At 33.6% G+C, this 144179-nt stretch overlaps 3 protein-coding genes across 8 annotated transcripts in view; all 3 read right to left on the bottom strand.

The window, feature by feature from the left end:
- LOC129313051 (uncharacterized) overlaps positions 1–3632 on the bottom strand; it is a 10012-nt gene extending 6380 nt beyond the window's left edge. The window contains exons 1-3 of one of the 2 annotated variants that reach the window (XM_054955879.1): positions 3474–3621; positions 1998–2071; positions 773–1756 (exon numbers count right to left, since the gene is read on the bottom strand). In XM_054955879.1, the coding sequence (XP_054811854.1) occupies positions 773–1717 (945 nt within the window). In that variant the 5' untranslated portion in view covers positions 1718–1756; positions 1998–2071; positions 3474–3621. Of the gene's footprint in view, positions 1–772; positions 1757–1997; positions 2072–3473 lie in introns of both variants that reach the window. The other variant, XM_054955878.1, reaches the window with a different exon arrangement.
- Positions 3633–45730: 42098 nt separating this feature from the next.
- LOC129313617 (GPCR-type G protein 1) lies at positions 45731–97220 on the bottom strand. Of its 5 annotated transcripts, none has more exons than XM_054956885.1 (15): positions 96744–97216; positions 95752–95852; positions 91295–91402; positions 90879–90999; positions 90454–90583; positions 90199–90274; positions 86264–86352; positions 77478–77570; positions 76355–76381; positions 76163–76249; positions 59852–59923; positions 58796–58926; positions 47466–47617; positions 47293–47338; positions 45731–46229 (listed from the first exon to the last, which is right to left on the bottom strand). In XM_054956885.1, coding segments are annotated over exons 1-14 (1404 nt in total). In that variant the 5' UTR covers positions 96959–97216; the 3' UTR covers positions 45731–46229; positions 47293–47336. The 5 variants fall into 5 exon arrangements, 2 of the variants coding, with proteins under 2 accessions (XP_054812860.1, XP_054812859.1); XM_054956884.1 differs by having other exon boundaries at positions 90199–90277; positions 96744–97215; XR_008594014.1 differs by lacking the exons at positions 45731–46229; positions 47293–47338 and adding exons at positions 49281–49499; positions 49579–49912 and having other exon boundaries at positions 47482–47617; positions 90199–90277; positions 96744–97219.
- A 42040-nt stretch (positions 97221–139260) lies between these two features.
- LOC129312879 (growth-regulating factor 4-like) lies at positions 139261–143360 on the bottom strand. The gene is given in 5 exon segments (XM_054955656.1): positions 139261–139341; positions 139344–139680; positions 141221–141575; positions 142515–143037; positions 143129–143360. Coding segments are annotated over 4 exon segments (990 nt in total). The 5' UTR covers positions 142732–143037; positions 143129–143360.
- Between the last annotated feature and the right edge of the window lie 819 nt (positions 143361–144179).

Here is a 144179-nt window from a genome sequence, read left to right on the forward strand (position 1 = left end):
GGCTTACTATTTATTTAGATGTAAGGATCTTTGAACATTTAGCCCTTTGTCAATTAGCATTCCGTTTCCTAATTAAAATTTAGGATTTCAGTCTCAAGATAAGGCTGCTTGTCTATACTGTGAATGTTTCAATTTCATAAAACATTTTAAGTAATTTTCAAATTGTTTTTTGGTTCATAACTAAGTGTAAGTGACCATAAAATCATACCATACTGAAGTAGAAATAAAATAACAGAATTTGTGTTGGCTCGTGGCACCTTAATCTTTTAGCTATTATACGCACCATGAGACATTTGTTTTCATAATGTCTCAAACGTTTAATGTTAATGGCTTTTATCCCACAAGGAAGGAGGATAATATAGCTGTTTTGCAAAGGCATTGAGATGCTTTTGTGAGCTGGTGAATTCTATTACTTGTTTTATTATTAATTATTTAGCTATTTTATCATGTTCCTGGAGCCAACAACATCCCTCTTCTAATAGTAACTTCATCCTAAAATGGCAAGACTAAGCAATTTAAAACGAAACAGCTAAGAGAGCACGAAGAAAACAAAATTTAACTGCTTCCATGTCCAAGAAAGGGGAGATAGTCAAACCACTCCATCAAAGCGTTACCAATAAACCACAGTGGTTTGATATGCATGGACATCAATTTGTACAGTAGCCCAATTAAATATTAGGAATATGGCCTTTATCCTATTCTATTATTCCTCACTCAATCAAGCATAGAGAAAATAAATAAACAAGCAACATGAAAATATAAGGGTACTCACATCATGCTCAACAACATCAGATTCATCGCTCTCGTCTTCAGATTGAGGCTCCTCCATGCCAGGTGATTCAAGTGGTTCCTCAGCTTTATCCTGCTCATCTTGGATTGCAACATTACAAGCTTCATCTGGAGCACTCCCAACTTCATTAACAGCATCTGCTTCTGACTTGGGATATATTTTTAGTGAAGCCGTGGAGCTACCATCAATGAGATTATCCTTTACAGCAAGAGGTTTCTCACCAGAAACAACTGAAGTTGCTATCACTTTTCTTGATGATGAATCAGTATTTTCTGTGAAGCATTCAGATTTTTCTGGAATAAGAGAAGGTGCATCTCTTTCCACATCCATTAACCTTGGAATGGTCGAATGAGACTCAACACTTTGAGACTTTGCATCATGGCTTTGCTCCTTAGGTGAGCTCTCACCAGTATCCACATCTTTACGAGGAGGAATCTCAGGTAAGCCAGACAAGTCAAAAGAATGGGCACTTCCAAATCCTTCTGCCCGTAAGATATTAACTGAAGCTGAACTACAAGATACATTTCTTCTGTCTGCATTGTTGGGATGACTACTATTTGCTAAATTACCATCACTGGCTCTACTAATACAAGAAGTGTTATCATCAAGACCTTCAAGGTACTTAGACTCCTGACACTTGCTTGACAAAGTCTGTTTACTATCAGCATTTTCAGATAGAGAATCATGACTAGAATTGATGCTGAGCATGTCAGTATGCTGAATGCTTTCATGAGCCTTACTCCTAAGAGAAGATATATCACCTTCTTCCATAGAATACTGGTTACTCGCCGCTAAATGGCAATTTTCATCAGAGAACTCAACCTTTGACCCCATGCAAGCTCGGTTAAAATGCATACAAGATGAACAAGGAGCTGAACAAACATTACAAGTCCCTGATTCACGTCTCATATCAGCGTTCTGAGTCATAGGATATCTAATAGTTGTCTTTCCAGATCCAGGTGATACCTGTTGTAAATAAATAATACGTAAGAAGAAAGTTGAAACCATTGATTCCAACTCCAAATAAACAGAATTCAGCTCTAAATAATCCTTTTGGCAAGATTAAGACTCCCCCAAATGTTAAAAGCTGAAACTTTATATTGAATAGAAAATAGGGACCAACACTAATGATCTAGTAGAAGGATAAAAGCCACATCAAACTTTATCTAATAATATTTGTGCATGTATTTGTAAGGTCAACAAGTACCAGTTACATTGCTCAGCCTTGCATGGATCACCAGCAGCGGTTTATCCAACTAAATTTGAGATCTCCCAAATCATCTTCAAGGTTTCAGGCAAAGTAATGCTAAAATTATTAGACAGAAATTCTTATCCTGGCTACTTTTGTAGAGTAGGCAGGGTTAGTAATCACTGGATAATTTAAAGTTCTCAACTGACATATTCTTTAAAAAGCCTCTTTGACATACATGGAGAGATGGAATAGCTCCATTGAGCTAACGCCAACTATTTTTTGATTAGGGTTTTAATTAAGACTACAAACTTCCTTCTTTCATTCTTTCACCTTGATAAACTATTCATTGAAATAAATAGGAAGTCATTGTTAATCCAAAGCATGCTTTAAGAAGAGAAAATTATGATATACATTTCCCCCTCAATCTTCAAGTAATAAAAACCAGATAGTATAAAACCTAGGCCCAAAACTCATCAGGTCCTCGACTTGGATTACAAGAGGGAGACAAGAATGGGGTAATTAATCAGAAATTTCCTTACTGCTCAATGGATACGTTACATGCTTAACCCTTTATTTTTCTGTTTCTTTTTATCATGTATTTATATCTAGATATTATCCGCCTCAACAAAACTTACAACTTGGCAAGGCCATTTAAAAGCATAAAGCACCTGCACTTAATGGGATCAATACAAACGACATGTTGCAATTTTGTTGACCTCATGCTACTTTATCTCATATGTACCATGTCAATGCAGATCTAGTGCAACAGTAGTACGGAACTCATTTTTACATGACAACGCAATGGCTTTCTCAAAGAATAACCCATCAAATGCTTTAAGGATTTAGGCAGAAATAAGAAGGTAAAAACTTCATGGCAGATTGAATTTATGCCGTTCTCTTACATAAGCTTGGAGAGGAATGCCTATGTCCATAGGCGGACCTATACCACTCTCAGTAGGGCATCTGCCCCCACTGAAATCTTTGAAATATGCATAGTTGATATAAGACCCTTCAAATTTTTGTTCCACATATTCTGACACAACACCAGCCAAATCATTTACAAGATCATACATCACAAATACCTTGAAATTTTCCAAAATTGATGATAATATAAAAAGACTTATAAACAGAATGCTAATACACAACAAATCCAACATTGCAAACCAACAAAATCCAAATCATAAAAGTCCAAAGTAATCAAAATCAAGAGGGCAAAAGTAAATTAGCCAATTACACACCATTCAAGCAAAAACTAGTACCAAAAAAAAAACCTCAATATGTAAATATTCCCAAATTCAAAGGCGCCAATATTCACCGATAACACAACCAGATTCCAAGCCCAATTAAAATAAAAAAAATTAAAACAAAGCAAGAACAGCCACGCAGGGAACAGATGACGCGGACACCAAATTCAAATCTAGATTCAAAGCCATATTGAACAAATCAATCTCCCCGGACTTTGGCAGTAGAAAAAAGCCCTAGGGTTCGAACCTTTTTCACTGCTTGCCCGATAACAGCCACGCAGGGCTGGCAACGGTGGACGGCGTCCGACGGAGTGCGGTATGCTTGTTCGTCGACGAAGAGAACTGGATCCGCTAGTCACGAGAATGGGTTTTATCGGGGTTAAAATTAAGAGAATATCGCAATTGAAAGACCACCGGAGCATGTTAATTGTGAAAAGGGGACAAAGACTTATAAACTTACTATGAAGTCCCCTGAGTCCATCAAAAAATAAGATTGAAGAAAGAAAAAGACAAAATAACCATGCTTATTAAATTGTTTTTTTTTTCCCATTGTTACCAAAAGATTAAATTTTTATCCTTACTTATTCTTTTTTTATATATTTTTTTATTTAAAAAATATAAAACATTTTTAATTAAATTTTATTTTTAATAAAATAATTATTTATCTTTAAATTAATATTATATTTTCACATTTATTTTTATTTAATAACGTATTTCACCTTAAAATGAATGTAAATAATTTATTCAATAGGGATAATTTTAAAAAATTCAATAATTATACCTGAAAAAATTAAAAATAGTTTACATCTTGTAATATTCAACTCCTTAAAAAAAATATTATATTCTTAAATGAAGGAGTACATATTTATCAAAAAAATAAATAAATACATGCCCTTGTCAATTTTAGTTTACCAAAACAATACTTTTTATTTGTTTTTTCCCATCACTATACTTGTTAGAACATACTCCCTCTATTAAAAAATATGAGACATTTTTAACCGAATTTTACCCTAATAAAATAATTATCTACTTTTAAATTAATTTTATCTTTTTATATTTACACAATTATTAAACACTATACAATAAATATAAAGTCATTATCAATAAGGGTACTTTTGAAAACAACGTTATAATTACATCTCAAAAAATTAAAACTGTTTTACATTTTTTAACATCCAACTTCTTAAAAACTACCTTATATTTTTTAACAAAAAGAGTAATACTTAGTATTTTCTACCTTCTTATTAAAATTATTACTCCCTTCGTTTAAAAATATAAAGCATTTTTAACCGAATATCACCCTCAATAAAGTAGTTAATTACTTTAAATTAATCTTATCTTTTTATATTTACTCCTATTAAACACCCTATAATAAATATAAAATCACTATCAATAGAGGTATTTTTTAAAAAAAAAAGACAATAATTATACCTCAAAAGATTAAAAATGACTTATATTTTTAAACATTTAACTTTTTAAAAAATGTCTTATATTTTTTAACGAAGGGAGTATCATTATTTGTCATTTTTTATATATCCATATTTATGCAAACAATATTTCTACTTGCTGAGATTCAGAAAATTATTTTCATTTTTTCCTTTCAATCTTATTGTTAGGTGTGATATCAAGGATTTCAGAATGAATTCAAGATGCTTTGGTCCTTTTACACTAATGTTTTCCCTATAATTAATTTTAGGAAGAATTTGGTACAGGTTGAAAATTAATTACTTAAATGGAAAAGTTAATTATTCCAAACAATGTTATTTATTTTATTAATTTATACTCAACTCTTTTATATCAAATAGTATTAAAAAAACTTCTATTTAGATAAGGTTTTTACCAAGATTTTTTCTTAAGTCTTCGGCGAATGTACTTTTCTTTTTTTTTTTTTTAATTCTCATTCTATTTCTGATTTTCTTGTGTTCAATTTTTTAAAGAAAAACAAATAATAAAAAGAACCTTAGTCTTTTACTAGGCTCATTTGTTTTAACTTATTTTGTAAAAAAATTATTTATTTTTTTAAATTTATTTTAATAGTTTTTATAATGTTTATTTAAGCTTTTAAAAATAATCAATGCCTAAATCAGATCAGAGAAATAATGTTAACTTGAAAAAAATTAAATTTGGTAAAAATATATTGTAACATGGAGATAATATCTTAAAATATATAAGAGTTTGATATAAGAGTTTGAAATAATAAAATAAATATAATATAATTATTGATCCTTATAATTTTATTAAATTTTGCTTCTATTCTCTATAATTTTTTTAGTTCCTATAATTATCGTAAATTGAGTGACGTTTATTTCTCAAATCCTTAACAATGTTAAATTAATAAATTATAAGAATTATAAAAACTAAAAATACTGAAAGAAAATTACAAAGATTAAAAGTAAAATATGATTGATTATGTTTTCCCATAAAATAAATATGTTTTGCACATTTTATATCATATATAAAATATTAAATATTTACTAGCATTAAAATAAAAATTTTGTTTAAAAAACATTTGATAGTTTATAGAATAATTAATAGAATAATTATAAAAAATAAACAAATTGATAGAACTTTTATATTTGACATTTCTATTTATTAATTCATATTAAATCAATTTTATATTGAATTCAAATATATTATGCAAAATAAAATTTCAAGATAATAGTTAAAAAATGATAAGCCAATTGTTATAAATAGAGAATTACTTGTTACAAATTAAGAAAACCACCTTAAAATTTTAAAAATATATATTTGCATCAATAATGAAAAATTTAAAACCCAACCATGATTTAATTTTTTTAAATCTATCCCCACATTTAAATATAATAGGAATAGGAACGTTCGGTATTTATAAATTTATATATTAACAATAATATTTTTGGAAGGAACTTCAACAAGAAAATTTCCTCCACTTATTTAGGATCTAAATCTGCCACTACCCACAAAATCACAAAGCCAGGATGGAACACAAGAACAAACATTGAACAAACAAGATTTATTATGTTATCCCAAGTTTGTGTGCGCACGTGGAAAAAACTTACTCCTTCCATTCAAGAATGTAATATATTTTTTGAAGAGTTGGATGTTAAAAAATATAAGGTATTTATAGTCTTTTGAGGTATAATCATTATTTTTTTAAAAAAAATGCCCATATTGATAGTGACTTTACATTTATCATAAAACATTTAATAGAGTTAAATATAAAAAGATAGGGTTAGTTTGAAAGTAGGTAACTACTTTATTGAAAGGTGAGATTCGGTTAAAAATACCCTACATTTTTAAACAGAGAGAGTATATCTTTAATCTTATATACATGTATATTTATTTTTAATTAAATCAAGATATTGTACTATCTTTTAGTAATTATTTATTTTATAATAAATTCTTATTATTAATATTATTAACACATTAAATTTACATATATTGATTTGATTAAATAAAATTATATTAAATATATACTCCCTCCACTCAAAAATGTAAAGCATTTTTTAGGGATTGGATATTAAAAAATATAAGCATTTTTAGTCTTTCGATGTGTAATCATTGTCTTTTTTTAAAGTGTCTCTATTGATAAATAACTTTATATTTATTATAAGATATTTAATAGAGGTAAATATAAAAAAATAGAATTAATTTAAAAGTAAGTAACTATTTTATTAGGGGGTGAGATTTGATTAAAAGTATTTTATATTTTTTAACAGAGGGAGTAAGTCTAAGTATGCAATTCTTACCACAAATATGTGTGTGGGGTGGTGGCTGGGTGTCAAATCATTAACATATTTTAAAAATTTATAATTTGACAATTAATTTGCATTTTGAAATGTAAAGAACTTACATAATAATTTAAATATATATAAAAAACTAAATTAATAAAAAAATTAAATTTAAGAGATCAAAGAAAATAAATTTTCCAACAGTAAATTTATCATTGTATGATTTTTTGTTGGGAAAATAGCAATCATGGATAATTTGAGAAAATTTATATCAGTTAAGGATCAGTTATTGTCAAAACTCGAATAAAAAACATACACAAATGGATTGTTATTAATTTAAAATGAATTATTGTTAAAAGTTGAATGAATACTTATTAATAAAAGATCAATCTAAATTAATAAATATCTATTTAAATTTTAATAATAATTACCCTTAATCGATATAAATTTATTCGGGTGGTCTTTACTTGATATTTTCCCTCTTTTGTTTGGTAAGTCAAGAGGAGAGAGGGGAATGCCCCGCACGTGTATGGTTTGTGAAACGTGTCGCGTCAATTGCGTGTGAATTTGAAGTGAACATTTGACAAAGGCGCGCGTGGGGGTTGCGTGGGTCAGCGGTAACGCCCCTGTGGCAGGCGTCTCTCCTCATATTTCCGTTTCCCTGTATCCAATCGTTAGGCAAACAAAATTAACCCTTCTTTTGCAAGTCAAATTATATGATTTGATTGCCATAAATAACATTAGTAATATATGTATCATAAAATTTAAAACCAACCATATTATTCATATTTATAAACTTTATAGCCATGCTATGCATGCAAAAAAGATTACACCCACATCTTAGGCAAAACTAGCCTAGAATTTTAAGAGGATTAAAGTTAAATTGCTTAATCTTGTGCAAGGGACAGTGTGTATATACACTTCATCTATCTTATTTATAAAGCAGTTTTAATTTATTTTATTAAAAATGAAAAACTTAAAAATCATTAATTATCTCTAAATACTTAATATTTTTTTTAATTTTGCCCTTATTTAATGTACGTACTTTATTAACTCATTTTCTCTCATTAACATTTATCCTTTGTTTATGTAGGAAGAAATTAGTAAAGGAAGAAAACTATGAAGGAAAACTCTTAAAAATACTAAAAAATTATTATTTTTGAAAATTTTTTCTTCTAATTTTCTCTCATCATCCTTATTTTCTTGCAACTTTTCCCCTCATCTTAATGGGATAAAAGAAAATTTTGTGATAAAAAATTAATAACATACTTATAAATGTGATTAAAAAATATCCTTCTATCTATCTTATAAATAATATCAGATGAAATATAACTTAAACATTGATGGTCTCTTTTACCTCAACTTGCTCTCTCTTTCTCTCCCTATCATATATCCTACCTCTCTCTCAATATGCTTGAGTTTGCATTTAGGTAAAACAACCTTTTTTCAGAGTTGACTTTATCCTCTTAAAATATTAAATTAACCTTTTTAGATTGAGTTGTGGTTGAGAGACATGTTATGAATATAAGACCTATATCTCTATGGAAAAATATAAAAGTTGCCCCTCATCCCCATGCATAATCTAGATCGGCCTTGTCCATATTGAAAATAAAATCCATTCAACTTAACCCATATATACATGTGAGATGTGATTATAGTTTCTTAGTTGATTTCACCACAATTTATTTTTTGATAACCTACACAAAAAATTCTTGACAAATTATGCATGTTGGATTGCTGTCACCAAAACTAAAAAAATAAATATGATAAATTTTTATTTGGGAAAATAGGTCAAAAAGATTAGGTTAGAAGCAAAATTAGTCTTGAGGACTAAATGTTTTTAAAGGACCAACCTTATTATTTGATTCACTTAACAATTTTATTATTGGACCAAAATGCCCCTATCTTAACAAAGAAAATTGAAAACAAAGACCACCCTTTTCACTTAGTTTCTTTGCACAGTTTAGACAAGAAGACCAAAGCACAGTGGCAAGGGACGTTTTTCGTGGACTATCAACAGTGGTGGGAGTTGTGAATGAGTTGTGAGTGACGGTTTTTGAGAAAGACAATCCCATCTCTTCACACACTGCCCTAATCAAATGACTTATGATCGATGAGATTTACATGATAAGTTTTTAGCGATTTCAAAGTACTTAGTTTGTTTGATTTATATGTAATCTATTAGATTTACATGTAAATTTTGGCTTAACCATGCATGCAAAAATCCCCTTACATTGATTTACATGTCATCTAGGGGCATTTACATGTAAACAAAGGACACCATTAGTGGAACGCATCAATGTGTTTGATTTATATGTGCGTTCCACTAATGGTAAAAAAAAAATGGTATTCACAAATGGTTTTTTTGTAAATCAAACACATAAAATGCGTTCCACTAATGGTAAAAAAATGGTATTCGTATATGGTTTTTTGAAACGTATCAGGATAGGCTGGAGAAAATGAATGAGAACCAGGATAGACCTTCCAACATCACACTATAACATGTGAATGAGAAAGATAAGAACAGCATCTAATAGACCATAACATAAAAGGAGAAGTTGAAAAGGATGCATGAGGACATGACAGCTGTACTTGAAGCAATAAAGGAGCATCCTGATTCATTCCAATGGCAGAAGGATAGGCTGGAGAAAATGATAAAAGAGGTGGAGGATAAGCTACAAGCCATAGATGCATTATGTGCATAATTGCAGAAGCAGTTAAGAACACACTCTAGGCTAAACTTGAGAAGAAAAAACTGAAATCAAAGGCAACTAGGATGCTTCAGTTATAGATTTTAGATTCAACTACTATGTATAAAGCAAGGAGATAGGCAAGTATTGATTGTAGTAAATCATGTAATTTCACATATATTTCAATACAAATCTTCACTTACTCTAACTTTGCATCTTCATGATTTGTTAAATTAATTAGAATACTTAAAATTAACATTTAAAATGGATGTGATGGTGAACATAGGAGTGTAAACTGCTGGTAAAAAAATAGAACAGGGGAGTTGGACACCAAAAATTTACATGTAATCCTTATATGTATTCTTACATGGTTGCAAGGGTTTTGGTTTAGAGTATAAGGCTTTAGGCTTGGGTACAAGGTTTCTGGCTTTGGGTGCAAAGCTTCTGGCTTGGGTGAAAAGGATATGTGTTATGTTATGGTAACTTTGATTTACATATAGTCCTTTCATGTTTTCATATAATTCTTATATGGGTGCAAAAGTTGTGGCTTAGGGTGTAAGGCTTTTGTAATAATCTCACTCTATAAAACACATTTAACCAATAAAACTAAAACTCATGATAATTAAAGGATTAACACAAAAAGATGAATACCAAGTTTTGGTTTAAATTCAAGGTATTCCAAGTTTTCTAAATCAAAGTGAGTTCAAACTATCATAGCTTCTTATATCAGAGTAAAAATAAGTTACGGAAGCATAGGATGCCTTAAAGGAATGAAAGAAATTGAAAATAGTTGAAAAACAAATCTATGTTATGAAACAGGGCAATGCGCCGTGACTCGTGCATACTGCGCCATGGTGTGTTGCTCTTTGTGCCATGCACCACGACTTAAGACTATGCGCTATGGCATGTTCCATAAAAATTCAACAGATTTTGCTGTCATTTGATAGCAGAATTAGGGAACCTTTATCGTGCCCCAATTCTTCGTTCAACATTTGAATGACGTAATCTAAGTGTCTATCGAAAGCTCTTTACTTGAACTAGTTAATGACATAGGTTTCACTTTCAAGACAAGTCACATCAAGAAGTTGGACAACCGGACATAATTTAATCCCTTTTTACAACTTTCGCACATGTTTAAAACCCTCAACAAGTGTCAAAAACTTTTCTAACACCTAGACCATGTCTATTGGACCCAGGACTATTAATATAACACATCTCATGCACTAGAACATAAGTATGGTACAAATTCAATCCTCAACCCTATTTCACCAAAAATAGAAGGGGGAGGCATTTTCCATTGCATTATATCTAAATCAATCAAAACATGTTCAAATCTTCGTTTCTAAACTTTCACTAATATTTTGACCCTATTAACATACATATCAAAACATACGCAAATGCTTAGGGCCCAAAATACAAATCAGACATTTGCAATAACAAAATAGTACAAGTATAATGGCATGCAACCTAGAATTGAAAATCATATACTATTACACAAAAATCTAAACTAGAGGCGTATAGTAGGAATATGCTAATTCCTAGCCTCCTGATTCTTCTCCCTCTCAACACCAGAGCTAGAGCTTGAAAAGTGTTAAATAAAAAGGGTGAGTCTAGCTACTCAGTAACTAAGATAAAACCTACCCTATGCAGTTATATATCAATTATAAGCCAAGCATATGCATTTGAAACTAAGCACTGAAAACATACTCACACATATCATAATTTATCATTTCTCATTTAATAACTTTTTTATATCACATATACTAGATATATTGTCACCATATTCTCAGATATGTAACATGACCCTTTATCACATGACTTGCCGCAACTTAACACGTGTGACACGTTATATATTTACTTAAGTAATGATCAACTAACCTTATATCTTTCTTATTTCTTCAGACTGAAATCATGGACTATAACACTGAATAAGGATCCATCCGTGTGACTAGACTACCCAAGCTTACTAATCGTAAGGTGTGACTCGGCTAAAGATCACATGACTCACTCTCGAACCATAGCATCTCCCATTCTCGAAGTTTTGGGTTGTCTCATACCTTAAACTATTCTCCTCATTAAACTAGTAGAGAAAGTTAGGTTCTAGTCCCTTGACAAATTATGAGACAATCCCTCAACAAACTATGGGACAAGGCTATATGCTCATGCACTAGAGGGCAGCCTAAATACCATATGGATTTTTCTTCACTCATAATCCTTCGGTGAACTCTCGGCCGCTGATCATGCCATAAGCGATACTAACTCATTTCCATATTTTCATTTACTCCTTATCAAAGGTAGCACAATGGGCTCATGACTGAGTGCTACCCAAATGAGTATCAATTACTTATTTTCACTTATATCACATACATATACATTTTTCAATCACAATTACTCATCTTTATCAAATCCATCATTTATTACTCATTTACAACACATTATAAACATGCCCCTTATCTCAATATCATTTTTTTGCAATTTAAAAACTCATTTTGAAATTACTTTATCATGTTTCCAAATATAAAGTTTCATTGCATAAAGCACACATTCATTATTCAAGATTTGCATATTAAACATATAATTATCATCACATTACAATTAACATATAACTACCTAAAGTAGGGTTCCCCTAATTACCTCAAACTTTTGACCTGTCAAAGGTTTACTCCTTAATCTACTAGCTTTCAAGCTTGAATTTCCAAGCCAAATAAGTGACCAAGAGCCAAAACTATAATCAACCAAAATGAATTCATCAATAAAGTCAAATATACACAATTCTTAGCTCATTATCTATCTCTAGCTTATCCAATACCCACATTACTTACATGTAGGCTTACCTATTGGGTTTATTAGCTATCTATAACATATAACTTTATTGAATATCCACATTGTCATTAATACCTCAACAACCATGATAATGACAAATTTAATGTCTATTTTCAGACATTAATGGAGCTCTCCCTTTAATAACTACCAAAATCATTTATACCAAGTTTAAATACTCTAAACAACTCCCATTAACTCTATTTGAGTCAATGGGTTTGGACCCATAACCTATATGGACCGAAATCATCATCCTCATTCAAACTCTAACTTAAATCCTTGAGAAAATAGAAGAGAAAAGGAGAAGAATGGTTTAAGGATCTTACCTTGAATGATTTGGAGTTTCAAACCTTCTCAAATTCTCCCTTAGGTCGTGCCTTAGCAGAATAAATGTGAGCTTCTTTGTTCCCCTCTCCTTTCTTCTCTATTTTTGGCATTAGTTCGTGTATTATTTCTATAGAATTTGCATCGTGCGTCACGGCGTATGTCCCCACTCACTACGGCATGTGGTATAGAGAAGGAAGTTCTCACCTGATGGCCCTGTGCATTACAGCACACTGCACACACGCTGCAACATATGGCACAGAGGCTTTTTAGCTTTTTTTTCTCCACTTTTTGGTCCCCAAGTAACCTAATTTCACTTTAAACCTATATTATACTTGAAATTCTAACTAAAAACACTTATTATTCTCCTTTAACCGCACACCACATCAATCTACTTAATTATCCTTATTAATCTTAGTAATTTAAGGAATTAAAAACTGAGATGTTACAACTTCTGGCTTTAAGTGCAAGCCTTCTAGCTTAGGTGCAAGGGATGTGCATTGTGTTATGGCAACTTTGATTTACATGTAATTCATTCATGTTTCATGCAATTCTTGTATAAGTGTAAGGGTTGTGGCTTAGATGTAAGGGTTGCGGCTTAGGTGCAAGGGATATGTGTTGTGTAATGGTAGCAATGATTTACATGTAATCTTTAGATGTTTTCATTTAATTCTTGTATTGGTGCAAGCCTTTTCGCTAGGGTGCAAGTTTCTCCACATATTGATTTACATGTAAACTGTAGATATTTCCATATAATTCTAGGTCACTAACAGGGGCATCTGCTTTGTGTGACTAGTTTACATGCAATACGCTAGGGATTAAATGTAAATTATTCCCTATGCATAATCACGAGTTTTTCCACCTATTGACTTACATGTAAAGCATAGTCATTTTTATGTAATTTTAGGCCACCAACAGTTGTGTCCACTTTGTGTACTAGTCTACATGTAATACATAGTAGATTACATGTAAATTATTCCCTGGGCATGGTCATGCATTTTTTCTCTTAGTGATTTACATGTAATAAATGGTGGTTTACATGGAATTAATAGCAATGACAATAGGGTGCTCTCATTAGGTTTCACTTACATGAAATCTATTAGTTCTTAGATGTAATTATCACACTGACAGCTAAGGATTCAATAATTTTACATTAATGACAACTAAATTTTCTATAGAAAACAAGTACATGTATAAGGAGAATATGAGAAACCTAAATTTCAAAGAAACAACCTTAATACCATTACAATAGCTCTATCAATCTACCAAGTACAAACCAAATGATATAAAAAGACTATGAGGTACCCAAATTCAAAAAATATCATGGGGATAAGAGCAACACCATGCATGCATTAACTTACATATTACCTTGTACAAAAAAATCTGAAGGGAATGACTATAAGCACATGTGATAATACAACATGAGATTTATCTAATATTAGTATATACTAAAGATGCAAGTAGATAGATATACATGTTAAAGGTAAGATTAGCTCAAATTTAGGCTCCTATACCTTCACCTGGTATGCCTTTCTATATGGCACCTTGAACATCTATATGTCTGCACACGTATGAATTGAGACTCATGTCTCCCGGTGTGGGGTCTCCCTATACTATAATGCGTGTTTGGCAGCCATAAGAAAGTACTAGTCTAAAAATCATGGCAATCCAAGTTGTCCAACCTTGGTATGTCATGCATGCTAATTGGAGTCATAGTTCTCTGATATATCTTCTCTTAAGTTATCTTCAAATAATAGTCATCATTATATGTGTATATACTATGATTCACCTTTCTAATGCATGTGTATGCATGTGAGCAAGGTAAGCTAGTCATTTCTCATGCTTTACAAGCACATTCCCTTATGGATATTTCTAAATATTGTCTCAAACTTATGGTCAGAGCACTGTATAACATGCATAGACTTAGATTTGGCTACACTTACCTTTAACTTAGCTTTGGTGTTTGGTCCCACTCCATTAGACCACATACTTACTACATTATGGATACCAAATAATTTATTAGCTAGCTTTTCTCGATGCTCCTTTATTAGTGTAAATACTTGGTGTTTCCTCTCAATCATGAGCCATGCATTACATGACTTGCCCAAATTTAATATTATATTATCCCATCTCTTATGGGGGAATCATGACATTGCTTGCCTGTTAACGTTTCCTTATTCTTCAACCCACCTTACTAGTGGAGGACTATAAGCTCGCATGTTTTCCATAACTCTTTAGAAATCCTTACCAACCCTAACAATATGCAATCCCATCCAATATCTTTAATGCAACATCTTTCCTAATTCCAGTATTCATGTTTGGACCCTTATAAACCTTTGAATATTCAGAACTAAAGTTCTCTTTTATATGCCTATCACAAAAGGCATACCTTTCATTCCCAAACATAGATTAAATTATATGGATAATTGCATTGTGTCTATTAGAAACTAAGACAACTATAAGGGATCTCAAAATGCCCTTTAAGAGATGCATAAACTAAAGCCACTTCTTATGTATCTCACTCGAAATAATGGCCAAAGCAATAGAGTATAAGTTGTTATCAATATTATGAGTCGATGTAGATAACACTATTCTACGATAAGGTCTACTAAAGAAAGTTCCATCAATGTATAAGACAGGCCAGCATCCTCTGACGAAACCCTTTATATAATACCTATAACTAATAAAGACCCTACAAAACCTGCGATCATTACCCATTTCCTATTTCACTACTATTTTTGGATCTACCTCCACTAATCTTTTACAATACTAAGGAATTACCATGTATGATTAGTCAAGTAGTCTTTCCATGTTTGCCAAAAGCTTTATCTTTGCCTATCCATGCTTAATTATAGTTTAATGACACACCATATTCCCTATGCAGCTCACATTTGATCTTATTAGTGACTTACTATTATAACCCCTTAACCCTTCTCTTATAAGATTAGATGCCAAGCTTGACTTAAATGACCTCCTTACAATCAAGTTATATTACACAAAGTGGTTGTGTTCTCTAATGAGGTTGTCACTATCATGAACTTTGACCTTTCCTCCCCCACCCTATAAACAGTAATCTTCCATGAACAACCATTAACCTTACAATTAGCTATAAACTTGATGGCAACATTCCTCTTAAACTTATATGTAAAATAGTGAGCAATATCGTACTTGTAAAGTGCTTCTCTTACTTCATTAACATGTTTGAACGTCTAATTTGGACCTATTAGCAAGTCCTTTCACTTCTCAAAACTAAGATTAGGAATGGGTATAGGGGTACTTTAAGGTACGGATGGGAACTTTTATGATGAAATTGTTAATAAAGACCTAATTATTGTTTGTGACAATACTTGTGATATCCTATAGCACAGTAGCTTACACCATAATCAATAATCATGTAAGTGTCATTTCTTAAAAAATACCTTTTAATAATTATTGCAACTCACCCTTATGAAATTGCTATTACTTATGGTTGTCCTTCATGTCTGAATTCACATACTTCTTGTAGCATGTATAGGTATGCACGTTTTTTATTATACTTGAGTAGCTTCATCACCTTTTACATCGATTAGAGTTCGTTTGTCTAAATTTGTAAATGTGGACTTAATGACAAATCCTTCCAATTCAATACTTAGGCATGAAGATATAACGCCCATTAACTCAAAAATTGTGGTTCCTTCTTTTACCGTTCTTTTGCATGTTATCCACCATTGTATAAAAATCCCTTCAAAAACTATCACAATGTTCCCACCCATATAGAAGAAGCAATATATCTCATTCTCTTAAATACTAATCATTTCACTTTGTAAGATAATGAAAAAAAAAGAACCACAAACTTCACAAATGAAAGAAATACATTAAAACTAAGGGAGTAAGGAACTAATGTCATGTGTTTTTTAAGTTTGGTGTTAGTACTATAGGTCATGTTTGGTAGTGAAGGTTGCAATAAAAAATTACATTATAACACCATCATACCATCCTAAAGCCACTCTACATTAATGCTTCTATACTTTATGTTATCAGTATCACTTATAATTTTTAAAGTCTTAACCTTTAAGGTTTGCAAGTAAATATAGTACCTTGGAAATATATAAAGCTAGATGGATGTTATAGGATGAACAAAGAGTTAGTTGAAGCATATTTGCATAGAATAGGAGCTCGTCTACTTTTAAACACACGAGTAGAGTATCCATTAATGGTGTCTAAATGAGGTCAAACCAAGCAACAAGTCCACAAATGGAATAATCTTTAGCATCTTCAAAGTAAGAAAGCAATACCCAATTGGTAACAACTTCATCCATTATGTTTAGTTGAAGATAGCTATCAGACCACCATGCTCGGGTATAAGTGAGACATTGATATTCAAATGTTCAAAAACCTCAACAAACTCTTCCTTCATTTATTACTTTCTTTTTCATATTTTAAGGGTATATTGGTCAAACAATGAAATTGCTAAATGAATAAAATAATAAGTTTGGCTTAACGTGCAAGGCTTATGGCTTGGATGTAAGGGGTTTAGCTTAAGGTGCAAGGTTTATGTGTTATGTCATGCCAAAATTGATATACATGTAAACTTTAGGCATTTTCATGTAATTTTGCCCTTAGTTTAAGGTTTAGCTTGGGTATAAGGGTTTTGGCTTTAGTATAAGCTTTATGGCTTAAGGTGTAAGAGTTCTTGCATAAGGTACAAGGGTTCTATCTTAGGGTACAAGAGTTCCAGCTTGGGTGTAAGGGTTCTAGCTTGTATGATGGCAACATTGATCTATATATAATCATTAGGCATGTTCATGTAATTATGGCCTATGTGCAAGGGGTTTGGCTATAGTGCAAGGGTTCTGGCTTGAGCTGTAAGGGTAATGATTTGGGTATAGGGGTTATGTGTTGTGTGATGGCAACATTGATTTACATGTAATCCTTTAATGTTTTTATGTAATAATGGCCTAAGTGTTAGGGTTTTCACTAGGGTGCAATGGTTTTGACTTGTGGTGTAAGGGTTCTAGCTTAAATATAAAGATTTTGGCTTACAGTGTAAAGGTTGTAGCTTTGGGTGTAAGAGTTCTTGCTTAAGGTAAAATGCTTTTAGATTGGGTGCACACATTTTTAGCTTAGGGTGTAAGGATTTTGGCTTGTGTTATACTAATGAGAATTAATATAATCCTTAGTAGTTTTCATGCAATTTTAGGGGACTAATAGGGGCATGCTTTTTGTGTGTTTGATTTACATGTAATCTACTAGAGATTATAGGTAAATTGTTACTCAATCATGCACGTGTTTTTTTTCCCTTTATTGATTTACATGTAATCCTTAGGCATTTTCATCAAATTCTAGCCTAGGTGCAAGGGCTTTAGCTATGGTGCAGGGATTCTAGCTTGGGGTGCAGGGGTTATGTGTTGTGTAAGGGAAATATTGATTTACATGTAATCCTTAGGTTTTTTTATGTAATGCTGGTTTAGGTATAAGGGTTTTCACTAGGGTACAATGGTTCTGACTTATGGTGTAAGGGTTCTAGCTTGGGTGTAAAGATTTTAGCTTACGATATAACGGTTTTAGCTTTGGGTGCAAGAGTTCTTGCTTAAGTTACACGGCTTTTAGATTGGGTGCATATGTTTTGACTTAGAGTGCAAGGGTTTTGGCTTGTGTTATGCTAATGAGAATTACATGTAATCCAAGTAGTTTTCATGTAATTCTGGGAGACTAATAGGGTATGCTTTCTATGTGTTTGATTTACATGTAATCCATTAGAGATTACATGTAAATTGTTACTCAATCATGCTCATGATTTTTTTTCCTTTATTGATTTAGATGTAATCCTTAGGCATTTTCATGTAATTATGGCCTAGGTGTAAGGGATTTGGTTATGGTGCAAGGGTTTTGGCTTGGGGTGTAGGGGTTATGTATTGTGTGCTAGAAACATTGATTTTACATGTAATCTTTAGGTTTTTTTAATGTAATGCTAGCTTGGGTGTAAAGGTTTTGAACAGGGTGCAATGGTTTTAACTTAGGGCGTAATGATTTTGGCTTGAGGTGCACGAGTTCTGGTTTGGGTGCTAGGGTTATGTGTTGTGTGATGGTAACATTGATTTCCATGTAATCCTTAGGTTTTTTTATGTAATGCTTGCCTTCATATAAGGGTTTTGACTATAAAAACCATAGGTCGAGCTATAAGGTCTCCCTTACTTAACCATGTTTAACTCCAAATCATGGCAATCTAGGGTTTAACCCTCAAGAGATTACCAAATTGTAAGGTTTTATAAAGGAAATTTCTCAAATTCTTTCAAAGGAATCCCAATTTCAACAATTCCTATCTCAAACATTATTTAATAAGTCCATATCAGAGTTTTGAAAGCAGAGCTGAAAAATCAATTAGGAATCAAAATAATGAGTTTTAAAACTCAAAAACAGATTTTATGCAAGAAATAACACGTGCGCTGTAGCTCATGACATGTGCGTTGCGACTTGTTTTCTCTGTGCCATGCACAACGGCATGAGGCGCCATGTGTCACGGCGCATTGCATGAATTTGACGGTATTAGTGCTATCATTTGACAGCACAGGGAGCGAACTTTTGATGCATTCTAAATCTTTGTCCAGCATCCGATTGAGGTGGTTTTGTGTCTAAATGAAGCTTTCTACTAGCTCTAGCTAATGGCACTCGTTTCACACTCAAACTCATTTTCTATAAAAAGTTGGACACCAAATCCCATTTGATCACTTTTTCACAAAATTTCATAAAAGAGTTTCCCAACTCAACCACTCGTGCCAATAACTCATACCAACTATTCGTCCACACTTGGTAGACTCTAACAAACCTGTGCTATGTAAAACTTACAATCAAAAACACTTATATCATAAAATCACCACTCAACCCCGTCTTTCACAAAACATAAAGGGGGAGGGAATGTTACACAAAATCATCACTTTTATCTCAAATATTTTAAAATACATATGTTTCTACTTGCACAAGTATTTTAGCCTTATTCACGGGCTTACAACTAAAACTCACTAACCCAAGAAACAAAATACACTAGTTATACACAAAATCATGCAAGTAGTGCATAAATCATGTCAAATGATCCTAGTTGGCAATTACATTAACAAATACACATAAAAGTAACAAAAAGAGGCATAAGAAGGATTATTCCACAATCCTAGGCCTCTATATGCTTTTCTCAATTCGGATCCAATGAGCTAGGTCTTAAAAATATTGAGAATTGAACTCACATAAACTCAAATACTTCATAAACTCAACACATAATACATCACAATTCTCCACCTATAGTAATAAATCACAATCAATTTCATAAAACACAAAGGGTGACATAATTAAGGCTATCTTTCCAAAACCATTTCACAAGTCAAACACATTGCCAATATATATCATTGAATTAAATCATGAATCATATTTCACAAGTACAATTAACATTCAACTATAATCCTAGTTACCTTAAACCTTTGAGAGGTCAAAGATTTACCCCTTACTATACCAACTTCTTAAAGCTTCAACAAGATTGAATAGTTCCAAAAGATTCACACTACAATCAAAAGCAAAAATATCATTATAACCTCACTCTAAGGGAAATATCAATATTGATTCCACCTTTTCTTTATTTTATCAATCTCACAAATCTCTACCCATTCATAACTAATGGGCTCAGTAGGTCCCATTAATACATATTATCACTAATAATACCTCAAATCATCATTAATGCACATAAACCTTTCCTAACTACCATATTTATATCAATTTTCAGATATTAAATGCTCCCATGAACTAATCACTTTTAAAATTATTAATATGGCATTCCAATACCTTAAACAACTTTCATTATACTCATTCTAACTAATAGAGTCAAACCCATAATTCTATGGACCAAAAATTCATCTTCCAACTCAAACCCTACCATAACTCATCATAAATAAGGGAGAGAAAGGAAGAATAAGGCACCATAAACTTATCTTGGGTGTTTGGCAACTTCAAAACATTAATAATAAAAGCCAATCCCATGCCCTAACAGAGCCTAAGTTGAGCTTTTTATTTTCATCTCCTCCTTTTCTTTCATTTTTACACGCAAAACGTAACTGATATATAAGAATTTTGGCTGTATGCCATGGCGCACATTGCCTTCCACCATGATGCATGGCATAGAGGAGGTCGTCACATTTAAATTCATCTCTGTGCGTTGTGATAGACTGATCATGCGTCACGGCATGTGGCATAGAGGACAATTCTTCACTTTTTCTTCCTCTTTTCTTGCCCAGGCAGCCCGCCATTGATCTAGACCCACTTCTAAGGCTAAAGTCACAATAATTATGCCAAGTTAAGCTCCTCTAACCACACACTTCATTAATTTACTAATTACCCTCATTAGGTTAATAAACCAGGATTAAATTTTCCTGGATGTTGTATTGACTAGGGTACAATAGTTCTGACTTGTGGTGGAAGGGTTCTAGCTTGAGTGTAAAGATTTTTTATTATAGTGTAAAAGTTCTAGCTTCAGGTGGAAGAGTTCTCGCATAAGTTACATGAATTTTGGATTAGGTGCACATGTTTTGGCTTAGGGTGTAATGGCTTTATCCTGTGTTATGTTAATGCGAATTACATGTAATCCATAATAGCTTTCATATAATTCTAGTGGACTAACAAGGGCATGCTTTCTATATGTTTGATTTATATATAATCTGCTAGATATTACATGTAAATTGTTACTCAATCATGCTTGTGATTTTTTCCCTTTATTGATTTATGTATAACCCTTAGGCATTTTAATGTAATTCTGGCCAAAGTGTATGGGGTTTGGCTATGGTGTAAGGGTTCTGGAATGGATGCAGGGGTTATATGTTATGTGATGGAAACGTTGATTTACATATAATCCTTATGCGTTTTATGTAATGCTGGCCTGGGTGCAAGGGTTTTCTCTAGGGTGTAATGGTTCTAACTCGGGGTGCATGGGTTTTGCCTTAAGGTATAAGAGTTCTGGCTTGGGTACAAAGATTTTGGCTTATTATGTAAGGGTCCTAGCTTAGGGTACAAGAGTTATGGCTTAAGGTGCAAGGCTTTTGGATTGGGAACACATATTTTGGCTTAGGGTGCAAGGGTTTTGGCTTGTGTTATGCCAATGAGAATTACATGTAATCCACAGTAGTTTTCATGCAATTTTAAGGGACTGACCAGGGCATTCTTTCTGTGTGTTTAATTTATATGTATTTTTGCTAGAGATTACATGTAAATTATTACTCGATCATGCTCATGATTTTTTCCCTTTATTGATTTACTTGTAATCCTTAAGCATTTTTATCTAATTCTAGCCTAGGTGCAAGAGGTTTAGCTGTGGTATTGGGGTTCTTGTTTGGGTATAAGGGTTATGTGTTGTGTGATGGAAACATTGATTTACATGTAATCCTTAGGTTTTTTATGTAATACTGGCATGGGTGCAAGGTTTTTCACTAAGGTGCAATTGTTCTAACTCAGGGCATAAGGTTTCTGACTTACAGTGCAAGGGTTCTGGCTTAAGTGAAAAGATTTTAGCTTATAGTGTAAGGGTTTTAGCTTAGAGTACAAGAGTTCTAGCTTAAGGTATAAGGCTTTTGGATTTAGTACACATATTATGGTTTAGAATGCACGGGTTTTTGGTTGTGTTATACAAATTAGAATTACATGTAGTCTGTTGTTCTCATGTAATTATGGGGGACTAATAGGGGCATGCTTTTTATGTGTTTCATTTACATATAATATGCTAGAGCTTACATGTAAATTGTTACTCAATCATGCTCGTGATTTTTCCTTTTATCGATTTAAATGTAATCCTTAGGCATTTTCATGTAATTCTAGCTTAAGTGTAAGGGGTTTGGCACTATAGTGTAGGGGTTCTGGCTTGGGGTACAGTGGTTTTGACTTGTGTGATGGCAACATTGATTTACATGTAATCTTTAGGTTTTTAATGTAATGCTAGCCTTGGTGCAAGCGTTTTGATTAGGGCACAATGGTTCTAACTTAGGGTGCAAGGGTTCTGCTTTAGGTTGTAAGGGTTCTAGCTTGTGCACAAAGATTTTGGCTTATAGTGTAAGGGTTCAAGCTTAGGGTATAAGAGTTTTAGCTTAAGGTATAAGGCTTTTGGATTTACTACACATGTTATGGCTTAAGATGCAAGGGTTTTGCTTGTGTTATACAAATTAGAATTACATGTAGTTTGTAGTAGTTTCCATGTAATTCTGGGGGACTGACAGGGGCATGCTTTATGTGTGTTGGATTTACAAGTAATCTGCTAGAGATTACATGTAAATTGTTACTCAATCATGCTCGTAAATTTCTTCCCTTTATTTATTTACATGTAGTCCTTAGGCATTTTCATGTAATTTTAGCTTAAATGCAAAAGGTTTGGCTATGTTACAGGGGTTTTAGCATAAGGTGCAGGGGTTCTAGTTTAGGTACAAAAGCTATGTGTTGTATGATGGAAACATTGATTTATATGTAATCCTTAGATTTTTTTTTATAATATTGGCTTGGGTATAAGGGTTTTCACTAGGGTGCAATGGCTCTAACTTATGGTGGCTTGGATACAAAGATTTTGGCTTACAGTGTAATGGTTTTAGCTTTGGGTGTAAGAGTTCTTGCTAAAGTTACACGACTTTTAGATTGGGCGCATATGTTTTGGCTTAGGATGCGAGGATTTTGGCTTATCTTATACCAATGAGAATTACATGTAAGCTGTAGTAGTTTTCATGTAATTCGGGGGGGTTGATAAGGGCATGCTTTTTATGTGTTTGATTTATATATTGTCTGCTAGAGATTACATGTAAATTGTTACTCAATCATGCTTGTGATTTTTTTCTTTTATTTATTTACATGTAATCCTTAGGCATTTTCATGTAATTTTGGCCCAAGTACAAGGGTTTAGCTATAGTGTAGGGTTTTGGCTTCAGGTGCAGGGGTTCTGGTTTGGGGTACTAGGGTTCTGGCTTAGGGTGCAGGGGTTATGGTTTGGGTGTAAGGGTTATGTATTGTATGATGGCAACATTTATTTACATGTAATCCTTAGGTGTTTTTATGTAATGCTGGCTTGGGTGTAAGGGTTTTGACTAAGGTGCAATAGTTCTGACTTGTGGACTGACAGGGGCATGCTTTCTATGTGTTTGATTTACAAGTAATCCATTAGAGATTGTAGGTAAATTTTTACTCAATCATGCTCTTAATTTTTTCCCTTTATTGATTTACTTGTAATCCATCGTAGTTTTCATGTAATTTTAAGGGACTAATAAGGCCATGCTTTATTTGTGTTTTATTTACATGTAATCTACTAGAGATTACATGTAAATTGTTATTCAATCACGCTCACAAATTTTTTCCCCTTATTAATTTATGTGTAATTCATAGACATTTTCATGTAAATTTAGGGGATTGAGAGGAGTATGCTTTTTGTGTGTTTGATTTACATGTAATCCGCTAGAGGTTACATGTAAATTGTTACTCAATTATGGTCACAAAATTTCCCTTTTATTGATTTACATGTAATCCGTAAGCATTTTCATGTCATTTTGGGGGACCAACAAATCCTTGCTTTTTATGTGTTTGACTTATATGTAATCTACTAGATATTACATAGAAATTATTGCTCGGCCATGTTTATGAATTTTTTCCCATATTAATTTATATAGAATTAGCTGTTTTTTTCAAGTGCAGTCATAGGGGATGCTATTTGTGCATTTTATTTAAGGAGAACTGCCCAAAAAGACCTCACTAGCAATTTATTTGCTAATAAGGACTTGCGATAGTTTCTAAAACTGGGTCCCTTTCTAGCATTAATTCTCGTATGTGTAATGACCATTTTGCCCTTAAGCATTTGAAGAAAAAAACTTGCAAAGAAACTTTAGCCATACACGATCGACTGCATATCCATGGAAGGTCATTGCATTTAGGATAGAAGACAGTAGAGGTGGCATTGTTAGTGGTGGTTATTGTTACCAAAATTGAGGAGTATTCAAGCAAGTGTCATAGTGCATTAACGATGGCATTGGAAGACCATCTTAGGGCATTGCATTGGAAGTTAGTGACTTTGGTAAATTTGCCCCATTTATTCGAATAATTCCATTGTTGTTTGAATTTGTTAGTGACATTTTTTCTCGCATTTATTATCCCTTTGTAATATTCTATCGAAGTAAAAATGGTGAAAGGGAAGAATCAAAGAAGGGGAAGTCTAAGGTAGTGAGTGGTTTGTGTAAAGTCCCTCTTACTATTCTCTAATTAACTACAAATTCAAGATAATTAAGGGATAATCCCAAAAAGATTACCAAGTGTACAAGTTTTTACAAAACAAGGATCTCAAGTTTTCAAAATTAAAACATGACAATACACCTTTATAATTCAAAAATCAAAGTAATTCGATGTATGCGGAAGCATGGGATCTTTCACTAGTTAAAGCATTTGCATAATAAATGTAAGTAATAAAACAGTGTAGGAAAGCAGACAATACGTCATGGCTTATGATAGTGCCGTGGCACGTTGCCTCTTTGCCATGTGCTTCGGCACATTGCACACTATTGATAACATTGTTATTGTCATCTGACTGCAACTGGGGAAAACCTCCGGCACGTCCCATTTCTCCATCTGATATTCGATTAAGGTGATTTAGGTGTCTACTGAGCTTTCTCTAGCCCTAACTAATGCCACTAGTTTCACAATCAAATTATTTTTTAATTAAAAATTGGACACCCATTTCACAATTCACCCTTTTTCACAATTCAAACACATCTTAAGTATCTTAATTTCATACCAAGTACCAAAAGCTGTAAATACATCCTAGACCATACTTAATAGATTATCATGGACCTGTGCAATACACCATATTATAAACTTAACATCTCAAACACATTTTCAATATTCAACCCCTTAAACACAAAAAAAAGAAGGGGGAGCCAAATTAACATAAATTGTATATTTGCTCACTTCTCACTTGCATTAGTACTTTAGCCCTTTAATAAAATTCATAATGAATACATATACAATCCTAGGGCCCAAAATGCACACCATAATTCAACAATCTAATAGTGTAAGTAAGTTAAAAATATGAATTTTTCCTAGTTGACAATATCATGCAAGAGATTATACATAATAATAACAAAAAGAAAATGAGGCTGATAGTAATCCTATGCCTTAGATTGTTTCCCTATGTCTTGTCTCGTTAAACTAGCTCCTGTAATATTAAAGAGAAAGGAGTGAGTGCAACTATTCAGTAACTAAGGTTTATTTAACTTGTACTAATGCATATCAATCAATTCAAATGCAAGCGACAATTAATGACATTCACTAGTCAATTTAACATGTTCAAACACATATTTACACTTTACATCATTACGAGCATATAATCATTTTCACATTGTTATAACACTAATCAAATGTTCTCATTATAAGGGCACAATACAGACAAACATATGCCCTTTTTATCACAATATGCACAATTACACCTCCTTTATATCCTCCTTATACCTCTAACATAAAATTATGGGCTATAACACACTGGGATCATCTATAAGATGAGACTACCTTAACCATTTACGAGTAAAAGGCTACTCGACCAAGATTACCTTACTCACTTATAAGTCATAGTTTCCCTAAATCTTACACTGTGGTGTCATTCTCCCTAAACTAGCTTTTTCATTGAATAAGTAGAAAACTACTTAGGTTTGAGTCCCTCGTTAGACAAGTGGGATAGTCCTTCATTAAATAAGTGGGATGATAAATATAAACAAATCCAAGCAGACCATCAAACTCTAATGAAAGCCTCAGTATGTGAATTTTAAACTCTACTCTTTCTAGACAAACTCTCACCTCTCATGATCATGTAATCTATAAAATGCAAAGTTCCTTGGCATGTAAAATACTTAATTTTTAGCATGCTCAATATTAGCATTGTACTCATAAAACACCTGATTATTGCATAAAACATAACAATAAATTTTTAAACTCCTCTAATATTGCATCATTGAACTCCATAACTATATTATCGAACTTCACCAACTCATATCACATTATTAGACTCCAAAATTAACATATTATTGAACTCCACAGTTAACTCTTCATTGAAATCCATAAGCATTATATCATTGAACTCTACACATGTTATGTCGTAGAACTCCACATCAAATATGTTATTGAACTTTGCAAACACTAATTTATTGAACTTCACAAAACACAGTATATGATTTTGAAATAACTTATGCCACACTTGTATCTCATACTTTTATACACTTCAAATATAACATTTAAATTAATAAATTAATTAACACACAAAAGCACAAGAAAGATTTCCTTCGGTTACCTCAAACTTTTAAGAGGTTAAAGGTTTTACCCATTAAATACATACTTTTAAAGCTTCCACGAAGCTTGAATAGTGCCAAATATGATCACTCTATGTTTAATCACAATATAAGTTATCAATATCCCTTTTTGGATAATTTTCAATATCTATCTCTACACTTCAACATTCTTAGAATTTAATTTCCTCATAAATAAAGGTACCCATAGGGTTTATTAGCTTCCTGTAACTCTCTTTAACTCTATTAAACCTCTAAATAACTATTAATGAAACCACATTGCTCCAACCATCTCATTAATGGTGAAATTTCAGTTATTTATGGCTCCTAATTATAAAAAATGCATGGATTCTTAAATGCTAGGTTTAAATAATCTAAACAACTATCATTAAATCTATTTAAGTCAATATGTTCAAACTTATAGCTTTTGCAGAACAAAAATTATATTTTCAACTAAACCCTAACTTTTAAATTCAAGAAAAATGGAAGAAGAAAAGAGATTTAAGCTTAAGGAACTTACCTCTAGTGTTTAGGAGCTTTAACATACTCCCAAGGTATTCAAATCCCAAGTCCTAGTAGAGTTCCTCATGTTCCTTTCATTTTGTCTTTTGTTTCTTTCTTATTCAACATCAGTTTTGTATTCTCATTTCTACAACAAATGTACTATGTGTCGTGATGCTTGTACCATATACCACAACATATGGTACAAAAAAGGGTCATTGTGCTTTAATGGGCCATGCGCCATAACATGTGGCACTAAGCCATTTCCTTTATTTTTCTCACCTTTTGACATTTGGGTGGCTCAACTTTACTCTAAACTCAATCCTAAGACTGATGTTACAACTAGAGCACCTATTAACTCTGTGTAACCATACACTATATTAATTTACTTAATTAACCTCATTAACTCAGTTAATTAGGGTTTAAATTCTCTAGGATGTTACAATTTGAACAAGTTTAAGCTAGAATTTTAGGCGAACAAGAAAGGTAAAGGGATGTTTAAGGGAATGGTAGAGGCAAACAAATGTACAAGGGAAGCCTAGAAGAATTTTTTGAGGAAGAGAGGAGTGAGCATAGTAAGATTATAAAAGAAGAAAGAGAAAGGGCAGGTAGCTCCTCAGCTAAAGAAGCAGAATTGTTAAGAAGATACTCCTTAAAATAATTTATGGAAGTGACAATTTTTGTGAAGAATAATTGATAGTTAAAGAGCAAGGTAGATAGAATTGGGTTTGATAAGATTCTAGATGTTAAGTGCACTAAATTATGCTATGCTTTATATGTTGAAATTATTAGAGCGATTGACCCAATAACTTCATCAATATTCATTAGAAATTTAAGGTTAATGATAGATGAGATGTTAGTTAGAATGTTAATGGGATTGCCTTGTAAGGGGGGATGTTGTTAAGGAAGTGGCAAATAGTAACAATGACTTATATTTAGAGTTTAAGAGGAAGTATGATAGAAAAAGGTTTAGTGACCTTAAGAGCATGCTCATGTCAAAGGAGTATGATCAAAATTTTGAGTCATTGTTTGCACTTTTTACTCTCAAGACATTGTTCTGCCTTCCCACATCTGGAATTGTCACACAACAGCTATTGAAGATGATATGTTGCCATAAAAGCACATTACATTCATACAATTGGTCTAATCTTATGTTGAAAGAGTTGATAAAAGTGGTTGGAGATTATCAAGATGCATTAAGATGAGAGAAAACACAAAAATATTTTGGTGGATGCCTTTATTTTTTGATGGTAAGAATGTAAACTTTAGTATATTAATTTAAACTTTATGTTCATTTAGTTGGTTAGTCATGTTAACTTATGTATTTTGATGCAAATATTGTCATTTGAGAAGTTTTTATTAGTTGTGTTATGCCACTATTACGAGATGAGCCACTTATATATTAGGATTATGAGAAAGTGAACAAGATTGTTCAGTTAGATAAGTCTAGTGTGTAAGGGTTGCTGTTCTCTTTTGTTAGTACAGATCTGAAGGTGAAAGACAATGTAGGTGAGCCAATGATTCATCTAGTTACTATATTCAACACCCCACTAAATAGAGGAATTTATGCACGTGTATAGGGAATGCTTGGTCATAGTCTTGCAAGAGACCTTTTGAAAATAGAACAAGAAGAGGAACTAGGTGAAGTAGATCCATTAGGGGTGACATAAGGAGAAAGAAAAAAACTAAAAGAGAAGGGCAGATTATAAGATTGTGGTTGAGGGAGTATTGTTGGATATAAGGGAGGAAAATATTATTGAGAATATGGATATGGGAGAAAGGAGTATGTTTGAGCAAAGAAATGATGGTGAAATAATTAATGTAGACTTAAAACTAATAGGCAATGTCAATGAAACAATTAATATAAACTCAAAACTATTGGTTGATTGTAAGGAAATAATTCCTTATTGTAACATCCTGAATTTCAATCTAAGAAACTAGTTACTAATTAGGGGTAAATTAGTAATTAGTAGATTGATTATGGTTTTAGATGATAGGATTAATGTGTGGTGTTTATTAGTTAGTGTGTTTACATGATTGGATGGTAGAACTGTGAATTAGAACATAAGTACTAGTGAGATTTGTTTTATTATGTCATACGTCGTGGTATGGGCTGCATACACTGCGGCGCATGGCACAAAATTTACTTAAAATTATGTGCATTAGCTTGTGAAATTTGAAAGAGAAGGGAAAAGAAACATGCATGAGAAGAAAAAAAGAGGACCTCTGTGCTAGGGCATTGATTACCCAGAGTTTAGGAGTTTTCTTCGGCTAGTGACTTGCTAGGTAAGTTTTGTGTTGCCCTATACTATACTTCTACCTTAATTTCTTTAAATTTGGTTAGTATAAAAATTGAATTAGAAAGTTTTAAGGAGATAAAATCTGAGGAATAGGTTTAAAAAGGGATTTTAGGTGTGAAACTAAAGTTTTGCGATTGGTCTGAGGTTTAATGGTTGAACTTTAAGGATAAAGACTTAAATTAATTTAAGTTATTAGGTTGAAAATGGGGAAATTGATAAACAAGCAAGGAAGAGGAATGTCTTAATCATTTGAGCAGCCTAAAGGTAAATAACTATAGAGAATGGATTATCTGAACTCAAAAAATGTTATTTGAACTATTTCATGTGCTAAAGAATTTGGCTTACCTGAGTTAATATCCTATATTAAGTAGTAGAAATTGATTTAAGGATGTTCTTTGTATGGATTGAGCATTTGAGATGTTTCTCATAAGAATTTGCACCCTTGGGAGTTAAATGTGAGAATAGTAACCTATAGTAGTAAGGGTAAAAGGTAACCAGAGTAACCCTTTATTTGTTAGTTTGTGAAATTATTTACAAGTACTTCATATAATTGTATCCATTGTGTTTTATGAACTGATGGAGTAGCATTATCATGAAAGAAATATGAATTCGAGTGTGTGAGTAATGTTTAAAAGTTATAAAATAAGGCATGTGCATTTGCATCCTCGAGTGTATCCTAGATTAGGGTAAGGGGTCGTGGCAGTACTCTATGTAAGGTTAGGAAGTCTTGAAGGTCTTGAGGGTAAAACTTGCTCTGCCAATAAGAACTTAGGACACTTATCCATGAGTGTACTCTAAACTAGGGTAGAGGGTCATGGCTCTACTCTGTGCAAGACTAGGAAGTTTTGACAGCCCAAGCATTGAGTGTGCTTCGCTAGTAAGGACTTAGGAGATCATACATACTTATGATACTTAGTTTGAGATAAAGGTTTAGTAGGCCCTATTTCGTGTAAGGTTGAAAGTCTTAGTTCGAGTATTGAGCTTGCTTTGTTAGGGGAAATTGGGAGTGCATGATTATAGTATTGAATGAGAATGATGTTGTGTATATGCATATCTATACTGTTTTATTGAAACAATGCTACTTTATCTCTTACTTATGATTTTACTTACTAACAAATATTTGAGGTTTATCCAAGTTATTGGGATGTATGTCTCACTCCATTACCTTTGAATATAAATATAGAGAGCACAAGAAGGCCAAGAAAGGGTAGCCTCACTTGGTAGCAGTTTGACTATAATTGTATATAATGAATATATAATAGCGTTATTAAAAGTTGAGTTGCCAACTAGGATGCATAAATGTATGTGAATGTATATATATGATTATGTTGTTAAAAGCTTCTTTGTATATCTTGTATTATATCTCACCAAGTGTACCACAGTAGTGAATATGTGGGTAGGCCTAGATGTTATTCAAGTAAGTTTATATTATATTGTATAACTTGTTCCACTGAATTATATGTGAAATTGTTGTGAGAATGTGTGTATATTAAAAACTTGACTAAATCGTGAGACTTAACCTCATTTGTGTGCAAGTCAAGTGAATTGTGATTCTTGACTATATGGTAAGGGTTAGCCCCAAATGTTGGAGTCAAGGATTAAAAGTAGAACAAGTATATTGTTGTTTGTATAGTTGTGTATTGTGCCTCATATAAGACCATAAGTGTATAATGTGGCATTAAGATGTCAAAATGAATATAAGATGTGATATATGTGATTTATTTTGTTAATTAGGTATATGTGGTCCTTTTGAATTTAATTCAAGGCTTAAAGTGGTTTAATCAAATAGGGGGTGAGCATTGAACACTTAGGGTTCTAAATTTTGAAAGAAAAGTAGCTTTTCACACCCGAGTGTCTAGTTTAAGATTGGACCGTTGGATCATGTCCAAACTTGTCTCATTGGATAGATGGTATTATAAGCTTCGTGTAAGCACTTGAATCACTCTAATTGTTATGCGTGATGGAAGTTCGTATTAGAAATCTACCATGACAGCAATATTTGATGCATGCACCATGGCACATGATGTGTAAGCTATGGCGCATGTCACAGAACTAAGACACGTTGCTTTACACTACATGATGCGGTGCATGTAGTGTGAGTTGCGGGGCATGGCTCATTTTTTTAGGAAGGAATGTTTGTTCATTTTTTTAAAAAAATAAATTTAAGTTTACACTTTCGTTAGCCCTTTTATTTGAATATATTTTCTACGAAGTTGGGATCCCACATTTGAAAACAAATTAAGGGCTATATGTCACGATTCATGACTTTTCATGAGGTTAAGGAGCTCTAGAATGTTCCAGAATCCTCCAGAAGGCTCTCGGATAACCTTAAGAGTGCTAGAGAGTGCAAGAACATTCTAGAGAAGTCTACACAACTATAGCCTCAATATTTTAATATTACCTCTAGATATTTTCATATAAATATCTAGATATTTATTGTAAATATCTAGGAGAGGATTTTAGAGAATCAATTATAATTGTATGATCGATTTAATCTCTACCGTCCATTAAAGAGGTAGGAACTTTCTAGATCCAAGGGGAGGCCTATAAATACCTCACCCTTTCTCATTTGTAACCAACCTTGAGTCCTCAAAGCAATACTACTCTCACATTTCCTAAACTCTCTCTCAATTATCCTTTGCCTTCAAGCTTTCCTTTTCCTCAACTTAGCAAAGCATCCTCCTTTTCTACGAGTTAGGCTTACTTAGCAACTTCTAGTGAAGATTGTCTAAGTACTGCACGGGTCGAAAGACTAGCCCCGTGACAGTTGGTATCAGAGCACAGTTCTACTGTTGTGCTTGAGGGAAGGTATTGTGCAATGGCAACCGAGGAAGGAAACATTATTGGCATGAAAGCACAAAAGCAAACCCGCGTACAAGAAGAGCTAGCCCATACTAAATCCAAGCAAAGCAGGAGCAAGGCACCTGCAAATGAGTCCCTTGAACCCTATTTTGCTAGCTTGGAATCTCACATGGAGGAAATGAGAAACACTATGGAAGGACTCGACAATCAACTCAGCAATCTCATCTAAGAGAGTGCTGAGGTCACGTACGTTGTCAAGTCGATGATTGAAGAACTTGGTCATAATATGGGAAAGGACATTCATTCCCTTACCCAGGATCTCACCGATCTTTCAAATACATTGAGGATGAGGTGCAAGGTCTACACTCTTAAATGGTTAAGATTCGTTATGAGCGGGAATCTCATTATTGTGTAAGCAGCCCTATTAGTGGTATACTTTAAATGCCATTTCTCAAGGTCTGAAAGTGCCCAAGTCGGCAATGTACAATGAGGCTCATAGTGCCACAGTTATAGAGAACTTCCTTTTTGGCCTAGAACAGTACTTTGAGGCTATGGGAGTCATTGATGACTTGATCAAAATCAATAATGCTTCAACTTTCCTTCAGGATACAGCCCAACTATGGTGGCACAGAAAGCGTGTCGAGCGAGAGAAGGGCATCTGCACTCTCAACACATGGGAGCTATTTAGTCAGAACTCTAAAAGTACTTTATTCCCCACAATACTGAGATGGAGGCTCGAGGTAAGCTTTGTAGGTTAAAACAAAGTGGTAGTATTCCTGACTACATCAAAGAGTTTACTACCATCATGCTTGAGATTGAGGACCTGTCCAACAAGAAGGCTCTTTTCCATTTCATGGACGGACTCAAAGACTAGGCTAGAGTAGAGCTCGATAGATGCAAGGTACAAACTCTAGATAAGGCAATTACAGCTGCTGAGTGCCTAATTGACTACTCTACCAAGTCCAAGAAGTCTAATCCTGGTAAGAGTAGGGAGATAAAGGAGGACAAAAGAAGAACTCTAATCTTAAGGATGGTGGTAAATCCTCTGGTGGAAGTTTTAAACAGGATAAACCATCCTCAACCAAGTGTGATGTCTTAAAACCACCAAAGCCATGCTTCATATGCAATGGTCCACATTGGACTCGTAACTGTCCCAACCACAAGGCTATGAATGCCTTAGTTGCTGAAATGAAGGAAAGGTAGGATAAGGAGTAATAGGTTGACCTTAGCTCTCTCCAATACTTGAATGTACTAATTGGACTCTTTTCTCCATCCAATAAGGAAGAGAAGGGTCTACTCTATGTCGATCTTGCCATTGAAGGCAAGACCACCTCTGCCATGCTCGACACAGAAGCATCCTACAACTTCATAGAGGTTGAAAAAGGGAAGAGATAAGGCATCTAACTCAACAAGGGAGAAGGCACCATCAAGGTAGTAAACTCCCCAGCCAACAAGTCCTTGGGATTGCCAAGGATGTAAAGGTGAAGATGGGGGACTGGCAAGGTACGCTGGACTTCACTATTGTCCTTATGGATGATTTCAAAGTTGTGTTGGGACTTGCTTTCTTTTGTAAAGCACATGCCTTCCCTATTCTCAAAGCCAAGTCTATGGTAGTAATCGACTCTAACATGATTCGAGTAATCCCCTTGAAGTGCAATTCAAGTTTATAGCTTGGAGAAATCCAAACCTATAATTTCTGCCTTGCAATTCAAGAGGGGTCTCAAGAATTTAGAAGGCTATGTTGCCACCATACGTTCATTAGTTGAGGAAGAGGATAGCCTAAACAACCCATAAGAAGCCTTGCCACCTTGCATTCAAGAAGTGCTACGAGAGTACAAGCACGTCATGCCAAATGAGTTGCCTAAGAAACTACCTCCCAAAAGAGAGGTAGACCATTAAATTAAGTTGGAGCCTAGTGCCAAACCCCCTACCTTGGCACCTTACTGGATGTCGCCTCTAGAACTTGTTGAGTTAAAGAGACAACTCTAAGATCTCCTTGATTCTGGGTACATCTAACCATCTAAGGCCCTATATGGTGCTCTAGTCCTTTTCCAGAAGAAGAAGGATGGATCGTTATGGATGTGCATCAACTACAGGGCCTTCAACAAGATTATAATCAAGAACAAGTACTTGATACCTTTGATTGCTAACTTGTTTGATCAGCTTGGAAAGGCTAGGTACTTCTCTAAGCTTGATCTTCGATCGAGGTACTATCAAGTTTGCATCACTGCACGTGACAAGCCGAAGACAACTTGCGTGATGAGATATGGAGCATTCGAATTCCTTGTCATGCCCTTTGGACTGACAAACGCCCCAGCAACATTTTGCATGCTTATGAATAAATTATTCTACCCTTACTTGGATCAGTTTATGGTGGTATACTTGGATGACATCTTGGTGTATAGCAATACACTTGAAGAGCATGTTCAATACTTGAAGAAAATCTTCCAAGTACTCTCTAATCATGAACTCTACATTAAGTTGGAAAAATATTCTTTTGCCAAACAAGAGGTAGACTTCTTAGGGCATAAGATTAAGGATGGGAAGCTCATGATGGACCTAACTAAGGTTTGAGCTATTCAAGAATGGCAACCTTCTTCCAAGGTCCTGAAGCTACGATTGTTCCTTAGTCTGGTAAACTACTATTATCGATTCATCAAGGGGTACTCAACAATTGCTACTCCATTAACAAATTTACTCAAGAAGAATAAGTCTTGGCAATGGTCACAAGATTGCCAAGATGCTTTTAAAAAGCTCAAGTTGATAGTCACGCAAGAACCTATTATGTCCTTGCCTAACTACTCCAAGCCATTTGAGGTACACACTAATGCCTCAGACTTTGCAATAGGGGGAGTGTTAATACAAGAAAGATACCTTATTGTGTACGTGAGATGCAAGCAAAATGACACAGAGAGGCATTATACAGTGTAAGAAAAAGAGATGTCTGCCATCATCCATTGTCTTCGAACTTGGCATCACTACTTGCTTGGAAGTAAATTTACCATAATGACAGACAATATTGCTATGAGCTATTTTCAAACACAAAAGAAGCTCATCCTGAAGCAAGCTTGTTGGCAAGATTTTCTTACTGAGTTTGACTATCAGTACAAGCTAGGCAAAGCCAACATGGTGGTGGATGTATTAAGCAGAAAAGCTGAGCTAGCTACTCTCACAGCAAGCATGCCTTAGAACGAATTCCTTGAACAAATCAAGGAAGGTATGTCTCAAGACTCTACTACAAGCGACCTAGTAAAGCTTACTATAGAAGGCAAGACTCGAAGATTTTGGGTGAATGATGGAATACTTTACACCATTGAAAACTCAGTTTATATGCCAAAATGGGGCAACCTTCGAAGCGATGTCTTAAAAGAGTGCCATGATTCTCTATGGGCTGGACATCCAAGTATGACATGAATGCTTGCTCTTGTACAAAATCACTTTTACTGGCTACATATGCAAGATGATGTCGAAGCATATGTAAGGACTTGCTTAGTATGCCAACAAGATAAAGTTGAACAGCAACATCTTGTTAGTCTACTTGAACTTTTGTTGATGGCTGAAAGACCGTGGGAGAGTATCTCAATAGACTTTATAGTTACTCTCCCTAAGTTTGAAGGATGTGGGAGTATCATGGTGGTGGTTAATAGATTCAGCAAATATGCCACCTTTATACCAACCCCTATAGATTGCAAAGTTGATGAAGCAACACGCTTGTTTTTCAAGCATGTAAAATTATAGAGGATTCCTCGAAGCATCATCAGTGATTGAGATCCCCAATTCATCTAGAATTCTGGAGAGAACTTTTCAAGCTCTTAGGGATAGACTTGAACTTCTTAATAAGCTTTCATCCTTAGAGCAATGGATAAGCATAGTGAATCAATACTTTGTTAAAGCTCTACCTTCGGTACCACATGAGCCCTCATCAACGAGATTGGGCTAAGTTGCTTGATGTGGCCCAACTCTCTTACAACTTACAGCAAAGCGAGTTGACAGATAAGAGCCCTTTTGAGATAGTTACCAAGTAACAACCTCTAACCCCTAACGTACTTACCGCACCATATAAGGGAGATAATCTAGCTGTCCATAAGTTTACCAAGGAATGGCAAGAAAAATCTGACATTACTCGTACATGCCTAGACAAAGCCTCCTGTAAAATGAAGAAGTAGGCAGACAAGAAACGGTACTCCATTGAGTTTCAAGTTGGTGACTTGGTCATGGTAAAGTTATTACTGAATCAATTCAAGTCACTATACAAAGTCCACAAAGTCAAACGTGTGGGAAAGGTTGCGTATCTTGTACAACTCCCTCCCAAGCTTAAGATTCATCTTGTCATTTATATTAGTCTCTTGAAGAAATGCTGCAGAGATGAAGAAGATCCATCTTGAGGTATCTTTAAGAGAGCACCAATAGCAGTCGTCACCATGTACGATAAGGAGATAGATGAAATCCTCACCGACAGAGTGATTAGAAAGAGAGGATTTCCTAACTACATTGAGCACTTAATCAAGTGGAAGGGTTAACTAGACTTTGAAGCTAGTTAAGAATGTGAAGACCTCTTGTGGTAGTTCACTGATTAAATCCAATACTACAAGGAGGAAGGCACGACAAGGGCGTCGCGAAATTAAGTAGGGGAGAATGTCATGATTCATGACTTTTCATGAGATTAGGGAGCCCTAAAATATTCCAAAACCCTCCAAAAGGCTCCCGGATAACCTTAAGAGTGCTAGAGAGTGCAAGAACATTCTAGAGAAATTTACACAACTCTAGCCTCAATATTTTAATATTACCTCTAGATATTTCCATGTAAATATCTAGATATTTATTGTAAATATCTAGGAGAGGATTCTAGAGAATCAATTGTAATTGTAGGATCGATTTAATCTCCACCATCCATTAAGGAGGTGGGAACTTTCTAGATCCAAGGGGAGATTTATAAATACCTCACCCCTTCTCATTTGTAACCAACCTTGAGTTCTCAAAGAAATACTACTCTCATATTCCCCAAACTCTCTCTCAAGTATCCTTTGCCCTCAAGCTTTTTCTTTCCTTAACTTAGCCAAGAATCCTCCTTTCGTACGAGTTAGGCTTACTTAACAACTTTCAGTGAAAATCGTCTAAGTGCCGTACAGGTTAAAAGACTAGGCTCGTGACATATAGCTCTGATATTGTTTGGTAATGTGTGTATGTATTAGTAAAGCCTAAGATGAGGAACGGGACTTTACACCTATGTTGTTGACAATGTTGAAACTGTATAAGCTAGTTATTTTGATGAAGATAGTGAAGATGGGGTTAAGTTGAGGAGGTCTCAAAGGGTGATAAAACCTACAATAGTTTCACCATTTGTGACATAAGTTGGGAAGGGTGGCAGGCCTAGTGAGGCAGAGTGCATGTATCACCTAATAACCCAACAAAAAACATAATGATTTCCTGAAGGAGAAAGTCATTGACATTGATTCATTCTTTGTTACAATTGAGGAAGTGCAATGATTGGGCCTAAGAAGGTGGTTAAGTGACATTATAAGTTGATAATCAATTTTGGGTCATTTTAAATATTACATGCATTGTGAAATGCTAATGCATAAAAAATATTACAAGTTATATGTCTTGTAGGCCACGTGTTGATTCGTGAACAAAAGTAAAGGGAGATGTTCAATGTCACATTTTCTCATCAAATTTCATGGTAAATTGTCAATTGAACATGTTTGCAATCCCTTGTCATGAGTACTAATTTTCATATTTTTCCATTGTTAATAAACTATCATGTTGCAAGACATAGACAATTGGAGTATTAGTAAGAATAATAGATATCTAACGTCGAAAAGAGGAAAATACAACATAGGTGATTGTGACTACATATTTGCTCTAATTATTAGGAATAAGCATTGGTACTGCTATGCTTTTGTCAAAAAAGGACCTTAAAATCTACCTTATAGACTCATTATTACCAAAGCTTTGTGGTCTATCATCTGATGTATTATTCTATGCTAAGAGGAGACCAGAAAGAAAGTGACTACAAACTTTTGCAAACTCCTTATGCATGTGAAGCCTCAACTTTATGGAGATAAGCCTAACATTGCTTTTCAATTTACACTTGTTCTACAACAAAACAATAGGTGAGCTCAAATAGTTTTAATATATGTAGGTTTTATACTTGTTAAAGACTTATGTTTCCTTAATTTCCTATAGGTTTGACTATGGCATGTATGTCATTATAAGGTTGCAAGGATGGGAAAATTTAACATAGCCATAATGGAACAACTCAATAATGCCTGTAGAGGACATGGCCAAGAAGACAGTAGAAGTGCTTTGGTGGCTAGTCAATCATGTTGACAACAAATTGTAGAACAAGATGCTAACATTAGTTCCATTATGGCAAGGAGCTAAGAAGGGAGACTAAATTAGGAGTCATTGAACTATTTTTGTAAATGTTAAGATTACAATATATGGTTATATTACAATTTGAATTATTCCAACTTTAAAATGATAATGACATTTTGTGAAAATATTCGGATATACAAATTGAATATCCTTATAGTTGATGTTCAACTTCCAATTTTAAATTGATTTTCTTCTCTAAATTTGAATAACAATTTCTGATATCATAAAAATATAAGCATTCGAGGCTTATTATCTTTTATTTGAATATTCCTGATGTATAATTGAAAATTATTCAGACAAAGGCTCTATATCTTTATAATATTTGAATATCATAAACTCATATCTTAAAAATTATTTAGACAGAGACTTTGTATCCTTATAATATCCAAATATGATAAACCCATGTCTTGAAAATTATCCAAACAAAGGCTCTGTATCTTTGTAATAGTAAAATATGACAAACTCATATCTTGAAAATTATTTAGAGGCTTTGGTGTAACATCCCGAAATTTTAAGACTCGGATTTATAAAAATAAAATAAAATAAAATATCTATAATTAAATTAAAATTTAGAATAATTTGATAGAGGTCTAGAGTTTGAATTTTTCTAAGCAAAATTTTAGTTTTATTTGATTTTTAACTATGGGAAAAATTACCAAAGTTGACCCAGGCTTTTGTGCAATAATAAAAAATGTTGGGCCATTTCTTGTAATTTTCCCCAAACTTTTAGATCAGCTTTTATAAGGGAAAAGAGACGCAGAAACATAGAGAAAGGAAAGAAGAACAAAATGCAGAGAGAGAGAGAGAGAGGAAGAAGAGAAGAGAAAGGGAGGGAGTTAGGCTTGGATCTAGGAGTCTTTGCGACCGTTGCGAGCTCGGCTACACGATAGGTAAACTCCCTACTTCAATCCTCTTCTCTTTCTCTTGATTTTCTTCAATTTTTGGAAGAGGAAATTTTTGGATTTTGATTCCAAAGGCTTTATTCTTGTAAGCTTTTGTTTTTTTAGATCTTAGGGAGCATGTTTTGAGTTTCTATATAGTGATCTAATATTTTGAGTGGATAATTGGATGAAAAGAGGTGTTTTGGGCACAAAATAAATCCTGAGAAATTGGGTTTTTGCTCTTCAATGGTTTAAGCTTATTGATTTAGTTACAATTTTACTATTTGAGCCCAATAAGATTTAAATTAAGGTTTGGTTTTCATTATAAGGGCTAATGGTGAAAGTTGGTGGCACTAAGTAAAGGTTTTTATTGATTAAAAATTTTATATAAATTAGAAATTTAGCCTAGTGATGGCTAATAAATGGTTTTGGTGGTTAAGTGATACTATATGAATGGTTGGTTAAATATATGGACCATTGGGATGGATTATGGCTCATAGACCCAAGTTGTGTGGTATGAGTTATAGTCTTCATTGATGCTATTTGTCATGATAAGTGATGTGGATCACTTATATGTTGTAGAAAATTGTTGGTGGAACTTATTGAGAAGTAAGGAACAAGCCGAGCCCTATTTTGTACAAGGGGAACCCTTTTGGTACCAAAGGGTTGAGGTAACAGGGGAATTTATATTTTTTATTACTTTGTTTTAGCTATTTTTGAATAAATATTACTAGTTAACATGCATTACATGTTTTAAAAGATTAAATGTGCTTTATAAGGGGTTATGGGGTACTACTTTGATTATAGTGCAAATATGTTTTCTAATTGTTTAATAACAATGTTTTTATGGAAATGAGATTTATAAATATTATACTACTTTAGAGTGTTGAATGGTCAATACTCAGGAAAGGTAGACAAGAGTAAAAGGCATGATCTCGGTGGGAGTTCACCAATGAGAAGGTGTGAATTGTTGATATTCTATGGCACACTGTCAGTACTCAGTGTTGTCTTACGTATTGTGGGCTCAGTGCACTAAAGTGGTTAGTGTATTGAGTGTTCGACACCTCTCAGTGGGGGAGGGAATCCAACATATGAAGTGTGAGGTTGAGTGCCTAGGCCAAGGTAACCTTCACATGGAAAGTAAGTTGGGCTGGCTCTGGGAGGGAGTTAGCTTTAACTGCTTAGGATTCACGTCGAAGGGGCATAGGAGGTTCGGTGGATTAGATCATGCCTTAGATTATGTTTTGTGCCTGTGGAGGTACAAGTAGGTATAAGGTTTACCTGCGAGTTAAAGAGTACCAGGGGGCATTCTGTTGGTCATGAAAGGCCATACCGGCCTAGGTCATGCATTCATGCATTTTAAATGGCTAAATTATATACTATGTTGAATTTATTATTCGTTTATTTGATTATGGCTTACTTTGTAATAATCAATGTAGATTTCACTGTTACTGAGACTGTGGTTGTCTCACCCCTTTCTTTTCAATATTCTAGGTCCAGGTGAAGGATCCAGTGGTGGACGGGGAAAGGAGCAAAGCTAGGGGTTTGCTTGTGATTTGTAAAGAACTGCAACCCCTTTCTTTTGAGCAAATATATTGTAATGTATTTAGGATTAGGGTGCCAGTAGGATATGATTATGTATGTGTGTGTGAATATGTGTGGATTGTGTGCTTGTGTATGAATTTTTGTCTGTTTGCAGACTTGTGGCTAGGAAACTTGGTTATGGTGTGTGGTTTTGATGGATTTACTTAGTAGACCAAGTTTCTATTACAAGCAGATCTTTATTTTGATATATATGTGATTTTATAAGCAAATGCAAAGTGGTTGCATTGCAAATGGTGTGCTATGGGCAAACATACACCTTGGATAGCAAGAGTGGGTGCGTGGGTCCCACAAGGAGCTCTGAGCCAAGTGAAAATGTTTAGCATATGTATTTATATAAATACATGGTATTTGGATTGATTTGTGACCACTCTTATATGATTTGTGCATTTTGGGGCTCTAGGGTCCATTTTGGGAAATGGCACCCAGGTGGTCAAATTTTGATGTATAGAGGTTTTCCATCATTTGAATGTTCTATCAGGTGTTTTTAATCTTATTTGACGTGTCCAAAGTGTTCCCACAGGTTTGTGACCATTAGGATGAGATTTGGACAATTTTGAAAATAGTTTTTATCAAAAAGCTGCACTTTTACATCCGGGTGTTCAAATCTTAATCCGACCGTTGGATTTCTCTAAAATTTGGGTCACAAGTAAAACCTTTTATAAGTTTCGTGTGGGCTTTGGAATCACTCCGATCGGAGATTAGATGATGAAATGGTACACTCCGGAAGTTGGTCCGGAAGTGCTGTCATGACAGCAAAAATAACCAATTTTTTAACATGTCTAATTTTCAATCCAACCATTGGATTTTTTTTTTGAAATTTGGTATACTTATAGTACCCTTTGAATGTGACATGTGAGCTTTAAAATCACTTCGATCGGAGGTTGAATGACGAAACGGTACCTCTCGGAAGTTGGCCCAGGAGGGCTGTCATGACAGCAATTTAATGCTGTCATGATAGTATCTTTTTATTTCACTTTCATCTAGATTGCTTCCGTGTGCTATAGGTAGAACCTATAAAATTTTTTTAAAGGCTTTAAATGGTTTGTTTCCTAAGTTGATTTTAGGATTAATTCCTTAACCACACTTAGTTTATTTGAATTGTGTGATTTTTGGATAACACTCGGGGCAAGTGTTACATTTGGTATCAGTTTTAGGTTTATGATTCCTTTTTCCTACTTGGCACCTACGACTACCACCTCTACCTCCTTCGCTTCCGCCTCTGCCTCCACCTCCACCACCACCACAGGGGACGAATGCAGTCATGGCTAGGCTGCTTGAAGTTATGGTGGATATACAGCAAAATCTTAGAAGTCATACTGTTCCAGATCAGCATGTTGACCTAAGTGCTGGGCAGGGATCTTCTAGTACTATGGGAGCTCATGCACCAGTTGCTAATAATCGAGAGGATGACATATCCGAATCTTGGAAGGAATTCTCTCATTTTAATCCGACCACATATGATGGTAGTATGCTTGATGGGAAAGATAAGGAGTGGTTGGATCGGATGGAGCAGTTATTTACTGTTGTGAGGTGTACATCTGAGCAGAGGGTTATCTTGGCTACGATGCAGCTTGTTGGTGAAGCCAAGCATTGGTGGGATTCTGTTAAGCCCACAGATGGAAGATCTATGTCTTGGGCTGAATTTAAAGAAAGATTTTATGATTTTCACTTTCCGCCAGCTTTCAAAGATGAGAAAGAGGCAGAGTTTCATGCATTTCAGCAGGGGAATTCTCCTTCATTTTTTTTCATCCAAAGAAGAGGAGAGAAAATTTCATAGTAATAAGGTTATAAAATTTTAATAAAGAGATAATTTAAAATAAAAATAATAAAAATTAATTAAAAAATTTTAAATCTATTTTTCCATCTTTAAAAATTACTCATTAAACTATAAACAATACAGTAAAAAAATTTAGATAATAACTATCCTATTTAATATTTTAGAAATTACAAAAACATTTTAAGCTATTAATAATGAATATAAAAATAAAAAATATAATTACTTTATAATTATTTAGTCTACATAGCAATGTGCATAAAATTACATAATAATTTATTACCATGTACATGTTAAAAAAAGTAAACAATAAATTATTATCCTATGTGTGTTTAAAATATAAAAAAACTTGGTTTAAAATTTAAAATTAATTTAAAAGTACATAAATTTAAAAAATGGTCAAATAATATTAAAAATATAGATAACAAGTCGTTCTATTTTTATAATTTATTTTTTCTATATATATATATATATATTAAAAATCTAAATTATATACTTAATTTCAAAATTTATTGCATCGCACTACTAAAATTTTAAAAATACAAATAACTTGTAGTTAAAAATTCATGATATTGTGCATGTTAAAAATATAAAAATTATTTTTATTTTTATATATACATATATATTAAAAATATAAGAATAAATGAGCGAATTGACCCTTAAGGCTTAAACTATAAGTTCATTAATATCTAAGACGTTAAACTTATTTTTTGTGTAATGTTATCTTTTAACTTTTGTAAACGGTACAATTTGACTTCTACCTTTAATAAAAATTAATTTTAATTGTTAGTTAGCCAGACAATGACAGAAAAGGAGAAAAAAATTACAAAAAATGACAAAAAAAATTCTTAGTTTATTTTTGTCTTTTTTTGTATAGTTGTTGTAATTTTTGAGCCCTTCATTATAGTTTTTAAATTTTTTTAAAATTTTGAAATCCTTTTTATTATTTTGTAGTGAATTAATAATAAAATTAATTTTTATTAACACCATAGGCCAAATTACATTGTTTTCATAAATTAATAAATTTAGAACTCCATACGCTTTTGCCCAAGTTTGCAGGCTAATTTGATTATTTATTCAAAACATAAATTATACCTTATTATATTCTATAATATTTCATCTCATGCAATTTAAAGTCTAGTGTAAATAATTACTTCCTTCATTTAAAAAATGTAAAATATTTTTAATCGAATCTCACCCCCTAATAAAGTTATTTCCTACTTTTAAACTTACCTTATCTTTTCATATTTACCCTTATTAAACACTCTATAATAAATATAAAGTCACTATTATTTGAAACACTTTTGAAAAAAATTGTAATGATTATATCTTAAAAGATTAAAAATGTCTTACATTTTTTAAGATGTAATTTTTTAAAGAATGCTTTACATTTTTAAACGGGAGGAATATGTGATTTTTTGGTGAAAATTAAAAATTTTTATAATATATTTCATTGTAGAATATATTAGACCATATATTATGTGCATTTATAAGTCATTCAAAAAGTTAATAACTAATTATATACATTTGAAAAATATAACATAATTTCATATAATTTTAAAATAAAATAAATATGATGTTTAAAATAAGATTTAAAAATAATTTTTCATATGTTATTATTTTGTGAAAAATTTATTTGAAAAACAGCACAATGATTTTTTACTGAATATCTACAGTAACTTTTCCCCATTATGCGTATGCAGTAAAAAATCATTATACTTTATTATATAAATAGATGGATAGATTATTTCTCGCTTTTGAAATATCTATCTAAATAAAAAAAAATGTGAAGCATATGGAGTAACAAAAAGGATAAATGAACAAATTATCTCATAAATTTTAAATCCATAATCACTATAAATCATGAATTTATTTATTATGTAAATTTTTTTAACTTTTAAAAATGATACAATCTAATCTCTATTATTAATAAAAATTAACTTTATCTGTCCAGAAAATATGGAAAAGGACTTCAAAAATTACAATTTTTTGATCATTTTTGTATTTTTTTGGGTCATTCTCTGCAATTTTTGGGCTTTTATTATAATTTTTTAGATCATTTTCTATCATTTTATATCAATTAATGATTAAAATTAACTTTTATTAACAATTGCATTATTTTTAAAAATTGAGAAAGTAATTTATATGATAAATGAGTTCAGATATCTATAATGTTATTGAACATAAAGTTCAAAAAATAATTTACTTATTTATCCTAAAACGAAAAAATGTGAAGTACAAATTTACACAACACATGATATGATAAATGAAAATTTTACAGCTCCAAAAGGTTCTGTCCGTTTAAAAAAAAAAAAGAAGAAGAAATATTTCAAATTAGTTGTGCATTTTGTTTTTTTGCCACAAAAGTATTTGTAAATTAGAGTAGGCTATTTTACTACTCATTTACAACAAAGAATCAAGCAATTTTGAAGCAATATTATAGATACTCCCAGCCAGAGTCAAACGAAAGGAGTAAACATTGCAGATAGCATTATCGCACAAGAGTAGCTGTCCCCGTGACGTGTAATCAATATTTTCCTATAAAAAGTACAACGTTGTAGGTTCCAAATAATGGTGAGATAGCACTTGCCTGGGTCATCCCCTCCTAAATAAGCTTGCCTATCAGCTTCCAAAAACACAACATAAAAAGAGGCAAATTCTCTACTAATTGAACAATAATTGGTACTCAACCATTTTTCTTTACATTCTATCATAAAGCTGATGCACTAGGATGATATACCAACACTTTAATAGACAGCCATCAAATATCGTCTAAAAGCAGTCATCCGACCGACATGTTGCTTTTCTATACGAGCTTTGATGAGTCACTTTCCTATTACCTATGGAGCGAACTGCAAATTCTATATCCTTTGTTGCTATTCTTGCTGTCGAAGAATCTTCACACATCATGGTCACTGAAGATAGCATCATTCCACGTCAAAAAATGTAATTATGAAACGTGCACTCAAAATAATAATAATGATAAAAAACTAGTACTCCTATTTAAAATTTTAAAGCAATGACTTACATTAACATCAAATGTACAAATGATGAAAATGGCTCACCCCATAAATGGAAATCTAAGGTCACTTAAGCCACATGATATGTTTCTTTAGATATATCATAGTTTAGGAAGCAAAGTTGTCAATTAACTTCAAAGAGATGTGATTCTCTTTCTAATTGGCTACAACAAGATTAGTTTCTAAAACAAAATCAGATGATTCTTGACTGTAAATAAAAGTTAATTATTTTAGATGCAGAAAACAGTTCAACAGATGGATCGGAGTGCAGGAAGAATTTAGAGAAGAATGTAAGAAGGCAGCATTACAATCAATTAAAAAGATGCACTCAAACCGATAGAAGAGGCAAGGGATAACACAACTATGACAGTGCAGAGGCTTGTAGAGAAGGCCATACAGATTTTAATAATTAATGACAGCAACCGTGGTTTTCTGGAACTCAAACAAATGGTTCAAGAAATTTGGGCCGCCAAGGAAGAAATTAGAGGAAGTGGAGGTGACAGTAGCTAGTAGAAGTAAAATGGCCATTCAATAGGTTGCAAGGAGTTCAAAGGGATGCAAGGAAAAGAATTAGTACAGATTCCTCAGTCAATCCTTTAAATGGCTATGGTAGGAATTTTGGAATACCACGGTCGTGTGCAATACTGCAATCAGATTTTTCTTCACTTATTAAGCAGTTTTGGTATAGAGGGAAGATGGGGGTATTAGTGAACCTTTGAGCCTTCTGTCTTTAAACGGCAAGGAGCGGTCTTCGCATGTAAGGCTCTTGGCATAGTAAGAATTCAGTTCTGCCCCGTCCCCCTCTCTGTCACACACACACGCACACAAGTATCTCTCTTCTTCCCCTCAACCTTTTCCTTTCTGTCACTCCCCCCATCCATTTCTTCCATAACACACCATCAGTTATAAAATAAATTCAAATTCACCCACAAAAAAGTTTATTGGCCTAGCATTGTACCTTCGTTGGCCTTTGAAACTATACAAGCATAGAGGTTGCATGCTTCCTGTCCAGACATAGATGACAGCAATTAGTAAACAATGCGTTGCTCTAGTAACTAGATATTTAGCGTGTGCAATAACGAAATCCGAAAATTAGCTGATGGCTCAATTAATAAACGTGCAATTACTCACAGTCAATTGGGTGTTTATCAGTTTGGCGGGATGTATAATGCGCAGACAGTAAAAGCAGTGAAAGGAATGCACTAGCAACAAAAATTGCATCAAACCACCGGTGATAGAAGTCAAATTGAATATCACCACCCAATACCTCTGTTATAATAATCCTGTCAAGAAAATCAGATCAGACATTAAAATGGTCAAGACATTAGAGCTAATTCTGGACATACCAGAATTGCAGTTGCAAGAAATGTGACACAAGCTTCCAGTCTCATACCTTTGTCTACTTGTATTCTAATACAGAGCATGGTTTTTCAACAATATAACATAAATTCAGTCTCACAATTGAAACAGGTCTTTCGAGTGTACAATCAACTATGAAACAATCATCATACCATCACCAACTTTAGCCAAATAATACTTGTAAGTAGTTCATAAAGTTGAGATAAATTGTAGCCTAAGAATTGTACCATCCTATTCACATTTGTAAACTATTTCAAGGGGTTAGAAAATTGGTGTCTAAATACAAACATGGACGCTCATCATGCACAACTCTTGTTACTCCGTTACTTGTATTCACAGTATGATCAAAGGGGGGTTTCATTGTTCTTCTTAAGGCAATCGTAGGGTTTGAAGTTCGAAGGAAGGTATATGGTTTAGACATTACTATGATACCATGTAAGGGGAAGAGAGACAAAAGAAGAGAGATATACCAAAATAGAAGGCACACCAACCTCTAGGACCCCCTCAACATTTTAATACATTGTTCTAAAAGCCAGACAAGACCGGCCTGTTTGACCCAAAAACCAATTGACCAATGCATGCTCCAGTTCAAAGGAGAGGATGAACCGGAATATAAAAAATAAAATAAAAAACTGGATTAAAAACAGGTCAAATCAGCCAAGCACATGTAAAAACTAAAAAAACTGAACCAATTAACTGGTTAGACGGTTCACTGTTCATTTTCTTTCCCTTCCATGAGTAATAAATACAATATCTCTATTGATTCTGAATACTCCCCCTCAAGCTGTTGTGTATGGGTCACATGCACCAAGTGTTGCGTAAGTAATATATTAAACGAGAGTTAGCCAAGTTAGTTAGGATTGGTTAAGGCATAGCTATTATATAAAAAAAAGGGTTCAAAGCCTAAGAGATGTTATGCTGTCTGCTATCAATATCATAAAGCACTCCTCAGTTTTCTAGCTTCCCCCCCCCCCACCTTCCTACTTCTCTCCTTGCATCTACAACACCAAGCAATTTGGAGATAAATAGACACGGTCATTGTAAGAGAGGAGGAAGGTAATATTGATGGTGATGAGCAGGTGATTATGAAGGATAGTGAAGTTTTAGATGACTTGAAGCTCCCTACTGCAGTAAGAAAGAAACCCAGATATTGCACACGACATCCTATAGAAAGGTTTGCCTCTTTTCAAGCCCTATCTGCAAAGTACAGTGCTTTTGTCACTCACCTTGATAGTGTTTGGGTACCGAGTAACATTGATGAGGCCATGGCTGTACTTGGAGACAAGCAGTGTTAGAGGAAATGAGAGCTTTTGAAAATAATCGTACTGAGATGTTGTTGATCTTACCAAAGGAAAGAAACCAGTTGTAAATGGGTGCTTACACCTAAATACAAAGCTAGACTTGTTGCAAAAGGGTTCTCCCAAATCTATGGGATGGACTATACTAAGACATTTGCACTGGTTCATAAACTCAATACAGTTAGAATTTTGTTGTCTCTAGCAAATCTTGATTAGCCATTACATCAGTTGGATGTGAAAAATGCTTTCCTAAATAGATAACTCAAGGAAGAAGTTTAGATGAAATTACCTCAAGGGTTCCCTGGGAAGAAACCAAATCAAGTGTGCAAGTTGATGAAGTCACTGCATGGACTAAAACAGTCCCCCAGGAATGGTTTGAGAACTAAGTCTTGAAGAAGCAGGGATATACTCAAGGACAAAGTGATCATACTTTGTTCTTTAAGCATCAAGATGGTAAGATTATTGTCTTGGCAAGTTTATGTTGATGATTGTCCTTACAGGAGATTATCTAGAAGAAACTGAACATAGCAAGACTGCAATGGCCAAAGCATTCCAGATAAAAGATTTTGGGAAAATGAAATACTTACTCGAGATGAAGATTGCTTGATCCAAGAAAGGAATTTACATCTCACAGAGAGATCCATCTCTTGAAGGAAATTGGTATGTTGCAATGTAGGCCCAATGATATCCCCATGCAAGTTGACAAGATGAATGATGAGTAGGGCTACATAAAGGACAGGCAGGACAGAACTTCAGCTTAACCTAAAGTCTGATCTCTTTCATGGAAAAGATTGGATTAGGCAACATGTAGTCTAGCTTGGTCTAGACTTAATCCAAAGTTGAATAGGACCAAAACTTGGTCCATAGGATTGGTTGATTGGCCTCAGTAGTTCAATACCTCACTTTGCTTGCCCCCCATTCCTTCGTAAGTGGCAATAAATTCATTTCAATGTAATAAACTCAATTAAAATAACAAAAATGCTTATAATAATATAAAATTTATCACAAAACATTAGAAGCTGCGTTCAACTCAACACTCAAGCTTTACATTCAACTAAATCAACTCTATTAAAAATAATTATAATTATATAAAAATAATTTTTATAGGATCCAACTAGACCAATTGGTCTAAAAGCTCGATCTCTTGTCCAATACAACCCAAAGAAGAAATCCAATCTTGCTAGTCTTTTTCATTCTTTGGGTCAATTTTTTTACAGGATCGGATCGGACTGGGTTTGTCCAGGTTGTACAAGACTAGAGAATTTTTGCATAGCCCTAGTGATGAGGAAGATCTTAGTAAGGCTGTGGATGTGGGGAGGTATCAATGGATTTGGGGGAAGTTACTCTGCTTGCCTCACACTCGACCCAATATTTCTTTCACAATAAGTATGGTCAGTCAACACTACCACGATCCAAAGCAAAAACACTTAAATGAAGTCTACAGAATTCATAGACACTTAAAAGTATCTCTAAGAAGTGGCCTCTTGTTCAAGAAGTTTGACAAATGGAATACAGAACTTTTTTAAAATGCAAATTAGGCAAGACAAACAGTATATGGAAGCCTCACACTTGACTAAGACAATAGGAAATCCACATCTGGATATTGTACATATGTTTGGGGCAATCTTGCCACTTGGTGAAGTAAGAAGCAGGGTGTAGTTGTAAGTGGTGCAAAAGTTGAGTTTAAAGCTATAACACTTGGTATCTGTGAAGGTATATGGCTTAAGCAACTACTTGAAGAATTGAAGAAATGTATAAATTTGCCAATCAAACTTTGTTCAAACAGTATGGCAGCTATCAACATCTCACATAATCCGGTTTAACATGATAGAACTAAGCATGTTGAGATTGACAAGCATTTTATAAGAGAAAAGATAGATGATGGGATAATTCGGCTAGTCTAGAATACTTCAAGAGAACAAACAACAAACAAAGCACTAGCTTGAGACAAGGTTGACTATTATGTTGGCATTTGACAAGTTGCACATGATTAATATCTATGATTCAACATGAAAGGGACTGTGACAATCTCATTTTATTATATGCATTTATTGCAAATATTATAGGATCAGACTTTCTTCTTTGTTTTTTATTCCTGGTTTAATTTCTCCCTTATTTTTTGAAGATTTACTGAGCAAAAAACTGAGTGCTCTATATAGTGGGTGGTCGCATACATAATACATACTCAGCTGATATATGGCCGAGATATATGGCCGAGAAATGAGGGATAGAGAGAATAAAATAAAAAGCTTCCTAATATATCTGATCCTGTAATAACTATCAAATATTTACATTAAATATAGTATATTTCCACACTCCCCCTCAAGTTGGACCATAGATGTTAATCATGTCCAACTTGTTGATAAAATAATCAAACTTATCTCTACTCGAGCCTTTGGTGAGAATATCAGCTGTTTGCTCCCTTGTTGGTATGTGTCTCATCTGGATGATGCCAGTATCAATCTTTTCTCTGATAAAGTGTCTATCTATCTCAACATGCTTGGTCCTATCATGTTGGACTGGGTTGTGTGAGATGCTGATTGCTGCCATACCATCTGAATACAGAGTGATAGGTAGGTTAACATCCTTTTTTAGTTCCTCAATCACCCTTTTAATCCATATGCCTTCACAAATTCCCAAAGCAATAGCACGAAATTCTACTTCTGCACTACTACGGGCTACTACACTTTGCTTCTTGCTTCTCCAAGTAACCAAGTTTCCCTAAACAAAGGTGCAATATCCAGATGTAGATTTTCTATCCTCTTGATCACCTGCCCAATCTGCATCTATGTAGAGTTCCACATCACGCTTCTCAGATTTCTTAAACCATAAACCCTTTCCAGGAGTACCTTTCAAATACCTGAGAATCCTGTAGACCTCATTCAAGTGTTTCTGCTTGGGGTCATGTGAATGTTGACTCACCATGCTAACTGCAAAGGCGATGCCTGGCCTAGTATGTGACAAATAGATTAATTTCCCCTGATACCTGCCCATATCAACAGGCTTGCCAAGATTCTCTTCATTGCTTATCTTGTCAACTCAGATAGGTGTATCACTAAGTCTACACCCAAGCATGCCAGTCTCATTTAAGAGATCTAGCACATATTTTCTTTGAGAAATAGATATTCCCTTCGTGGATCTTGCTACCTCCATGCCCAAAAAATACTTCATTTCTCCAAGATCTTTTATCTGAAACTCTTGAGCCAACGCCCTTTTAAGATCTTCAATCTCCTTAGCATCATCGCCTGTAAGAACCATATCATCCACATAAACCAACAAAACAGTAGTTTTAGTGCCTCGGTATTTGTAGAACATCGTATGATCACTTTGACCTTGTTTGAACCTTGCCATTTTTAGTACCCGTGTGAGTTTCTCAAACGCTCTCGGAGACTGCTTTAGTCCATATAAGGACTTATTCAATTTGCACACTTGATTCGGCTTATTTCCTGGGAACCCTGGTGGCAACTTCATATATACTTCCTCTTTCAACTCACCATTTAGGAAGGCGTTTTTTACATCTAATTGATGTAATGGCCAATCAAGGTTGGCTACTAGTGATAGAATTATTCTAACAGTATTGAGTTTGGCTACTGGTGCGAATGTCTCCGTGTAGTCTATACCATACACTTGGGAGAACCCTTGAGCGACAAGTCTCCCTTTGTGTTTGTTTAAAGCCCCATCAGCATTGTATTTAGGTGTGAAGACCCACTTACATCCAACTGCTTTCTTTCCTGGAGGTAATTCTACCACATCCCAAGTATTGTTGTTTGTCAATGCCTCCATTTCCTCCATTACACTTGTCTCCATTCAGGTACGGCCATAGCCTCTTCAATGTTCTTTGGTACTGTAACACTGTCCAAATGGGCGGTAAATCCAGAAAATTTAGTAGACAATGCTTGATAAGACACAAACCTCTCATAGGATGCCTAGTACAGGCTCTCGACTTCTTCCTCATAGCTATCGGTAGGTCAATATCATCCTTACCACCTGATTCTTCCAGACTTCCTCCATTATCTTCTTTTGGACCTACATTTGGTTCTGACTCTTGGTCAGTGCTTGAGATATAGGTCTGTTTACCTGTCTTGTTTTTCCGTGTATAGGTCTGTGCAAATCTAGTGTCTCCCCCTGTTGTGGACATCTTCTTTAAACTAGGATTTGGCATATCATTTCTAGTATTGGTGTTCTCAATTCCTAGGTCCAAATCAAGATCAGTGAGTTCAAGAGACAAATGATGAGGTACAGCTATAAGGTTGGGTGTTTCAGGTATTTCACTCATGTTTTCACCCATGCCAATCTGCAATACATTCCAATTCTCCCCCTGGATTGGAGATTGGGAGTAGAAGGATTCTGTTTTGTGAAAGGTGACATCACAGGTGGTAAAGATACGTTTAGTGGTGGGATCAAAGCACTTGTACCCCTTTTTAGTGGCAGAGTAACCAAGAAAAACACATCGGACAGCTTTGGGGTCAAGTTTGTTTGTGTGATGAAGATGAACATAGGAAGTACATCCAAATACCCGTAAGGGTAAAGTATTTTCCAGGTAGGATAGATTGTAAGTTTGGTGTAAAACTTCAATGGGAGTTTATATGACAAGGTGCGATTGGGAAGGCAGTTAATAAGGAAGGTTGTAGTTAGGACAGCATCATCCCAGTGATATTTAGGAACATGGTGCTAAAGAGAAGTGCACGAGCTGTTTCAAGAATGTGCCTATTTTTCCTTTCAGCAATACCATTCTGCTGAGGACTGTAAGGACAGGTACTTTTGTGAACAATTCCATTGGAAAGTAAAAAGGTAGAGAGATGTTTGTTGAAGTATTCTGTGCCATTATCAGTGTGAAGTGTTTGAATAGACGTGTGAAACTGATTTTTTACCATATGATAGAAATCAATGAACACCTGAGAAACATCAGATTTTTCTTTTAGAAGGAACACCCAAGTAACGTGAGAATGGTCATCAATAAAGGTTATGAACCACTTTGAGTGAGTTCTATTAGGGACCGAGAGGGCCCCCATAGATCACTGTGGATGATTGTAAAAGGCTTTGATGCAATGTATGGCTGATTAGGAAAGGAAATACGATGATATTTTGCTTTTTCACAAGAGTCACAATAGAGCTGAGAATAATCACTTTCATTGCAAATTAAAGGAAATAATTTTGACATATAATTAAAATTAGGATGACCAAGACGTTTGTGCCACAACTCCAACTCATTAGTCTTAGGAAGAGACACTTTATTGCATGACCTAACATTACTGACTTTATTTCCATCCAGGTAGTAAAGACCATCAAATTCCTTAGCACTGCCAATCGTCATCCCCGTCAGTAGATCTTGAGAAAGACAATAAGTAGCAAAGAAATCAACATGACATTTTTCATTCTTTGCCAATTTACTTATTGAGAGTAAGCTACATTTTAAATTAGGCACATGCAGAACATGATGTAAGGTTAAAGTAGATGAGAGTTGTATACTCCCTATACCAGAGATAACCGACTCCGATGCATCGGCAATCTTGACTGTAAAGTTTTTTTGGCAAGGTACATAGGTTGTAAATAATTTAATATTATCAGTCATATGATCTGACGTGCCTGAGTCTACTATCCAGCAATCTCCAGTGCATACTCTTTTAATAGTAGCCAAGGCTTTAGAAAAATTACCTTTTTGTACCACATTAGCAATAGGTTGCTTATTAGTTTGCAGGGCTGACAGCATTTCAATGATCGATCTTAGTTGATCATTTGAGGGCTGAGTTATCATCTCCCATGGAGCTTTCAGCAACATATCCATGACTTTTTCCCTTTCTTGGCTTCCAGGCGGGTGGCTTACCATGGAGGTCCCAGCATTTATCCTTTGTGTGGCCCACTTTCTTACAGTGTTCACACGTGTGATGTCCTTTAATGCTTCTAGGATCATTAGACTTGGCAGCAAGAGCAGATGATTCAAAAGTATTGGTTTGAAAAATGGGTTCATCTTTCAACATTACCTTCCTTCGGGAGTACTCCCTCCGGATCATTGCAAAGGCTTCACGGACAGATGGCAACGGTTCCAAACTCAGAATTCTGCCATGAATATCATCCAAGTCTGAATTAAGTCCGACTAGCAACTCATACAGTCGTTCTTTCTCCAGCCGTTTTCTGAACCGAGCAGCATCCTCAGAACTGGTCCATTCTTCAGCAATAATCAGATCAAGTTCCTGCCATAGAGCAGTTTTTTCAAGGTAATATTCACTTGGGTCACGATTACCTTGCTTTACGAGCCATAGCTTGGATTTAATCTCAAACACTTGAGAAGCATTCTCCCCATCTGAGTATGCCTCCTTCACAGCGTCCCATATCTCCCGAGCTATTAGGAGAAATAAAAAACTCTTCTTCACAGTTGGTGCCATTGAATTAATCAGCTATGAGCATACCATTGAGTTTTCGGTCTTCCAGAGCCTGAGAGCCTTGACATTCGTTGCCTCTGGACACTGGGTTTCACCGGAAACATACCCCCATTTGCCATGACCTTCTATTGCGAGCCGCACCGTTTGGGCCATTCTCGGTAGTTGACGCCGGTGAGTTTTTCTGAGACGAGAGAGACGAGCGAGCTCTCTTGGCCAGTCACAAGGTGTGCCACTTGACGCGAGCTCGCACCGGACGAACTCTCCAAGCCAGTCGACTCTGTATTTCGGTGAGTCTCAAGCTGAAAGCTCGAGTCCATGTTCGTCTCTGATGATTCAGTTGCTCGTTCTTCTTCGTGCTCTGATACCATGAAGATTTACTGAGCAAAAAACTGAGTGCTCTATACAGTGAGTGGTCGCATACATATATACATACTTAGCTAATATATGGCCAAGATATATGGCCGAGAAATGAGGGATAGAGAGAATAAAATAAAAGGCTTCCTAATATATCTGATCCTATAATAACTATCAGATATTTACATTAAATATAGTATATTTCCACATATTTTGGTCCTCATAATTATAAAGGCTGGTTGTATTTTGCTGTATATATTTTCCCTACTTGGAAGGAATAAAATATTGAAGCATTATTCCCAATTCTCCTATAGGTCTCTTGCTCTTGTTGCAGGGAAATTGAGTACTTGTATCTCAAAATCTATAATTATGGAATCTGTCCTTCATGTACCAAAATTAGCTTGCAACCTAATATCTATTAGCTAATTAACAAAGCAATCTAAATGGTGTGCTAATTTTCTTCCAACCCATTGCGTTTTTCAAGGATAACGATTGGATATGCTACAAAGTGAGAGGGGCTCTACTTCAAAGATGTAGGAGGGAGTTGCCAACAAGTCACTAGTGTATGCAATTCTATGTTGACCTCTAAGGAAACATTCTAGTATGGCACAAGAAAATGAGACACCCTACTTTTCATTACAATTCTCGTTTGTTCTCATCCCTTTGTCTAACTAACAACCATGATGTGCAATGTCAAGTTTATGAACTAGCAAAGCATCATTGAACATCATTCCCTAGAACACAGTACACACCCAACAAACTTTTTGTATCATACATAGTGACTTGTGAGGACCATCCTGTATCCCAAACCATACTAGATCAAAATGGTTCATTACCTTTATTGATGATATTACCTTTATTGATGATCAAACTTGTGTTTGTTGGGCATACCTCATAAAAGAAAAGTTTGAGGCTACATCCATGTTCATAAATTTCTTCATTGTAATAAAAAACCAGTTCAATACAAGCATCCGAGTCTTACATACCGACAATGGCACTAAATATTTCAATCAATCCTTGAGTGACTTTCTCCACATGCATGGTAATATACATAGACGTACTTGTGCCTATACAATACGACAAAATGGGATTGCATAAAGGAAAAATAGATATATTCTTGAAGTTGGTAGAGTACTCATTTACATCCTATGTCCCAAAGTTTTATTGGAGGGATGCCATTTTGATAGTGACCTACCTCATCAATCGAATGCCTAGTCGCATCTTATCCTTTAACACCCCTCTCCAAAAATTGCAAAGTGCTTTTTCCACATCTCATATTGAAACCAACCTTCCTCTTTATGTGTTGATTGAACAACCTTTGTCTATATCCACCAAAACAGTAAACTTAGACCCCATCCTACTAAATGCATCTTTCTTGGCTATTCCCCTACTCAAAATGGATACAAGTGCTATGACCCTATTTCCAAATATATATTCGTAAGCCTTGATGTCACCTTTCATGAAGACATTCCGTTCTATCCCAATTCTTCATTTCAAGGGGAGAACATAGAGAATCTAGGACTTGGGAACAAGAATCTGATAGACTTGGTAGTATGGGATACCAAGTCCCACATTGAGTAGTATGGGATGCTCAATGGGATATATAAGTGGGTTGGTTCTCCTACTTCAGTAGCTAACTTTTGAGGCAAGGTTTCCCATCCTACTTAGGTACCCATCAGAATCTAATAGAGAACGAGAACTCCTTAATCCATGGTTTACACCATTAGAGCCTTTACTACTACCATAACCATCACCCTCATCTTCTCTATCAAATCCTCATTTGCCATCTCTTGTGCTAGTCACAGAAGACAACTCAAAAGTAAAGGGTGATGTATAAGAGCCAAAAAACAAATTAGTTGTTGGTTTACTTATGAAGGCATACATCCAATGAAGGAGAGCATCGAAGCACCAATGGACTCAAAACTAGTGGTAGTTCCTGAAGAATCTACTCTAAAGGCACCTTTGTCATTGCAAATCCTTGAACAAGTTTGTGATCAATATGATCTTAATTTACCCATTCAGAAAACAGCCTTGTTCTTGTACTTTGCATCCAATTTAGAAGCTTATGTCCTACAAGGCCCTCTCTCCAATATACCAGGCCTTTATCACAAATTTGGACAAAAGTTAATGTTCCTAACAACATTCAAGAGGAAGTGGAGATGTCAGAATGGAGAAATGCAGTTATGGCAATTATGGAGGAAATGAGAGCTTTAAAGAACAATGGATCATGGGAGATTAGGAAGAAACTCATCCTGATAGAAGATCAACCTCTAGTTGTTGTTCTTTTGTGTGAAGAAATCTGGTTACCTAGGAAAGTCAAAGGCAAAGAGTTGTTTCTAAAAGTAGCGCTAAATCTAAATTAAGAGCATTGACTTAAGGAATAATGGAAGAGTTGTGACTGAAATGAGCACTAGAAGAGATACATATCAAAGTGGACTTACCACAAAAACTTATTGTCTTAAGCGTGGTTGTGAATCTTGTTCAACATGAGAAATCCAAACATGTAGAAGTGGATAGGCATTTCATTAGAGAAAAGTGGAAGAAGGAATCTCATGTTTAATTTATTTGCCTACCAATCTTCAAGTTACAAATGTATTGACTAAGGGGTTACTTTAGCTTGCATTTGAAAGTAGCATGAGCAAGCTAGACATGATTAGTATCTATGATTCAACTTGAGGGGAAGTGTGGAGATATTGTAACTACTGTAAATATCTTTTTATGTTTATTAGTCATTATTATTCTTTTTAGTATTTATTAGTCATTATTACCTTGTCTTCAAGCTTGACGTATAAATACTCATCTGTATCACACTACTTAGAATAAATAAGAAAAGATATATTTTTTCTCCCAAATTACCACAGAACCATAAACCAATACCTAACCAATTTAAAGACCAGTTCAATTTTCATAGCATTAACAGCCAATGTAAAACTTTGTTGAATCTATCATGAACATTGTTGTCAATTTTCATAGCATTGTTTTTATATTAAGGAACAAAAACACAGACATAAATGCCCCTAATATAGAATTCAAATCTACAAATCATATTCTAACAGATTTCTACAAATACCTGTATTCAGTTGCCAAGCTTTTCCTGATTAAAAGAATAGATGATACAAAATACATTCCCATTATCTCAGACAGAAATAGGACTACATTGCTTGAAGATCCACTTCCAACTCGGGAAACAGCAAAAAAGAACTGCATGCAGACAAAAAATTACACAAATAAATAAACAAGCTACATAAGAAGTCAGCACAACAAATTATTACTTCATTGTTATGTTTGGTTTTCCAATAACATCTTTTAAATGTTCTTTCGGTGCAAAAGTCCTTTACAAGAAGTTGCTAATGAGGAGACAGGAAAATACAATAGACAAGTGATCCTTCCGATCAAAAGAAAAATCTGCAACATGAATATTTTTTGCAATATGACAAAATGATTTTCCAAAAGAGCTGAAATTTCATTATAAGACCAAACTAACCCCTTTCATTTAACACAAATTTTGTCACTCTTGACAATAAATTAGCTTTCATTGCATGATTCTCCACCTTCTTTTGAGATAGAATGGTCTAGCCCAGGTAGTTGGGAAGGTGGGAGTCTCAATAATGAATTCCAAGCATCATGTAAAAAAAACAATAAGTTAGGAAAATGGTTAAATGTAGTGGACCAAAAGTAAAGGGTATGAGTTCATTGTGTGATGGTACATTTAAGTGAACATCGTATTAATATAGAGGTTGATGAGTCTATGTCATGAACCATAACCTACCCTCAATTCCGTGCATTTGTATGAAAATACAGTCTTAATCATATAAAAATAAAAAAACAGAAAATTAATTTTTTAAAATAAAAAGATAACAATTACATCAATAAATAGTAGTAACAAAACCTACTTATTCTACTTTTATATAATATATTGAACTTTTCAATAAAATTTACAGTCCTTTCTTTCTCTCCTTGACTCTTGCTCTCCCTGGAGTATCAAAGCTGAGCTGCTGAGGTATCGATAAGAAAGAATTATATTCATGATTCACTTCACCAGAACTAAAATCGAAACATCCGTGTATAACTTATCTAAGCAAACATCAAAGGGAAAAATAGAAGCAATTCAAAGCTGCAGGAATACCTTCATTAGATTTGTTAAGAATCCACGCACTGATATCACAATCAACATTCCAATGAACAGCAAGGAAATGTACTGTAAAAGAAAAACAAAATCACTAAATTGTAGCCTCACGCCATGTAAAAAACACAAACTTTACATGTTGAAATTACAGACACACACAAGGGCAAACAGTAAAGAAACTAGAAATTTTTACAATGTCAACTTTCAAGAACCTGCCAGTGCTCCAAATCTCCCCAAAAACATGCAGCCAAAAATCTAATATTGAAAGGGAATTGTTCATAGCAAAATTCAAACTGCTGAGATATCATAATTATTTTAAATATTCTTTTCTGTTTATTAGGATTTATTAGTCATTACTAGTATTCATTAGTCATTATCTTATTAGTTTTTGATAGAGCTCATTATTTTACTAAGAGCTATAAGAGGAAATCAAGGAAGGCAATGAGCTTAGAAGATAACATTATTGCTGGTTTAGATGTTTGCCCTTCACATCCTGGTTATAAGGAAAAATAATCGATGGCCTAGTGATGTGTTAGAGTTTGCCTAGGGATGAGTTAAGAGTCTTCTAAGGGTATGGGCTGCGCTAGACTCACTTTTTGGGTCTTTAAATCTTCCTCTTTGCCTAGAGAGAAGGGCGTGCATTGTTTGGAAAATGATTGAGCTCTGCTCTATAATAACTTTCTAACAGAAAAAACATAAATACAAGAACTAACCAACTAGGGAAATTTTGAGGTTTTGATATTAATGCATGGTAACTGAATCAGTGTTACAAAAGGAAAAGTCACTGATTCTGGCCAAAACTCTATTCCCTAATGCATAAACAAGATTACAGCCAAAGAAATGAAAGCAACATAACAGATCCCTCACTAGTGTTCAAGAGAGCAGCACTCTCCTCACTTTTGTCTAACTCTCAAAACATGATCTGAGTGCCAACAAAACAATCAATGAAATATTAAGGCAAGCCAAAAGATGATCCTAGCATCTAAATTGAGTCTACAATGACTTAATCCTCATTTGCTGGACCATCAGGATAATATTTCTAATCTGCTAGATAATTCTTCTCCACTCCCTGCCCCTTCCTTAATTTCCTCTTATATGTCTGAACATATCCTGAGGTTGCATCAAAAATCTGTACTAGACTAGTGAACCGGCAGTTTGTCTAGTCCGGTTTACTGTTCAGACTGGCTGTAAGTCAACCCGGATTAACCCAAGTAACCTGAGAAAAAAACCAAAGTAACCCATTCAACTCCACGAGTTAGACAGGTTGAACGGGTTATTTTTTCCCTTTCTAGAAGCCCCAAAATGACACTGGGAGAAAAAATCTACAAAAATGAAGAAGGTAGTGAAGAAGGAGATGGTGGCGGAAGTGATATGCTGCTTCATTCTAGATATGCTTGAAATGCGACGGCAACCTTAATGGCGAGCAGCAGAACAACAGGAGAGATCGAGTAGATCTATAACAAGAGAAACGATAAACAACAAGGAGAGCAAAATAGCAAGAAGTAGATCTGGAACACTAAAGAGCTAAGCATCATCGGAAACAAGAGAGTGAAACAAAGAAGAGAAGTGACCTTGAGAACAAGGATGAAGGTGACGTTGCCAACTTGGAGGTGAGATTACTTACTACTACTGATGTGTAGAATAGGAAAGAATAGATAAGAATAGGAGAGAGACAAGAGAGATAGAAGGAAAGAGAGAGAATTTCTGAATAGTACTCGGAAATATTATTTCAAAACATACCGAACAATTACATAGAGTCTCTTCATATAGGTTCCCCTAGGATAGGATTAACGCTCTAACAGTAACTAACCATTTTTGAATTATCCTCTAATTATCTAGTTTACATATCAATACCTCAAGAACCCTGGACCTCAAGGGTTAGAAATGACAAAACTAGGGTGCTATTTCTGCAACTGAAACAGAGAAATCCATCTAGCCTCTTCATCTGGAAGGTTCTTCCATTTCACAAGAACTTCCGTAATAATCCTACCTTTTCTTCTACCCCTCCGTTCATTCAATAGTTTTTCTGGAATCAAATCTGAAGGAGATTCTAGCCAATCAATAGGGGGATGCCGCTGCTTTACTGAAGGATCAGGGCATAATTTGAGCAATAAGACATGAAAAGTGGAGTGAATGGAATATGCATAGGAGGAACCTGTCCATACAATAGTCCATAAGGAGTAGTTTTTGTAGAAGTGCGATAGGATGTGTTACACCACCACTCCGCTAAAGAAAGCCATTTGTGCCACTCCTTAGGTCTTTCCCAACACATACATTACAGATAATTTTCCAAACAACGATTAAGCACCTCTTATTGCCCATCTGTTTGTGGGTGATATGAGGAGGTAAGCTTCTATTCCACTCCCAAAACCTTTAAAAATTCCCTGCAAAAATTACTGATAAAGAGGAGATCTCTATCACTAATAATCTCGACTGGTGACCCATGCAATTTGTACACATGGTCCAAAAAGTGCTGTGCCAAGGTAGATGCTATAAAAGGATGAGATAAAGACAAAAAGTGTGCATATTTACTAAAACGATCAATGATCAACCAAATAGTGTCTTTCCCATTTGATTTGGGCAACCCTTCTATAAAATCCATAGTCATGCTTGCCCGAACTCGACCTAGAATAGGTAGAGGCAGTAGCAACCCTAGATAAGCCACTGATTCAGACTTACATCTTGCACAAGTATCATAGTGCTTTACAAACTCCTTGATGTCATCAAATAATTTTTGCCACCGAAACAACTTTTTAACTCTTTGATAAGTAGCTTGTATACCTGAATGTCCTCCTTATGGACTTGCATGAAGCCATTCCAATATTTTCTTCCTTACACTATGAATATTTCCCACCATTAAACTGCCATTCCTTCTTAAATGCTGACCATCCCAAGAATAGTTGCCTTCTACACCTCCCTTTTGTTGCAAATGAGCTTTTAAAGCTCGCAAATCAACATCCTCAACCCAACTCTTTCAATTTCCAGAAAAAGGAAATCTGAACAAGTCTGCAAAGATACTTGGAAAAACTCACTTTTTGGCATCCTTGAAAGAGCATCAGCTGCATTATTGTCGTTGCCCCTTCTATAATGTATTTCATAATCGTACTCCATAAGTTTGGTCACCCAATACATTTGAAATGCAGTTTTAAGCTTTTGATCTAACAAGAATTTAAGACTTTGCCGATCAGTTTTAATGATAGTTTTAATGATAAACCGCCTTCCTTCAAGATATTGATGCCAATGTTCCACAGCTTGTACTACCCCCAACAATTCCTTCTCATAGATAGAGAGATTCAGGTGCCTAGGAGCCAAACTTTGCTGAAAAAGGCAATAGGTTGACCCTTTTGCATCAGAACAACACCAATGCTCGAGCTATAAGCATCAGTCTCAACCACAAACACTTGCGAAAAATCTGGAAGAGCAAGAACAGGGGCTGCCACTAGTGTTTCTTTCAACTCTTTGAATGTAACAGTAGCCAACTTTGACCAATAAAAATTATTCTTCTTGAGCAGTTCAGTTAGGGGCTTAGTTGTTGAACCATAACCCCCAATAAACCTCCTATAATAACCTGCAAGTCCCAAAAATGATCTTAGTTGTTTTACTGTGGTTGGTTTAGGCTAATCCATGACTGCCTTGATCTTCTTGGGATCAGTTGAGATAACTCCTCCACTTATAATGTGTCCCAAATATTCTACTTGTGTTGCAGTGAAAGTACACTTGCTTTCCTTCACAAAAAAACAATTTCTCCTTAGAATTTCTAGAACCAAATGCAAGTGTCATGTGTGAGATTCTAAATAGGGACTATAAATCAAAATATCATCAAAGAAAACTAAGACAAATTTTTGTAAATACTCCCTAAATATACTATTCATGACACCCTGAAAAGTTGCAAGTGCATTAGTGAGCCTAAAAGACATCACTAACCACTCATAGTGACCCGAATGAGTACGAAAGGCTGTTTTATAGATGTTTGCAGGCTCCGTTTGAATTTGATGATAACCAGCCCTTAGATCCAGCTTAGTGAACCATTTAGCAACCCTTAATTCATCCAAAAGCTCTTCCACAAGCGGAATAGGGTATTTATTCTTCATTGTCCTCTTGTTAAGTTCTATATAATCGATGCACATGCGCCATGACCTATCTTTCTTTTACACCAACACAATTGGTGAAGAAAATCGTGAGCTACTTTCTTGAATGATTTGAGATTGTAACAGCTCCTTCACCATGTCTTCAATGGCATTCTTTTGGGCTGCTAGATATCGGTAAGGCCTTAAATTTACTGGATCAGAACCTTCTTGTAGAATAATAAGATGGTTATGGCCCTCTCTCAAAGGGGGAAGAGATCTAGGCTCCTTGAATACATCAGAAAATTCCTCCAACAATCCTTGAACAGCTTTTTTAGAACCATGCTCCCCCTGCAACTGAAAATAACACAGCTCTTCATCCTCCTTTTCCACTAATTGCAGCATAAACATCTGTCCTCCAGCTTCTAATTCACTTTCAATCTTTTTAAAATCAACAATTTTACACCCTATAGATCATTGAGACTGCAATTTACATATTTTTCCATTATACCAGAAGGTCATGGACAAATTGTCATAATCCCAATAAGCCTGATAAATGGTTTTAAGCCAAGATAAACCTAAAACCATGTCATAGGTCTTGACTTCCATTATCTGAAAGTCTCCTTCGAACTCTTCACATTGCATCTTCCACTTCACCCCTTTTAAAATCCCATATACCTTCAATTTTCCACCCCCTGCCACTTTCACTTTTGCCACAAGTTTGAAACCGTCCCTCCAACCCAACTTCCTAGCCAAGTCACAGTCCATGTAGGCATGAGAAGCTCCATTGTCTATCAGAATTTGTACTTGTCTTCGACCCACATATCCTAGAATTCTCATAACAGAGGGTCCCACACTACCTTGTATGGCATGTAGTGAAATTTGCAAACACTCAGAGTGCTCTGGCACACATTCGAATTTTTTTGGTGCTTCAACTTCTGGATTTATGTCCTGTCAACTTCCTTGAACCCCTCCTCTTCCAATTCAATGACTTGCAACTGCATCCTTTGAGTCTGAGAACATATGTGGTCCATGGAAAAAGGTTGCCAACAATAGAAACATAAATATTTGGCTCATAATTCCTTTACTTCTTCCAGGGTTAGCGTTCATGTATTGCTAGAATTTATTCTTGAAGACCCAACACCTGCGTGAGAAGAAATAGAGGCAAAAGAAGCTGCCTTGGGTGTGAAAGAAAGATAATTTGAAGATTGGACTGTTTTACCCTTATTAAAAGAAGACCCAACACTGCTAGATGGAGCCTTCACATGTCTCCACCTAGTTGACCCTCTCTGCTCACTTGGATAAGTATCCAAGACACTCCCTTGCAATCTCAACTCTGAGTTTCGAACATTGAAGCGGATGCTACCTCGAATCCATGCCATGCATCTTCGCCTGTGCTTTCTAGCAATTCACCTCATGCATACATACAATATTTCTCGCTTCACATAACGTTCTTAGTTTAAACATCCGAGCCTGAGCTGCAAATTCTTCCTCCAAGCTCGCTGTATATGTTTGAACAAGGTAATCTTCAGAAAGTTTGATCTTGCCAGTGATGTCATCAAACTCATCATTAAATTCCTCAAGAGAACCTGTTTGTTGAAGCTTCATGAGATCTTCTATGGGAGCCTCATAGATGGGTCCGAATCTCTGCCTCAGTTCTTCCACATATTCCTCCCAAGTCTATCAGCCACGTTCGTCTAATGTAGCAAGTCCTTGATGCCATTGTCACGCCTTAACATCAAGGTGCAAACTTGCCATAAGCACCTTCCAATCTTCAGGTGTGTTGTCTATTTGAAAATAGAATTCACACTTCAAGATCCATCCCAAGATATTACTTCTTTAGAATCTAGGAAACTCCATTTTTGTAAAACGCGTGCGAGGCTGGTACTCATGGTTTTCTGGTCTTGGTCGTCCTCTGCACTGATTATGACTTGCACGTCCTTCATTGAATGTATCAATATGATCACATACTATCTGAGCAACCTGATTGGTGAGAGCTTGCATGTCACTCGAGAGACTAGCTAGCTTGGCAAAGGCATCTTCTAGTTCACGAAGTCGATCTTCACTGTTATCTGCCATGGTATGTTGCAATCTCTGTGATCTCGTTTCAGCCATATAGGCCGAGCACCGCCAGCTCTAATACCACTGATGTGTAGAATAGCAAAGAATAGAGAAGAATAGGAGAGAGACGAGAGAGATAGAAGTAAAGAGAGAGAATTTCTGACTAGTACTTAGAAATATTATTTCAAAACATACCGAACAATTTATATAGGTTCCCCTAGAATAGGATTAACAGTCAAACGGTAACTAACCATTTCTAAATTATCCTCTAATTATCTAGTTTACACATCAGCTACACTTTGATTATTGCTACATGTTTCCCCTTCTCTAGTTTCCAAGCAATTTTGAAAATTTATTCCTAGAAAGATTTTCGCTGAGTCTACTTTAGCTAAATGTTATTTTATTTTATTTTTCTAAACTAAAATTTTATATATATAAATATATTTGCATAGTATTTTTTATATTAAATAGTTACTTCTTTAATTGTAGAAGTTCATCTATATCTCTTTCTTAATTATTTGTTACATTTTATATTTTAATTCTTCAAATTTTATTCCTATTATTTTTTAAAAAAATATTTTACTACTATATTTGCTACCTTAATACACGGAATTGCACCATTTACTTACTATCAAAATATAACATCTCTAGATGTAAGGATGAATATTTGAAATGTTATTGTGTTTTATTATTGTTAGAATTGTTATTATATGTTGTATAAGATATTAAGTCTTAGAGATGGATGAATGTATTAAGGATTAATGTGTTTTTATTTAAATTATATTATTTTATTATGATCAGTCCAACTACCAGTTGACCTTGGTTGAACCATTAACCTCTAACCTAGACCGGTTCAATGACCGGTCCAGTTTTTAGTCCTTTAGGGGTGCAGAGTCTTTTCAAATTGAGAGTAGTGAGGAGAGCTTTGGTCTCTTAAATGCTAGGTTAGGGTGGTAGGAAGATCGATTTTCTTCATCAATTTATCTTTCTACTTAGTGTGTGATTGTGAGTGAGTGAGTGAGTGATCTATATTTTGCATTGCTGTTTGGTAGAGTGTATTTGGTGCTGTTCCATGTACTTTTGGTCCCTATTTTGCTTGTAATCCAACTTTGTTATTCAGCATTAGTATTTTTTTAGTTCCATTTGAAGTGTATTTTCTGGTTTTGCATGTTTTTAAGGTTAATAAAGTAGAGGGTTCTATCAGTTTTCCATCTTCTTATAAATACCCATCTGAATCACACTATTCTGCATGAATAAGAAATACATTTTTATCCCAAATTCCCACATGGTATTAGAGCTTGGTTGGTTCCAATTAGGGTATCTAGTCTTCCCAAACACAGCATAACCATTATGCCTCCAAAACAATGCTATCACTTCTCAACAGCATTATGGTGTGCATGTGTGTCGAGCAGGGAGAGTTAACCAGGTCTCACTGCCAATAAAGGGAGACTCGTCAACCTCCAATCAACCAAACCCAGCAAGCTCTATCATCATTGGTGTGTGCGTGGCCTACATGCATTGAACATTCATTCTGCATTAGAGAGCACACAGTGGCATGTGCAAGTGAATGTGAAGCAAATTCCAATGGCTGTCAGTCTTACAGTAACACATGTCTCCAGCCAGATCCCTACGCGTCATGGTTTATAACCTTCAATCTTCCATGCATGGCTTACTATTTTGTGTTTTTTGGCCACTGTGATTAGTTTGGTACCTCTTTCAACTCCAGTATTGTGCATTCCTTCTTTGTAAACAAGTTGTTTACGTTTTTCAAAAACTTGTAAAGAATTTTGTTCGTCTCCAATTTCAACACAGCAAAGTTGTAGAACTTCAAGAAGCAGTTGACGCATGCTCTGGAAGCCTAGAGCAAAAAACCACGTTTAAAATTGCTAAGTCTGAAGTTGTAGTCATTGTGGGATATATTTTAGAGTCAATATCTTCAGCATTATTGGCTAAAAAGGGTAACTTTCTTTTAGCCCTAAAAATAAACCTTTGTCGATTGTTGATTCTAGAGCATTGGATAATAAGACCAATTGCCATCAATTGTTCTCTACTTATGTTCCAAGTGCTGGCAATCTAAGTTTAAATTGCATATGGCTCTTTTGCTCTTGTTGTTGGGAAAGAAAGTATCTTTATTTTGGATTCTATAACTTTGGAATCTATCCTCCATCTACCAAAATTAGCATGTAACCTGTTATCTATTAGCCAATTGACAAAACACCCTAAATGCTGTGTTAATTTTCTTCCCACCTATTGCATTTTCAGGATTTGTCATTAGGGAGTGAGACACCAACATGCAACTAGTAAATGCAATAATATTACCAACCTCTAAAACGGAGGATCTTATGTCATGGCATTAGAGAATGGGCCATTAAAATATCCATTACCTATCTCATTTGTTCCTGTCTCCTTGTTTGAGTAATAACAATAATGTGAAGTGTGAAGTGTGCGAACTAGCTAAATACCAATGGACATCATTTCCAAGAACAAAGTACACACCTACCAAGCCTTCTGCTACTACACAATGACTTGTGAGGACCATCTCATACTCCAAACCATACCAAAACAAAATGGTTAATTACCTTCATTAATGATCATACTCATGCTTGTTTGGTTTATCTCTTAAAAGACAAGTATGAGGCCACATCCATGTTCATAAATTTCTACACCATGATAAAAACCCAATTCAATACTAGCATCTAAGTCTTACACACTAACAAAGGTACTGAATATTTCGCTTTCCTCTAAATGCATGATATTGTCCATAGAAGAACCTATGCTTATGCACCCCTAACTATTGGATAAGGGCCTAAGGCACCATACGCCCATATCAAGATTAGACCTATTTTTCCTTATTTAAATAAGATCTGCTATCTATTATTAATATCTGATTTCATCCCTTATCAGCATTTGATTTGATTTGCCAAAATTATAGGAGAGATATTAGTGATTTGTGTAGATTCTCTTCCTCTCATCTCTTCTATATATGTTCTACCCTAATTATAACATGGTATTAGAGCTTTGGTTTGTGATCAATGGCATATAGGGCAGCCCTAACAAACTAGCCGCGAGTCTTCACCACAGGTGACGGCACAATATTATCAACCAACAAAGACTCACAAGGTACTGGCTTGAATGCGCACAACATGAACTCTCCCTTCAGGACATTGAGTTCAAGGAATGATTCATTCTCGCAAGTTGTGATTGTTCATCGTCTCAATGGCAACAACTACCTCCAATGGTCGCGACATATTTGATGCTTGTTCGAGGAAAGAATCACGAGAAATACCTCACAAAGAATCCTCCAAACAATTACAAATGCAAAGTTCAAGTCTCGCTGGGCAGAAAACAATATGGTCATGGCCTGGCTCATGAATTATATGATTATCGAGATTGGTAAAAATTACCTATTGGCAACTATAGCCATAGAAATATGGGAATCTGCGAAGTGCACCTACTCAGTCAAGGATGACACAGCTGCCATGTTTCAAGTGAAGCAATTGCTTCAAAATCTCTTGCAAGGAGAGCAATCTGTCACTCAATATTAAAGTGCTTTCATGAGGCTATGGCAACATATTGATATTTATGAGGTCCATTAATGGACTCGCCAGAAAGATGGAGAGTACTATAGAAAGATTATTGATCGAGAAAGGTGCTGAGTTTCTATTTGGACTCAATGACTCCTTTGAGGATGTTCGCGGACATATAATGGCCATGAGGCCTCTTCCATCACTAGAAAATTCCTTTAACATGCTCAAATGTGAAGAAAGTCGAAAGATTTTGACTCAGGGACATCCAATGCCTTCTTCTACTTCACTCGAAGGTTCTACACTTGCTGTCAAAGGAAATCAAGGCGATATGAAGGGTAAGAAGTCTGGAAGGTGTGATCACTGCAATAAAAACAGACATACACGAGAAACCTGTTGGAAGATACATGGCAAGCCTTAGAATTTCAAACAAAAAGGCAAGGGACTGTCAAGACCACAACAGAGGCTGAAACTAAGGGATTAAACACTGAAGAGCTGTTGGTCTTAAGGAAAGTTCTGGAGAAACATTCTGCATCTGCAAAAATGTGAGAATAATACTCCTTTTGTGACTAGGGCACAGGCAGGTAGAGCTTTAACTCAAACTTTTGATAGTATGAAAAAAATCCAACAATATTTGGATCGTCGATTCTAGGGCATCTGATCATGTAACAGGTTTTAGGAATCTATTTTCTAAATTTAGTGAATTTTCTAAGCATGAGACTGTTTAAGTTGCAAACGGACAGTATGCTAAAGTATTCAGATCTGGCACTGTGATAATCTCTGAAAATATTATGTTGAAGGATGTGTTATATGTACCTGAGATTAAGTGCAGCTTATTGTCTATAAAATGTGCGGCATCTCAATTAAGCTGTCGTGCTATTTTTGACAAAAGTGGCTGTGATTTTCAAGACTTGGCCTTGGGGAGAATGATTGGCAATGCTAAGGAGAGGAATGGGCTCTACTATATCCATGAATCTCCATCAATAAAAGTCATGGCGCTTTTTCTGTTTGATGAAGACTTGATGTTATGGCACTCTAGGTTAGGCCACCCTCATCCACAATATTTGCAACTTTTATTTCCAAATATCAATAAAGAGTTAGTTTCTGAATTTCATTGTGAGACTTGCCACTTTGCTAAAAAAGTTCAAAATTCTTATCCATCCCACAAATATATACACCAAGTCATCCTTTTGCTCTCATCCACAGTAATGTTTGGGGTCCATCCAAATTTGAAACAAATTCTAAAACAAGATGGTTTGTAACATTTATTAATGATCATTCTCGCTTGACTTAGGTATTTCTAATGAAAGCAAAATTTAAAGTTTTGGAGGGTAAGCGATTTATAAGATAAGCGGATGTAAGAATAGCACCCCCCCAAAATTTGTTTGGAGCATGACTTTCAAACATAATAGCTCTAGCTACTTAAAGTAAATGTCTGTTTTTTCTTTCAGACACACCATTTTGTTGGTGTGAGTAAACACAAGATGTATGATGATGCATGCCTTTTTCTTTCAAAATTTTGAAAATTCAGATTCACATATTCCCTCCCATTGTCCCTTCGAAGAATTTTTTTGGAAGTCTGAAACTGATTTTGAACAAAGGCATAAAAGTTTTTGAAGATATTGAAAAATTTATCCTTCCAAAGCAAAACCCAAGCTGAAAAAAACTACATAGAGGAAGAGGGAAAGGTGAGGGAAGATGTTTACCTTGAGTGTGGGAGCTTAAACCTTTTTAAAATGGCCTCAAGAGCTTTCCCTAGTAGACCCAAGTTTTCACCCTGTTACCCCTCTTCTGTTTCTCTTACCCTTTTCTTTCCTGATTCAAGCCTGAGCTGCATCTCGTCTTTTAAAAGTTTTACACCATTAGCCATGACATAGGTGCATCTATTGTAATGGATGGTATTGAAAAAGGCCTTCACAATTGATTTTCTTAATTTAGGCTTAGGTGGCCTAAACTGCTTCCAAACTCAATCAAAGTTAAGAAGGAGGGGCAAAATCAATAAGTCAAAGGTCAATATTGATGGTGAGGCAACATGGTACTAAATTGAAAAATTTTAAGGTGGCATTACACTAAAAAAAAACTTGAGGATATGAGGTGCGTCTATGTAAAACTTTAATGGTAGATTTATATATTTACCCTTACAAATTTGAAGGACTCAAAAGCAAGCTAAGAATGATTAACATCTATTCGCCAGCTTGAGAGAGTGTTAGATAAGGGCCTAAGTGCCATATGCCCATATCAAGATTAGACCTATTTTTCCTTATTTAAATAAGATCTGCTATCTGTTATTAATATCTGATTTTATCTCTTATTAGCATTTGATTTGATTTGCCAAGATTATAGGAGAGATGTTAGTGATTTGTGTAGATTCTCTTCCTCTCATCTCTTCTACATACGTAAACACTTCTTATGAATAAAATATCAACATTGTTCTGCCCTAATTATAACACTAACAAAATTGGGTTGTAGGAAGGAAAAAAAGACATATCCTTGAAGTTACTAGAACACTCTTATTCACTTGCAATCTCCCTAAGTTTCATTGGGGAGATACAATTTTGACTGCAACCTACCTCATCAAACAAATGCCCATTCAAGTCACTTACAAAGCGTTTTTCCCACACCCCATATTGAAACCAATCTTCCTCTTCATGTGTTATATCCACTAAAGCAATAAACTTGAACCTCGTGCTACCAAATGAATATTTCTTGGCTATTCACCTACTCCAAAGGAATGCAAATGCTTTGACCCTCTTTCCAAACACATTTGTAAGCCTTGATGTTATCTTTCATGAAGATACTCCTTTCTACGCTAATTCTTCAATTCTAAAAGGTGAGTATAGGTAAATCTTAGACTTGGGAACAAGAAACTAATAAAGAATGAGTGCTACTCTATTCATAGTTCACACCAACAGATACATTACCACTAAGAACTATCAGAGCCAGTACTATAAGAAGAAGTATATAGGACTTTACCTCCAGAGTTTGATAAAGATAGGAGTGATCAAGTGTGCAGGTTGAAGAAATCTCTACATGGCTTCAAGCAATTTCCTAGGGCATTGATTGAAAGGTTCTTGAGAATCATGACACTGGAAGGCTAAAAACAAGGATTCTCAAACCATACGATGTCAGTTCAAACCTCTGAAGCACGGACACGCCAAAATCAACGCCGTGTCCGTGTCGGATATGTATCCAACACGGATATTCGTCCTGTATGCGGATGCGGCGTGTCTCCTTTTTTTTTAAAACGAGCAGACACGGGCGGTTGCTGGTGGACACAGGTCGACGCGGGTAGGATGTGAAACGTAGCTGGTTTCGGGCATTTTTTTTCCCCTAGATGCCCTACTTCACGAACGCCAACTGATCCCTTTCATTCCCAAGTCCTTCGCCTGATTCGCGTCATTCTGCTCTGACCCAGCGACCCTCCACTGCAGCCGACCATCGTCCTTCCCTCCTTCTCCCTCCAGCTCGAGCAAGGTAATACTCTCCTCTGTCGCTCTGTCTCTCCGAGCCACTGTCGCTCTCTGACTCCGCCTCCTCAGTCACTGTTTCGGTGTCTTCCTCGATCATTGTGTTGCTCTTTGTCTCTCCTCTTCAGTCGCCACTTAGAGAGGTCATGATCTTGGCTGCTGTTCTTTGTTATTATGGGGAAAGAGTGATCTATAGGAGAGCTATTAACCAAAAAAAATGTTGGTTTTCCCTTTTCATTAACTTTAATTTTTTCGTTTTTCATGATCCTATTTTTTAAAGACAAATTTAGCTTCCTTATGTAGTCTTTACAGTTACAATAATAGCAAAGCTTAAATTTAGATAATTTTTATTTATTTATTTTAATTTTTTGTTTACAGTTACAATATTTATTAATTTAAGTTTATTATTATTTTTTGTCACTTGATATTGCTTAATTATTTAATTATTTATATATATGTATATAAATATTTAATATTTAATTATTTATATAGTCGTACCCGTATCCTAAAATTTTTAAAAATTGCTGTATCCACGTATTGGTACCCGTATTGGTGCTTCATAGGTTCAAATTGAAAGAGGTAAGAGGTGCATCCTTATTGTGCATGTTGATGAAATAATTCTTACATGAGACCATATTGAGGATAACAAGAGCAAAGACGCTTTCAAGAAAGAATTTGAAGCCAACGATCTCAAGGATTTGACATATTTTTTGGAAATGGAAGTTGCAAGGTCAAAGCAAGGTATCTATGTATCTCTGAGGAAGTATGTACTTGACCTTATAAAGGAAACAAGCATGTTAGGTTGTAGGTTTGTTGAAACTCCTATTGTCGTTTCGAAGAAGAAAAGGAAGCGTAAGAAGAATAGTCAAGAAGAGTTGAAGACTATTCTAATAATGAGCTTGAAGCAATAAAGGAAGACATTGAGAAAAAAGAGGTTGATGACAAAGAAAGATATAAGAGACTCGTGGAGGAATTGATTTATCTCTCCTATACAAGACAGGCAAGATATAGCTTTTGCAATGAGTGTAGCTAGCCAATACATGTCCAAGCAAAAGAAGCATTAGGAAGCAACCTATAAGATCTTGAGGTACCTAAAAAGTACTCCTTGTGGAGGATTATTCTTCTTAAAATAAGAACGAAGAACCATAGTGGTATAAACAGATGCAAATTGGGGAGAAACTCATCTTGCTAGAAGATCAATCTCTAGTTATTGTTCCTTTGTGTGGGGAAATTTGGTTCCATGGAAGAATCAAAAGCAAACTGTTGTGTCTAAGAGCAGTGATGAGTCCAAATTAAGAGCATTGGCTCAAGGAATAATGGAACAGCTGTGGATAAAACAAGTCTTAGAAGAGATGCATGTCAAAGCGGACTTACCACTAAAACTCTATGGTAACAATATGGCAGCAATAAGCATGCCCTTAAATCCTGTTCAACATGAAAGATCCAAACATGTGAAAGTGGGATAGACATTTTATCAGAGAAAAAGTACAAGAAGGAATCACATTTGATTTATTTGCCTACCAATCTTCAAGCTATAGATGTATTGACTAAGGGGTTACTTAAGCCTACCTTTGATAGGAGCATAATCAAGTTGGACATGATTAGCATTTATGAGCCAACTTGAGGGGAGTGTAGATATTGTAATTATTGAAAGTATTCTTTTCTATTTATTAGGATTTATTAGTCATTGTCTCTTTAGTTTTCCATCTTGAGGTACAAATACCCATTTATACCATACTATTCAACATGAATAAGAAATACATTTTTTCTCCTAAATTTTGACACAAACCCAACGATACACTAAGTCACTTATGAGATGATACTAGAATGAATTCCTTGACAACATTCAAATCAATATTTTCAAAACCGGACTGAACATTGAACCGTAGATGCTAGTAATTCACAGTTCGCATGGGTCAAACTAATGACACAATAATTAAATTAAAAAAAATATTGGGAGCACATAACTTTGGCTCCCTGCACTTGCTCGTGTTTTGTTATAAGTCCCTATACTTTTTTTTTTGTGTTTTAGGTCCCTACATTTTTTTATTTAAAAATCTAGAACACCAAAAAAAAAAAATTGCAAGGACCCAAAGTTATATTTTCTCAAAATTATTATATATATATTACCAAAAAAAATTATATATATAATATAAATATAAGAAATAAATATAAAATTGCTACATAACTTGAAAATAAAGCTAAATATTCCAAGTTAATTGTGACTTAATAAGTCTCATGACACAACATAATATCAAATGATTCAGTACCAACACTCACAACAAATATCCCTATACTAATTTAGATTTTTTTTGACCTGAATGTTTATTCAGATTAAGACATATAAAAAGAATGAAAATGATTTATCAAAAAAGGTGTCCCAAAAAAAATGAAAACAAAGGTATTATTTTGATACAAGGTTAAAATTGGAACAAAGTGGATAAACCAAATTTGCTTTCACCTTCTCAGTGTTTGAAAAGTGAGAGGTCTTTTTCAAGGTTAAAATTAGAACAAAGTCAAAAAAAAAAAAAAAAAATTGAGCCATCTAGTTTTCACAAAACTGCTCTGGTTTGCAGTTTTTTAACGGTTCTCGGTCTCACCACTGGTACAAAAGCTAAAACAATTTTGTGGTTCAAATCGAGCTAAAACATGAATCAACTAGTGGTTTAACCAATCGGACCATCCGGTCCAGTTTCCAAATCATTGATTCAAATGATAGACTTAAGAAATGGCACATGGTTAAACAACTTATGAAACAAAAGTAAATAGTAAAATTTTTTATTTGAAAATTAAGCATTCTTACTAGTGAAACTGTTATAGTAGTATCCATATCAAGCATCATTCTGATTTGTGAATTTCATAGTCATCCAAGAGGTCTGCTACGTCAATTAAAAGTTTGAAAAGCAAACCTGCCTCATCATTTAACATATCGCCAGGGATCTCAATGCAAAAATATTGATAGTGAACACTGCATAAAAGAAAGCTCAAAAACTACAACAAAGTGGTTCACTAGAACTACCAGACCCTTATCTTAATATGACTTTCCATAGATGCTTTATGATATTTTATAAAACAAAAATGACCAGATTTTATCCTTAATGTAATCATGCATTAGGTGTCAGAGTCAGATTGAGAAGAAGACCACTTACTGATGCCAGAAAAACTACAAAGTATGGCATGCAACAGGACTCTAACCTGTGATAATAAGGCAGCATTGATTCCAATGTCAAAGAACTGTAAGAAAATACTAATTGTCCTTGTTACAGGATCAACAGAACCATCCTGCCATTGAATAAGATTATTGCAAAATAAAGACGCCAATTAGGGAATCTTAACTACATCCAATTGAAAGTTAAATCTAAGGATTTATTGAGGGAAAAAAGATACCTGTTTGAAAACAACACTTTGCAATGACTGCAAAAAAGATTCAATCAATTAGCCAAGTCAATGCGAACTACAATGAAAGAGAAAAAAGAAGTATATCAAGTCTGAAGAAAAATCATCAAACTACAATCATTATTATCATCACCAGATAGATTTTACCAACAGAAAGCACTTTGATAAAACCAGATGCTTAGCCATCTTTTGTCAATCTTTTCTAGATCATCAATACCACTTAGCAGAGGAACTCTTTCCTAACAGTTTAATACCTACTAAGCCAAGGGAAATTTTATCAAACTACTATAAGACCAACAATGCTATATGATAGTGAATGTTGGGCCTTGAAATGACAACAAAAACATAAAGTTGGGATAGTAGAGATAAGGATGTTAAGATGGATGTGTGGGCATAGAAGACATAAGATTTGTAATGAACATGCATGAAGAAAAGTTGGCATGTCATATATTGAGGAGAAAATGCTTGAAAATCCTTTAAGATGGTTTGGACATGTATAAAGAAGGCTGTTGGAGGTGCCGATAAGAAGAGTGGAAGAGACAACTTTTGAGTTTTGCAAAGAGAGGTAGTGAAAAACCAAAGAGAACACTCAATGAAATTATTGAACAAAACCTTTTGATTAATAATATATCCAAAGAATTAGTTGTTAATAGAGTATAATGATGTCTTACAATCTACGTAACCAACTCCAACTAATGGGACAAGACTTGTTGTCATCATCGTCGTATCACGAGTCATAAAGTTTATTAGGGCTTTAACTCATGTTATTTAGCAATGAGTGGGTCTTATCCTAACACTTGACATCTTGTAGAATTAATACCATCAGAGAGTCTCAATCTTACTATGATTAGGAAATTATCCAAAACCTTAGGGAATAAGCTACAAGATGTCTAATTAAAAGGACACAATGCTTTCTTTCACATGAATGGCAAGTTATGCAAGTACTATCAACAAATTACTACCTAACTTAACCCATCAAATCGCACCCTATTGCTCTCAAACCATCCATGCCCTAACTTACCAATATCAACCAATTACCAACCGCCACTCACTCCAAGAAACCTAAAGTTAGTCAATAGATAAAAATTATTCTCACCATCCAATGTCACTATACCTTGATCATTTTATACACACAATAGATGGAACAAACATAACCAAGTAGATTCTGCATGTGCCCCCTCCAAGTTCGAGAATAAGCAGCAGCTTCCTGCAAAATGACAAATTTTCCTATTAAGCAGACTTGAGCATGAAATATAAGTTTATCAATGCTCAGCCACATGAAACATTCAATTAACTGGAGAATAGAATTACTTCAAATATCCACGTCAAATAAATCTATATGAATTGACTGCATTGTCGAGAACCAATTCAACCCAATCCATAATGTACAGGACCCAAAATGGTTTTACGAGAATTTCTCACAAGGTCATAGTTATCAATGCAGCCTGGAACATTGTCACATAACCAGAAGCCATTTTTGCTGCATACCAGCATTAAACTGCTAAATACATAACAATGCACAGATATAACAACTTTATATGTGTCTGAAAATTCCACTCATAATAACTCCAACAATCATTAAATTAAAAATGTATCAAATTTAAAGCATAATATCAACCTCATAAATGGTTAGCATGTCAAAGTTATAGGACTTCATGATTCCAAATTCATTTGATATTGGAACTTATCAAACATACTATGTAATTTGTTCTCTAAGATGTTGAAGTCATGATTCACATTATGTAGCATTTATATGCCCTTAAACAATGAATTGTCCCTCATAATAACACCAATTATAACTACAACAAAATCTCCAAACCAAGCATTCCTATTACTGATATGATCTTAATCATTTAAGTGACAAGACACCTAAGTTCCCAGTAGGATTAGTTTTAAATTCATTCGGAAATTGGAATGAAATTGTGAGGAAGATGCAGAAAAATGTTCTATTATTCAGCTGTAGGATTTAAATTTATGGTATTGAATGTTACGCTTTAAAAAGACAAATAACATAAAGTTAGAGTAGCAAAGATAAAGATGTAAAGATGAATGTGTGGGCATACAAGAAAAGATAAGATTCATAATAATCACATATGAGAAAGAATTGCGATGGCATCTATTAAAGATAAAATGGTAAAAATCGTTTAGAATAATTTGGACATGTACAAAGAAAGTCATTGAAAGTGCAAGTATAGAGAATGAAGTAGATGGCCTTGAGTCCTATGAAAAGGATAGAGAAAGACCAAAGAAAACACTCAATAAAGTTATTCGATAAGACTTTTTGGTTAACAATATATTCAAATTTTTGGTTGTTGATGGAGCACAATGAGGTCGTACAAACCATGTAGATAACCCTATTTAGTGAAATAAGGCTTGTTTTTGTTGTATTTAGCCATAGGGTTTACAAAATAAATAGAGAATTAAGTAACCTAGTATTGCACCAAATCTCATATTACAATCAGAATAAAATCAGCAAAATTATTGTAATTAATACCCTATCATATTTGGAAATAAATGGGAAAAAAAAAGTAAACATAATCAGAAACTAAACAGGGTAAGCTATCATTGTTATGGGCCATGATAAATGGGCCCAACTCATCTTGAATAAATTGAAATTTGAATTTGTTACATGGAAATTAGTAATTAGTTGGGAATGGTTAAGATGATTAGTCAGTTAAGAAGCAACATAATAAATAGTGAGAAGGAAGAAATGAGTAGAATACAGAGATTTGCCTTAAAGAGGGGAAGGAAAACAATGTGATTACAGAGACAAAGACAGAAGATGATGATTAAGGAGATAGAGAGTGCAACAAAGAAAAATGAGATCAAATATCATTCTGATTGCAAGGAATACTTTCCAATCACTCCAATTGCTATATCTATTGCTTTTGTAGGAAGCTACGAGGTCAAAGCTGGTAACAAGGCCTACACAATTCTAACTTTAGTGAAGGAGATAGAGAACATGTGAATGAAGGAGAACCCAAGGAAGGTAAGAAGACATGATTCCTCAAGAGCTTGGAGAATTTGAAAATGAACTTGAAAGGTGATAAAGAAAATTTCAACCAAAAGGAACCTAACAAAGGCCACAAACAAGCTTGTCATCACATCAAGCCAACCTAAGCCTCAGTGACAATGTTCTTGAAGTTGCATCGAATTGCTCTTCAATAGCTATCAAACCACCAAGTAGCAGTGTTTACAGGAAGTTTGGGCATTTCAGCTAGCACTAGTTCTACAACATGAATCAAAAACTTCCACAAGTCACCTTAAGGCCAAACCTTCAACAACAAAGCTTCAACTCAAGCAGGGCCAACATCAACAGAAAACCATCATAGTTTTGAATCAGTGAACAGCCAAAAATGATATTAGGTTTCCTCTATTGCTGCTTCTTCGAGGGTCTTTTGAATGCTAGCAAACCAGCAAATTTTGAAGGGAATGATGGGAGACCACCAAAGCTTCAAGCTAGCAAGCCACTTCACACCATGCACAATGGATACTGTCTAGTTTCCAGTCAAATCCAAGACAATCATTGCAAGGTCAAGCCAATCCTCTAATTGAGTTATGATCGTCAGTTTTCATTACAAAACTGAGTCAGGGAAGCTATTACTTGATAGGGCACTTACATGAGGCTAGATTCCTCATCCTCAAGCACCAAGGTGATGGAGAAAATGAAGGATGGCTATTGAAGCTCTAAAGAAATGACACTTTTGCTTTCTTCCCTTTTTATCTTTTTGGGTTACATTAAGAGAATTAGGACCCTAGACCTCTTTACGCATCCCATCCACACCCTTAACACCTACTAGGCGGCTCGTGGCACTTTTTCAATCAAGAGGAACCTGCACAGCTTTACAAAAGTGGGAAAACAGATGCAAAAGAGAGGCCAGCATGCAAAGAGATCATTCTGGAAGTTCACTGCTACTGCTTTTTCAAGGAGGTATTGAACGTTGCCCCTCATTTCTTGCCTTTTTCTTAATATTTAAATGAATATTTCCAGAGGCTTAGCTGCGGATAAAGCACAATTGCATCGTACAATCCATGAAAGTAACCCCACTTGATGGAATAAGGCTTGTTGTTGTTGTTCCTAATATTCATGACCAGATTACCAACCATCACATTAGGCAACCTCAAAGTGGCCTTGGGATAGAGGAAAAGACAACTGGCTCAACAAGGAAGCAAGGCATAAAGCTAACTATAGTCAAAAGTATCATCTAGGATGTTTTGTACTTGTAGAGGGCCAAACTATTGCTTTTCATTGTCTCAGACTCAACATAGAAGATAGTAAAAGCTGTGTACATCAAGAAGGCGGGCCAGGACACTGGCATATGAAACCAGCCAAGACATTGTGGCAGATGGAACCAGCCTAGTAAATTAGGCACCATCAAATTCAATAAAGCGAAGCAGTGTTGTTAAAGGCGAAAGGCGCACTCAAGGCGCAAAGTTGGTAAAACGCCTTAGGCGCAAGGCGCTATAAAGGCGCACGCCTGAGTGAAGCAAGGCGCTACTATAGATAAAATGCATAATACATAGATTATAGACAACAAACCATAGATAAAGTGATAAATATAAATCTACTTCAATCATAAACTTCTACAAAATTACAACAAAATAATATAAACTATTCCAATAATCAATCAAGTGCATAAAATGTCTTTAAAATATGAAAAAACAATATTGAGGCCTATAAAAAAATCAAACTAGAAATCTGAATCAGATTCAGATGTGGCAAGCTCAGGACTTTCTCCTCCTTCATTGTTGGATTTATATCTTTCATCGTCTTCCTCTAACTCATCTGAATCAAAATTTGCAAGTTCCTCAATGTTGGTAATCGGTTGTTTTCCTTTAGCTCTAGATGAGCTAGCTTTTTTTCCTTTAGCTTGGCTTTGGCTTCTTGTTTGTTTAATTGGTTCTCCAACACCTGCTGCTGATGCAACAGCCCCCCATGTTAACTCTTCATTCTCATCATCACCAAAAACACGCTCATCTGCTGCGTCCTCATCGACATCCATCATACTACCAAGTAGCCATTCATTACTGAAGCTTTTAAGAGTAAGATATGAAGTGCAGAATCTAGTTTTGCCAGGCCTCACCAACTCCTTTTGCTTAGTGAACTCTCTCATCATATTTAGAAGTCCTACGTGGTTATATATATACCCTGTCAAATTGATTGCTCTTGCCAAAGTCTTTGATACCCTAGAAATTTTTCCAATGTCTTCTAATATAAGATCTACACAATGTGCTACACATGATGTCCAAAAAAGATTCAACCTTTTCATTTCTAATAATTTACCAGCAGCTTTAAAGTTAGACCCATTATCCGCCACTATTTGAACAATATTCTCTTCCCCAACATGGTCAACAAAATCATCAATCAAATTGAACAATCTTTCTGCTGTTTTAACATATGATGATGCATCAACAGATTTTATAAACATTGTGCCAACTGGGCAATTCACTAAAAAATTTATCAAGCTTCTATTTGTTCGGCTAGTCCACCCATCAAGCATAATGGAACAGCCTTTTCTTTTCCACATATCTCTATGATTTTTCATCATATCATTTGTAAGTTCAACTTCTTTCTTCAAAATTGGCACCCTCAACTCATAGTAACTTGGGGGTTTTAGATTTGGACCATATTGTCCAATAGCTTCAATCATAATTTTAAAGGAATCCATGTTAGCAACATTAAATGGAATGCCAGCTTGGTAGAAAAATCGACCAATGTATTGACAAACCATAGCTCTTCTCTCCTTATCAAATTTATCAATTATATTTCCATCTCGCAACTTTCCTTGTTTTCGTAATTGAATAACTTGCTCTGGTTTCCTCATAAAAGAATCCATGGGACCTTTTTGTCTAGGCTTCTTTGATGTAAGCATAACATTTTTTCCTTTCTTTCCATACAACTCCTCCTCCTCCTCCTCTTCTTCACCATGCATACTTATATCCACAACATTTATAATTGGATTATCATATGTCTCTTTTTCTACCTTTTTTTTGTCCATGTAATCTTGCAACTCTTTCCTCACATTATCAAAGACACTTCAAACATTTAGCAGCATTCCTATTACCTCCAACTTGATGCAACTTAGCTCTATGAATCCCTCCTTTTGTAGATTTGTTACAAAAGGAACAAGTTATAGTATTGGTGTCATTTGGGTCACTCAAGAAATTATATTTCCATCCAGGGTCTTTTCTCTTATTCTGTTCTTGTTGCTTGTTTTGAACTTGACCACTACTTTCAGCCATGGAAGCACTAAAAACTGGGGAAAAATACCAGGAAAAACCAAAAAAGAGAGTGAAAAATTAAAGGTTTGTTTTTTGAATAATTGTTCTGTGTGTTGTAGTGCTAAAGGCCTAAAATCAAGCAAATCAAATAAGAAAAATAGAAAATAATATGATGTTTGAACTTTGAAACTTAGAAGTTAGAACCTGATTGTTAGAGTGCAAGATGTGCAAGACGTGCAAGACGTGATCCTTGGAGATATTGCTCACTTGCTCTAAGCCTCGAGACACACTGATGCCAATACCAAAGAACAGTAATAGGTTTTCTTTTTATATCTTAAAAAATATACATTGGGAGGGATTTTAAAGTCTTAAACTTTCCTAAAAATTTTCCTTCAAATAGCAAAATTTTCTCAATCATATTTAAAATTTAAATCAAAGATAATTTCTTATAATTAATTAAAATCTTTTTCTATATATAATATTTTTCATTATCTTTTATTTAAAATTCAAATCTTCCCTAATTTATTATATGTTATATGTTTCTCCCACAAGATAGGATAGGATTTGTTAAATCTTTTATAATTATCTCAATCATATTTAAAATTTAAATCAAAGATAATTTTTTATAATTAATTAAAATCTTTTTCTATATATAATATTTTTCATTATCTTTTATTTAAAATTCAAATCTTCCCTAATTTATTATATGTTATATGTTTCTCTCACAAGATAGGATAGGATTTGTTAAATTTTTTATAATTATTTACTATATTTTTTTATCATATTTTAATGGATTTTGGTTAAAAAAAATTATATTCTAATGGATGATATTCAGTCCACGATGCTGAACTTATGGCCAGCTAGCATACTCGCACGATACGGTCGTACCCAACTCCTGCTCTTCTTTTCGGTGGAGATACAGTCGATGGAGTGCAGACGAGTTCTCGTCTCTGATTCTTGCATACCCAGTCGACACCGGCAGCCGAACAAGAACCAACTCCTACTCTTCTTTTCGGTTCTTTCACACCCAGTCAGCACTCTTCACTCCTTCATCTTCCTATATCGTCTTCTCTTCTGAAATCTTACGTCTTTGTCTTCTCTTCTAATCTTCTCATCTTCACTGCTGCCAGGCGCTGACAGTCGTGCGCCTTTAGGATATGCGAGGCGCACAAGGCGCTCAAAGGCGAGCGCCTGATGAAACCCATCGCCTCTCTTCACTTGAGAGGCGATGGCCAAGTTCAGCGCCTCGCCCAGGCGCCTTAGGCGCTGAGGCGAGCGCCTTTTACATCATTGAAGCGAAGAGGTCCTTTGTTGTTCTAGTAGCTCACAAATATTAGAAGGCCCAATTGTTGGACTAGATGCAAAGGTTTTTTTTTTTTTTTGGGGGGGGGTTCTTGAACGTTGGTGAAAGGAATGAAAGGAGCCTGTACAAGTAACGTAGAAAAGTGGACAATAGGGTCCAATAGTTTTGATGCATTTAAAGGCCTAACGTTTTTTCTTCTTAAAGATTGCCACTTCTAGATTTTCCATTTGTCCAACTAAACCTCTAAATTCTTGAATTTGTTATGATCCTTGAGGACAAGGATCAATTAAGGGGAGAGTATTGTTATATGAGATTAGCAACTAGTTAGGAATGGGTTTAAGATGGTTGGCTGGTTGGTTAGGAGGCTCCTATTAGTATAAATAGGTGTTAATGATGTCTAAGGATTTCAACAATAATCTTTTCTACATTTTTACATAACAAAAGTGAGATTATTGATTGAAGTTCTTAGATGAGAATTTAACAATGGCAGCAACAATATCAGTTATAATAGTAACTAGATACATTTTTCCTGCGCACAAAGTATTAAAGTGAGCCATACTGTTCATAACTTATGAAGCGCAACTTAATGTAGGTTTTATACTACATATTGATAATAATGACAATGATGATAACAATGACAACGGCAATGATAATCATCATCATCATCAAAATAATAGTGATAATAACAATTTGTCATCTCCACCAACTAGTACAGCTCAGAAATATAGAAGAAATGGAGAGGAGAACAAAATCAAACAGATTAAAAAAAGGATGGAAAAATAGCATTATATCCATAACAACTACTAGATTTGCCAAAAAGATCTCACAAAAGAAACAGTGAAAGAACCAAAAAAAAAAAGACTAAACAGAGAAGAAAGAACAAGAAGAGAACATGATTGATTTTTTTCTCTTACCACTAGTAGAGAAGGCTAGAATCAAGATTGGTCACTTATAGAGAGTACAAACATAGATATGGGTTAAAAGTCAAAGATTTATATTTTTGCGGTGAGCAGAAGGAATTTTAAATTATAGGACACAACCAATGCTGTAGTTGCAAGCGATTACTTGTGACAGGATTTCATTTCATACGAGAATGAGATGTGAGTATTAAAACTCCTCCAGACCAATTGGTTGGAGAGGCTCTAAACTGTGTCAAGGCCAATTAAGCATAAAAGTTTAAGTAGTTAAAGCAGATGTTGAAGCATTAGTTCTATAAAGTAGTACAACTGATATGAATTTCAGCATTGTCTGAGGTAGCGCAAGTCAATACCCCACAGTAACTAGGTGACAACTTTTGCAGGAAATTTCCACTACAGCACAGCAGCTGACAGGACCTCTAGGGGTAAAGCATTGTTTTGGTGCAGGCTGCAAGAGCGCATATCAAATCAAGGCATCTACATCTGTATGTATTATAAAAACTCTAGCAAGCCATACTATTCATGTGGCATAAATAATACAGATCATTCCTTAGACTCCTTGCAATACCCAGGACCCACAATGATTTCACAAAAAAAAAATCACCCAAGAATGCAACTGTAACTAATCTAGTATTTCTTTCAATTGGATCTGACCAAAGGTGTAAAGTTGAAGAAGCCAGCATTCTTGAAAGAAAAGCCTTTAAAAGGCAAAACTCCTTAGTTTTGTTTTGCCAAAGTAATGAAGTAGTGTTTGAATTGATTCATTTGAATTTGAATTTTAGATTCAAAATCTCACATTTAAAATCACTTATTTGGATAGTGTAAAAGATTTTAAAAATAGACAAGAGACATGCTGAAATTCAAAGCAAAAACGGAAAATTGAGAGTGACAAACTTATCTCTATTTTTCAATCAATAAGAGAAGACGACGAAAAATGAGAGCAGAAGCAAGAGTAACAGAGCCACTAATAATGAAAAACATGAAGAAATCAACCGAAATTTCAAATAATGTCTAGTGAAAATTTGAAATTACAAAGAAATTATAATAAAATATGGATTTAGTCAAATCCAAATCCTCATGCATCCAAAATGCAACATGAAATTAGAGGATCAATGATGCAACTCAGTAGGTTCATCAAAACCCAAATAATAACTAAACAAGCACAGAAGCACTAAAAGCTTAACATCCAAACATAATTAACAAGTGGCGAGAATCAGTAGAGATATTGTATTTACTGCATACGATTAGGGAGGATATTGTATTTATTCCTACTCATTACTCATTACTCATTATTATTCATTGTTGTATATACATTATAAATATGATAGACTGCAGATCAGTACACACACTGACTGCGTTTCTCAATCTCTCCCTATTAATTGTCTACTTCAATAACAAACATGCTTTTAAAGTGCTAATTGAAAGTGAGAGAAGAAAAGTATAATCCAAAAAGCAAACCTTCGCTTGGCGAAGCTCATAAATCTCCAAGAACAATTGCTTTGAAAGCTCCTCCAAAGCTTGTACCTCTGCTTCCATGCCTTTGATATCTTCACACATTACAAAATTATATGAAATCACAGGGTAAATATATATTAGATATACCACTTTAAGGAAATGTCTCAACAAGAACAAAGCCAATTAAAAAGAAACGAGTAAACATCAAATATTCATAATTCAAAAATCTATCCTAAAAAATTCCCACTTTTACAGAGAGAGTGGAACTGATAGACCCCCACTGTGGACCTATCCTAGAAGAAAGAAACATATTTCAAGGGAGAGGCAAAAAGCAGCAGCTATGCCACTTCTTGACTCTGACCAAGAAACAATTGCAGCACGTCCTCAATCTGACCAGGGAGGGGGCTTTCTCAGTGGGAGAAGCTACAACAACAAGGTTGTAATGGAAAGTGGCTTTTTAATGCAGTGGGGAGCTAGTCCCACAAATTTAGCAAGCAGTGCTTCTTTTTCTCTCTCATAAATCGCAGAACTCAGGTTGTAGGAAAGCATGGTTGATTAAAAATATCTTTTATATAATTCATTTTATTGGCGTACAAGTGTTTAAGATTCTTGTACATTAGTCTCTAGAAAACATTGCATCTCTCTTTTCTCAACATTGACTATCAGGAACTCTTAGCTAATAATCAGAGTATAAAAACAACAGTATGGCTAGATTAAGCTCCAGGGTGCAGGCTCACCATTAGCACAGAAAAATGTTACGACCTGGTTCAATAGCAGAGGAGTACTCGAATGCTTGAAAATGCATAAGAAAAGGAAAAGACCAAAAAGAACCCAAGAAACAGTAGCATATAATATGCTTCAAAGACGGATGGCAATGAAAATAGCACCCAATGACATTCAATGCCCAGCACTCAAACAAAGAAAGCTGGTGTCGTTAATTAAACACAGGGTTGGAGGCAATTTGTAGAGCCACTTGCTTGTCACACCATAACTTTTCAAGTAATAAGGTTTTAAGACCAGCCTTACTTAACAACTGATATATCTACACAACTTCACAAACTAAGGGTGCCATCCCTAAATTCCATTTCTACACTCAATCAACACTCACTTTGCTTTAATGCTTTTTACTTCACCACAATATTAAGTTTCCAACCACAAAAAACACAATACTCTATAGTAGAACTTTTATCAACCTTATATCCTGCCCAATCTACAACAAAAAAGGCATTCAATCTCATGTGCCCATGATTTCCATACAATACCACAACCAGGAGCTCCTTTCAGATAATGAAGGATTTATTCTAAAGCTGCCCTGTGAGTGCTCAAATTAGAGAAGATATGAATTGACCAACTACCCTAATAGAGCATGCAAGATCATAATGAGTCACAGCAAGATAGCTTAATTTTCCTGCCACTCTTATATACTCCATGAAATCTTCAGATGGCTCGCCATCATTCTTGGAAGTTGTAAGTTATGAGTCATTAGGACAATCTTTGATTTACTCAGGCAACACACTTTCCCAAGCTCCTCTAGAGCAACAAACCCAAGAGGTTCCTCCATATAAACCTCTTCAAGAAGATCACCATGTGAAAAGGCGTTCTTGATATGCAATTGGTGAAAGGGTGAATCATAAATAGCCATCATAGAGATAGAGAGCCAAACGACAGAAAGTTTGGCTACTAAACCAAAAGTGTAAGTAGTCAACGCCACAAGTTGAAGCATAGCTTTGGACAACAAGACAAGCTTCAAGAGAATCTATGGTGCCATCAAGATTAAATTGTGCAATAAACACCCATTTGCATCCAACAGCCTGTTACCTCTATGTATATCTACTAAGTTCCAAGTGCCATTATATTCCAAGGATGTCATCTCTTCCACCATGGCAACATGCCCACTAGTGTAAGATAAAGCTTCATGAACAGGTTTAAAGACAAAAATAAGACAAAGCTTCATGAACAGTCTTAAAGACAAAAGCAATGTCCAGTGAAGCAATGAAAGAGCTGGAAAAATGAGGTAACTTGTCCTGAGAAACTAATGAGAAAATAGGATAAGTGCATTGGTGTTTGTCTTTCAATAAGGCAATCACAAGATCAAGAGACCGGTTAGAGAACTCTAAAATTGGATCCAGCAACAAAGGAAATAGTGAAGAGCATGGGTCTCTATTGATGGTTGTAGTGTAACCTCAACATCTAGCGTAGACAAGAACTATTGGAGGCCAAGTAGGGCCCGCAACAGGCGTAGGATTACTATAAGTAACATGAGTGATAGTGTATACAAGTAAATCATCTTCCTCCCCTTAATATTTACACAAAAAAGGTGTGATAAAGAAAAAGGTACTTTCACAGAACGTGCGTCTTCCGAGACAGGGTAGTGGTCAATAGTAGGGAGAAAAACACTAGGATCCCTTTTGAAGGAGAGAATACAAAAAAAGACACATATGAGAGACCTGGGATCCAATTCAGTGACTTGAGGGTGACAATCCTGAAAGAAGCAAATACTAACCAAAAACTTCAGGTACTAAAGGAAACAAAGGGTTGAGAGGAAAGAGAATAGCAAAATGAATGTCACCAACAAATACAAGGGATTGCCCGCGATTAGTCAATAAACAAGCTAAAATCAACCCAAAATGTCTTAGAAGCAAGTGAAGGTGCGACGCTGATCAGAGATGGCTACTGATGAAGAAGAAGCTTGAAGGTATTTTGAGACTTGAAAGGCGATTGTGATATGATGGAGAAGAGCCTGGAATTTTGAAAAATCATAGAGGGAATTTTGGTCAGAAAGATTAATTTCCTAGGAAAATATAATTTTCCTTTGGTCTGAGGTGGGAGCCAAATTTCTACTCTCTTCCTTGAATTTCAATTCCTAAGCATTAAATTTCATACCACCAATCAAAGAAATTTATTGATTCCTTTTCCATTTCCTTTTCCTAAAGCTTATTTCCAGTGAACCAAACGAGCCGTCATTCTCAAGTTAAAAGGATAGATACAGAGGGCTATATATACAAGAGAAATCTACACAAATAATAACCCCCACCTAGCTCAACCTCCAACCACCAACTAACTACAATAAATACAATATATTCTAACATATCTTAACACTAGTACTGTCCCCAAAAAAAAAAAAAAAACTACCACAGCCATGTCATACCACAACATATGGGGCCAGTCTTTGCAACAAAAAGACATATCACACTAGCATACGTCAGGAGACAAAACCTTATGCAGCTTGCAAACTGGCAACATAATGTTCATGTCAAACCTATTAAATACAGAGCCCCAAAAAAAAAAAAGATTTTGTCACCAAAGTCAATTTATTTGGAGCACATAATACAGGGACTATAAAAGGGGGAAATTTTCCCTGTGACAGTCTTGAGTTGGATTTTGCTTTTGGTGATCCTTTTCCATTCTCACTAGAAAAAGGAATATAAAAAAAATTAACCCTTATTGGGCCAGGTAATTAAACATGAGATGCATCATCATGTAATAATGAATAGGGTATTATAAATGATTGTAGGCCTCTAAGCCGTACATGGCAGCAAAAAGGTAATTATAAGATTTAAAAAGAAAGGCAATTATATGAATTTCAAAAAAAAAAAAAAAAACCTTATGCACTAAAGTTATGAAAACCAAGGGTAGAGAGAGCGGGAGATTGGTGGGGCAACGGACCCCCAAGTTTTTGATTTTTTTTTTTTCCTCATTATTGATAGGTATTATGTACTTCTAGCCCCCGCCCCACACGGATTTATATGAATTTTATACTCTGAATTTTGATTTCGGTCCTCCTCATTATTAAATCCTGCCTCCCCCAAGAAAATCATGACTTGGTCATAATCGCAAGCTGTCAACATTAGTAATTCTATGAAATATTGTGTTTCCCATAACATAGATTTAAAAGAGGAAAGCTTCAAAAGGCCATTCTGAGGGTAAAAAACACTGACCTTGCTCCTTTTGGTCCTCCTGCACAGATCGAATGACGGTGCCAACTATACGTTTAACAAAAGATCTGGCATTTAACTTCTGCAACAAATAAGTCTAGATCAGTGACAAAAAACAGCATTAAAAGAAAAGGAATTATCAAAGGTTTTCAAACAGACATTAATAGTAAAATGCAGGAGAAAAGGCAACATCTAAAACTTCAATAGTTGACCAAAAAAAGACTCAATAGAAATATGGTGCTAGCCGAAAATATAAACCTCCTCAGGTCCCTGGCTGTTCTCCATCTCCATTTGACAAAGTATAATTTTTTTCTTCTTTGAAATACAAGTCTCAATTGACTGCATCAGTTGTCTCTCCAAGCCTTTAATCTCTGCTTCCTCAATCTCTCTAATTAATAGAAATGTGAAATATCAATAAGCAAACGAACGTATAATAATTAAGAATACCATAATACCATCACAAATCTGTGAATCTATTTCTTTTTTTTATGGAGAGAACTTGTAATAATTACAGAGAGCACAAAATATCCTCTAAAATCTAAAATGTATCATGATGATGAGATGTGATTGGGTCTAGAAGCCCTCCAAAACACAGAAAAATCAGAAAGATATTTCTCCGGATATTCACAGAAGAGATACTACTGAATAAATTATAAGACCAAATGAGAAATTTAAGTAATTACCTGATGAAAAGAGATAAATAACTGTAGGGTAAGTTCACAGCACCAAAACCAGATAGAACAGCCATAACTGTAACACCAATCACCCCAATTCTACTGACCAGTTGAGGCATAGTGAAGAAACCTAACAACTAAAAACTATCAGCAACCAGCATAGATTCAAAAAATATTAATCCAAAATAGGAAATATCCAAAAACTCCAATAAAAAAACCCAAAATTCCCAGGATATACATAATAAATATTAAAAGCCAAATTAGTCACAACATAAGTTAATTCAGGTAGTATAATTAATATTCTCCCAGAGCATGAGAGTATGTAAATCTACTAGCAATATTTCAAACTTTTTACGATGCTGCAACAAGGAATAAGAAAGAGAGAGATGATGCAGAAACATAGTCCTGAAAGAATAAGTCAGTACCCTTATCAGGTGATGGCATTGGAAAGTGAATTCCCATACGCCAAAAGGCATACAGAAATGCCAGCAAGAATAATATAGCTCCAAGTGCTGCCCGTTCCTTCCTTACACCTGATGAGAAAAAAAAGAAATAGTCACTGACAACAAAATGCCTCTTGAAGACCCTATAAGCAGCATTCCATTGCTCATGCTACAGCTTACATAGTTACCTACTTCCCTCCACTCTTATTTTGTGTATGAAGAAATTATAAAAACAAACAGGAAGGGGTACCGATCGACCCCCCGGGGGGGGGGGATCCGATTATAAACAACATAGAGAAAAGAGCAAAACCACAGGTATCTTCACAAAGCACACAATAATAGTAAAGCCCCGCCATCTCTGTAAAGTGATTCCCTTGAAAACCTTGATAGCAGAGCATCTTAGGATGCCAAATGATTACAACAAAGAGAAATGAAATGAGACATGCTTCAATTCAGCGCTCCTAGACATAAAAATGGAAATGCCAAAAGAAGTTTGTCTCAACTCCACAAATGTTCCATACTCAACCACAAATACTATTAACATACATAATTAACTCAAGTTACTCAACTGTAGTCAACAAGATAAGATAATGAGCCTCGTTAGCAGTGAAGACCTAATAAATCAATCAAAATGTTGGGACAGTCAATAAGAAAACTACTTCGCATACTGATTAAAATAAGAGGAAAAAAGTTTCAAAACACTTGGAAGTGGTTATATGGAAGGGGGCTTTTATTTCTATGGGTGGTGTTAAATATTATTATTATTACATATAGAAAGTGACATATCCAAAAAATCCAAGGACTGAAATGAACAAGTGAAATGTCCCAAAAAAAATCCAAAACTATCTTGTTGGAGCTGTTAGAATGTGAAAAAAAAAAAAATTCAATAGTTCCAACCGAAAAACATCAGAAATGCCACTATCATTAGGTTATTCCAAGAGGGCCAGGAACCTGGCTGAAAAAAAAATTAAGGATAGAACATGATGAATGAAAGAAAGCCAGTATCAATAAGGATGAAGACATCCAAAACTAGTCACTTGCCTGATCAAGCAATGTCCTAGAAGTGTAAAGTTCACACGAAACCAATCGAGGGGAAGAAATAACCATATAATAGAAAAGCAATTGCAAGAAAAAAAAATTGTGTAGCTAATAGTTGAGTATGGAAACCATAACCCTAATATATATTGTACTGCAAAAGAAAAATTTAACTCTTACTGAATTGATTCTTTTTAAACTCTACCTATGTTTATAGCCAGTTCCTAGCTTAGGTAAAGGAAGAAGGTTGTGTTAGGCCCTCAACAATCAATATAAAACTCTATTGAATCTCACATAGATATGAACAATAGACATTTTTGTGCTAATGCTAGGTCGTTGCCCGTAAGTAACGCGCTGTATAGCTCGAGTGCAGTGACAAGTAAGTTAAAGACATTGCATCAGTACCCGAATGTAGTATTAAATGAGCAAAGGCTATCACATTATTCTAGACAAGTGCAGCTATAGAAGTTAGTTCATGTGAACAAGAGCAGATTTGGTACTTAGAATGTTGGGACCTTGAATTGTAAATCTATGGAGGTGATAGAAGTTATGATTAATAGAAAAATTAATATCTTGTGCCTACAAGAGACAAAATGGCCTAGTGAATAAACTAAAGATATTCAAAGTTTCAAACTTTACTATACAAGGAAAGTAAGCATACGAAATAGAGTGAGTATCATTATTTATGAGGAGTGGAAGAAGAAATTGGTAGAAGTTAACAGAATTGGGGACAAAATTATTTCCTTAAAACAGATCGTTAGATGTAAGACTGTCAATATTATTAGCGCTTATGTACCTCAAGTCGGGGTAAAGGCCGATCTTAAGGAATTGTTTCGGGCAGACTTCGAGGGGTTGATTCAACGCATACCACAAAGTAAAATAATTTTTATTGGAGGAAACTTTAATGGTCACGTTGGGAGGAAGGCAAGTAATTATGCATAGGTGCACAATGGTTTTGGTTTTAAGGAGCTAAACAATAAAGGACAATCTATTATTGATTTCTCTTTAGCGTATGATTTCAAGATTATCAAACACTTGTTACAACATCATAGATTGACTTTTTTTTGTCAAGGAATACAAATAGAAGACTTTGTAAAAATTGTAGGTGATTCTCGGGGATGACGTAACAACATAACATTAGGTCCTTATCCTTGATGCGTGTATCACGAGTAAAAATCAAAAGCACCAAAAAGTGGTAAATCCAAGGATTAGGTGGTGACAATTAAAAGGTGAGAAGCAGGAAATTTTCAAGAGGAATCTTTTGGCCAAAGGAATTTGGAGGTTCCAGGAAAGTGCTAACATATTATGGGAGGATATGGTTAAAACGATAAAAAAAGTTGCTAAAGAAGTTTTGGGAGAGTCAAAAAGTTTTGGTCCGAAAGATAAGGACTCTTGGTGGTGGAATACTAATGTATAGGAAAAAAATCAAACATAAGAATGGGTGTTTTAAAGCCATCCATTTGTGCAATAATGATGAAAGTTGAAAAAAGTATCATATGGCTAAGAAGAAAACTAAGAGAGCTATGACTAAAGCTCATTCTAAAACATTTGAAGAATTTTACAAAGGCCTTAGGACAAAGGATGGAGAAAAAAAATTTCATAAGATTGCCAAGAGTATGGAAAGAAAATCGAGAGATCTAAAACAGGTAAGGTGAATAAAGGATGACGAAGAAAGAGTTTTGATTACGGATGATAATATTAAAGACAAATGGAAGACCTACTTTTACAAACTTTTCAATGATAGAAAGAGTTCGTCTAATAACTTGGAGAATTTAGTAACTCGTGAAAGAGAATAAAATTTGTCATTCTATCAAAGGATACGCAATAATGAGGTAAAGGATGTTCTTAAAAAAATGGCAAATGGTAGAGCACGGACCTAATTGTATCCCTTTGAAGTGTGAAAACATTTAGATAAAGAGGGGATGCAGTCGCTTACTACGTCATTTAATGAAATCTTACAACTCAAAAAAATGCCTGACAAATGGAAGAGAAACACCTTAGTTCTTGTTTACAAAAATAAAAGAGATATTTAGAATTGTGCAAACCACAAAAAAATTAAATTTATGAGTCATGCAATGAATATGTGAGAAAGAGTAATTGAGTATAGATTGAGATTGGAGACTAGTATTTTTGAGAATCAATTTGACTTCATGCCTAGTAGGATGACTACAGAAGTTATTTATTTACTATAGAAATTCATGGACAAGTATCAATGTAAAGATAAAGATTTATATATGATTTTCATTGATTTGGAATATGAGGGGCAACAACTAATATAAGAATGTCTAGAGGTGAAATAAAGGAATTTCTTATAAGAATTGAACTATATCAGGGATCATTTTTGAATCTTTATTTGTTTGACTTGATCCTAAATGTTTTGACTAAGCATATTTAAGAGCAAATCTCCAAATGCATGCTTTTTGCAAATGATATCGTTCTTATTACAGAGATAAAATAAGACATTAACTGCAAATTTGAGCTATGATAAAGGACATTGAAGTCAATAGGCTTCTGCCTAAGTAAGAGTGAGATGGAATATTAGCATTGTAATTTTGACAAGAAGTCAGTCAATTGTAATTTGAAAGTAAAAATGAGATATCAGATTGTATCTCAAGAGGAAAAATTTAAATATTTGGGAGCTATTGTTCGACATATAGAAATATTACACATAGGATACAGGCTAGGTAGTTTAATTGGAGAAAGGTTAAAAAAATTATTTGTGATCAAAAGAAACCTAATAAACAAAGGAAAGTTTTATCAAACTATTATAAAACCAGCTATATTATATAGTAATAAATGTTGGGCTTTAAAGAGATAGTAAAAGCAAAAAGTTAGAGTAACAAAGATGAAAATGTTGAAATGGTGTGCGAGCATACACATAAAGATAAAATTCAAAATAAACATATACGAGAAAATGTAGGCAAAGTATCTATTGAGAAAAAAAATGATAGAAAACTATTTAAAAAGGTTTAGACATGTATAGAAAAGACCGCGAGAGGCATCAGTGAGGAGAGTGAAATGGATAATTTTGAGCCCTATAAAGAGGCACAAAATAAAGCCAAAAAGAACACTAATAAAAGTTGTTGATTGAGACCTCTAAGTTAACAGCATTCCTAAAAGCTTAATAAATAATAGAGCACAGTGATGTAGTACAATCTATGCAGCCAACCTCATCTATTAGGATAAGGCTTGTTATTGTTATTGTTATGGTTATTGTTGAATTGATTCTTTTAATATGTAACTAAAACCTGGATGGGTTCCATCAACAATCAACAATATTTTTAATAGTTCTATTTTTCTAAGTATCGCAGGTGGTGAGAATTCAAACCACCTTTCATAGTATCAGGGGAAGAAACAAGAAAAAGCTACATACATGTTAGTAAAGAAAGTGAAGATTGGCTTACCACTGTTGCAGAGCATCAAGTAACAATGATAATAGGGCAGCATGAAGACCAGTAATAAGATCAAACAAAATAAGTCCACCTTCCAGTTCACGACTCTAGCCCTACATTCATGAAGAAATTCAAATTCCATTAGATCATGGAAATTTTATAGTGACATATCATTTTCAGCAAATCAAGCCTATACAGCACGGCCAATATGACCAGCTATAGAAAGTTAACTAACTATGCTGAGGAGCAACAAGTGTGGAATAAAGGATAAACAGTGAAGGATGGACTTCATTTGGTGTTTGAAACCGTTTAGAGTACGTTTATGCAAGGTTAATTCAAATGTATGCAGTTCCCTTAATTTGTAAGGTTTTAAGTAGGTTGAGGGAATGATGGCTTCTTTTATGATTCTTAGTTTAGAGAATTGCCTTAACTTTGGCCTTTCAAGATCTACAGAGGCTAGAAACAAGGTTGTCACTATTATTTCCAACCAGTAGTGTCCTGAACGAGGCAAATGTCGGGAGATCTATGGTCATGATAATAGAAATCTAAGGGTAATTAATGGGTGAGCAAGGAATACCAGCATAAATGGAAAAATGAAAGGCAATTTAAAGTTAGAGCAGTATGACACAATTACAACAACCATCTCCTATTGCTCCATCGTCAATGAAATGCGACAGCGGAATTAATACAAATAAACATATTAGAAGATTTCCAGTTGGAGGCAAATGTGAATCCAGTTGGAGGTAATAGGGATTGTAATCGGTTGTGTTCTCCATGGTTTTCTAAATATATGAGGCCTAAAAGAAAATTAGCGCTCTAACCCACGCTCGCAACGCATTTGCATCCAATACCATCTATTTAGCTAAAGCCATTTCCTCAAGGCAACTTAACATACATTTGATCCTTTGAAAGTAAACCTAGAGATGAACAAGAAGCATAAATCTCAGAATTCATGAAACGGGCAGATTCTAAAAGGGACAAAAAGTGGACTTTGGAAAGCTTACTCTTTGGAAAGGATGGGAATGATCTCGAAGAGGACGAGTTGGAGGAGATTGCAGGAGAAGGCGAATACTACGCTGAAAATGATCTGCACCAGCGCGCGTTTCTCTTCGTACTCTTTGTAGAGACGACGGTTCAAGAACCAAAGACCAGCCCAACCGAGTAAACAAAGAGATCCCAGCACCACACCTCCTTCATACATTGCCCTTCCCCAACCCATCTATGGTATTTTTTGCGCCCCTGTGCGGTTTGGATTCAGCTACAACTGTCACAGGAGTAGGCTATTGGAGTTTCAAAGTCGATGATCTGAAACTTAGCACTGGGATTTCGATTTGGGATGTATCTGAGAAGAATAATTCATGCATTCATTGGATTAATGCAATCATTGTCCCGGGACCTCGGGAAGAACTGGAAATGAGTCTAAACTAAACAAGTTGCGAGAAAGTGGCAATCCAGTAAAATTGTTGCTACTTTGCGCATGGGTTCTACTTTATCATTCATCAAACATTCTCCTACGTTTTCAACCGAATTTTAATCGACGTAAGAAGAGGAAGGTTATTTTTTTTTTTTTGACCAAAAGAGGAAGATTATTTAATCATAATAATTATATACTCACTCGTTAAAAAATATAAAATATTTTTAATTAAATTTAACTTTAATAAAATAATTAATTACTTTTAAAATAATTACATCTTTTTATATTTATTTTTATTAAATACTTTATAATAAATATAAAGTCGTTTATCAATAAAATTATTTAAAAAAATAATTACACTTTAAAAGATTAAAAATGTCTTATATTTTTAAACATTTAAGTTCTTAAAAATACTTTATATTTGTTTTAATAGAGGGAGTATGAAATTGAGATGTTTAAATAAAATGTACTCATGACTAACGTTTATTTTTTCTTTAATTTAGTGATATTATTTATTTATAAAAATTAATTTAAAAAATATAATTAATCTTGAAATTTGTAATTTTGTTTATAATAAAACATGGATAGTTTCTCTTATAATAAAAAAAATTAAAAAGAAACTGAAAGAAGTATAACCAATTATATGAAAACTAACCCGAACCAACTACTTAAGAATCAATCACATGTCTAGTTCAAAATTAAGCTAAAATTGGGAGAAGTAAAAACCATTAAGGAACTAATTAAACCAGTTAAAACTGACAATTCAACTAGTTCGAACTTCAAACAATCAGATTGAGAAGAAGAAGAAGAAGAAAAGGATGAGAGAAGTAGATAAAGAAGATGAAACATAATAGAGGTTTGAAAAAGGTTAAAAAAGGAGTGGGGAGAGATCTAAAAAAAACACTGAGAAGAAAACATAAAACTAGATACATTGAGCTTTTTTTTTTGGTGCAATGCTTTTTTGTTTGACGGCAAAACACCATGCTACTTATGCACCATACTACTTATGCTCGTTGTTTCACCATCATAGAACCACCATATAGAACTAGATCTACCATAAAACCACTAGATTTGGATGGAATGTATGAATGATATGAAACCAACATCTCAAAGCAAGGCAAAGGCAAAGCAAAAGAAAGAAGTAGAAAAAAATGAGAAATAGGATCTAGGTATTAGATAAACTAACATTTACTCTCCTGTGAATACTTCAACTAAGGGTTATTAATTGATGCTAATAAAATTTCTCATTCATAGGAAATTTAAAGTCCTAATTGCATCAAAGGAAAAAACAAATTAATTGAATATCCAATAAGCAAAATCAACATTCAAATACATGGTTCAAGAAAGGAATGGATTGATGGAGCACTATCCAAATAAGCATGACCTAAGAAAACATGCCACCAAATCTTTAGAATCTAGAAAAATCTATTGCAAAGAATTCTAAATTGATTCAATATTCATAAGTATATTAAATAATATAACACATTAAACTATTTCATCAATTATGAGTATGAAGGATCTAATGTAACATCTTCAATTTCAAATTTTGAATTCTAAATTGTTAAAAGGGTAAATTGATAAATTTGAGAAATTAATTAATTAATAATGTTTTTGGACAACTAATGAGATTATAGGATCATTGGGCAGCCTTGAAGGTGAACTAGATTGAAGTTTGAGCAGACCAGACATCAAATGAGGCCAAAAGTTCACCTTGGACTCACTATGCCATCAGCTACAGTGGACACACCATGCACTACCAGATGTGCAAAAATCTGAATATATCAAATATTCATACCCCTCAGAAAATAGAGAAAGGGAGAAAAGAGGACAAGAGAGGTGATAGGGAAGGATCTTTTTTAAGTTAGGGTTTCACTCTTGGACCTATTTGAAAGTATTCCAAGCTACGAATACTCAATGGTAATGTTCTTATCCTTTCCCCTTCCCTTCTATGTCAAATTTCCATAGGTTTGGGTAGAGTGAGGGTTGATTTTGTCCCCTCTTGGGCTCTAACCGAGCCCATTGTATTCTTTGGATTCTTGGGATGTTAAGTTAAATTTTTAAACTTAGGATTGATGATTTTATGATGATTTGGGATTTCTAATTAGCATTTGGATGAACCCTAAGCAAAAATCTAAAGATTAGGAGCAATGTGGGTTGTGTTTTGATGCTATTTAAGTTTATCGATGCTAAATGAGGATAATGTTATATTGGGAGTATGGAATTTGACAAAGTTGGAATTTGGGATATATGGGTTACCCAAAGTTTAGGCTTAAAAAGGGTTATTTAGAGTTGAAAATTGATTATTAATATTTAATCTTGTAGATTAAATGTTGATCGAGCTTTGTAGAGCTAGTGGACTCTTGAGGAGTTGCTAATTTGTCATAGTAATCTTTTTTGTGACAAAAGGGTTGTGTGTGTGAGATCTGTTGTGAAAACTAGCATGAATGTTTAGTGTTTTGGAAATCAATGTAAAATGATATTAAACTATAGTATTATTTCAATGTTAAAAACCTATTTATACTCATTGATTAATAATTATAATATCAGATATAGGTTTAAAATGCTAGAAAACATTGCATGTTCATCCTTAATGAATTCAATTTGTATGATTGGTATTGTATGGTCATAATCATTATGAAAGAGTGAGAGTTCACCCTAGTATTATAGGGGTATATTGTATGAAATTCATATAGTAGATTGACACCGTTGAGGCCCCAATGCTCAGTATTTATTGTTTGGAAGTTTCCAGTACTATCTTGGTGATAGATTGGGCATATAACACCCGAATATTTGAGAAATAGAGAATCTATAGTCTAAAATTAGGATAAGGCATCTATGGTCAAGGCTGCCTCCCATGATTAATAAGCTTATGCCAATCTAGTCATATGAACTTGGTCCTATTATGTTGTTAGCCTATAGATTTAGTCAGAGGAAATAAGGAGGATATAAGGTGGAGAGTATTGATCATGCATTGTATGAATGAGATATGATAATCATATGCATGATATGTATCCGATAAAATTGTTTTATGTTGCCACTTCACACCCTCATATGCTAATCTAGTATACTTATGAATAAATTAGATTATTTGGTTACTAAAATATCGTCTCACCCCCGTGGTTATATTTTTATAGGTGAAAGCTTTGACAAGGACAAAGGAAAGAAGAACACTACCATAAATTGAAGAGCTTGTAATAGTATAACTCTATATTCTTTTGGTAATTTGTGTAACTTTATATATATATATATATATATATACTAAGGACAATGCATTGTTTTTTTTTAGGTCACTTGCACGAAGTTATGTTTTGTTGTATTTTAGCCTAGAATATTGTAATTGTGGTAAGATACCAAAATACTAGTGCAAGTGTCATTATTATGATCAATGAATGTGTATGAATAGTTGCTATATGGTTGTGTTAGTTTATGCCTTTGTCCCTTGATTAATGTGGGAATCGAGGTTTTGAAGGCCAATTTGTATTTGTAATGCATATATTGGTATATGAATATTCCATTAGGTGCCTTATGGTCCAAATGATTTAGTTTAAGTGATCCTATTCTATTAGCATTTAGTTTAGGGGTTTAGACACTCTTAGGTGACTTTTGAAAGGAAAAAGATTCATTTTATGCTCGATTGTTCAACTTTTTAATGGTAAATTTTGTAGTGAAACTAGTGCCAATAGATAAGTGACTCAAAAATTAACATATAGATACTTGAATCACTCAAATCGAATGTTAAATGATAAATATGCACTCTCTAAAAATTGGTCCCATTGTGCTTTCATAACAGCAGGTGATGGACCTTATGGCACTAATGACATGACAAGCAATCTTGGAGAGCTTGAGGATGGCAATTATGAGAATGGTGGTATGAAAAGAGCCCAAGGCAAGGACCAAAGAGCCCAATACTTCCAATATAATATACCCAAGGACCCTTTGCAATTTATTAGAGGCCCAATAATAAGAGATCGAACTAAAACCATAAAGCAAGCCTTGTTCAATCTTATGCAAGCAGTCCAAGAGCTTGGATAGCATTGGGGCATGCCTCTTAAGCCTAAAGGAAAGCATCTAGGCACGTATAATATGTTTAAGATTCAAATCCATGAAGAGTCAAGCCCAAGAGGTGCAAACACTAGTCAAATACAAGGAATACTACAAGTGGAGCCTCTTACAAGAAAGGAAGCATGAAATCTTAGTGAAGAGCTCATGGGAGGCGTTTTGAGTCCCTTAGAATCTTCAATTGCTTTCTAATTTAGTGATCTTTTAACTTGATTTCCTTTTTTTAAGAAGCAAGGCTAATTATAGTTTTCTATTTTAAGTCTAGTCAAAGATTAAGATTAACTATATTATTTTTCAAGTTTTGTAATTCCATAATTTTAGGATCACATCTCTTAAATTATGTGGCTGAATATTTTCTCCCTTATTTTATATTATTTTCATTTCTCTTTTTAGTATTAGAAAATTAGGGTTTTAATTTTAGAAAATAGTCTTTTTTGTTAGCATATATATTAGGCGTGCTCCCTTTTATAAAGAGGAAGAGAAGTTGAATTAAATTATTCATTTTAAAATTTATAACTCTTGTAAGCTTTAGTACTTTATGGTGACATTCCTTACAAGAAACGTACGTGATCAAGAATTTGATCAACTATTGTGGTGTCTTTGAAGGTTGAGGTTTCTAGATGCAAGTGCTTTAGAGGATCTTATCCTTGATCATTATCCTTTTGGTTTTCATTTATTTCTTTGTTTTCTTCATAAATTTCATCTCCTCCTTTTTGTTCTTGTATTTTTGTTGTGTTTCAGGGTTTTGTTCCTAAACTAGCCTGATTCTGCTTCTAAGTCCCTTATCAGTAAAAGTGCACCGTGGCACGTTACACAGTGAGAGAACTTTCACTTCTATGCCATCCACCATAACAGATGACGCATGCATTGGAGTAAACAATGCATTTTGCATAATGTCCAATTTGCCCTCTTTGATGCTTGTATGCTATGATTCTTGTTTCCATGCTTCCGTATTCTTTTATTTGTATGTTTTAGATTATTATTTAAGCTCAAATATCTTTTAAAAAAGGGTTTATTTGTACCCAACTTTTGAACTTTTAATTTCTAAATCCTTGATTACTATGGTAATCTAATATAAGGATTTGTTTAATCTTGATTATTTTAATAGTGGTTATATGGTTTGTTCTGGTAATATCAAGGCAGACATTACATCTAACGCTTGCAAATTAAGAAATATACCTTGATAAATAATATTGGAAGTTGTTGATCTTGTATTAGCCCCATTGTCATGCAATAGATTTTTTTTTATGGAACATGCAATAGAATTTTTAAACATTTCATAGTCCTCACTCTTAAAAATGCAATATAGAGTTGCCCATGTGTAAATACAAGCTTCAAAAAGTATAATCTAACATAACGTAATGATTGCCCTAAACTTTTATTAATACTCATTGCAAATAAAAGAGCAATTGAAAAGCTTTGGTGTGAATTACAAATTCCTTAGACTAAAAAAATGCTTCTCTAAACACATATTCTTAATTGAACTAATATTCCATAACAAATAATACAGAGTCAGAATAGTGTTTAGTTTCATTTTTTTTACATAGTCAAGAACATAACTTATTTGTTGCTTCATCACATAGTACAAGTCATGTCATCTCATACCAAAATCTTATAGCTTTTATACTTTGACCTTATTTATCCTTCAAATATGTGAGTAGCATATAACAAATATGCTGGTGCAAAGGCATTTTAAACTTGTTATTAAACTCAATTGATACCTTTTTTTTTAAGTATTTTAATTGTATGAGCTTGTCCTTTAATAAATGCTTTTAATATTATTAGCCAGCAATTGAATTTTTTTCATTGATAACATTCACACTTATTTTAAAAAGTAACAATTAACTAAAATCACAATCATTATTGAATTTATAAACTTGTATGCCACAGCAGTTAAGGATAGCAATAATATTAGGGAGAATTATGTTGAAATTTCTCACAAAAAAATTAATTGCCATAAGATCTATTAACAACAATCTAAGGTTATTGACAAGATCGACTTTGTAGTAATTAATTATCTTATATGATATGTATATGTAATTTTTTTCCCATAATATTAAGCTCAATAGTAGATAACAAACATCAAATTTTCATAGCACTAGACAAATGGGCTATGGGCTAGCCCACGAGCGAACCTGCACGAGGTGACATTTTTGCGAGTTAGGTTGGGCCAGCCTGTCAAATAAAACGGGCTGAAAAAACCCAATCCAACTCTAAAAAATGCACCAAAATTTTTCTTTTAATAATTTAAAATTTATACAATATAAGTATATAAATTTAATCTGCATGTCAAAATTAAAAAAAATTGTAAATAAATAAAATAAATATAGAATTCTATCAAGTAAATTTTAGTCCACACTCTATGGCAAATTAACAATTAACAAGTATCCAAATACAGCCACTACAATTTAAATTGTTCAATAGCACACGACTTGAGTTCAAAGTCTACTCAAACTCTAAATCAACAACAGTCCAACTTTTAAATGAATATAATACTCAAAACACTATTATTTAGTCCTTGCCTTTCTTTCCTTCAACATGTAAGAGGTAAAGCTCATACATACAAAGGCATCTTTACCTTTCCTTTATTGACCTCACATTTGTAATTTAACTAATATTATTAATTGTCAAACTCAAAACCATGAATCATACACAAACAGATTAATAATTTATTTTTTCAATAAAGAACAAATTAATAATTTAAGTAATGTTATTAATTGTCAAACTTAAAATAATGAACCACACACAAATAGATTAAGTAACAATGATGCTAACAATAATTTCATAATAAAACTCACACAAAGTAGAAAGCCAAAAGATTCGTCATCTCTACCCCTACTACAATGCAGACCTATGTTCATTTATATGCTTGAGAAAAGATGAGGCTTACCACCCACAACTCTAAAACTTAAAAAGAGAAAAGAAAAAAGGGTTAGTAGGCTAGCCCATTTAGCTCGTAAATTTTTACGGTTTGGGTCAACCCAACCTGTTTTGAAAAATGGGCTCATTTTTTCAACTCAACCCGCCAAAATAAGCGAGCTGGTGGGTTGGCTTGTCAGGTTGAGTCCGTTTGCTTGGCTTTAAATCTTCATGATCATCCCCTCTTTGTCAAAGAGGAAATACATAATTTAAAGAGATTTTGGCTTCTCATTGGCACTACTATTAAAAAAAGACAACATGAACTGAAAGGGAAAAAAAGCATATGTTTCAAAATTTAGGTATAATCAGCATGGGATATATGCACACACACATCCCTATGCCTTAATTAAGGAAAATTCTGAATTAATACATTGGACACACTATTAACATAATTATACACATTTATTTTAATTTTCACATAAATCAAAATATGAAACTTTTTGTAGAAATATCGACAACACCTCCTTTATTAATAGAACCTTCCAAAATCTCTAAAATAGAAATTTTTGCAAAATAACAATCCAAATACGAAGCTCCACTCCTCAATAATAGACAAATAACATAATAAAAGGTTAGAACCTTAGCTATAGTTAACGCAGAGCAACTAAACATTTTATCAAAACATGACATAATAACTACATAATTACATCCAATGAGTATATGCTCAAAAAAGAAAAGTTTCCTGATCAAATCTACAATAAGCCCCTAAAAGGTCAGTAGGAGGTGTAATGTTAATTGCATTATCTGAGACAAAAAATATTTATAGCGAATAATGCCTAAATAATAAAGTTGAGAAGAATAAGAACGTATAGATTCAAATAACCATAAGCAAATTAAAGATAACTACTCAATATAATATAATCACCAAAGTTGAAGATTGAAAGATTTCTATAGAGCTTAAAAAATACTGAACCATTAATTTACATTTAGAAAGAGTCTTTATCACTTAGTCTTGAGAAATCTAATAGATTAAATAATTAGAAATAGAAACATTTAAAAATTAAAATAAATGAAGTATATATTTTACAAATTGATTAAAAGTTACTATTATGATAACTTTATAGAATGTGTTACAGATATGGATATATAATCCACAAAAGGTAATTAACCAAACACAACTAAAGCTAAGAAACAGATGTGGACACACAATTTATAGGGGTAACTAACCAAATGTGGCTAGAGCCATAAAATAGCCATAATCCTTAATCTATAATTCCATCCTATTTTCTCTTCAAATCCATTCCAACAACTTCCAATATAAATTCCAAACTTTTTAAAAACAAAGAACATCTAAACCCATTTCCTCTTACAATGGCTATATGTTTACAGCATAATACCTACCTTATGCTCTGAATCCTTAAAGCTTGCTAAATCAAAATTTCCCCTTTCTTCCTCCTACTTGCACAATAGCTACAACAATTGAGGAAATCAAAATGTCATCTTTAGACAATGCTAAGCAATATGCACACAACCAAAAGAGGATGAAGGGTGGATTCAACTCACCAAGTTAGTTGAGGAAATAAGAGCAACACATAAACCTTCCTCACCAAATTGATAACTTCAAAAGGATGGAGAAGAGAAGTACCTGCCATGTATAGTTGAAGAAGGACGAAAGAGGGAGAGTGTTGACAATGAAGTAGGGGAGGAAAGAGGGAGAGTGTTAATAGTGAAGCAAGGGAGGAAAGAGTTCAATGTACCCCCATAGCTACACTAGAATAGTGACATACCTAGACATTATTGTTGCTCGAGAAGAGAAGAGAGCATCAACTATATTTTAAAAAAGTCATAGCAAGCAACTAATTGGTGGAAATTTCCTTTACTCTCATTAGTCTATATACTTTGGTCACATTTTGATACCCCTTTCTCAATTTGTCAATTCATTGTAAATGCATATATCCCACATAATTTATTCCCTCTATTTTTCAATGCCATCTATTTTGAAATTACAACAATAACTACTAATAAATAATTTATTACTATTTATCAGTTACAAAAATGTAATTAATATTCACGAAATAAATATAACTTATATCTTATAAATGAAAATTGATAACTAATAGTAAATTCGATATTTGAAGAAAATGAAATTAATGTGACTAATAATTAAAAAACTGATGACAATATTACTATTAAAAATCATTAACCGATAATAATGACATTGATATTAGTCATTAGTTTTTAAAAAAATTACTTAGGAAATAACATCCGAACCAGTACTCTATTTCTACTATTCTATTTTGAAAATTTCATTTAATAGTAATAAGTTATCCATGAATGAAATTATTGCTTTATGTTGACGTGAGAAATAGATGTGTACTTCCAAACATCTCTAAAAAATGATTCTCCATGTCTTTGGTAGTCAACATTTATTCTTAGTGGATTTTCTCCCATTCAACCATTAAGCTTCACATAGGTTATGATGAAATCCTCTCATTTGTGGTCCCTTTATGATTTATTTTTGAATGTAATGATTGTGATTATGATGAAAATTTCACTCCATACATTCCCAAAGCATTAATCCCTCATATGTGCATTTAGAAGCCTATGACATAGTATGCTTTTCTAAGTTGTTAAATGATCAATTAAAGGGAAAAATCCAAATTATAAAAATTCAGAGGACCCTTCTCCTATCAATGATGAAGGGCCACTAATTCATACAAGTTACTCTAATCTTCATTTGTGACTAAAACATTGCTATAGCTGAAGATCTTTCCTTCAACAAGTATGACTACTTGAGTGACATAAACTATTCTTAAGAAATGAGGTGTATTGTTGTAAGAGTGTTGAGAAAGTGGCATTTAAAGTAGGAAAACCCACCATACAACACCTGGAACATATGTTTCTTGCTTATTGATAAAAAGATGTCCATCCATGACAAATCTTCTCACTCTCTTTCATGGTTAAACTAACATTTATCTTGTTCATGGAGTACAAATTCAAGCATCTATCTAAACTAAGAATTAGGTTAAATGATTTTAAGCTGAACCAACTAAGGGAAAAGTGTACTTCATAGAAAATTTTTGAAGTTTTGCCAAATAATGAGGACAACAAGGCTACCACACACACCCTGGGAAGATCAATTTCCATGCAAACACATTTGTCCATGCTCATGATGTAGAGATTGCTTCTTATGGATTCAACTTCTTGCCTATATAAGATATGATCAAGAAAGTAGTTTTGGAAAAATGGAAAAAAAAATGTTGACCATTTGGTTAGTAAGTCTCTAATCCCTAGTTGATTTTTCTATGTTAACTAATTTAGTGTACCTTATATGTTGAGAATCTTACAGACGTCATAGGTTTCCTCTAAGGATTTGGCACCATCCAAGATTATAATATTGGTCTTGAGAACAAGAATAGGTTGTCATTCACATTTGTTAATCAATAGTGAAAAACTTTCATTCACAACATTTTTCCTCTCTTCTATCTTTTTCTTATTGAGCATCTTGGCTAATGAACAATTTGTTGACTCATCTTAATTTTACTAGTCTACATAAATATAGGGTGAGGTCAATTAATGTTGTCCTATTCAGTGAGAGTGCACTTAATGCTTTCAATGCAAAAATGTCATAAATGAAACCACTCATAATTGTTGTCAGTCAACTATGTATTGTTAGCTTCTACAAGAGTACTTTAAAATCTATCATTGATTAGACATTATAAAAAAACAGATAATTAGAGATGAAAATTTTTGTCATAAAATAGGGACAAATTAGTGACAAAATTGTCTATCACAAATTAGTGACAAAATGTCTGTAAAAAATGAGCAATGAAATTAGCGACGGAATTGCTATTTGACAATTAGTGATAGAATTTCTGTTTAATAGTTAGTGACATAATTTCCATCACAATTCTGTCACTAATTTATTTTTAATTTTTTAATCAAATTGCAAATGATTATTTTAAATATTTTATTTCATAGGTAGCATTTTTTATATACCTAAATACTTGTTGATTTTATAAAATCAAGGTAAAATAAGTATTTTGAATATACTAAATAATTATACCATAAAGTAAGCATGTTAAATATTTAAAAATACATGATGTATAAATGTCATAAATTTGAAGAAAATATAACAATGTTGTTAACAAGTCATAATAATATAAGCCACAGCTAATAAGTGTCTTTTTTTTGTCTCAAGGTCTCTTATCATTTTTAGAATTTGAATTGTTAGAGTTCTTTGAAATTTTCTGCTCTAGTGCTTCCAATCGAGACAAAATATTCATGTTCAATTCTTTAAGATTCTTATTCTCTTGTCTAAGCTCAATGATTAGCTCTTGTTGCTCTTGTCGCTCTTGTCAGACCTTTGTGACTATCGTCCTACGCAATTCCTCTTCAAAATTAGCATGAAGCCTTGAGTTGTTAATGGAAGAAGAGGACCTATAAGAATGAGACGTAAAGTCAATATCAAAAACCTCAGACCCTAACCTATAGATGCGACCCTTCTTGTTCTTTCCACAAATAGCCTCTAACCAAATGTCAATTTCTTCTTCATCATTCAAATCATTTGATGCTACAATTGGAGAAACTACATTAGAACATTTGGAAGCCTTAAGCCTCATGTAATAATCTTGTTAAAAAAAAAGTAATGATTATAGAAATTTACAATATAAAAATAGGTATAAATTTAAAACCATGTTTGCAAGAAATAATTCAACATCATAATATAGTAATAATACTTCATAAAATCCAAACATAAAATCTAAACTCTACTACCTAAGATAACCTAACAATAACCTAAAGAAAATATATAAATTACAAAGATCTCAATCCTACATATGCCTTAATAAAAGCTTTTGTTCATGCTTTCAAAAAGAATTTCAAGACCATACAATTAAATGATTCAAAAGCAATAATCAAATAATGAAAACTAAAAGTTATTTAATAGCTAGTTAGAACATTTCTAATAGTAATAAAAGAAAACTCACACAACCAGTCAGGCTTGTGGCCTTAATTCCAATGACAATGAACATTCTAAATCAAAACTCACATAGCTAATCAGGCCTTTAGCCTTCAATAGAATTTCAATAAATATTAAGATAATAAATCAAGATCCACACTATAACTAGTCAAGCCCTTAGCCTTCACCACAATTCAAATAACAATTACCAACATATACTTATATAAACTTCAGCTGACCTATGATCCACAAGTTGACCTATGATCCACAAGTTGGCAAGTTTGCTCATTAAAATGTGTCTTCTTAAACAATTCAAACATTGTAAGTTTTCTCTCCAACTCTAAAGACTAAAATTATTTATAAAAAAGAATAATATCATGCATTAAATAAATAATGATTGCATTTGAAGATGAACTCTTACCAGCCTCCTCTTATGCTCATTATCAGGAATGCTACCCTTTTTTGTGTTGAGTGCCTCCTGTGGAAGATGCCGCTTGGTTTTAGCTATGTCACACTTGGCCTTATAATTTCCTGATGTCCATATTTTCTCTAAATTATCCATCACATCGTCTAAAATTCAATTAGGCCTAACATTTTTTTGAAAGAGGTCATGCCTCACATTATGCACTGTGTTTCTCAAGATGTGTGCACACTTGGAATTCTAATTTTTTTTAATAGAAACTTCATCTTATGGTAGTCATTTATATTTTTTCTTCATAAATGATAAGAAACAAATCAAAAATTTTATAAAATAAAAGAAAAACTCAACACATAATACAATTATATAATATAAATAAGATATATTGCCCATTTAGCAAACCACATTTATTTGATTTGAGAGGGTGTCACTTTCTAACTAGAGCATGGATGCTCACAAGTTGTCCCTAAACTATATACCAAAAGTCACAAATATTTTTAAACTCAACTATAGGTCAATTCTGTTTCTCAACTTTCATTTTCTCACTATTAGTTGAACGTTAGTGGGCCCAACATTATACTTTTTTAAATATTTTTTATTATAAAATATTTGAGTTAAGGGAAAAGATGACAATTTGAATAGAAGTTGAGGGGGCAAAAATGACCATTAACATGCTAAAAATATTAAAAATAATAGAACCCATTGATGATTAACGGACGTTAAGTTTTTAACATCAGGGTGATAATGGAGGAAATCTTTAAAGTTGAAAGATAAAATTGACTTGTGGTTAAGTTTAGGACCATTTGTGACTTTTCATGTATAGTTTAGGAATAAAAATGATCCTTGACCCTAATAAAAATATGACAATATAAATTTTTAAAATATCTATAATAATGTTCTCAAATATATGGTATCTTTGTATAAAATAACCTAAAACTTAAATAATTAATTAATATTTTATATATTTTTTAGAAAATAATTTTTTAGGCCAAAATCAAGCTCGATCGATCTTGACTCAAATTTTGTTAGGCTAATTCAAACTAACCCGAATGAGCCCAACCATAAAAAATACACAAATTTTCTAATCTTGGTTCTAAATTCTTTCGAGCTTAAATTATCATCTCTAAATAGGTACATTTTATAAAAATAAATACAAGTTGGAATTAATTCCTTACTATTTAGAGAGGATCATTTTGCATTGCTAGTTCCTTACAATTTTTGCAGATCCAATCACTACCATGTCATCTCTTATGCCACCTCACAAGAACACACCACTCACTACTTTTACCATTTCGTTATAACTTAGGCCTTCATGCCACATCACCTTCATCTTAACAATCTATTTTAATTCTCTTTAAATGTGACATTACCTTGTTTCGAACCCAAGACCTCTCTTTTCATTTCCAGTTAAGCTGTGATACCTTTTCATTCTCATTATACAAAATTTAATATATATCACTTAATTGAACACATATATTTAACTTAAATGTATTTTTTATTTAATATATTATTATTTAAATATGTTAATAATATATATTGTCATACACACACATTAACAAATAAATATTTAATTTAATATTTTTTATTAGTTAATAAATATATTATTTAATAGCAAATAATATATATTATGAAAATAAATATTTTTATATATTGTTCTATATTATATATGTTATAATTAAAATATTTTCATATGGTAAAACTTTTATTTTATACTAAAATTTACATAATAAAAGGAAACATATTTTTTACATCATTTTATATTATATATTTACCCATAATAAGAGAAAATTTATTTGTGAAATTATTTAATTTGATAATTTTAAAGATTTTTTTATGTGAAACTCTCTATGTATATTATAAATTATTTATTTTTATAAAATATTTGAGATCCTTTTATTAATTTTTTAATTAAAAATATTTGTCATTATTATAAAAATTTGGCAATGAATTTATGTTGGAACGTTTCATGATTAAACTTAGTTTAAACTAATGACAACTGAATCAATGATGATATAACCTTGAAATATCCAACATATGCCAAGAAGTTTTATGCACTTGAGAAAGTAATAGATAATTTTCAAATAGAGACATACTACAATGATAAAGTTAAACGTACGTATAATGTGTGTGTGTGTTCAAAAATTAGTATTTTGTGAAAAAAGTTTGCAAAATACAAGTAAAGACACACTAGATTATAATGAACTATTTTCTCAATTTATTAAAACTATAAAATAGAATAGATATTAAAAATACTAAAATAATAAATTAGCAACAGAATAGTGACGGAAATACTTTCCAATGGAATTAGCAACGGAATATTCCATGGAAAAAAATTAGCCACGGAATTTAGTGATGAATATCTGATGAAAATTAGCAATGAAAATATTCCGTTACTAATTTCCTAGCAAAATAGGAATTGGTTATCCTTGAGGTTAGCCACGGACATTGTTGTTGCTAATTCCCGTCTCAAATGTTTTAGTGATGAAATTTGTGACAAATTTGCGACAATCAATTTGTGACAAAAATATTCTATCGCTAATATTAGTGATGAAATTAATGATAGATTTACAACGGATTTACAATGTAATTTTTTCTCATTGATAATTTTTGTCGCTAAAACATTGTTTTTTTGTAGTGAGATTTACATACATCATTATATATGAATTACACGTTATGTATTTGCTATTTTATTTTTCAAACAAGACAAGCTTCAACTAAGCAACTATGGAACAACAATTTATGTGCACTTTAACCTACCAATTGATGCAATTGAAAAGTTGCTAGCCATGTATTACTATTCTCATTCCCATATCTTCTTGCTCCACGTTCATTTGTTATGATATTATTTAATGAACATATATTGTTTTACAATATAAGAAACTCTAAAGAATTGTCTCAGACATTCTCATAGGTTGTGTCTAAAAACATAGACTACTTCAATCTAGAATATCTTCTTACTTGTTTTATTAGAATTCCTATCTACAAATTGAGGGACCTTGATGGTGTAATAGTTTTTAATCTTTAAAATATTGTGTTGTCGTGCTTCGATTATGTTTTTACATTGATGTGTGTGGGTGCGCGCGCATCTAAAAAACTCAAAATTAAGCATACGCTAAATGACATATGATCTTCATCATATATATGTAAAAGGTGTGTGAAGCCATGATAAAATGCAAGATTATGAAAGTGGAGACTTCCTAGATTTGGCATTATAAAGGATGTGGCCCATGTGATGCCAAACCCAAGCAAAATGCTTAGAAAAATCCTTACTGCAAAACATGTAAAAAAATTGATTACTTGTGGTGAGATGTCTCATTTAACTAATTAAGCAAATAACCTAATTCATTTCTTTTAATATGTTTAGAGTACATTATATAGCAAGTACCGATTCTGGCCATTGTTCTATTGTCTTCTTCAATCGAATCGCTATAGAATTGCTCGAGACGACAACATCAAATTTACTAACAAAGATAAATAAGGTTAGATGACATTTTGCTATGCTTTTCAACTGTTTATTTCATAAAAATTTTGAAAAATAAGTCTCTTTACCATCAAAACAAAAGAGGCCTTCTTCCTTCCCAAGGATATTCAACATCCTTAACAGAAAGGAAATGCTTGTATGACTTAGGATTATAAAGTTCAACATTCAAAATCCATTTGTTGGAATTAGTGTCATAAAGCATATAAAAGATGTTAACTTCATGAAAAGATTTAGCTATACCTATGGACTGATACCATACTTAGTCATACTTTTCTATTATGTCAATTATAAAAAATATGCTTACATTAAAAAAAAAATCTTTCATTGCATTATCTATTTCCAAGAAGACCATACATCCAAGTTATAGAGATAAGAAGCAGGCATGAAATATTATTGATGATGAACAAATATGTCATAAAAAAATTCACAAACTGATTCATTACGAACTTATTTCTTCTAGAAGTCTATATTAACTAATAGTGCATCAAAGGGTATAGTATTAATGCCTTCTAAATCGTAAGGATCTAAGAAGTACCCTCATTACACAATGGTTGATGATGAAGTAGAGCTTGCAACATCTTAGTTCCCTAAACTTTCTAATGGTAAGGACAAAAAGAGGGTTAATGTTATGAACCTAAATGCTAAAAAAGGAGCCAAAGGAATTGGGGCAATGCTAACACCAGATTTTAGTAGCACAAAAAATCCCCATTGGATCAAGAAAGAGAATTGGATTTCATATTTGTCAACAGTAGTCCACTATTTGATTTCATTTTATATTTTAGTCCCATTAAGTCTTATTTGTTTTAAGCTTTTTTTTTCACCTAGCTGGACAACAATTTTATTTGAATTTATCTGAGGTTTATGGATCTTTTTGATATTTGCATGTTGGATATTATAGTGGTTACTTAATATTAAGCTTTTTTTAATGAAAAAGTTGATTGGTACTCTCAACTTTATTTAAGTTTAACACAAAGTTTCAACTAATGAATGGGATATGTTGCATAAATGTTCATGCCACAAAAAAAAAAAAACAAATAGCAGTACAAATTTGTGGATTTAAATTCTCAAACCATTTATAACCATCTTGTAACTATCACATAATAATAATAATATAATAATAATAATAATAATAATAATAATAATAATAATAATAATAATAAATAAATAAATAAATAAATAAATAAATAAATAAGTTAAGGATTGGCCTTCATTACCTCAACTCATTATTAATGAAACTTCACTAAATCAGACTACTTAGTTTAGTCATAAGTTAAAATATGTTAGTTCACAAAATATCTCACAATAGCATTGTAATAATACTGTGTGATCTATCCTATTGCTTTCATTAGTTATCATTCAGTCAAAAATGACTAATAGATCCTATTTTATTGAGGATTATGTTTAAATATTTATTAGACATTACAAGTTAGTAACTGATGGTTGATAACTCACATATCCTTGTATCATAGAATATATCATTGAATTTACCCAAATATAAACTATGCTACATACTTGGGAAATATTAATTGGAAGTTCAAGCAACAACATTTAAGAGGGAGTGAATTGGGTGTTTAGGAAATTTTTAGTTTCCTCAAACTTTTCACAACTTGAAGTATATATTAAGATGCAACTTGAAGTTTTAACACAATAAATCAAAGTAAAACTTAAATACTTCAATTGCAGATTTATTAAAACACTTGATTAAGAGCATAATTGATGAATACAAGTGTTAAAGCCAATCCAAATCAATGAATACTATTTTTTTAAACATATTAGAACAACGTTGACATAATACAATAGATTTGCAAAAATGCTTTCAAATTTAAGGATAAATTCTATTCTACAAATTTTAAACATCTTGCGAAATATAAATTCTTTAATATAAGAACAAAGAGAGTATGCAAAGTATGATTGAGTTGGATTTAAGGAGAGTAGAGATAGAAATACTGCAAAGTTGATTTATCTTGGTTTAGCCGATCACTTGGCTTACATCCAGTCTTGAAACTCATACTTGAGATTTTTTATTATGACACAAGCTTTAATAGGTGCTTGCTACTACAGTATAATCTACAAGCTTTTAGAGGAACTTGTGAGCCATTTATAAGGTCTATTACTGCACTAGTAAGTCTCCTTAACTCCTTACTTCAAGACAATAAGCATCCTCTCAATATACCAAGGAAGTCCTTCCTCAAATATCTTTAATAATAGAGATTGTCTTTTCCTAACAAGTTCTCTCTCAAAGAAGTGACTAGGAAATTCTTAAGCACAATTAGAATCGCTCTTAAAGAGTGGATATAACAATGCCTGAGAAATAGCTTGAGAGCTTTTTACATGAATATAGTGTAAAATGAAAGTTTGATGTAAATTCTATGTGTTCAATCTATTTGAGCATTACCCGCTAACTCAAATGATATCTTATTTATAAATTTTCATGGGTTAGGACCGTTGAAACCCATAAGATACAAAATTATAGCTATTATGCACATGTGGAAGTGATTTATGACACAAAAAGAACTTTTCTATGAAAAACATTAAATGCTGTCAGAACTTTCATTCAAATGTGGAAAAACATGATTCAAGCATATATGAGCTATCTTTACTTTAGCTTGTTTACACTTTACTTTGATCTAAGTGTGGATCAATTTGGATTCAAGTGTGTTTGATGAAACTAAAGCACCAAGCGTCATTATAAGCCTAAAACATGCATGTGCAACTAATAATCCAAGCGTGAATAAGTGTATAAAGGCACTTTACCTTTTTATGATGTGAAACATGCTTGGGCAACTTCCAAACTAAGCTTGAATAGCTTGTTCGGTACTAAGGATCATTTTAAGTTAGACTTAAAGATTAATAAGTGTTTTATCCATTCAAGCGTAGACTTAACAGAATCCAAGCGTGCATTTCTTCTTAGGCACACTTCAAAATAACACTTAAGGTCAATCAAGGGTGGATAAAAATAATGTCTAAGAGTGAATCAAATTACAGAAGCTTATCCAAAATATTTCTCTATATTAACCTACTAATCAAGCATAGACACAAAGATATCTAATCGTGAACTAACATACAATAGTATGTCTTCACTTTTGATGCTCTAATTCAAGCAAGATCCAATTATGGTTCAATCTTAAATGAGATCCTCTAAGTCCTACATGCTCACAAAATGATCAAACACATATGGGACACTTACAGTGCCAAGTGTGGATGAAATAATGTGAATCGTAAGTGCATGCAAATATGTGTCAAACATGCATTGGCATTTCTTGTCCTTGCATGGATAAGATTTTTTAACTTTAAGGACTTATGAGTCTATGACTTTCTATTTGATGCAATCTTACTTTAATTTATGTTTAAGCTCTCAATTAGTTTTTACAAATTTATCTAAGAGAAGAATAAAATAAATACAACCTATGAAAACCCTTTTTCTTCTTTTGATTCTTCTTTCTCTTGAATGTAGCATGCTCATGTTGATTCCATTTTTGTTTCTTCACACTCACTTCCATTTCTTTATGTGCAGCATGCTTGAGATAACTTCATTAAAGGTTTTTTATGTGTACTCTTTCTTCTTGAAGTTTGTCACTTGATTTATGACATTCAATCTGCATAAGTAATAAATACCTTCATTTTTGTTTTATTATCCTCAAAATACTTGGTTTAACATTAACTATAACTATATCAAGAACATTAGTCCATAAATATGAGTAAATTAACTATACCAACCTCATTAGTCCATGAATATGAGTAAATTAACTATACCAACCTCATTAGTCCATGAATATAAGCAAATGAAAATTAAACTTATTCAAAGCTATAACTTACTAATATAATTTCCTAATGTTACCATATGGAGGATCATTAGCTAATGCAATTTATTCCTTTGGGTGTGAGAATGAACCTGAAACATCCAATGTGTGAACACCACCTAAAATCTTAATCTTAATTCTATTATCTTCTATAAATAATTTTCTACAAGTAAATGTATAACAAAAAAAGAGACACTTTGGAAACATAAAGAAGTCAAACAACCAAAAAGTATAAACAATAATGCCATATTTAAGATATTATTTAATATTGTTAATTAAAGTTTTCATTAGAGAAAATTTTGAAAAAAATTAATTACAATAGTTTGACCAATGGTTAATGGCCTGTGGGTAAAGCTATGAATCAAATAGGTGGAATTACATGACTTGAATTAAATAACCTATTGAAAATAATTTCTAATATTCCTCCTTTAGAATTCATGATTGGTGGAAATTAAACACATTTTTTATCATTACAATAATCAACTTTAGTAATTAAGATTCAAAACATTTGATCTCAAATCATGTAAAAGTAGTATTTGAAATTTATTTGTGTCAAAATTTAAAAATCTCATAGGCGACACCATTACATCCTCACACATTCATCAAAACAAATGAGTTATCCAAATGCTACTATTAGTATAATTCTAGCATCTAAACACCATGTTTATAACAATCTTTATAACTAAAAAAATATGAAATATGATTTCTGAGGCATTATCAACACCCTTCAAAATTTGGAGGCAAACTAACTCTTTTTTTTTCAATGGCAAATGCTTCTGGAAAATTTCAATTAACTCCAAAAACATCTCAACTCTCTTCTCATGATAAATCTAAAAATGTTGCTGGTAACAACTATGTTATTCACTATTCAACTCCTTATATTCTCTAATCATTACTAAATATTATTAACCCTTTGGTTCATATGAATGAAACAAATGAACTTCTCAGCTCTAGCATGAGTACTGTCTTACAAAAGAAAAGAGCAGCAAGATAGAAGAGAAGTCACACTGAAAACCAAAACCATACCTTTTATGATGAAATTGATCAAGACAAATTGTCAAACTCTACTGGTATTATTACAATCTTTAGGCCTATTCCTTAATGCATCTTTATTTGTTTATGTCATATTATTCATGTGTAAGAGAAGTATCTCATCTTTACTTGAAGTCAATTTTGTTTAAAAGGAAAGTAGTTGGATTATATGCACATGGACCATAAGGAAATGTTCATTGTCTCGAAAATATTAGAGAAACAGGTTTTAAGACTAATACTATAGTTCAAAGTATAATCTTTAACATGTCTCGTGACTTATTCTCATTATTGTCATTATTGTCATTTTAAACACTTTTAATTTTTTATATGTGGCAAGTGCAATCAACATGATTAAAAACCTTTCATAGTGGAGAACACAGATCTTAAATGAAGTTCAAAAGATGCCATGAAATAGAATAAAGAAGGAATTGATTTTTAGTCCACAATTTGTTGATTATTCTTTATTAATGTTCTAGACACCTAAAGAAGTTGATCAGCATCAAGAAAGAACTAATGGAGATAGCTCACCTCTACAAGATATCTCAAATGGTATTTATATACTTTCGAAAACCAGTTAAAATTTTCCTCAAAATTTAGATAAACATACTCATGTATCTTATACGATCCATCACAGTTTCTTCAAATAGTTTAAGCAAAAGTAAGAGATGTAGTCTTCTTGCAAGTGTTTCATCTAGTATTAAAAATAAAAGTCAATATGGAAAAATCAATCTTTCATCTCTCACACCATATGCCATACAAAGTTCTTCTACTGTTAAAGAGAACTAAGATATTTTGAAGAACTCAATCAAAATCATCATACCACTTGAGTTTCTAATTCTTCAATGACATGGAATTTCAATAACTTAACAACAAATCTGGAAGAAAGGTTTGGATATTTAGTTGATACAAGTACCTGTAACACATAAATAATTGAATAATGAAACTACAATATATTGGAGTTTTCTATATCATTCACCTAACTTAATAACTATTTTTCTATACATCAAAATCTCTCTTATAGGATCTAAAGGTGAAAGATAGGACTGTAACTAAAATGTAGACCTATAATGGTATTATCAAATGGAAGGCAGGATAGAAGACATTTCAAGTATTCTATAGGTTTTTTATGATCAAATGTCATGTTTTGCAAACTTTTAGCATTCAATATTAACATTACATGATTTTATCTATCACTTTGAAACCATTTTTTTCTAGATTACTTAGACGATGGAGACCTTACTTACTATTGTCAACATTATGGAGATAAAATGTGGTTATTTGAATGTCTTAAACATGCATCAAGTAAAGTTGCTCCATTATTATCAATCCATTGTTGTCATAGGAAGATATAAGTGCCTAACTTTAAGGACCCACCATAATAATTGTATCAACTATACTTCAGCAAGTAGTTTAAATACTCCAAAAGCTTCTAGGAAAACATAAGAGCTTATAATATAAGTTTTCTTTCACTTCTATGGGTAGTCAGATTAATCACTTCCTTAATAATAGGGGGTCCATATATGTTTGTTTTGTCCAGTTAGAATTATCATCACTTAGAAAGTCTAGTCTTCTATCACAGATCCTATATAATGTCCACTTTGATATTACCAAATTGTAACCATTCTCATAATAAAGGTAATTAGGAGACATTAAGCTCATATGCTTACCTTAATCACATCAACATGAAATAATCCAAAAATAATATTTTGAAATGTTTGGGATTGCAAATTTCTTTAAAACATGCTTAAAGTTAAAATAATATGTAATTATGTGCAATGGAAGAATTTAGGAATACATAATCATAACATATTAAAAAACAAGCCAATAGGACGCATATGCTGCAGCATGTTGCACAGAGAATTAAATTCTCATGCTATGCCATGCACCGCGGCATGCATACCTACACTGCAGCACACATGATAGTTTGTTTAGAACAAACTTTTGACGTGCACCATTTTCATATAAGGTCTGATTTAAGTCATTTAAGTGCCCACACATAACTTATTTCATAATCTAACAATGACTAAAGTTTCATTTCAATTTGATATTTTATTTAAAAATTGAGCACTCGAATGTAAAATGACTACATTATGTTATTTCACCACACCTAAGTGTCTCAACTTACAAACTTATGTTATTAGCCTCACCCAAGGCCTCAATCACATCTAATAGGACAATATTCACCTGATAGAACAATTATATCATCAATCATGCATTTACAATACAATTTGGCCACTCAAATGCTCTAAATCATATCACACAGGGCCACTTCGCATATTTAAATACAAAATTATATCTTGGCTAAATCTCACACATCATAACATTTTGAAACATATAAACTTGTACTTGTACTAGTATCTCAGTCCTCTTTCCACATTTATCACATTATCACATATTTCAAGGCTAAGATACATATAACACAGCACAATCATTCAAGAGTAACCTAAAATATTTATGCATCCTTATGGCAACTTATTAACATTTAATTTATATATATCTATTATACACAACTAAATAGTGCCATACAATAGTAGTCTCACTACTCTTGGCTAGAATCTTTCCCTTTGATCCTATTAGTGTCTAAACTTGTAAAATAGTAAGCATGAGGTGAGACGGAGTTTCAATAACTAAAATAATCCAAAATTATCTATTAACAAGTCAAACCATAAACAAGTAACTAAAAAATTATTAATTTCATGCTAATATATATACATACATACATACATACATACATATAATTATAAAACCAATACCATATGCATGGTCATACTATCCAATTAAACTATTACATCTACCTCTGATTGAATCTATAGGCTACTCACTAGACTAATTTTGTATAAATTGATTTGAGCTAACCTTCTATAGAAGAACTACCATGTCAAAGGTGTTCTATCCTACTTTTGAATTATGGATTCCCCTTATTACACATAATTCAAATGTTGTATACTCCTATATCGCACCCTTCTAGGTACTAAGGAGCATAACCATGTCATAATTGCCTGAATGTCCCATGATAACAATCCATCACATATTGCTATATCAGATATCCTATGATGATAGTCCAACCATATGGATTTCAAATACTACTTCACCTAGGGTGAACTCCCACCTTCACTACCATGATCATGACTTTTCACACATATAATTCAATCGTGTTCACATTTCTATATTATATAACTTTAGTTACATATACACTTAATAAATATACATATACTATTTTCTTAAAAAACTTTTCTTTATTCCATTTTACAAATTCCACATCGCAAAAAGCATATATTATTATATCTATTATTATACATACTTGCAAATAGTTAAACAAGCTAATAAATAGAATGAATTATTCAATTACTTTACCTTTTTTTCACCCTTTTGTTTCTAAAAGGGTTGGTCATGGTACTCTTAGTCCTTTCTAGTCTCAATTGCCCAAAATAATCATGAGACACATCAATGTACATGGTTAAGCACTATATGTCAAATTTCAAACTGATATAATCATTCATTAGTATTATTATGCTAATCTAAATTTTTAACTTCCATCATAAGACAATCTTAAGTCCTAATTAACCTCCATAAACTTTCTACAATTTTTAATAACCTCCTTATCATCAATATAAGATTTTCACACTTTTAAAACCTCTTAATTGTGGCTGAAATTGAGCTAAAGTCTCAAAGCTCAATCATTAACCACTAAACTAGTTACAAATCCTAATTTAACTTCTAATAACCCTTTCACAGCTATTGGACTAAAAAATAATCCTTCAAAACTTCCCAATTTAGTTTCTCAACATCTCAAACCAAAAAGAAAATAGGGTAAAATAGGAAAATAGGATGGTACAAAACTTACTCGGTGAGCGATAGGTTAGAACTATCTCCGAGGTGGTCAAAATCTCATGCCTTAGTAGAGACTTCTCCCTTTCCTTCTCTTCTTGTGTTTTTCCCCTTTTCCTCCTCTAACTTCACAATATGATCCTTAATTTAAATTCAAATTTTTATGCCATGTGCTATAGCACATGTTACAATGATTTTTTTCTTAGTTTAACCCATCTATTAGCTCAAATCTTTTCAAATACCTACTCTAGCCTGATCATGTAATTATCTAATAATGTAAAATGTCAATTCACAATATGAAATTATGATTAACATAATTAATCCACTAAGTTACTAATTTACCCTTAATCAGTAAGTAGTCTTTGAATTAAAAATTTAGAATGTTGCATCCTAGATCACCATCAATCTATTCCTAACTGTACATATATCATACGGATAATGAAATTCCTAGTAGGATTGATGTCGTTAAGTGAATTCATTATTTGAAAATTACTTAAGTTCTCAATAGATTTGCTTACCATGAATTAACTGCATCATTAGGCTCTAAAATAACAATTTTTATTTTCCCTTACAATAAGAATTCAAGGGATGATGTGTAAGAAATTGAAATTTATGTTATATAAAGGAGGTTTTGGATTTATACAATGAACTAGTTAAAAAATACAAAATGGCAGGAGATATATTGTAAGAAAATCTAGAGGCAAATGTCAAATTATGCCTTATATGAAATAATGAGAAAGAAAGAATGAATTCCAAGTTGCTTGTTGCTTCAAAAGCAGTGGCTTTTATGGTTGGAGATTTTGATGAAACATACTCAGAGAGATATAATTTTTAGAAGAGAGGCTAGTGGAAAAGAGTAGATAAAATTCACAAGTCATACCTCCCTCTACAATATCCTTTACTCTTTCTATTTGGAAACAATGGCTAAAATCCAAAAACTAAGCATGGAGAGGAAAGCTTAGCAAGCACATCTAAGAAGAAGACCCTTTCTATAAGAGAGCACCTTTGCTATAGGTTGATGGACAAGGATAATGAGATATCCCTATTTCTTCATGGAAGAAGACTTCTGCAACAATTCATTGTTGACTTGCTTCAACTGGTAAAAGGATTATTTTATCTTCATCTTTCACTGGTAGAGCACGATATATGATAAACAACTATTATGATGCAAAGGCAATATATAAATGGGTTGGGTACCCAAACATATTCATCACATTCACTTGCAATCTTGTATGGCCTGAAGTTAGGAGATTTTGTAAGGAAACTAACCTATTAGTAAGTGACCATATGGATATATTATGCAAGATTTTCTAATTTAAATTGAACAAGCTCATGAAAGTTATAAAGGATGAAAAAAAAATTTTGGCACAGTAAAAGCAGGTACATTTTCAACTTTTCCAGTTCATGTTTTGCTTTTTCTAATTTACCTACCATGTTACATTATGCATCATTAGACATATAGAACACTAACTTCTAAAACAATACTAAATATGTATACCATTGAGTTTCGGAAGAGGGGTTTCCACATACTTATATCATACTATTCCTTGAAAACAAAAATAAAATAAATACTGTTGTGGAGGTTGACAACATCATCTAAGCTGAAATACTTCACAAAGATTAGGACCTTGTTCTATATGATTCAATCGGCAACTACATGACTTATGGACCTTGTGGACAAGTAAATTCAAGATCTTTGTGCATAAAGGAAGGAAGATGTAAGGGTGCACATAGGCAGGGTTGGTTGGGTAAGAGCTTGCCCGATGCCCAGCCCGAAAAATGAATGGGCTGAAAAATACAGCCCGATGCCCAGCCCTGCCCGCAAAAATGCCTTATTAGTTTGGGCCGCCCGGCCCATCAAATAATTGCCATACTCATAAAATAATAACTCTTTTCATCATTTCAAAATAAAACTATCATAAATCAATAATAATAACCCTATATATCAACTCAAAATAGCATCCATAAAACCATAAACCATAAATCTACAATAACAGCCACAATATTCAATTATCCATAATTCAACATCTAACTTGAAATCTAAAACTATCACAAGTCTTGGCACAATATCAAATTATCCATAATTCAATCCAAAATAATAGCTATAATCTAAAATAATAAATGCTTGGAGCATCATATGAGAAACAATAATTTCAAAGAGTAGGCTCCAATTCACAAAAAGCATCTTCCCCATTCCGAACTTACATGAATGGAAGAGAAAAAAATATGTCATAACTAAATAGAAAAATTGCAAGAACATACATGAAAATTTAAAGCAAAATGGGAACCGAAATATGAGAGAATTAACAATAATAATATATAAGTTTGCTAAAAAAATTAGCAAGAAATCATAGAAAAGTTAGCAAGAAATTAATAAAAAAATTAACAAAAAATTAATAAAAAATTATAGAAAATTGGGCTGGGCTGTATGACTTGCTTGCTGCCTGGCCTTGCCTATACATTACCCAGCCCAAACATGTACAAAACATTTTGGGCTTTTTTTTGGGCCAGGCTGGACAAAAAATAACTGAGTTTGGGTAGGCATACCGGGTAACCAGACATCATGAACACCCCTAAGAAGATGTAGTAAATTTTTTCCTAAAAATTTTATTGACCAAATTGTTATTGATGACAAAGGCTACCCAACTTACAAAAGGAGGAATGATGGGAGAAGAATTGTTAAGAAAGGAGTTGTATTAGATAACACATTTATTGTCCCATATAATCCAAAGTTATTAAAGATGTTTCAAGCTCATATTAATGTTGAGAAGACTAATCAATCCACTTCAATTAAGTATTTGTTCAAATATGTTAGTAAAGGGAATGATTCTATCATAGCATGAATGTACAATAACAACAATGACAACAACTTTGGAGTAATATTTAATGAAATATCACATTACTTGAATTGTAGGTACATTTCATCCTGTGAGGGAGCATGGGGAATTTTTAGTTATGACATTCACCATAAGCACCCTTCTATGAAAAGTTAAGCTACCATCTTCCAAACAAGCAAACTATCATATACAAGGCAAGTTCAAGTTTTCAAAGTTTGATGAATAAAAATACTATTAGAGAAACCATGTTCCCTAGCTTGAATGGAGAAAATTTTAGACTCATTAGATGACATAATGGAATTCACACCAGAGATCTATTGGTAGAATTATTGTCAAGTCAATTACATTGACTACTAGATGATGATCAAGAGTACATTGATGCAATTAGAAAGGCCTTAATTTGGGCATCATGCCATTATCTAAGAAGATTCTTTGTAGACATGTTGCTAAGTAATTGTTTTATCCATCAAGAAGATATTGGAAGGAAATTTCCAATCTAATATATGAGGATATATTCTACACCTATATTAGAAGATAGTATGATTTAGGTATATTACATCTAAACCACAACTTAAAATATCCCTTGTATGTTGATTAATTATATATGAATCAGAATTTAAATTTAATAGTAAAAAATAATACCTTAATAACTACAATATTAATTGATTTAAATTTAATTTTATTATGACCTTGTCTTTGGCTATCATGTTGAGGTTGAAGTTTTCTAACATATATATCAATATTATAGGTTTTATGTTCTTAGATGAAGATGGACAAAATGTGGCACTCTCAAAGTTAAAAAAGATTCTCCTTCAAAATGGAAGATCACTAGATGATTATCCTACATTACCTAAGCCTACTGCTACGATTGATTATGGCACAATAAATCATCTAATAATGGAGGAATTAAGCATAAACTCTAATGAACACAACAAAAAATAAACTACATTTGAGAACACAATGATCAATGAGTAAAGGACAATTTATGATGACATCATAAAAGCTATAAAGGAAAATAAGGGTAGATTCTACTTTGTGTTTGGTTTTGGGGGAATAGGTAAGACTTTTCTGTGGATTGCTCTAACTTCATATATGAGGTCTAAAAAAAGATTGTGTTGAATGTTGCATCAAGTGCAAATGTAACAACATTATTACCTTATAGAAGAATAGCTCATTTTAGGTTCTCTATCTCAATAAGTATAAGTGAAGATTCTACATGTAATATCATGCATGGAATAATTATTGCAACTCTTCTCTTAAACACTTATCTGATTGTGTAGGATGAAGCTCTTACAAGTAAAAAACATTGTGTAGAGGCATTTCATAAAAGCTTGAAAGATATCATTCATTATGATCAAAATTTTAAGGGGAAGGTGCTCATGCTTAAAGGTGATTTTAGAACAATTCTTCTAATGATACTTGGCAGTGGTAGAGCATATGTTGTCAATGCCTTAATAAATTCTTCATATCTTTGGTATTATTGTAAGATATACAAGCTAATAAAAAACATGAGATTGAGTACATATAACTTATCATTATATAAGACAAAATCAAAACCCTTTCAGATTAGCTACTTAGCATAGGGTGTGGAACATTTGGAGGAGAAAATGATGGTGTTTTAGAAATAGATATACCTCATGATCTCTTAATAATATAATTCTCTAATCCTTTGAAGATAATTGTTGAAACTACTTACCTAGCATTAGAAGAGAACTACATAGAAGAAAATTTTTTCATAGACTAAGCAATCTTGTATCTAACACTAGAAGTTGTTCATAATCTAAATAACCACATTTGTTCAAAATTTCCAGGTGAAGAAGTGATATATTTCGGTTTAAAAACAATTTGTAAGGATGAGCAAGATTCAGGTTCTTTTGATGATATACAACATGGAGTTTCTCAACACAATTGAGTGTTCTAGTATGGGTTTGCATAAATTGACAATTAAAGTTGGTGTTCCAGTCATGCTTATGCAAAATATTGACTAGGCCAATGGTCTTTGCAATGGAACAAGACTACAAATAAAATTATTAGGAGACCATTTTATAAGGGGACTAATACTAAATGGTTCAAGACTAGCTAAGGAAGTTTATATCCATTATATGGATTTAAATCCCTCTAAGATAAGTCTTCCTTTCCTTTCATTAACAATAATAATCAACAAGAGTCAAGGACAATCATTGTCAAGAGTTAGGGTTTATTTACCAAAGCCTATTTTTTCACATGGTCAGTTATATGTAGCTTTGTCGAGAGTTAGGTCTAAGGATGGTCTCAAAATTCTAATTGATGATACTAATTTATATCTAAGGGTCTCTACTATCAATGTAGTATACAAAGAAATTTTCTAGAATGTAACCTAGCCAATGATAATAATTTTTTCTTTTTTGCCAACATCCTTATTTATTCAACCTGATCACATATACATAAATAATACATTGACTTTCATTTTAACACAAGTATTGTCTAAAAAGAAAAATATTTTATAATTAAGGGATCACATTTAGGTTCATTTCTTCAATAAAATGCAAGTACACAAAATGTTATAGACCAGAAAAAACAACAAATATGGGAAGGGCATTTTGGGTTTTCTATACAAATAAAATTTTGTTTGAGTCTAAATTAAGACCTAACTTCTCCAACAAATCTTGTAAAATCTAATCCAAAAATAATGCAATGCAGAGAGCTAAAGTCCTTTCTTTAAAATAAAATGATTTATGAAATAGTCAAATGGGATTTATGTGATACAAACATCATAATCATACTTTTCAAAAATTATGAATAAATAAAATGCATGATCTACAACTTCACATATATTTTTCCTAAAACCTCCCTTATTTTTTTAGCATACATACCTTTTCTTTTCTCAAAAACATATCCTACTCAACTAACATATTTTATTTAAAGGTAACAACATCAACTTTATAAGCAAGTAGTAAGTTCATATCAAAATACAAATATTTTCATATTATAATATAAAGGATTATTAAAAAACTAATAAATTAGATAAATGAGTTGGGTCAGAGTCTTACCAGATCCAAGTGTAGTAGAATATACTTGACTACTCACATGAGTTTAGATGACTAGAGTCTAGACTATAGTGCATAACAAATGCACTAAAGAAAAAGAAAGGGAGAAGAAGAGTGAACTAGAGAACTATTCACTCTGGGGTGCTTATACCTCTAGCTTCTTGTCACTATTTATAATGAAGGAACGTCTCTATATGAAAGAAAGATCCAATTGACATTAATTCACCTCATTATAAAGGAAATATGCTTATTGGAATAATCGTTATTATGACAAAAGATTATTTCCCTTTCAATTTAGCAATTAGAAATTAATCGAACTAATTTTAGATTCTAGTAAACTTATTATAACTGGGATTATTGCAAATCTAAATGATGATTCATCATGAGTAGAAATCATGAAAATTCAAATTCAAACATCTCCCACTTACACTTGATGAGATTATTATCATGTGAACTTTATCTTTTTTTAATTCATATTTGGTGCTCTATCATGGTCACATGGGCATGGCGTCCTTTATTTAAATGTTTTCACACTAGAAATCCTATGATAGGATTAGCACACAAAGACATCCTATTATGCACTTGCATTACAGTTGTAAGTCATCTCAAGTATCCTAGATTTACCCATCCACATTACTTATGTCATATCTAATCTCTCTCGAGTTAATTATTTAACTCAGACTAACTTTTCACATGCTTAGTACCTGTACTTACAAGTTCTCTACTTGTAATGGATATGTCTCAAATACCAACACAATTATGTATTTCAAGGTTAATCTTCCTTCAAACATTATGTCAATCAAGTTTGACTTAGTTACTTTCCCAACACTCAACCTATTAGATTGAATCATTCATAGCCATAGGGTACGAGTTAAAGTAGCTATTACTAAGTCATCATCTTATGACATTGTCTAAGTCTAAAGGGTACTATGAAAGGATTTTTATCCTTTCTAGGACTCACGTAGTGATGGAACATAGATCTTCCATCGTCTTCCATTATTGCAGTTAAAAAAAAATTAAGCGCAGCAGTATGAATTGCATACTATGATGTTTTTCTCTTAAGAACGTATTGATTTTGATTTATTAACATTGTTCAAGTGTGAGTCTCATATACTCATAGTATCTGAATTAGAATTCCATGAATCACTTATGATGTCCTTTTTTAAGGAATTCTTTACTTGGCTATAGGCATGATGGATTGCAAGCATCCATGATTCAACCTAGATTTTAGGTTTCAAATCTTTTCTTGATACCATTGTTCAAGAAAACATTCATTATATGATTCTTCTCAACCATTCCATAATTCTCTCTAAATATATAGTGATCATATCATGTCTTATCTCCTTTGCTCCTCTTGAGCATTAAAGGTAGCTATTCGTGTGACAAAACTAACCATTCAAACATGTATGACAAACTTCAATATTATGTACCATTGCACTCATGTTCACTAAGAGAAATGCACAACTTTATTATTGAGATAAGTTCAAATACATTACAACCTACACATACCTAAACCCTCACAAGTTTTATAAATGGATCTTTGACTATGGGTTTAGTGAGGGAATCAGCTAACATCTTGTAAATAGACAAGTACTGAAGAAAGACATACTTTTTAACAATAATATCTTTGACTATGGTTGCTTGACTATCGCAATGTATTAGAATTAGACCATTTTCTCCATGGTTTATTCCCAATCATTCTAGGAACCTTTTGAGCCACATAGATTCTTATACTTTGGTAGAACATGTCATGTCCTTTGATTTTATAAAGGATAGAGACTCACATGTCTATTTCTTGCTACTCTATGAGATCATTCCATTACTCAACAGGAGTGTAACTAAATGTTGCTCACTACATCACCTACCTAGTTAGCATCAGTGTAACCTTTCAAATATAAACTGTTGCCTTGGTAACATAATTCATAGTCCATGATGCCTTTCAAGTATCTCATCATTCCCTTCATAGCTTTCCAATGTTTGATTTTAAGGTTAGACTGGAACCAACTTACAAGTCTGATTATATAACAAATATTTAGTTGAGTACATAGCATTGTATATATTAGATTGCCAACTATGCTTGAATGTAGGACTCATTTCATATGTTAAATGTCAAATTTCTTCATGATGTGCAGTTCCTTACTTAGGTTATGACCTTTGACTACAAGGGTGTCCATGGGTTTATAGTCCCTCATGTTGAAATGTTAAAGAATTTTTCTTACATAGGTCTTTTGTGACAAAGATAAGCATTTCCTTGAATGATCTCTATTATCTTGACTCCTAAGATATATTTTGCTTCACCTATATCTTTCATTTTAAAATTTAAGGATAACTAATCCTTGATTATTTTAACTGCCTTGAGGCTAGTTCTGGCTAAGAGTATGTCATGAAATGTTAGGATAATATGAAAAATTTATCCCAAAACTGCTTAATGTATACTATTACTCATCGCAAGTGCATAGGTCGTAGCAAGTAATATAATGAAAGAAAAGTATTGTTTCCTCAAGGATTTGTTTAAAAATAATGATTAAATAAAAGACTAAGTGAGTTCAACTAAGTTAAGCCAAACATAATTAGGTGAAAATGAATTTTGCAATCTAAAACACTATAAAATAAAGAAAAGTAATTGATTCACACCTTTAAACACAAATTGGGACTTATGATTATTTACCCCTTTGCATTTCATAACACTAAAATTACTTCCTCTCATAAATGCTTTTAATGAAAATAAGTGCTGATCTAGGGTTCTAGAAATACTTGGACAAACTCTCTCAAGTCATAAATAAGTATTTAGTTAAATTGATTGCCCAATCTCTTGTTACAATTAAACAAACTCAATTTTAAACACCAACCCTAATGTGACTATGCAAGACTAGCAAGTATATCTCTATCTTACTAGTAAAACCATCTATTTAATATATATAAATATCAAGTTTTTACACTATTTTATCTAAGTTCTACATTCAACCTAGCCCTCTCAAGCATCAATTAAGTTTCACTTAAAGTATTAAGGAAGAGTAAAATAAACATATATAAATCATTAATCACAAAAAAAAGAGGAGGAACTTAATGTTAATCCATACAAAGGTTCAAAATAATACTAAAGCTAAAAGTCTAACTACTCATAAACATCAAAAAGCTACAAATACATAAGATATTCACAGCCATTACAAGATTACAAGAAGGAAAGGGAAGAGGAATAGAAAAAAAAAGGAGCTCTAAATGATTTCAAAACTCTATTCCCTCACTTCAAACACTTTAAATACCCAAACCCTAGCATACTCAAGCTCTAAATATGTCTAAAAGTGAGTAGAATAGCTTCTAGGTTGAGCTCTTTAAATATAAGTGTCCTACCCAACTAATTTCAGACTTAATAAAACACATCATTTTTTTGGCAGTGGAAAAATTCACGAAAAAAGGCCATGATTTTGGGATGACTTTAGCAGTTTTATACTGTTTTTGTAGTTAATGAAAATTATTCACTTTGTACTTAATTTCTTCATCCAAAAGCCTTCAAAAATATCCACAAAACTCTAGAAATACTTTTAATCAAATGTTCAACCAAAATAACATAATATTAGGCCAAAAATATCAAATCAAAGCCAAGAATACAAACCCAAAACAAAATGCACATTTTCCTAATTTGGGCAATAAAAATATATACAATTGAGCCAAAATGGATTAGAATTTAAGGAAAATGTAATGAAATAATATGAAATTCTAGAGGTTAACATATACGCAATGGACTTCCTTAATCATTTCAAAGTTGCATAAGGTTACTCTAATTTTTGAATTGAAAAAGGTATTGAAGTGTTAAAATTTTGAAAACTTAAGATCTCATTTGTAAAACTTACAAACTTGATAATCTTTTTGGGATTAGTTCCTTGATTACTTCGATTCAAAGCTAAGTGGAGATTATAAGGAAGATCTTACAATTTAGGAATATTTACTTGTTATCAAAGGTTTAGTTGAATAAAGATATACTAGAAATGAGCATAGATGTATGTAAATGGAAATACAAGAGAGTTTGGAGAATTTAAGTTCTTATGATTAGTGGAATTAATTGATTTAGCTTCGTGTTCATAAAGAATTCTTATAATTTATGTAGATTGACTTTGATTGTCATGTTAACAAGTGAAATCCATAAGTCTTAGGGTTAAAGGAATTTAAGTTCTTTATTCCACATGGTATGCCATCGTAAAGAAATTAACTAGTTGGCTTACTATTATGACCCTTGATGTTATCCTTTTCTTTGATTGGGAATGGGTAAGCTCAAGAGACATGTGACACCTTTCTAGTATGTGTGTGATGGAGATGGAACTCATTGATTTGATCATGAATTTCTAGCTAGACTACCTCCCTCTTCGTTAGAATCTTTATTCAACTTATTTCCCCTTTTGTCCTCTCTTGATAACACATTCTAGAAGGACTCTTACTAAAATAAAGCATTAAACAAATAACTAATATTTATAAAGTAAAGCAATTAGATGACAATAATCCATAAAGCGTAAATAGACAAGTAGATAATCCATATCTATAAAGCAATTATAAGTATCTATAGTAGGTCTAACAATTAATTAAACAAGTCTAAAAAATTCAATGACTAACTAAGTGCCTTTTAAAAAAGACATCAAGAACTGTTAGGGTAAAAAAAAAAAATAACAACTCATTGACGAAAGCACGTTATAGTCAAAAAATCCTTTTTATCATTATTAATGCCTTGCAAAGCCTCATTGAGTGTCTTTCTCCAAATTTGAGTGGCATATCTCTTTCCCTTCTTATTCAATTCTTCCCTCAATTCCCTAATGGCTATTGAGAGAAACATGAACCATGGGCTATCTTCCAAAAAGATCTTATACTTCTCTAGCACAATCTTCAAGTCATTAGCATGCCTGATTTTATTTGCATATCTTTCTACACAAGGTTTCTAACCAAAGAATGCATTAGCAGTTGATCAACCTCTTAATCCTCTAACATCTTTTAGATCTCACAAGATCCTCTACTAGAGATAGGCCCTTTTCCTTTAATTCTGCTCTTAAAATATGATTTCAGTAATGCCTCTACTTTCTTTGAGGAATTACTCTACATAACTTTCATGAAAATATTTTTCTCCTCATTAAAATAATAAGATATAGGATAATATAATGGAGAGTCATGACTATTAGACATATTCAATTAATGTCAACAATACAATTAAGAAAAGCTCCAATTAAATTTTTGCGAAGAAAATAGTGGAAAATGGTCAATAACACATATAAAACATATAAAAATTCTACAAAAAAAAGAAAATAATATATCATTATATAGATCATGAATTTAGAGATTTTATGGTCTAAACTATGCCTTAAAAGGAGCTCCCATACACCCGCACATGTCTCCAGAAGGTTTTAGGATGAAAAAAATGAAAAATAGGACAAAGCCTACCCTCGACGCCGGCATGTGACATACATGCGTAAGAGCGTATGTCACTTACGCCCCAAAATAACTAAGTTAACACTAATATAGTACTAGTGGCAACCTAGGTTATTCTTCACTAAGCAAGCTAACTAAGGTTAATTAATGCTAACTAGTAGACTAAACTAACTAAGGATTGATTGATTTGAGCTAATTAAACTAAGTGGACATATTTAATTAAAAACCTAATTAACTAGTGAAATGAAAATATGAGTGTTTAAATCTTTCTAAAGTGGAGTCTTATAAGTTATGGTATTCTAGATTCCTTATCTATTCTTTATAATTAGGCTTAGGTTAATTTCCACTCTCTTACCCAAATTAAACGCCTTACACAATTTTTTATAAGTGTGCCTTCTTAACCAATTCAATTAACTAGGTCCTTGCACAATTTTTTATAAGTCCTTAATCAATTCTTTAGTTAAGTGCAAAGTAATCAAAATTTCCCTTAGGTTTCCCTTAAGTGCAGCTTGGTCTATGGTAAGTACTATGCATAATTTCATACACAAGATGTTTTATCAAGAACCAACCAAACATATTTATGCATAGCCAATGCAAGATACATTCAACACACATAAAATATATATTTATATGAATTATAATATATGGGCAAAAATTTCCAACAACTACACAATGGAGAATCAAGTGAAAAAACAATAAACCATCAAATTAAATACAAATTTTGGTCAATAAAAATAAGATATAATAATGTTCTTAATTTTAAAAATAAGATTACATCAACCAAGGTTTAATATAGAGTGGCCATGACCTTCGTCCTTCCTCGAGACACTTCAAAACTCCCTTGGCATCCTTTCCTCTTAGCACTCCTTATAGATTTAACCTCTAGTCATCTTGAAATCGACTTGACCACAATCCTTCCACCATGGCTGAAGATTTGGAAGCCAGACCAAGAAAATGAAGCTTAGGATTTGAAAAGTGAGTTGGAAGAAGAAGAATGGTGGAGTAGGATTAAGATTATGATAGTTGGATCATGACATATAGAGGAGAGAAGATGAGATGGGATGAAGAACATGAAGAATGATGGAGAGAGAATAGAGAAGGTGGCAGCAAAAATGAGAGTGAATAGAAGAATGAATGCTGAAAATAAAATTACAGTAGTTTGATTCAAATCTAAGGTGAATGGGCCTAACTCTATTATTAAGAAAATGGATGAAAAATAATCTAGGGTAATTTTATTCTTTACCTTGGTAAAATGCACAAAAATTCAAAGTGAAATGTTCTGAAAATTGAATTAAATAAATCTAAAGGCAATAGAAAATTAAGAGAGAGAGTAAGTGGAATCAAAATGTGGTATAATGTGCGTAAGACCATACAAGGCTTATACTTTCACCCCAAAACTCAAGTATTTCACCTCTTGACTCATCTATTATTCCAATCCAGTGATCCTCATATGCCAAATCCAAGGGGTACAAACCTACACAAATAAATATGACACACAAGATCAAAGTTCAAAGCATATGGATAATAATTGCATTTTCAATTAAAATTAATTTTCAAATATATGTCATAATGAAATTAAATAATAAAAAATGATTATGACATCAAAAAGGGGTAAAGGGGTGTGCCAAATAGCCCAAAAATTATAAGCCACACATACACAAAAATGACCTAGCCCAAGTACAAGAAAAGAAGTCAACCTAAAACTTTAACTTTCCAAAACAGTCAAATTGTGAAATTAATTATTCTCAATCTAAGATGAATTTGAAAAATATAAGTAAATCATTATTCTTTTAGACTAAAAATTCATCTTGACAAATATTTTCAAACATTTTCTGAAAAGTCTAATTTTATGACCAAAATGTCCTTAATGCACAAAATCCTACACTTAGACAATTTTTCACAATTAATGCAACAAGTGTGCAATTTGAATAAATATAACATGATTTTTGGTCAATAGTAACAAGGAAAAGTGTGGAATAAATGTAACTTATCAACGCGCCACCACAAAGGCTAAATTTGCCACATGTGCCTCGCCATTGGATTCCTCTTACTGTCACAAGTCCAACCACATGTTTACTTTAACTAAAGGGTAAGCATGTGCCCCGCATGCATTGACCAAGTAAGCAAAGCAAATGTATATATTATTAATTTTTTAGGCTGGATCGAGTTGGGTCGACCACCCCGGCTCGGGTCGACAGGTCAACCGAGTCAACCATTTAACCTGCTCAGGTCAGGTGTCACTCGAATTGATGCACTGCATGCCTCTGTGGTTTAAAATGATGTGTCATTTTGACTAGGGTTAAAATGACACCTCGTCGAGGTTATCCTTGACCTTGAGGCGGGTTGTCTAACCCAGTTCGAACTTAGCGAGACCCTAAAACTCGTCACAATCTTTTAGCCATAACTCCTCTATTTGATGTGATTCCCATCTCATTGGAACCGTCTCATCACCCTTTACACAATCATACCAATTTTGCAAGCTAAAATCCCAAATTTCAAATACCCAAAATTTTGAGAAAAAAAAATCCTCCTCTGTATGTTCACAACAGTAGCTTTAATAGAGGTTTTAGATGTGTCTAAAAGTTGTTTTTAACTCACAAGAACATCTTAAGGGAGAAGGGAAAGCCTAGAAAGGCATAAAACTCAATATGTAGAGATCTAGAATCAAAATAAAAACCTAGAAAATAAACAAAAAAATAAATAAATTCTAGAAATAAAAATGAAAGCCAGAAAACAACACACATAATATGAACACATTCAATATTAAATGTAGTAGAAAGTAAGCATGCTAAGAAGCTAACCAGGTCCTAAATCAAGGTAAGGAAACCCCTTGATCAATAAATGGTTGGGGTAGGAAAGTAATGCATGATACATGTTCAAGTAGTATAAAAGAAAAGGACTAATAAAATAAAAAATAAAAAAAATTTAAATTTTACTAGTATTACCCACAACTTCAGTCGTAGGAGCGACACGGCTCTAATGTTATTAAATGATTATTAAATAAATAATAAATTGAATAAATAAATTAGGTTAGAGTTTTATTAAATCTAGGGGTAGTAGAACCTATTCAACCACTCACATGAGTTTAGACTACTAGAGTCTAAACTATAGTGCCCAGCAAATGCACCAAAGAGAAAGAAGGGAGACGAAGAGTCAACTAGAAAACTGTTCGATCTAGGATACTCCCACCTCCAGCCTCTGGTTATTATTTATAGTGAAGGGAGGTCTCTATGTAAAAAAGAAATCTAATAAACATTAATTCACCTCATTATGGAGGAAACATGTTGATTGGAATAATCATTATCATGACAAAGGATTGTTTTCCTTTTAGGCTAGCAATAAAAAATTAATCGAATTAATTTTAGATTTTAGTCAACTTATTATGACTGAAATTTTTGTAAATCCCACCAATGACTCATCATGTGCAAAAATCATGCGAATTCAAATTCTAAAAGAAATACATGGTCACCTTAAGCCTTAGCTTACAAAACCTAAACCAAGGGCAATATACAACTATCATAAGAGCTCTTCATCAATACATAGCTAACATAAAAGAATCACACAAATGCAAGAAGCTTTAACTCTTACAACTCACTTTCGTTCCTATTTTTTCACTACCCTTGTTCATTTTTATCTTGTCTTAGTTCATTGAAACCTTTGATAATATTAAGATTATCGTGGCTCCTCATATTCATTCCCCAAATTTTCAAAATCCAACGCATTATGGGTGAGGATTTTAAAGGATTATATTTTCCTAAATCAGATTTTCTTGAAGCTAAGAAGGGAGGGAGAGCATCATGAGGTTGGTTGAGTATTCTTGATGGGAGAAATTTTTCAAAGCTATATTTCATCTAGAGGGTGGTTAGTGGAGTAGGAGTGAAGATATGGAAATTGAGGAGTAATTGATTTGACTAGTTGAGGAAGTAGAATTATCATATTTTAGGGTCTCAAGTTCAAGTTTTAAGATATGCAGTTGCATTAAATAAAAAATGTTAAAGGCATCTTTGAGGTATCTGTGAAGCTGTCGTTAGTAAGAATGATCCCACATAGCAAGGTCCGGATTAGTTTGGGTAAGTGGTGATAATACTCACGAGTCTTCTAAGATACCGAGCAATGAAATAAGAAATGGGTGCTTGTCTTAGACCTAGAAAAATTAGTTGAAGGTAACGATGTTGATAGGGAAAAGGTGTCTGAAGTTATTAGGTATTAGATGAGTTTATATGAATTCTTGATCACGGAGAAATGAAAAAGATCTTGCAAATTCCTGTATCAGTAATGAGTGGGAGGATAAGCTGAAGTGAAGAAGGAGTAGGATTGGGTACGCTGTGATGAAAGATAGTAGAGATAGGCTAATCAGTGAAAGACTTAAATCATCTGATAGGGTTTCTGAGGAGATGTGGAAGATTATATGGGAATTAAAGGTGCCTCCAAAGATACAACACTTTATGTGGAGAGTAGTGAATGAGGGGTTCGAACCCAAAGAAGCTCTCTTCAGGAGGAAATGCTGTGAGAACCCAACTGTGTGATATGTGAAAGTGTGAAGAAATAGTAGAACATTGTTTGTTATTATGTGAATGGGCAAGAATAATATAGCTTGGGTCCACTAGCTCTCAAAATATATCAAGAGAGTGTTAATAGTTTTGACAGATGTTGTATGGGTTTGATAGATGGAAGTAATAGGATAGAAGAGTATCATAAGGCAGTGATAGCATTGTTGTGTTGGTATATCTGGAAAAGTAGATGCAATATGGTATCCAAGGCAATGTTGCATATGAGAAGAAAACTATACAAGATGAAGTCTGCTTTGATGATGAATTATGGAAGGATAGAGGGTCGTTCAAGAAGATAGATGGAAGTGAGAAGGTGAGGAGATGGGAAAAGCCTGAGAAGAAAACCATCAAAATCAACATTGCTGGATCTTATCAAAAGAATATGGGTAAGTCTGGAATTGGGATTGTATGCAGGGACCATGACGGTAGATTGATGGAGGGGTATGCTGGACAAATGAGGTCTTCATCTACTTTAATGTTTGAAGCTCTTGCACTAAGAAAGGCCATTGACTTGGTGAAATTGCGCAGGTATGACCAGGTGATAATTGAAACTCACAGTGAAATATTATATAGAAGAACATCTGTTAGCTCATCATAGAAGTGTGAGTGGAAGAGTCAAGTGGTGGTGGAAGATGTGCTTGAAGCCTGGGATTCGGAATGCGAATGTCGTATTGATACTAAGATCAGTGAATAAAGTTGTCGACTGCGTAGCAGTGACTAGCACAGAGGGGATGTGTCCAATAAATTGGGTGCCTTTACCCTCATCCCCTCTGGTTGCAATTCTGAAGGAGAATAAGCAACAAGCACAGTTAAAGGCTGCTACAGTGGAAAACATGTATGATATAGGGTGAGTTGTTCTTTTCTTTTGTTTAAAGCAAGATTTACCATACCAATAACTTGGGTTGCAATTTTTTCTTTCTTGGTGCTATTGATGTTTGTATTCTGACTTTTTTCCCATTAATAAAATAACTAATTTTGGCCAAAAAAAATCATTACCACACCAATAATGTTGCAGATTACATTGATTGTTAACCATAAAAGCCATACACCGGGAAAACCAGTCAAAAAATGAAATTATCTGGTTTGAATTCAAAGGAAGTAAAATATTCATGGGTCTTGTTCAATCACAGTTTCTCCGATCAACTTCATTGACGTCCTTCAACTAATTAGAATGAGATACATAGGAAAAGCAAAGAACTCTCCGACCTTACCATAACCAACCTAGAAGTTGAGCTTCAATTTTTCATTTTTTTCCAAACCTTATAATCCGTATGTGTCAAACGGCTTGCAAAGGTAGTTTTAATTTGATTTAGCCTAATATAACACCCAACTTGTCTCATACTGAAGGAGATATTTCAGCCAAAAAATATCGTGCTTCACAACCATAGGCCGGTCAAAGTTACCAGAGATGCAACCATGCCAAAACAATACAAGCAACTTTATTCAGCATCCCTTAGATCATGTCGTAATACCGCTGCTCATTCACTACATAATACAGACCGAAGAATGTTGGAGGGTTCTCCATAAGTACCCATAAGATTTACGCCCCCCTATATAATAGAATAGGGGCAGTGATAATTAAAAATGTTGGAAGAATGTTGGAGGGTTCTCCCATAAGTACCCATAAGATTTACGCCCCCCTATATAATAGAATAGGGGCAGTGATAATTAAAAATGCAACAAAATGGAACCCTTTCGAGCACAAGACAAATCTCAGCCCGGTTAATTGGTGGTTTCATAACACAGCATCGAAAAACTGAACCTGATCAGCTGTTCCCATGCTAATCTGCAAGAATATCATTACAGGATTCAGTTGACTGATGCTTACATAAGGAAACTTTGCCTTATCTAAATCTCACCATTTGGGGATTGAGAGCTAGCTGCAGAGAAGTCGGAAGAGGACATAGGGATTGATATTGAGAGTTGTGTTGTAGAAAAGCTACCTCCTTGGATCTCTCATCCTCCAGTCCAGACCATGATTCCCTGCTTCTAGGCCATTCATCAAATAAAGGTCGAAGAGACTGGCTACCCCCCAGCTTCACAGGCTCCCCAGACGCATACCCACCGGACAGAAATGAGTGCTGAGGATAATCACTCTGCTGCATAGTGCTGTTGTTTGATTTTGAGGTAGCATTTGAGGCAACTCTGGTTGTCATCAAAGGCCATGTGTTTTCCATTGGTGATTCCATCTGGAGACACCTGTTACTTCCCGAAGCTTCAGAAATAAAACTATGCTCGCCAACCTCAGATTTAAGCCCTCGAAGATACCTAATTATTTCACATCAAATTGCCCACGGTTCATGGATTAAACTATTCTACCATGTAATCATAATCGTCCAAAAATTTAATTTCATCATAGCCCAAGGAGGCATATAGATTATAGAATAAGTTAAAAAGAAGTGCAAGTAACAGCCTTTGAAAAAAACAGTAATTGAAGAAAGCGTGGAGAAATATATTAGATGACAGCTTAATTTGTTACAAGTTATGAAGGTAACTGCAGAGTATTTCATCCCTAATAGAATTGAAATAGAAAAGAGTTCCAGCACATGTAGTGACATACATAGTGAAACGATACTCTGGGTTCTCAAGAAAAAGAATCGTTTTAGTTTGAAGAACTATGTGTAGTATAAATATAAAAGAAGGTAGCAGCAGACACTTAAATAAACAAGAATAAGATCATTTGATAAAATTACCGCATTTAATTTGACGTAATTCATATTGAAAGATAACAGAATCATGTAACACCATTAACTGATAGTGATTGAGCTAGAAAACATCGGAAGTTGGAACCTCTAGAAGTGAAATAATGATATCTCTGACTTCATTCAGTGTGAAGACAGGTAAAATTAAATTCAAAGCATCAATTCTTTTTCCAATGAAAACTAAGCACACGCATTTTCAACTTGATAAAATATTCTATCAAGCATGTTTAAGATTGATGGGATGGAAGCATTATGCACAAGATCAATGCCATCGAAAGTAAATAAAGGCTCACAATTCTCTCAAAATTTTATCAAAAGAACAACAAAAAGAGGACAAGTTTTACTCACGACGCTTTCCAGAATTTCTACTTAATCTGTACGCACGGGCATCACCCAACACCAGAAAAGATAACACATAACAGTTCCAGGAAATGTTAAAAGAGAATAGCTTTCCTCTTCAACGTCAAAAAGAAAGTTCTATGCTGAAAGATGAAGCAAAGCCAGGTAGATAACGGCCACAGAATTTTCTTTGGCTGGAAAAGAAAATCTTGAGGTAGATAATTCAGCAGTGAAAAGCATGGTAGCAACTATTTTTAATGCTTTTTAGATCTCTACACCAAAGTAGAGAAGCAAGAAAGCAAGCAAACTAACAAATAAATAAATAAATAAATAAAGAACCCAACAGAAATAAATGACAACTAGAACCCCCCACTCGTCTGAGAAACTGTAAAAGAATTGAAACTATATGAAAACATAGAGCCCAGAGCACTCCTTATAAGGAAAAGAAAATGAAAAAGTTTCTGCTCTGACATATCCAATGCTCAAATCACATTACGGTCATGGTTACAAATTTGCTCAGGCGACGTAATGTCAATAATATGGGCCCAAACCAGAATAACCTAAGGATATCAGAATCAACAACTCAAAAAAATAATTATAACGTCATATTCAAAGTCATGCATCAGATTCAGACAACAAAGAAACTCAAGGACCAGAAGGAGTAACAAAGTTTCCAAAACATACAAACTCAATTATGTATTTTCATGTCCACATAGTCTAGCTCAAATTTACTTTTAAGAAGAGAGCAGTAGTAACAAAGTCTATACCTGTATTCTCTGCTTGGGATCCCATAGGGAATGGAATCCAGATTATACTGAGTCTGGTAGGTTCCAGAACCAGTACCTTGGGGATTAGTAAAGGCATTTGTGGAAAGGTTCTGGGAGTTTTCATTTCTACTACTGCCACCTGTGACAGTCAGTGATGTCACAGTGGATGATGACTGTATCATGGTATGAGATTCCACAGGCTTTCTTGAACGGTTGCGGCCACGGTGCATGTGGCGCTCACAGTATTTTGAGTCTGGGTATGCTTCCTTGGAGCACCTCCACTTTTTCCCATCAGTCCTCCTGCACCGTCCTGGCTCCGGGTCCACCTTCTTCCCATAAAAGGAACAATAACTCACTGCCAAATAACATAAACAGTTAACTCATTCTTTATCACCAATGTCTAGACCCACAGGATGCAATGAAGAAGATGCAACATTAGCAGGAATAACGACAACATGCAATTGCATAACTACAAAATTGAAAGATTCCATCAATGCGTTGAGTATACCACCATTAATTTTATACTTCTTTCTTACTCAGCAGGACGGAGTTTCCACTTCCACACCGACCCCCAGCAGTTTAAATTATATAGTACTTTCTTGGCAGATTTAGTAGTAAAGAAAAAGCTTAATCGAAGGGAGACAAATAATCAACACGTTTAAGCATCTGCGTTTTCCTTAGCTAATATCGCTTAAGGGGAAAAAACCCTTGAATTTGGAAAGGAATGTGAATGCTTAGTTGCAAAAATGACGAATCCCCTACAATTATAAAATTTAAAAAATGAAAAAACGAAAGGATGACTAACTGAATTCATTTGGCCACCAGACAGATACTGGGATAAGATATAATAAGTTGCCCCATAACCGAAGCTAGACCAAATCAGTAATACCCAGTCTGTCAAGTAGCAAGGCTTAAACCGCAAGTACCTCTTCTGTAAAATCAAGAGTACGTCTTTAATAAAAGGGCGTATCCAATAAGCAGTCTTTTTAGGAATGAAGATATCCATCGCTGTCACTTGAACATTAAGAGCATCCTCATGGTATATTGCAGTTACCAAACTACACAGATTATTTCCTTTTAAAAGGAGTGTTCTAAAGAATGCACGGTTGGCAATGAATGATTCATGAGAAGAATAAAAAGCGGAACACTTTGATCTCAAACAAGAAACATGAGAATGCGTTAACAAAACCAAAACAAACGAGCTACTCATTTGCAATGATAGAAACCCAGAAAGTCAATCCAAAAATCCGGAAGCTTTAAGGGGGAGAAAAGGGCACGGGATTCAGGAACTCACTGGTGGGAGGGTGAAAGAACCTTTGAGAAATGGACTCGAAGCTCTTCTGAATGGGAAGGACAAGATCGGGAGGCACGGGAAGACCCGCCACCAAGTACTTGAAAATCAACGCCTGGTGCTCCAGTTCCTGCCACTGAGAGAGCGTGAACGGTGACCTAGTGATCCCCATCATCCCCGTAGCTGTCCCACCTCCACCACTTGCATTACTACTATTCATTTCCACTAATACTGCTACTTCAGTGAGTTGAAGACGCAGGATTTGTCAAATCAAACATAGCCAGAGGCAGAATATGGTATCACACACAGATCTAACCCTGTCGGAACCATTTGGTTGTGCTTCGTTTCTGCGTAACACACTGCGTATGACCGGAAGGTGTAGGTATCCGCGTCTGTCGGGAAAAGGGGCAATGCCTGTACTAGAAGACTGAAGTCGCAGAATTGATTACTCCGTGAAGTGTACAAAAGCTTCTTCTCGCTAGGGCTTTTCCCCCCTTTATCCTTTTTGTTTTAGGCATAATGTGGTCTGCCAAATGTCGATAAAAAAAAAATATTTAAAAAAAAACTGAAAGACATACACAAATCAAATTTAAATAAGTAGACTTTTTTTAAGTCACCATTTATCTCACGACTAATTTTTATTATTAAGGATTGAAGGAAGGAAACTGGAAATGTTGAGGTCAAAAAAAAAAGGAAGGAACTGTGATTGAGGTCAAAAAAACAGAAAAGAAAAGAAAAGAAAAGAAAAGGAACTGTGATGGGGATGAATTTAAGAGGAGGTTAAAGTGATAGGAATTTAAAGGAGTGGGGTCTTGAGGCTGAAGGGAGAGGAACATGACAGAATGGGGAGGGATGGGAAAAGTGAAAGTGAAAGGAAGAAGGAGGCATTGGGCACCGCTGGAGGGAACCAGCGAGCGGCTGCCGGAATGCGGGTGACATTCGACGGGGACCCCACACAGTCACGACACTTGCTTATTTCAAAATGACTAAACCTCGCAACACCATGCCATTCACGCCCCATTCCACGTGCATTCGTTTTGTGGTCCCTTTCACCCCATGCTCCTCAAAACCTCAATGCCTTTTCTTTTCTTTTCTTTTTTTTTTTTTTTGATAATAAATGCCTTTTCTATTCTTCCTCTTCTTATAAGGTGCATGTGTAATTATATATAAATAACAGAAAAGACAAGTATAATTAGATTTTATACTTATGTATGAAATATCAACTTTCGATTGTAATATAAAAATAGAGAGGAGAAAATTTTTTAATGAGTTCAATTCTAAAAATAAGTAGAAAATTAAAATTTTTAATATAGATAAAATGAAAAGGAGATATGTAGAGAAAATTATTTACAAATTTTAAACCACACTTATATATATAATTATAAAAATTATGCAATATCTTACGTTTTAAATCAAGTAAAACTTTAAAGAATGTTCTATATTGTAATTTAAAAAATATTTTTTTAGTATTGGTTCTATTCATCACTCCTTTTGTTTTTACTGTGGATTCATACCCACTTTATTATAAAGCCTTATAATAATTTTAAAAATTACTATAAAACTAAAAAAGGAGGTTGGATAGTTACTGCAATTATATAGGAACCATCCGACGCAAATTACAATAGGGGAGAGATTTTATAAGTTCTTTTCTAAAAATTATACCACTTG

The sequence above is a fragment of the Prosopis cineraria genome, unplaced genomic scaffold, assembly GCF_029017545.1.
Source record: "Prosopis cineraria cultivar Desert tree isolate PC_DT_omini unplaced genomic scaffold, ASM2901754v1 PC6, whole genome shotgun sequence".
NCBI classification, from domain to species: domain Eukaryota; kingdom Viridiplantae; phylum Streptophyta; class Magnoliopsida; order Fabales; family Fabaceae; genus Prosopis; species Prosopis cineraria.

What these genes read in the sequence shown, in the direction of transcription:
- LOC129313617 (XM_054956884.1), bottom strand. Translation starts at nt 96,958, where the DNA reads ATGGGTTGGGGAAGGGCAATGTATGAAGGAGGTGTGGTGCTGGGATCT. An exon ending in GTGTGTATAAAATGATCAAG is followed by an intron (nt 76,382 to 77,477) that starts GTATAGTGACAT and finishes TCTTTTTTGCAG; the next exon opens with TCATTGCAAAGTGTTGTTTT. An exon ending in ATGCTGCCTTATTATCACAG is followed by an intron (nt 59,924 to 76,162) that starts GTTAGAGTCCTG and finishes TTTCTTTTACAG; the next exon opens with TACATTTCCTTGCTGTTCAT.